This window comes from Corvus kubaryi, unplaced genomic scaffold (assembly GCF_017639235.1).
Source record: "Corvus kubaryi isolate FWS band 111438036 unplaced genomic scaffold, C.kubaryi_AGA036_p1.0 37396, whole genome shotgun sequence".
Lineage (NCBI taxonomy): Eukaryota > Metazoa > Chordata > Aves > Passeriformes > Corvidae > Corvus > Corvus kubaryi.
The window spans coordinates 13,374,398-13,518,576 of record NW_024581135.1 but is presented as its reverse complement, the minus strand read 5'-3'; positions in this window follow the sequence as shown (position 1 = coordinate 13,518,576).

Sequence of the window (144,179 nt, the reverse complement as noted above, 5' to 3'; positions counted from 1 at the left end):
AGGGGCTGGGTCGTGGAAATGAAACAACCTATGTCAAATTTCTTGGTAAAGGAAGATAATATGTTTGATAAATTTTGGGACCAGTGACAATTGTGGAAGTAGGTTAGTGATTTTGGTTGAGGTTATCACTAACCAATTTCCTCATTAGTGTTCTGATGAGAAAAGTTTTTGGTTTGAAGATTCCTGCACAGGCTTTCTGTTAACTGTAATTTCTCCATGAAGCTCAAAGCATGTGAGAAGGTGTTTGTAAGGAAGTCATCCAGAATGGGGATTGTCTTTCCTGAGAAACTGGTCATCCATGAAAACCTGTTGGGGTTCCCGTGGAAGAGATCAGGAGTCAGGGGTTCCTCCTGGAGTAGCATTCGGGTGAGCAAGGATATGAAGCGAGGCTCAATCTGGAAGCAGGCTGTGGGAATGCACACCCTTAAAGAAAAGAACAAGATATCTTTCACACTATGAAAGTGAAGTTAGCAGTGAAATATAGAAATGATACCAAGTAGTTAATTCCACAAAATAAGCTTTTCTTTATTTAAACCAATAGACTTTTTACAATAGCTCAACTGACATAGAATTTTATCCTACATTTCTCATGGCTATCAATGGGTGTAATGGGAGTAAGTGAAAATAACAACAAAGGTCAGAAATTGGCTTTTAAACATCAGCTTTGAATTGGAGAAAACAGTGGAGAAGCCAGATATTGCACTTTCTTAGAAGCAAGTTTGAAAACTTTAGATTACAATTGCACAGGCTCTTTTTGGAAGAGAGATGAAATGCCTTTAAAATACTTTTATGCACATAACATATAAGGTTATGAAGCTCTTTTTCCTTTTTTTCTCCTGTCATCATGGTTGCTTACCACAGGCATTTCCCTTTTTATACTTCATACTATAAACCTGGTGCAGCTGCATTGTTGTTCACCTTAGCAAAAGATAAACCAGGGAAGATTTGCATAGCTACAGTTTCTTATCTCTTTGCTGTTTTCTCACCATGCCCAGCAGGCATGCGAGGAATTCATCATTTATGGTGACTTTATATAATCTGTGAAACCCAGAAATTTCACTAGGAGAGGAAGTAGCTGAAATCAGTCATTCCTTACTGTTTGCAACTCAGTTCTTCAATGATAATATTTGCAAGACTATTTAATGGAGATGCCTAGGTCTGGTTATATAGGTACACACATATGTAAGAATCCAGATGATGCCCTTTATCTTGTTAGATCATCACAGTCAATTTTAGTCTTTGCAGTAAGCTGTGAAACACCATTTAATTATTGAAGGATAGAATGTCTCTGAAAATTAGCTCCCTTTAAAATTTAGAACACTTTAGGGCTTACACGAGGGTCTTGGAGTTGTAATCTTCAGCACTTTAAAAGCTGCTAGGAGTTGAAGAGGGAAGAGGAAATACAAAATTATTGCTGCAGTATACCAGCCAATGAAATCAGCTGTGCCTGAGGCAGACACAGCTGCTAAAACCCTTGTGCTTGAATACTGCATAGGCACCCATTTTCCAGCTCTTTTAGTGCAGACTCAGTTTAAAGAGCAAGGATTTGTTCCCATCGACTCAGCTTCACAAAAGTCTTGATCTGTGTGCTCTACTTTCAGCACAGTTTTGATGAATCACCATCAACACATAGAACAGGGTAAATAAATTAAGGTTACAAAGCTACATCCTAGGGTTTTAACATCTTGAAATGAAGAGCTTTGATTCATGTATTTCAGATGAGTTCTACTAAGTAGTCAGCAGGATGCTGCCTAGGTAGGTTAACACCTCTTAAGGCAGTAGAGTTATTTTGGTGGCAAAACAGTTTGATGGATGCAAAAAGACTAATGTTGAGAGTAAATTATGCCCATGTAATTAGAGAATGCCAGAACTTAATTTCATGATTAAAATAAATCATAGCTTAAAAATATATATTAAGATCAGCATTGAAAAGGGGGATTAGAATAGTCTTTAAGCTTGCATTCAGTTTGGTGATTTTAGGTAGCTGAGCCCATAGAGCTAAGGCAAAATTTGAATCTGGCCTTACCAAAAAAACCATGATCCACCACTGCATTTTTCATTTATCTTTAACAGAAACTATCTTTTTGTTTAAAGTTCAAGTCCAGAAGGCAACATCAGATGTTTTTCCTAAAAGTAATAAGTGCTGGGCTATTGAACAGAACTGCCAGACATCTAAAACACAGATTTTTTTTTTTTTTTTTTCTGTTGGAGATCTTAAAGTTAGACTTTGTTAAAGAGCAGATCAACTTTTGCTGCATACAACATATTCAGTGGAGGAAGAAATGATAAGAATGATGTTGTTAAGGAAGTCTTTTGTCCTAAAATCTGCACCCTCTGTCAAACTCTGGTCAGTCTGCTCAGAGACAATCAACTTAGATAATTTCTGTCCCTAAAGAAAAGTTTATGGGAGCTTTATATTTCTAATTGACTTTATGTATTTTTGGTGATTGAAGAGAGGCAAAGACTGTCTTGCACTGCCTATAGTTCCTGCTTCTTGAAGGACTCTGCTAGGAGACATTTTCTGCATGATTTTCACACAACCTCTATGAGCATTCACCATTAGATACATAAATCTGAAATCAAAGCTCTCTTGAGGAACATGTGATGATTTCAGCCATCTAATGAAAGGGAACAAGATATTCTCCAGATGGGATACTCTAATGTCTGATTCTCCTTTGGAAGAGAGAGAGAGAAATTGACCTTAAGGCAAGGTTAGCCCTTGACGTCTGGTGAAAGAAAAAAATTAAAAGTAAAGTACATAAATATGTTTTTTCCCTTCTTCCTTCACAGGGACAGGTTGGTGTTTTTTGTTAGGATTTTATTGTTGGAATGTGGTAGATGAAAGAGAAGTTGAATGGATAACATTGGCAAGAAAACTTGCTTTACTTTGAAGATCTAAAATAGGCTTATGAGCTATTTACATCCTCTCTTAAGATATTAAGAAAATACAGATATTTCTGGTACTATGCACAGAAATTTGTTGAACACTTACTGCTTTTCAAACATACAATTATTTATTAACTGTCTCTTAGGAGTGTGCTAGATTTTTTTTTAATTGTAAAAAGTTTTTGAGAGATATTTTTAGATTTAAGAAGCTTTCTAAGATAATCCCTTATCTTCTCAGCATACAGAAAGAGCCAAACCCATCAGCTCTGCATTGTCTCTGAGTTTTAATGGGTGCTCTGTGATGTTAGAGTGTAATGAAGTTTTCCAGGGAAGGGTTGGATTAATCTTGTCCTGTAGGAGAGCTGTGCAAAAATAAATCTATCCATGTGAGCAAATTTTAAATAAATGGGTACATTTGCCAGTCTCTGAATGCAGGATTAATTTTTATGCCTGGTTGATTCATGTGGGATCTAAAAAACAATGAGCTTAAAGTGCTGGAAATGTATAGGAAAATTGTCATTTGGTCATAATTCACCTTGACATGAGTGATGGAGAATTCATATGGGTAAGTGAAGCCTTTGAGGGCATGGGCCATAGTTATTAAATCAAGCTTTTCTATGAATACAAGATTTCATGAAGTTGCATTTGCAACACACAACCTTTGTATTCAGGCAGTCTGTGGGGAAGGAGTTAATAACTTACTTGTGAGTGTTTGTTTGCATCTGACATGGCCTGTTCATTTAGTCAGACTTATTTATGGCTTCTCACTTTCCCTCCACAGGGTATGCAGGTAAACTGAATTTTGTTTGCTAGTATTCAAACAGGGTTTTCTCTCATTGCTTTCCAGAGTGTCTCCTAAACAGATGCACAGCTGTCCTAATATTAGAATAGAAACTTTTTCACTGGTGTCCTTTCTTGATTAAGTTGCTGCCCACCCACAGTAATAAAAGAATCTAAGCAGAAACTATGACCTGTTGCATCTTTGATAGACAGAAAATCATTGCAATGTACCTGCCTACAAAAACAAAGGGTGATTATTATTCACGTAGAGAAGAGTTCTGGATAAAGGAGATGTTTACAGAGATCAGAATGAGTTTGCAAAAGATTGCACGGGAGACTTGCTCCTTTTCTGAGTGCAGAATCTTAATTGTGCAGGAGCTTACTCTGTGACCTGATCACCTATTTAATTATATATTGGATAAATTTGTTTGGTGGTCTCATGCCCAAAATGTTTAATTGGTTTAAGTTACAGAAAGAGGATCAGTTAGCTTGCAGCTCAGGCTTCTAGCTGTTAGCATTTTTACTGTGTCACTTGTTGGTATAGAAATGTTGTCCCATCTATGCTGCACACTTTTACAAATGATTTAAATGCTTGCTGTCTTTTTTGACATATCTGTGACTATTTCAATGTATAGTGTCTCTCCATTTTTTCAATTCTTAATCATATACAAAGAATGATTCTTTGAAATTTCTGTCCATACCCAAATTTTCTCAATGTACAGTAAAAAAATTGTCCTTTCCAGCATGTGGGTTTCTCTAATTGATTGTAATGGATAAAATGTAAAGGGTGGTGATCAAGTCTATTACTTGCAAAAAGCCACACAGAGCTCATCCCTTTAAAAGTTAGGCATCTGACCAAAATAATTGCATAATTTGGCCTATAGTGTTTGAAGAGGAAGTGGTTCCCTTGTGAGCTGAATCGTGTGTCTGCTACTAGTCTCTAACCCCAAAGGATCTCCAGATGCTTAATTTAAGTAAATACCTAAATTTTAGACTGTTTAGTTAATTGCTTTCATAAGCAATTTCTTAATTAGGTTTGCCCCCACAATCATCTAGTCCAAACTCCGTGGTCAGTGGCTTTCCATAGTCTGTGTTGGATCAACTTTCATGCTCCATTACACCTGATTCTCTTTCCTTTTCTCTTGGAATGAAACTCTGGCTACCAGCTGGAGTGTTACTACAGACTTTATTCAGCTCACTGTGACTGACACAAATAGTCTTCTGATGTACTTTGGAGCTCCAGTGCCTATGTTGATTTATATCAGCTGCAAGTCTGGCCCAGTGGCTGTAACCAAACTATTGATAAAATCCAGAAGTTCAACTAATGCAAAGAAATTGATTTTTTAATATACATATCTATTTGAAGGGTGGTCCTTAGAGTCGTTCTTTGACTCCGAGTTGTGATCACATTCGTGTTGTTCAGATGATATACTGTGCCTGGGGTTGCAATGCATCATGAAAACCGCATTGTGTTGGATAAAAATACAATCTGCAGTTGAATAGGACTTTTTTTCACCGTTGTCTATCAAAATTTCTATCACTAGCTCAGTCATTCATTAGCAAAAATACAAAGCATATGTTCTGAGTTCTGCACAGGTCCATCAATTATGCTAGTCTTGTAAAGAAGTACTGGCATTCATTTCGAACTGGACAGCAGATTTTTTTTCTCTTCTTTTCACAAGGCTATTTGTATTCTTTTTTAAGTGGAAACAAACATCCCAGCTCATCTTCCAAGGCATGCCCGTGACACAGGACATGGAATGACTCATTTATAAAGGAGCAAAGCTGTACTTTGAATCCAGAACTTGCAAATTTTCTTTCTTAGACTCTGCTCCTGAATTAACACCTCTTGAGAGAAACGTTAAGACTTTTGTACTGTCTCCAAATAGCAGGAAATCTTGGATAGAAGACGTCTTCTGTCTGTCAGAGAACTGCAGCTTCAGTTTTCTTGCCACTTCCTATCTGTGGCTATTTTTGGCAGACCAGAATGCTTTAGGATATTCTAGAATTGGTTTTTTTTGTATGGCTGGACCTTATTTCTAGATAGGTATATTGCCTTTGTAAATTATGTTATAAATTACTATTATCATTGTAGTAGATTAAATAATCATCATCATTCAAGGGAAACTTAATCAAGACCTTTGTCAACAAAGACTGGTTAGCACCCAAACTATCAAATAGGTGGAAACATTGATCCTAAAAAAGCATAAAGGGAGAATGAAATACACAGTCATAGTGAAGAAAGATGGAAAAGGAAGCAAATACACCAGATAGAAGACAATTAAACTGCATAACATGCTATGTTTTTCTAGACATGCATCTGTACCAGGTTAATGTTTTATGGTTAGAGATCCACCATAATAATTATTTTAAAGTTAGAGGGACTGAGCAGAAAAGCACACACTTTTTTGAAATTGAAAACCCTCAGAATTTTAGAAATGTGTTTGCATGATGCAGTGAAAACAAATTTGTCAGATGTTTTTGTTCATCAGAGCTGTGGAGTGGATTCTTTCTCCACTTTTCAAAATACTCCTTTTCAGAAAAGGAGTATTCATAGTATTTGTGGAGGTGTGGAAAACTAATTTTGATTTAGCTCTGAAACTTGAAATTTCATCTCTTCCATAACTAGCATTCATTGATTTGGTGGAAATATATTCTTGGTTCTGAGAGAAAAACAGAAAGTTTGGTAATCTTGTGGGGAAGGAACTTTTGCCTATCTAAGGAATAAGAACATAAATTAGTATTGTAAGAACTGTATCACAGGTCTCTCTCTTTTTAAAAAAATACTTTTCAATATGTAAATTGGAGTTTTAACAAAGGACACTAAGTTGGGGGCGAGGAGAAGTAAGAGGTGGACTTTTCCTTTTTGTTAAAATTCACAGGTTTTCTGTCCAAAATTATAGTCTTAATGAAGTAACATATTCTGCGGGAGGCAGTTTTCCCATCAATTTTAAAAACTAGGAAAAAGGGGATAGGAATAGCCCATTCATAGCCAATTCATAGGCAAGTAGATTGACAGGAAAAAATGGGTTAATGAGAAAATACATTTTCTCGGGTTTAGTCTTGTTGCTATGAAAAGTGACAGTGCACCATTATGAATAGAATGGCTCACCACATTAATATTGTATTCCAAGCTTAAAAGGAATGTATGGGGACTCCAAATAAGCTATACAATTCTCTGTTTCACATGCTTGACCCTAACGTCAGACAACACGACAGGAACACCAAATTTGTATGTTTACCAGCTGTTAGCGACACCATCGCTTGTGTTTGTGTCTGTACACAGCTTGGTGAGTCTCATTGTTTGTTTGTGATCCCTGCTCTGCATTGCTGTCACATAATTCTTCCCATCAATAATAATCACAGACGTGTTTACTTTAGAAATATGGGGAATGAATATGCTTTATTCAACCTAAGGGAACCTTCATAAATAAGCACCTGTGAGGGAAATAATGAACCTGCTGATAAAGATATGTATTTTTTGCTGAAGACTATTAAGCATTTTCTCATGTGTCTTTTGAAGCAGACTGAGGAAACACAAGTTCATGGTAATTCTTATTTAACTGTGACTAGAATAACATATACCCTGCATGCTCCTTTTCCTTCTTTTGTTTGTTTTCCCCTAAATACCTTCCTATAAATAATGAGCCAAAACTGAATTTAGTATGGCAAGTATAGATTATTTTGTTTATTGTGTAAGATAACTTAAGATTTCTGGTCAGCCAAGCATCTTGCTCTCCCATTTTTTTACTCTTACAATGCAGCTGGAGAGAAACAATCTATTGCGCTTCATTAATCCTGTTAATATCTGTTGTCTGCATTATTTGCTCTTTACTTTGTGGTTAGAATTAATATTTAACTTTCATTATGCGAAGTCCACTTAGCTGTATTAAATTCTATTTGCTAAACTTCTGTATCATAGTGCTGCTGGGACAGCATTTGGAACCCAATATCTCTTCTTATGCTAATGTTTAGGCAAACCTGTAATAGCATTTATTCGATTTCTTGAATTTCCTGAAGGAATTCTTATTCCTTCATCTACATAACAGATATGGAAAACAAGAAGTATCCTTTCTACCCTGTTTGCCTCCTTCGTAAACAATTACCTATTACAACTCGATTTCCAATTTCTAGCCAATTTTCTACTCAACTTGCTGTTATTTTTGCTTAATTCTGTTGGTACAATTGACTGCAGGCACTTTTTTCTAATATATGCTTATTTGCAGCTATTTGAAGTAGCCTAGTTCTGTACCTTACTGTAGGGTTGAAGACCTACATTGGGAAGTTATTTGTGCTCTCTCTTTTTGTATATTAATGATGGTACTTAATGGGGAATTTTTAATTTTGACTGCAAGCACACTGGGGAGGTGTCTTGACATGATGCGAGCTCTCCAGTCACATGTTGAGTAGCCAACTTAAATAAGGACAGTACAGCTTAGGCAGGGATCTCATGTTGGTTACCAGAAAGTCTGCAGGGTACTAACAATCAAAAAACACCATTTCCTGCATTGCATGTGCATCAGTGAAAAAACCCAGCTGCCACTAAGGCACTTCCTGTTTGTCGGCGATTGAATGATGGACCCAGACCGGCAGGGAGTCCGGATCGTTTATTCAAAGGAGTTGGTTTTATACACTTTCCTAAGGCACAGTATTTCCTTATATGATGTGACTTATCCCGTGTTGCCACATCAGCAGCACACTTTCTCAATGTCCTTCTGTGGGGTGATCACTCGCTGTTCACCTGTCCATCAGCTCCCGGCAGGCTCCTCTCTGTAGGGCTCTGCCGTGTGGCACCTCCTGCCCCCAGGGTCCGGTGGAGACAAGCGTCTGTGTGCTGCCATGTGCTCCTTTGTGCTGCCATGTGCCTCTGCGGGCAGGTTTTACAGCTCATGATGCCAAGATGATTTTTTGCCTTTTCTTTTATATCCCTGTTACACCTTTTAACAACTTCTGTATTCCTAGTGCTTTTTCCCTACATTCTTGGACTTGTTTGTCAAGCTCAGAGACTAAACATTTTAGAAGCTTTGTAGCTATGGATCAGTGTGCCCCAGACCCCAAGGTCCTCTCCAGAACACATTCTGTAAACTAAGATAGAGCCATCCAGGGGAAGGTTCCTTGGGGAGGGGGGCTCACTTGAGCCTCTCATTGGGGAATCTTTGATAGATATGCTAATTAGTAAAACCTATAATGCTATACCCGATCTTTTGGGGCATATTCGGTGGGGTGCATCTCGATGCATATGACCTGGACATGTGCACCTAAGGATCCTTAAAATAAATACCAAGGTAAAATCCCTTTTTCCCTTCTAACCATGTATGACTCTTGATTTTAAGACCAGGAAAAGGCATCACTCACAACCTAATTCTCTCTTATAATTCTCCATACTGTTCACTTTGGAGAGAGTATGAGATCAATGGTGGTTTCAGCTCTACGAGAATTTATATTCAATTCTAATTACTCACAGACTAGTTGCCAACAGGCTTTATGGATGGGACCAATGAGCAAAGACTTTTAAAATTTGTTTTCATTCTTTTCCTTGGAAATAAAACAGACTCTGGATGAACAAAGAAATTTTATTTTTAAATTAACCAAGCTTTGCTGAAGTGCTTCAATATTAAGTCTTTTCTGGTGATTTCCAGGTTAATTACTCGACCTTCTTGTAAGTGTCCATAGTACAATCCTGGTCCTCTTCTTGTTTTGAAACTAAACAATAAGACTGCTATGAAGTTTGAGCAGGACATAACTGTTGGTTTTTATGAAGCACCATCTTGGGATGGAAACAATATTTTCAACTTTTGAGAAATGCTAGGGAAATAAAAAAAAAACCACAATCAAAACCCCAAAAACCAGGAAAAATATCACTTTATTCACTTCACTATTTTTTACTTGGATAATTTTTTTTTCTCCTAGCAGTGTATGATATATAACAAGGACTGCTTTGAGGTTTTTTTTTTTTATACCAGGAAAAGTAGGGTTCTAAATGCATCTGGAAATCACCAGATAGGATGGTACTATTAATTCTGACTCAGCATGGAAAAATATGGAACAAATTAAAGACTATGGAAAAAATATTTGTAAATAAATGAACCAAGATCAGAAATCAGGACAGTTTGGAGAAAAAGTCTTGGAACTTGAATTGAATGAGCACTAACTGCTTCAATGATGTGGTGTGAAATTTGAAAAACATGTAAGCAAAAGGATAAACAAATTTGTGAGTAGACTAACTTTTGGGAAGCTGTCTGGGAGCAGAAACTGAAGGTATATTGGACAATAACAGGGAAACAATTCGTTCTAGGTGACTGCAAAGCAATCATCAAAAAGATAGTGATCAATGAACACATTGGGGAAAAAACAAAGCATTGAGCAAAACAGAGCCTCTGTTTGCAGGCAGTAGCCCAGTGCTGGGGCTGCTTGCAGTTCTGAGACTGTCCAAAAATGCTTACTCCCCAGAGGAAGCTCAAGCCTGTCTTTCGAATTAAAAAGACGTAGAAACAGTTATAAAAATGCCAGTCTTTGCAAAGTCAGCTCCAGCCTGCTGTCTTTGGTTTCCCCTTTGTCAGCAGAAACTGTTGAGAGGCAGCCTGGAAGCCCACCTGTGTTTGTTTTTCAGGTTATTAAATATCAAACCTGAGCCAAACAGAGTGGAAGTTAGAAAATATGTTAGAAATAATGAAAGAAATCTTAAAGGATCAATTCCCACAAGTATATGGGGAACACAAACAGTTCAACAACCCTGAGGGATGCTGGCAGCTCTCCTGTGGCTGGTGAGGGTGCTATTATATTTCAGATTTTTCTTATATTGTCTTGACAGTGCTTCAGTTAGTGGCTTACAGATAGGAATGCTCTTACCATTGGTAGGAGGCCACTTTTACAAGAATCTTGTTTTTCTTTACATACAAGAGACTAAGATAACCTGGAATTATCTTCTTCCAGAACTATGTAAACACATACTTTTTTGTGTTTTACAGTTTCTCGCCCAAATTGCCAGTCTTTGTCACGTCAATAGATCTTCAGCTGGTGTAAATTGGGGAATTATACTATTTTTCTCACCCACCTTTTTTTTCTGGACAGTGTGTGTCTGTTCTGAACTCAGTCTTTACTGAGCACTCTCGGACTTGAAAGCACTAGGTTTGAGAAAGAGCCAGTTCTTCAGGAGGCTCCCCAGTGTGAAGTTTTGTGCTTTATCTCCATCTATAAGAATTTGTGGTACTCATATTGGCACTATATGATAAACAAAGACTTAAAAATCAAGGCACTTCACTTAAGTATGAACTGTCCTGCATTTGATACCACATTGTGTTGGATTTGTATGGCCACATTTTGATAGTGGGGAAGCTACAGGGTTGGTTTCTGTGAGAAGCTGCTGGAAGCTCCCTGTGTGTCCAGCAGAGCCAGTGCCAGGCAGCTCCAAGAGGGATGTGCAGCTGGCCAAGGCTGGGCTGATCAGAAATCATGGTAACGCCTCTGTGATAATGTAATGAAGAAGAAGAAGAAATGTTATTGTGCAGATGTAATTGCAGCCAGTGAAAAAACAGAGCCATTGCAAGAATATGAGTCAGTAAACACCAAAGTTGTGAGTTTACCTGAGGAAATTCACATTCATCTTCACTCACTCTTCCGCAGTGGAGCAATTAGGTTTTGTTTTACTTTTGTTTGGTTGGGTTTTCTGGGAGGATACTTTTTTGGTGATTTCTCTTTTTGGTGTGTGGGTTGGTTGGTTTGGTTTTTTTCAATGCAGAATCCCTAAATAACTTTAGTGCCACAGACCACATATTGTGAATATCCTTTCTATGGACAATGGCTTTGTTTTAATTCTTGATTTGTTTCAAAGGTATTGCAAGTAATTCTGTTTCTTACCTTATAAAAACAAAGGCTGAAATCCATCACTAAAAGGCAAAAGTAGGGCTGTGTTTATTCCCGGAGCTCCAATAGGCAGGTGAAGTCAAGTTGGACTTGAGCTGCTTACTTCTCAGAGGTAAAAAGCTGCCATTTCTTAGGAAACTATCAGATAATACAGATTTCACAGTATGCTCTTGTGTGTTTTGGAACCTGATATTTTAATCAGAGCCGTAGAATTTCTTGGGAATCATTTGCTGTGCCTAGGAGAAAAAAAGGTGGCTGCTTCCAGCACCCTCTGCTCCTCCTCCTCCTTTCTGTAATGTGTCATCAGTGTAAATTGTTACTGTGGAACAAGAGGATAGCTTGAGTTGTACAGCTTGAAGAATTTCTCCTGATCCTTGCTCAAGCTGACAAACAAACAAGATGAGCAGGCTGAATAGGTTTTCCTAGATGATTTGCATAATGGATTTTTGAGCCTTGGTATGCTGGCTTGCAAACTATGTGCTCCCTCCTTTTCTTCTCCAATGTGGAAATGTAATCTGAACTCTTGTGATGCATTTTTGGGAAATGGACTCATACTTGTGATTCAGGGTAATCAGGATGCGAATCGGGTCCTATGGCCTAGTAATCCCAGCTCACCTATATGTGAACAATGATTCTGACAGAAATAATGCTATTAAACCAAAGTCCCGCTCTCTTGTGTGCGTATGAAAAATCAAGTAGGCAGCAGATTTATTCTTATTCTCTGAGAGTAGAGTTTGTCTTGGTCTCATTACTGTATTTCTGCTTAATTAAGAGTTTCAGGTAGTGCTATGGAAACGTGTTCTTGCACTCAAAATACAAACTGATTTGGAGTTTGTTGTGTTTTCCGATATGTTGGCATTTCCAGTAGGTATTTGTAATAGGAAGTTTTAAGAAATCCCAGGATGTGAGGATTGCTCTTACATAACTGGTCCATGGGAGATACTCCAAGGCAGCACAGTTGGATGAATAAAGCACTGGGGGGAGAGCTAGGAAACCCTGTAGTTTTTGGCTTTCCCGGTGCTGAAAACATCACTGTGCCAGGGCTGTTAGTTTTGTGACTTGGGAAAAGAGAGGATCAGATCAAGAATATTTCAGGTATTGGCCTTTTCCCACCAGTCATGCTCCCGCTGCTCTTGTGCCACAGCCTTGCCTTTGCCAGTGCCTCAGCACTGAGCCAGCACTGAGGGAAACATAGCATGGAATGGCCAACCAGCCCTCCTTGAAAAGCAATTTATGCTCACCTTGGGGACTGCAAACAGTAAAGGTGTGCCTGGCTGCCCCAGCTGCCGTCAGGCACCTTTGAAGAATGCTTTCCTTAGGCTCAGTCTGTACCCACTTGCTACTCCAGGAGCTGTCAGTGATAAGCAGAAAGCCCAGCTGTTACATCTATTCCTCTGAAGCCTTCAGTCCTTGAAAAGTCAGAAAAGCGACTTTCCAGAAAACATTCAAAACTCGTCCTGAGGGCCCTCTTGCAGCCCTACCTTAATTGCCTCCTTCAGCTCTAAGTGTCTTTCCTTCTTTTGCCTTGCTGTGTGGCAGAATCTCTTCTTATGCTGCATTATTTAGTATCTCAAGAGTGGGCACTGTGACTTCAAATACTCTGAAGCCTCCAGGCTAACTTGGATTATTTAAAGAAATGGGGGATTTCTCTGTGGTTCTGAGCAACCAGGTTATATGAAAAAAGGTATTTTTTCTTTTAAATACTGGGCCCATGGATAACAATACTCTGCTTGGATAAAATGAGGTTGTTCAGCTTAATTAAAAACAAAGAAAAACCTCTTCCTTTCACTTTGGCTGTGACTTGTGCCTTCAGCCCCTCCTGGAGAATTCCAGTGGGCCCATGCAAGCAACTCCTCCTTGGCCATTCAGTTCTTGACTTAATCTGTGGGAATTACCACTTTATTTTTGAATTAGTGCCAGTGTTATGTTACATGGAGGAGGGAAACCACACAAGTCATTTGTGAATAACAGTGTGTTAGGGTGAGGATTTCGGGGTGTTACTTGATTAAACCTTGAGCACAGCACTACAAACCAACAAAATCCTTCTCCCTTCTGGTAGAGTTCTTACTTACTGAGTATCAGATTCTTTTGGGTGTAGATTTCAGTTCAGATATCAAGAGACTTTCCCAGATCTTTTTCATGGAAATGCTTTGCTGATACTGCAACTTTTTCCTTTTTTTAGTTTTCATTGATTTCTAACTTGCAGATGAGCTAGCATTCCATGAGAAGAAGCGTTGCTAGATATTTGTGTACATCATCAAACAGAATGATCAGGACAGTGCTGAGACAGAAGTTTAAGTCAACTCGGTTTAAATTCAATTTGAACAGCAGTATCTTCCCTTTCGTTCTTGTAGTGCAGGCACTTCTGATGGTGTGTCTTTTTTTGATACCAAAGCAGAAAGTGTATATTTGTGTTATTGATCCCTGACAGTTATCAGAGGTGTCATGAACTATTTATATTTTTTCTTGGTGTGCAAGTGACTTGATCCTGACTTTTGGTGTGAAGAAATGCTAATCTACACTGGGAGTTCTCAAACTTCAGAATGCACAAATTTTGTGGACTATAAACACTGTTAGTATCCATCGTATCAAAGATTAATGATATTTAGTTTTCATTTGTTCTGCACACAGGAGAAACTTCTCATTTAAATTTAACCAAGAGAATCTTTTTGACACTTGATGTGAACATGTCACTGAAAAAACCCAAGTCATGTAATTTACTGATTAAAACTTGGGAGTATTTTAACAGTACTTAAAGGAATATTTGTGGGGATGTTCATTCCAATGACCCAGTAATTCAAAGGATACAAAATTGAAAGCTCAGAATTCTAGATGAGTTCAGGAGGATATTGCTAACAAAGAATTTTTAGACACAATGTGTCTTAAATAATGTGTTTATCTCTACAACCTGAAATAGCTTGCAAAGCCAGTGACTCTTAATGCTGGTCAGAAACACCTCAAATCTCTAGTTTATTACATTTCTTTCTCTGGAAGAAAATGGGAGGTGATTGATGTTTTGTTTTTGTATTAAGTAGATCTGATTTCCATGGGGAAACTACTGATTAAAAGAAACAAAATGAAAAAGAAGTCCCAGACACTTCCATTAAGTTTCTGGTCTTGCCTGGCTGTTCACTGGTGTGAAACTAATTGTTAGAGACATGATTCTGGGGATATTTCCGGGGTACCTTGCCAACATGTCTATACTTCTTGATGAAAAATCCTTACGTTTTTCCTTTGTTTGATGGCTTTCAAGAGCTTGCGGCTTTGAAGTTAGAGAGGCATTGCACTTTTTTTCCTCTACCAGTTTTCAGGCTCAAAAGCACTTTCACAGTGCATATAGATGAAGGTTTCATGCAGTCTGGCTTCTGCAATGGTGAAAAAGGTGCAACAGAAATTTGCAAAGTGACTTGGTTTTTATCTTCACTGTGAATAATTTGGTAGTCTTTAAAAGACTAGAAATGTTGGTAAATCACCACATTTTCTATATTAACAAAAATAAAAAACATAAGAAGAGAGAACATATAATTTTAACTCTTTGCTCATTACCTTGGGAAAGACCTGCACTGAAAGGTGCTTATGCCAAACATTTGAGATCATGCTCTTAAATGTGGCTTTGGTCTGTTTGCAAGCTGAAAGTACCAAAGACATATAGAAATCCCTGTTTAGAAATGAGTGATAGAAATGTCAAGATACAAAAATAAAATAGTATTTAATTTAACATAATTGACAAATTTTCAAATACATTGCACGTGAGCAATTATGTGAATGTACTTGAAGCTTGTTGGAGCATACAGTGTAGCTCCTACTTCACTAGGGGTGATTGCAATTGTAATTAAAGATTGTGGGAACCCAGAGTGCGTCAAAAGATGTATTACTGCATTTAAATATGAAAATTAACAACCTTCTGTCAATAGAGCTGGTAAAATATCTATCAGAGGTCATTATCCAAACTCATCTATGAGCTGTGTTTTATCCTTCCACATGTTTTGAGTATGGATTTTTCACAGCTAAGAAGCTATAGAAAGTAATATTGCCCCAAGAGGTACTCCTGAAACCATTCACAGCATCTCAAACCTGTCAGGATTGTATGTTTCAGCAATCTAAAAATTTATCATTCTCATCAGTCTGTTTGATGAAATGAAATCTGTAAGTTGGTTGCTGGATATAAATTACCTGAGAGTCTGAAGATTAAAAGTAGTTCCTGAAAAACTGGAATGAGAAAAAAAAAAAATTGAGCCACATTACCCCAACTCACTGGATTTTTATAAGGAAACCTATTCCCAGGCAATTGATTTTACATTATTCATTATTTGTTTGAGATTTGAATGGCAGCTAGAATATTATAAAGAATAATGAAACTCTCCAAAGGCAGTGGAAGTACAAATTCAAGCCCAGTTACAGGTATATGGCTCAAAGAATGCTTTTATCCTTGAAAATGAGCTTCATTCATTTTCAATACACTGAGGAAAAACACCTGCATTTGAAAACTCAATGTTTTGTTCATTAGCACTTTGTCTTACCTGTCTTGTTTTAAGCTCCCAAATCCTCCCACTGTTCTGATTATTTGCCTGATAGTGTGTGATTTCAGCTGAAATTTAGGAGATCAGGAATAGCCAGCCTGGCAATTCATTCTTGAAGAGCACAGGGATTGCTTGCAGCTTGTGAAGTTGAGCAGGAGGAGGGAACTTTATTATCACATCCATGCAGATAGGAAACATCCCAATCTGGGGTATGGGGAGTTTGGACAATGCTGGAATGATCCATTTTGCCTTACAGATAGGGAAAAGCACATCACTTCCCAAAGTTCTGGTACTTAGCTGAGGCTGTGGTCTGTGTGAGCAGTGCCATGGGCTATTGCCAGACCATTTCTGCAAAAGCAACTAGGATGGTGTGAGACTTTGTTCCTTCCTCCCTCTTCTCCCATCAGTACCTTGGCACTGTTCAGCTCTCAGCTACTGCCCATGCAGCAAAGCTGAGGAAAGAGAACCACAAAAGCACTTAAGTGTCTTGAAGGATCAATGCCAGGTAGTTCGGTATCACTTTAATAAAACCTTCCCTCTTTTTATATTGTATGTTTCTTCCTGGAAATTACAGAAATGTCTTCACTGATACTTGCTCAATATGTTTTGCCTGAGGTAGAGACAAATGTTGGGAAAATGCAGCCCAAGTGTTTACATTTAACAAAGTTTGCTGCGATCTATCAGGCAAAGCCTGGTATTGGACATTGCAGTCGCCTGTGAGAACAGGCAACGTTAGAACACCAAAATAATCAGAAGTCTAAAAATTACATGGGGCTTGCTCCTCTCTGCTCACAAAAGCAGAAGCTTTCACATTGCAACTGCTTATTGCATTCAGTGTAGTTTTTGTGGTTCATCTTGTAGAATCATTCAGAGGAGGCTTTCAAATGTTTTTAACATATAATGACTTTTAAAGTGGTGATGGAAGAGGCTGGTACTGCTGCTAAAATTTTGTTGAAACTTCCTATTTTTGAGGAATTTTGACCACATTGAAATAAGGCATTTAAAAAGCTAAATAATTCTTAAGTCTGTCAGTCACAAGCAGCTTTATGGGAGTAATTGTTCCCTGTACAGTAGCACAGACCTTGTGTGGCTGAAGCTCACAATCCTGAACAGGGAAAGTGTCACCAAAAGATATATTGGTCACTTGTTCCTCTCACACTTTCTGTGCTCAGTCTAATATTGATGTGATTACGTAGATTGAGGGATTGATTCAGCTGAAAATTTACAAAAAGAAAGTAAAAAAAATCTTGCTTGACTGTCTGAATAATTTCAGTTGGAAGAAAGCATTGTTGTCTCAAAAAAAAAAAAAAATTAAGAGGAAAAGCCTTTCCCAGCTCTAGATGTAGTGGTGGATTAATTTTTCTACAGGTTTCTCTCTAGGGCTTTTACAGCATTAATTTTCATAGGCAGGAATGTTGCATTAGGACTTAAAATTACTCAGAACAAGGGGATTCTGAGTTGTTGTTTTTTTTGACTTCCCTCTTCAAAACCATTACTTTGTTCATGATGAATCCATGGAAACTCAGTCTAGATTTGTTTGTTACCCAGAGGTGTAGCTTAACCCTGCACTACACACTGGATGAAATAAATGATGTTTATATGATTCCAAATTAAATAGAAATTGATGTCAAGTCTGGTTGGACAAATTTTGTCATATAATGAGGGAACTAGAACAACCAACACATTCAGGAATAATATGGGAATGATAGGTGCTTGTCAGATTTGAATATTATTCATTCTCATATCCAAGGCTTATGAGACATCCTGTTTAATCCACACTGAAGTTTCGTGCCTTTTGGGTTTAATCAACCCTGATGCAACTCTGACGACTTCATTAAAGGTGGATGAGAACAGTATCTGAATCATTCACAGGAGCACAAATGTGGTATTTTTAAAAGAGAATTTAAAAAAATCCCAAAGCTGTGGCAAGAATCTTAGAGAGAATAAACTTCGACTGGATTTCTGAGAAGTACTGAACAATTTCTGCATTTCTACCCATGTTAGTAGTTGGTTTGGGTTGTATTTCAAAAAAGCCTAGGATTTGTTACAAGTTCATATCTGTCTTGACCAAAGAACTGAAATGGTTTGGCATCTTCAAGAGCAAATCCCAAAACTATCAGATGGGTTAATTAAGTATGATCGTTTTTGACTTGTGTTCAAAGGGGTCATTCATTCCTGCAGATGATTACTGAGGTCAGCTCTCAAACGTACTGTTCAAAAAGGCATTGCTCATACACACCATGTGTTCTTTTATCCCCCTCGTCTCCCAGGCGTGTTTCTCTGTCAGTTTCCAGACAGAATACCACTGGTCCTGCATTTTCTCAGAGCCCTTAGATGGGTTACTGAGAAGAGTAACTGTAGAGATCTGGAAAAGTAAGTGAAAGCAGGGACAGAATCATGACATGAGATGTGAATAAACCTCTTCCAGTGAGATTCAGAGAACTCCCCACAGTCAGTTCTGTTCTCACAGTGTAAATCTGAGAGGGAAATACCCACTGGATAATAACCTTTTACTCAGAGACAGTCGTCCTAGGCAAATTTTAGTCAAGCACTGGCTAAACTAATCTGGCTTGACACCAATAATAAATTGTGCAAATTCCCGTGACCTTCATCATTCTTATTTTGTATTAAATGTCATCTTGTTAGATGATGCATGAATGAATGGTACAATATGATAGATAGCATGAATTATTGTTCACTAATAGATTTTGTTAAAACGTCTCCTCTCTGGGCTGGTCCTTGAGAAATATGCTCAAAATTATTTCTTAGTAGGACTTCAAAATCGGAGTTGAGGCCTTCATAGGAGTTCAAAAAATGGCTTCTGGTTGGTTTGGTGTGAGTTGTTGGTTTGGGTTTTTTTTGGGGGGGAGAGTTTGCTATCTTGTTTTTTTTCTCCCTCGATTTTTTTCTGTGCTTTCATTACTACTTGGTTGTGGACACTTGGAGTGATGGACACAAATGCACAAGCTTGACTCAGATCCGACTCTGTAGGTCATGGTCATCAGAAGCTTTGAGAAAGTAAGACAGGCTATTTCTGAAATACATGAGGAACACCACAGACTAAGCAGGTTGGTGATTAAACTGAGAGAAGGTGAAAACAGATTTCTGTCTAAACCCCTTAAAGCCACCACTTCCCACCCAGGCTGTTTTCATGCTCCCTCCAAAGCCCTGTCCCATGGATGCTATAGCAGAGGAATTAAAGAAGATTCAATAGGGTTTTTGCTTTCCCCTAGCAAGCCAGGCAGCTCATCAGCAACTCTTAAACCTCCATTAAAACAAATACACTAGAAGTGTGTTTGCCTCTGAAATGACAGTCAAGGCTATTGAATGACAGAGATATTTGCTTAATAGTTTATAACAATTAGGATGATACCTAGGCAGATCTGATAACAGATCTGATTTTGTCTCCAAAATGTTGTCCCTAAACACGTCCATCTATCTGTTGGCATATAATCAAGTTTTTAAGTTTACTCTTCACTAGACACTATTGGTAAGTGTTTTTGATATATTTCCAGAGATTGTCAAATAGTAAAAAATTTTAATTGCTAGTGATTTCCTTAAAAAACCAAAAATCCCCTAAAACCATCATCTTTAAGGCTTCAAGATTGTAGATAATTAAAAGTGATCCATCTTTAGCCCAGCTCCTTTTTCTGTCCACAGTTCTATATAGATATATCCAGGTGATGTTTAATATACCAAACCAAATTCCACAAGGCAAAGGACGCTCTTCTCTGGCTCAAATCCCTTCTTTTCAAGATGATGGATTTTGTAACATGGTTTTCTGTCTTAGGGTGTGGTTTTAGTCTGTCATTTTCCTTTGTATACATGTGATACCTCTGTCATCCCTAGAGGCCCTCTAAATGGGTATTAGGAAACTGAGACTGACTACACCAACAGGTTTTCTGATGCCACTTTCTCTCCCACCTGGGGTTATGCTTTTCTTGCCAACCAGCATAGCTTGAAGCCATCTCTAGGCTGCTCCAAAAATGTTTATGTTCAGAACTCATACCTGTAGTTCAGATGGAAAAAAACTACCTGATACTGAAGAACTCTTGATTGGAAGACAGCAACCTCAGCTTCCATAACTGAGTAAAATCCTTACTAAATGTTTCTGCATATCTAGAGTGAATTTCTGTCAATGGACTCAAAAACCCTTGAGTATTTTTAGCCTTGAATAAGCAGCATGTTTTTATTCTAACAATTATATTTCTGTAAAAATCTTTTGATGTGTCATTAAGTAGCAACCCATTTTGCACAGGAACTGATGTTTCCCTCTTATTCTGCTGCCTAATGGAATTGTCTTTGGCTCTTTCCACTCAACTGCACTTTAATTGGGTGTCAGAGAAGGTAGGTGGAAGGCATGCGAATGTTCCATCTGAGAAACCTTCAGGTAATTTGGCTAAGAGCAGAAAACAGCAAAGGCAACATAGTGGTAGGCTCCACAGTGGCTGAAGCTTTTCTGGGATAATAATATAAAATCAGGTAAATCTCGGTACGTATGTGTCACCACCCTGGGGAAATGACCATATAATCTGATATATGGTTTTCCCTGCCTCAATGTTTTTTGTCTTAATCTTTTTGCCCAACTCCTTCAGTCATTCCTTTATAGAAATATTGAAAATGATTATTTGAGGAATTTCAAGAAAGTGTCAAGATGTTATTTCTGAAGTATATTTCTTCAGTCATGTACCTCTTGCCTGAAACCTGGAGTATAATCATAGGGACAGATATGTAGAACAGAACAGGCAATTATAATGTGATAACCGGAAGGGATGGAGTGCTATGTTGGTACTGTTTGTGCTAAATTTTACTTATCAGACTCTACACTGAGTACTTTTTCTGTTTGTTTTTGATAGGTATATAACAGAGTTGCTTGTTTATGGGGTGTTTTTTTTTTTTTTTTTAATCTCCAGAAACTTTGTTGTGTTTTGACTTTGATATGTTGCCAGTTTGATTTAGGCGCATCCAATGCGAGAGTGAAATCATGACTAGCAAAAGTTACCAGCTAAATTGTTCTTTGGGGATTATGCCAACCTTAAATAAGGTCCAAAATCACCTTTGCCTTGAAGGTAATACCCTCTAATAACCTTCAGGTTTTATTAGGGTGCACTTCTTCAGGTTTAACAGATCATCAGTGGAATACTCTTTGGTCACATTAATGTAGAATGCTTTAAGATCTTTCCCATTTTTAGAAACTTTCAAACCTTCAATTCTTCTGAAACTACCATCACTTTGAAAACCAGCTTTAAGTTGTCATCTTATCCTCTTGCACTATGTGATCCTACTGTGTCTGTAAGACTACAGAACATGTTACTCAAAGATACTTTGTGTCGTTAAGGCAATACCATAATGCAACTGAAGTTCAGAAATTATATATCAAATTTGGCTTTAAAATATATGAAGCTGAAGGAATTGAAAATAGACTGTTTCACCTGGAACACATCATCTTTGATGTCTTCACAGGTTCACTAAAATCTAGATTGTCCACTGTATACATGGCTGCTAGGCCTGGGTCAAAGAAAGTCCAAGGAATTGGAATGCAGTGTGGAAACTGAATGTCAGTAAGGCTGTGAAACAAGAGGTGAGTGCCCAATCCTTTTACTCAGTGTGTGATAGCGAAGAAGACTCATCAGGATCAGTTTCCAGAAATATTTATAACAATACATAATTATTGCAAATCCCCCAAAAATCCACCTTATCCCTAAGGTCCTGTAAATAGACTATGGAATCACTGTTGACTGGGAGTAGTTTGCAGGGAAAGTGGTGGCAACTGCTGGTGAAACTGCAGTTACCTTGATGGAAAGGATGCAGTAATATCTGAGACACCTTCATTGTTATATGGCTGGAATCAGGACAACAGGGATTGTTTTAAGCGTTAGGACACTTAAATTAATCAAATCTTGCTTAGTTCTGAAAATCCTCTGATGTTCAACAACAATCTGTAACAATTCCAGTGGAGTTGTGTCTATTTCCATCAGAGTACTCTCAGGAAGCTTAACTTTGGGCCCTTACCTGCTGTCTGTATCCTCCGTCTGTGAAAAAAATGCACTCCTGACTGCAATGAGTTCCACTGCTTGGAGAGCGGTGACCTTCCCTGTTGCAGAGGTTCGTGTTTGTTCCTGTACTATAAGCAATACAGGATGTTACAAAGCAGGGAAAGTAAAGCAATGAGGGAGGGGGAACCCCTCAGATGCAAACCCAAAGTAATATGTTGAGAAGGGTACAGAGAGCTGTTTTGTTTCATAGTGGCAATTTGCAATCTACAGGAGTGCGGGGTAAGTGGGAGAAAAGTGACCCATGAGTTTGAGACCGAGCAGCTTCCTGTTCTGGGGTTGCCATTTAAACCATTGAAGGAAAATGTAAAATTGTGAGTTCCTCAGCTACTTCTGCAGCAAGGAGGGAAACTAGGAAAAGAGGATCTTAACAACATGAAAAGATCCTGATCTTTTTTTTTTTCTCTAGGCATATTTGTTTGATCATCCTGGAGCTTTGAGACCAAATAGCCTGCAAATTGCTTTCTCATTTCAGATGTTTCCATTGCTGCAAAACAAATACTTTATTTTGCAGCTTTTAAATGGTCCTCCCAAGCATTTCTCCTTCTTATCCTGTTTCTCTTCCTTGCTTCAGCGTTTTCACTGCTGCTGCCATTCATCTGCATTTCTTTCTTCTTTGATATTTATGAACTCAGCTTCAGCAGCAGAGTTCACAGAAAACATCCCCTCCTTCTCTGTGCAAGACAAGCCACATAAAAATAGTTTACTCAAATGAGGGAAAGAGACAAAAAAGAAAAATCTTCTTGGTAAATCAGGCCCTCAGGCCAAATTTCACTGTGATATGGGGAGTATTACTTAGTTATTTCCCAGAGAAAGAGGTCTGGAATTAACCTACCTTCTTTCTGAGATGTAAAAAGATGTCTAAACCTAACTTAAACTCTTCCCAGGAGGAGCAGTCCTGTGGGAGTCTCACAGGAAGAACAGGACAGGCTTTGGCAGAGTGAGGGGTTTTAGTGGCTGAAGGGTTCTCACGAATGCACGAGACCTCCCTGGTCTCTCATGTTCTTTTAAAGAAGTTCTTCCATTTTGTACCACTGTGTTTTTTTTCTCCCACTCCTATTTCAATAATGTACTTTGACAAGAACTTGTAAAGTGGTTTGGGTGTGAGTAATCCTGCCTTATGTCTGTCCTGAAGGCAGGTTTTAGTTCTGTTGTAATTACTGTTAATCTCATTGCCAGGGTACCTAAGAGACACCCAGAGTCTGTCTGTTTGATGTATGTTTAGAGAGACACTTGATGTTTTTTCTTCTTGTATTCTTTCTTTTTGACTATGGGATAATTTTCCAGCCCCTAATGAAAACAAACAAAAAGTATCCTAGATTTGCATGGGCAGGCATCTGTGCTGGAACTAGAATTATGAGAAGGAAAAGAGAGAAAGAAGTTTCAGAAACTGGGATAGGACAATCTTTTCTAGTTTTGCTGTCATTTGGTGTTGTGTTGTTTAAATTAACATTCACAGGGAACAGGCAGAGCTCCCAGAAAACATGAGTGTGATGAACATTCCTAGATCATTTTCTCTGAAACACCCCTCCCCTGGCTGGAGGCATAGGATGCATAAAGAGTAACTGGCAGCCTTTTCTGGAAATTATTCACTGACTTTAATTTTTTTTTTTTTCCCTTCATGGATGTTTGAATTACTTTAAATATTCTGGATAGCTAATTTCTGAGTTTGTATATCTGTGTGTGCATGTGTGAATAAGAAATCTCAGAACACTTTATTTATGCATAAGATTTTTCTCTTTCTTCCACTGCTAGAATTACTGCATGAAATCCAGATGAATGATTCTGTTATATGAGACATCAAAATAAATAGTGAGAACAATCTCTTGCAGCTTTAAACATCTATGAATCAAAATCTATTTGCTCTCTTCATTGTTATGTTCCTACATCTCGATTAATGAGATTTCTGAACAACAGTCTGGCAGTAAGAGGTTTTAATAAAGTAGATAAACTGAAAAATTTGAAAGGAAAAAAGCCTGAGTGGCAACAAAAAGGGACTGTCTCCATCTCTTGGATTGTTAATATGCCTTTTCTCTCTAACTTCAGACATTCTTCTTGAGATCAATTAAGTTTCATTTTAAAGTTCACATTTCCTCACATTCTGCTTTTCTTTCTGGTTACCTCTTCACATTTTCAGACTTATTAGCTATGCCCTGAATAATCCTGTGTCCTCCTCTTATTAATCATACTGCCATGAAAAGAATGGTTGGAACTGTTTGTCTACAAGATATTAACCCTTTAATTTATCTTAGGGTGTACTACAAGATTAAAAACATGGCAGAAACCAGCCTGGACTCTTACCAAGCCACACAGGACTAAACTAGAGGGAAAGCAACATCCCCATCAACCAACAGTAGGCTGGAAAGGAGGATTGTAGGTGATGCTGGGAATCACAAACAAATGTGCAGGCTAGTAGTACCTATTCAGCATGGATGGCCCATGCTGTATTTGATGATAGACAGCATTCCACTCTTTTCAGTTTAACTTTATAGTTTGATTTCATGTGCAAACATCTTGCAGACACTCTGACTTCTTCCTCAGTCTCCATAATATTGGCATGAAGGACTCCAAGTGCCTGAATGCTTTATAAATTTGTGTCTCCTCTATCAATTGCTCCTCTGTGTAAAGCAAGGTCTCTCTCTCTGTTCAAAACCACCACCATAGCTATTACTGTGCTGGAGTTACTGGTTTGAGCTGAGAGAAAGTTAGGACTTAACTCTGTGAATGTAACATCTTTCCTTTCTCTCTTTGGAAATTCCACAAGCTGAATGTGTTGAATTAATTGAAGTACTTCTGTGTTTTTCAGAGTGTGACGGGCATGGGGAAGCCTATTGTCTAAGGGAAAGAAGCTCTTTATGACCAAACTGTAGGGCTGGAAGTTTCCTGAGCCCTCTAATAACTTTTAAATTTATTAGCCAATTTCAATAAAATACAGCAGATCTACAAGAGAGTAACCTCCTACAAGTTTTATGACAATCAGGTGCTAGAAAGACAAGGGACACCTACGGACAGAAGGGCACAGACAAGTCAACTAGTGATTCTTGCCTAGTTTGCTCAATGGGAATGGCCAATGCACAAGTCAAAATGCAAAAACTCAAGGCAAGCCAGTGCAAACTGGGTTTATTTTTCAGCTAAGGATATGGGGGGGAGGTGAAGATAGGGAGGGGGTGAGCTCCAGAGATCTTAACAGAATCTGGGGTATTGTCAGGGCTGCTTTAGTGACAGGAGTCTGAGGAGGAGATTGCAGTGTGCAGAAGAACTTGCTAATAGGTTAGCAGATATAAACCACAACATTTTATGAAAAAAGCCTAGCTTTTCTGTGACCAATGTAATAAGTTGTATTTCTGGCTAATCATTGCTGTTTATCATTTTCACTTCAAACCATGACGTCTTATGGGTAAAGGTGAATCACACTGCTTTGATTTCCTGATTGTTTTTCAGCAGGCATTTAGAGGCAGTATAAGAAAACAGTAATAAAAAATACAGAAAACTGCAGGCACAGAAAAATCTGGAGGATTAGATATATAATTCATGTGGATATGTTTTTAGGACAATCATTCATGTTTTTAAACATTTTCTGATGCTCAGTGGCTTACAATGGGGCAATTTTTTAATTAAGATTTCTATCTATGATATTTTCATTGTAAATTCCCTTAGATTGCAGCTTCTGTGCATTGTGTTACTAAATTTCAGAAACAATGTTGTAAGATGATGTAACCGCCATTTCTAGGACTGAAATAATGAGAGGCAGCTTATGAAATCCTGTGACATTTCTGAATCTACCAGAAATGTGATGAAAATGAAAACAATTGATGCCAAGATTTTTTTTTCCCCTAATGCATTTTAAAGATCTATAATTTCAGACTGTTATAGTATATCTGGAAGAAAGGAGAAATGTGACTTCAGATTTCAGCACCAGCCAAAGCAAGGACAGGATAATTGTTATTATAGCTTAGTCAATGATCCATCCATACAAAAAATGTCATGATAAACAGCCCTCTCTGAAGTGGTCTGTGTTCTTCGACTACTTCCCCTAGCACCCATTTATTTTATTTGCTTTTCCCAATAGTCTTGTGTTTTTCTGCCTTTGTGACAATTTCTTTATCTAGTTCATATCTTCCTTAGGTTTCATCTTACCTCTGGCTGTCTTTTCCTCTTTTGGCTTCTTCCATCTGATAAGGATTATATTCAACAAATCAAGTTTACTTTCAATACTGAAAGCTCACCCAAGAAAAGAAAAGAAATAAGCTGAAAAGTGTTATTGGCTTGAATAGATTTTGTTACAGCACACTGAATTCTATGGAAATTTTTTAAGATTTCTGAAGCACAGGATGGAACATATTAGAAAATAAGAGCAAATGCATGTGCTGTGGGAATTGTTTGTCTACTTACCTGCTTTGAGCAGGGAGGTGATTCTGTATATAGTCAGAGGTAAACACATGGCTGAGCTCTTGTCATTTGTAGAGATTTCTTTTTTTTCTTCTTTAACTCTAAAAATAAATTAAATTCAGGTTTTTCAAAATCTGTTGAAAATAAGTGTCAAAATATTAGAACTTCCTAATAAGGTGGAACTGGTTTCCAAGTAAACCTAACTGGAACTAGGTACTGCTTTAACTCAGAAGCAAAATCTGTTTTTACCCCACAGAGGTGTCTTGCTGTTGCTCATAATACCAGTAGCTATGAAGGTAATCACAGATTTTCACCCAGGAAATCAATTAAAAGCTTTTTAATCAGCTATTGTGTACTAACAAATAGATAGCTTGAGCAGCCTGTTACCACCCATTGGCATCTATGTTTGAGGAATACATGCTTTGTGAGTATTTCCCTGGGGATAGTTATGTCTAGATTCTTCCTGAAAGGCATGCAATAAATCCTTCTAATTGGCAGTCTGCAAGCATTTGATTTCTGCATACTCAGCCCAGCCCAGCCTGTGTAAGGTGAATGCAAAACTATGTGCTAATGAATCAAACAAACGTTCAGCTTTTGTAGGAATTTGCATGGTGGTAATATTGGAATAAGTGATAAATTCCAAATGAAATTCAATGAGACTGAATCAGCCTTTCTGAGATTTATCTATCTGTCTTTTTCTCCTTGGAAAGTATCCTAGAGCAAAATGTTTATTCTTTTTTGTTACCTTTGTTTGGGTTTAGTGCTGGACTTGGCAGACTGGATCAGACCCAAGTTCTACACTGGCCAATATTTTCTTCATTGCTGACCACTGGCATGGATTTCAGAACAAGACAAAAGAGATCTGTAGGAAGCTGCCGTGGGAGTCTTGCTCCCTGTTTTATGATAAGAGATTATGTCAAGCTGCAGATCTCTGAGGGTGCCACCAATTATATATTCAGCTGTGTTCTTCACATGGAGGTGATCCCACAAGCATAGGAGCTCTGGAAATCCCAACAGAAATGAAGATGTTCAGACTCTGGCTTCTAAGCTTGTTGCATGGGCTCTCTTCCTGGTTGATAGAGAAAGATGGGCTCTTGTAGGATGCAGTTTATCTTGCTTTAAGGCAGATGTCCAAAAGATCTGCCTGATGCCTAGGAGAGAGAATCTGTGAATTGCATCTTAGATAAGTCCACTTCTTTCTACTGATTGCAAAAGGAACCTGTAAAGCTAGCTCAGAGGAGGCAACTACAGCTGTGTGCAATTTGTCTCCCTCTTCTCAGCTTGAAATATGTAGGTAGGACATGGTGTTGATTTTTTCAACTCTAAAACATATTTTATCCTTTCTTATAAAATGCTGTTAGGTTAGGAGTTCAAGAACTATTAGAAACAGCAGGAGAAGAGATCCCCAGGGCTGAGATGACAGTGATAGCAATGAGTATTGATGTGTAGACAAAAGCCCAGCTATTGATGAACACAGACGTGCAGCTGTTTTGGTGGTTGGTTCAGTGTCTGCTGCATGTGATGTGCCACACTAAGATAAAAACAAAAGAGATAGGAGAGGCAGAACACAAACCATGGAAGGTGATGAAAGTGTGCTGGAAATCTTATTCCTCCTCCTCCCTGATAGCAAGGTATATATGAAGACAATGGAGAAAGCAATGGCTAAATAATTCCTGGGGAAGAGCACAAAGGAAGAGCAAACATAGCAAATACTTGAGTCTGTGTGGAAAGACAAGCCTGGTTTCTGAGAGGACAGAGATGTCTCTCTCCTTTAAGCAGTATTATATAAAAATATCTTAGCCTTTTATCAAAGCCTTTTGTCCCTTTATTTGGAGGGGAATTTTTCAATGGCAAGTTACCAAACTGCAGCTGGCTTATAGGACTGGAAGAATCACACTTGGCATTGCTCAGAATCAGAGAGAAGGTTTTCCCCTTCCTTTTCCCTTCCTTCTTCAGTCTCAAAACTTGTATGTGTCTCTAAAGAAGGTATTTATGTGGTTATTTCAATGCTTTCCTGTTTTTACTCTGCAACTTTATTTAAAATCCATGGTCAGGAAACTTGGAAAGAGAATCTACTTTATACAAGGAGATACTTAAATATTTAAAGAACTCTTAGTAGTCTTTTTCTTCACTTTTCTTTTGTTGGACAATGCTTTCAACAGGCAGAGGTAAAGATACTTCAGGCTTTCGACAGAGTAAAACTTGCTGGATACTTTATGTAACACTTCATCCCTGCCTGTGTACACAGAATTCAGCTAACTTTTGGAAGCAGAATTTTGGTATCATTTTTTTAACGGGAAATGTCCAAATAAGAAAATAATTTATCTTTTCAATCTTACTCTCATGTATATTTTCCAGTTTGGTTTAGCTTTCCATTCATCATGTGGCACTGGTGCATATTGTATTAGGGTATTAGATCAAACTGTCAAAAAGCTGACTTTTTTTTCCCCCTAAGCATATGCATTTTGGAAGAGTAATTAATTCAACCAACTGGAAGTAAGTAATTAGTGGCTTTTTTCCTTGTGCTTGCTGCAAGTTTTGATACAAAGTATTTTTAGAGGATTGCAGTTTTAACATCTAAAAAGCCATTAGTTTTGGGTACCTTGGTCATACAAGAAGAATGTGTGATCTTAGGAATACGCACGTGATGATAAACGTGGTTTTGGAGGGAGAAATTCCTAATGACATTAGGGATTATCAATGGGTGTCTGCATAGGTGGTTTGAGTACTCAAGACTTCAAGTTTCATAGTTACAGCCAACCACTGTGACTGCATGTAGGACTAGTGTGTTCCATTCCTACAGTTCTATGTGCTGTAGGTGAGAAAAAGTTGCTTTAGATGAACCCCAGGAAAAGCCCAGCTGTATGGGACCAGTGAGATTGTGGCTGATAAGCAACAAGATAATAGAACCAAAATCAGAATGTTTGTACTCTGTAAGGGCTGGAAAGCTGTGCACAGGAAGGTAATGCTGACAGGGCGATGTACAAATATAACAGAGATGTACACGACATAAACTGAACCCACAATGATTTAAAAGATAGACTTGAAAGTACGAAAATTTATGCAAAAAGTCATTGACCTATTTGAAATAAGGTCTAGTGGAATGATGGGGGAATAATGGCTGGCAGGAGAATGACTAACACTGCAGAAAAGGGCCTGATTCATTGTGCTTAGGAAAGGAGCTGAGGTTTTAATTCAGGATGCTGGGCACTGAATGCCCACTGTGGGTTTTGGCCATACCTTTGCAATGTTAAACTTCCTGTCTGCTGGCCTGAATAGACAAAGTTGTGCATAAATCCAGAATCCCATTATGCTGAGTGAATGTTGGTCCTGGGAGTGAAGTAGAAGGAAAATATTAGAAAAAGTTTCTGGAGCCATGAAGTATTCTCTCAGCTTAGAGGTCTGAGACTGAGTCAATTTACTGGGAATGCCTGGAGGACCAGGTGTCCTGGGACCAGAGGGAGTACAGGATGGCCAGTGTAGAGTATTGTTAAATTGTTCAAGTGATACAATAAATAAGCAGAGGATACACATGCTCTCATCTCCCCTTCCATCTGATCTACAACTTTTATTGAAGAACCTTTAACCTACCATTGTCTGGGCTGAGATCTGCTCACCTCTCCCTTACACTGTCTGTTTCAACCTGTGACTTTGGTGTATTTATACCATAATGTGGAGAAATTAATCTGAAGATGGTGAAGATGGGTCATTATCTATTTAATAAAAAGGGAAAATTTGTGACCTAGATAAGATCCACTATTATTTCACATGACCTGAGATTTCTTAGTTTTGTTTAGTGCAGAAAAGGCAAGAAAGAAAAAGGAAAGCCCCAGTGTTTGGGGGGTTTTATTTCTGTTTTTCCCAACCATGTGATATGTTTCCACACCACATGACGCGGTCCCCAAACGCAAGGCTTTCTGTTCCCTTTACGATATTTATTGAAAAAAAGGAATTTTTTTATTTGTTGCTAATCTGTAACCTGCTGAAATGATTTCAGATACCTGTTTAGCCTCCATAAATGCTGAACAAAATCCCCACCCTGTTTTACCAGTCTGGACATGGGGTGCAAGTTACTTTGAAAAGGCTTTCATTTTCATGCGATTTTTACCTGGCCTCAGACCATTAGAGTCTCATCCTTAGTGAAGAACTTGGAAGTTCTTTTATGTCAGCTAAAGACAGTTTAGCTTTCTTCCCTTTTTTCCTTTTTTTTTTTTTTCTTTTGGTCTATTAGAGATCTGAGTTAAACTGTTAGAAGAAGAAAAGGTCAAATGTGTTGTTTCCTTTTACAAGGAGGTAAACTAAAGGGAATGAGATACTTGGGCTTCAAAGGGCTAGATCTTCCTGCTGCCTAGCTGGCAGAAAGTAGTTGAGCTGTAGTCATTTATGTAAAATAAGAGTGAACCTAAGGCTTTGTCCACCACTGTGTTCCTCCTCATTTACACCAATGTGAGTTGCTGCGGATCAGTGGGTTGGGATGATGGGATATCCATGCTTTTGCAAGTCAATGGATTATGGACTTTTTTCCACCAGCATGTAGGGAGGCATGGTATAGAAAAGAATAAAGCATTCATGCATGCCTGCATGTGTGTGTGTCTGCACAGAAGTGTGTGTATTTGTACAGTCGAATTTGTGTTAATATGTATGTGGTGTTATTCTTCCCATTTCCCTTGTCTGACCTTGTCTAGAAGACCACAAATATAATATTAACCTTGCTGCTTCTGTGATTTTTATTAACTTTTTCTAACTGTTTTAATTTTCTTATTGTTAATACGTCCTGTAATTCAGGCATGGTACTGCACAATTGCATGGTAATTTGGAGCAGGGGAGAAGTCAGGCTCTTTGGTGACCTTTTCACCAGAAATTTCTCATGAAAGCAACTGTTAGCAAGTTTAGATGTGTCTTTTAATAACCTTTACAGTTCAGTGTGTGGCCTTCTAATGAGCTATTCAATAACTCAGTGCCTCAGCTCTGCTAAAACTAGTCATACTTAACATGTGGTTGTGTGGCCCTGAAATTCATTCTGTCTTTTTCAAGGCAGAACTAAGCAATGCTGAGAGTCTGGTAAAGAATTTGTACTGAGTTTTGTTGTGGGGAACACCTAAGATGCCTCTAATTCAAACTCTTGAAAAATAGACAGTAGAAAATGCCTTGACATCCTCTTAGCATGTGAACAAGGCAAACACATAATGATTCTTACATTCTCTCCCACATAGCCTTACAGAATTTTTTAGTGAGCAATATCTAGTAGAACTTGATTGTGGTATTTTTCTCTCATGATTTTATCAAATTAGGTTTGAGACAATATGAGTTTTGAAAATTTTCTGAATTATTCTCGTAAATGCATGTCACCTTAATTTTTTTGTTGGTTTTGTACTAATAAATAAATATGTTGGAGATTCCCTCCCCCCCCACCCCATGGGTCATCTTTTTAGCCATTACAATACCTGGTTACAGAGTCATATTTTTTATCATTTTGTGTCTGTCTGGTTCTGCCCAAGGGTTCTTGCTGAACAGAATACTAAAAGTCCTATCCTGATTATCTTAGAAATATTGGTGTGGCAAAACCTGCTTCTTCCCATTTTCTTTCTAAGTCTAATGATTTTTGGTATATTCCAAAATAGTCCATCTCTGGTGTGATCTGAGCCTGGTTTTTGTATGGGAGCACTGATCAAGACAGAAAAATGCTTTTGAACTTGACATTTAGTCAGAAGTTAAAATGCTGAGCTTTGGCTAAGGAAATTTAGGTTTCATTCACGATTTTAAAATGGTTTCCTTATTTGTTATGAAATTTGTTTCTCTATCTGCTTTATTAGTTCTGAGAGGGTTGATAGCAGTTTTTAACCTGCCAGGATATTGCTGTAATAAATTTCCTAAAACATCAAAGGAGCTTGGATAGCAGATTACTGAGAGCTGGTGAAGTATCTAAGGAGAGCAATAGAAATCAGTTACATGCATGCTTTTCTCAGCACTTTAAAAAAGTTTAAAAACAAAAAGAAATTATTTTACCAAGTAGTCTTAGTGAGTTGATGTTCCTCCATCATCCTTCTCTGCATACCCTCATCTGTAACAATCATGTCAAACATAAAAAGGTGCAGAAAAGTGCAACTTTTAAGAATTGTAGCTTCCAGCCATGTTAGTTTGGTGCTTTGTAGGCTTTCCCCTCAGGGTGTTTCTGTTCTGACCCGCAAGCAGCATGTTAGATTCCCTACATGCTCATTTGGACCTGCTGCTGTCTGACACAGCCTCTGGTCCTAGCTGAGGAGTTTTATGGTTGTCTCTTACTTTTCTTTCCTTTTTGGGGAACCTTGCAGGTGTGAAGGCTTTCTTTCAACAAAAGGCTTATAACACATTGAGGTAATATGCATCCATGGGTCCCTTAAGGTCGCTGTTGTCGCCAGTGACAAACGACACAAGTCCAGGATCGGGTTCAAAGGCCAGAAATGGCTATATTGAATTATATAATTCAGCTTATACAGCTTTGTTCACAAGGGTGGCATAAAACCATTGGATGCTTGACCATCCGCCTGCCGGAGGGATTGGCTGAATGGTGTAACACCCATTTCCAAAATATTTTTCCTAGTGAACCAAAACAGGTCCGTGCAGGTGTGAGATAGAGAGTTAGTTTACAGAACTGCCTTCCACTGTTTCTCAGCTAAAGCATGAGAATGGAAAACTTCACAAAATCCTTCAGCAGCTGGAAAATTCCTCTGCTCCTACTCTTTAGCATCCACACCTTATCAACAATAACAGACAATTAATACAGGAAAAATCATTACAGAAGCTACAGTCCAGCTATTGAAATAAAGCTGTTCCTTGCATTCATTCCATTTAGGAGAAGGCAAAGATTTCTTCCCCTATTGTCTGCTGCTGACTAGGGGTTTAACTTGTGATTCTAGATGAATCCCATGGTGAAAAGATGGGCTGGGACCTTTATTCCGGATAGTTCAGTGACCTCTTTGAAGAAACTGGAGGGTTTATATTTTTTGGAGTAGGGAATCATGAGGGTACTCAGCCAGTAGAAGATGTATAAGATCCATTACTCCCTGCTGTTGAATATCTGCTGCTGTAACTAGGAAACATCCTGAACAGAAATGCAGAAGAGAAGAACCAAAGGCAGGATTTCCACACAGCACCCCCATCCCCTTCTCATGTACAGAACTGATCAGAGTCACTTTCTTGAGACAGAACTTTGCTATTCTGAGCTCATTTTGTCAGTAAAAAGTCTTCTATTGCATAATTCATGTGGGAGCTTTATTGCACAAGTGGGGTGGGGATGTTCATGAGTGATGACAAACAGAATTTAATTTCCTAATTGGTTGTTGTCCCTCACTTCCATGGAAATACAAAATGCCTCACTTCCATGGAAATACAAAATGCCTCTCAGCTACTTTTCATTAGAGGAAAGTACAGGTGCTAACTCTGAAATAGCAAAATGGCTTTTCCCTTACAGTCTTCTGGCCATTTTTGGATTAATCCCTCTGGGTGAAAAAGCAATCTGGACTAAGATAGATATTTTATTCAGAGTGGCTAATGCAAAATAAACAGCTCTATCATCTTTTCCCTCTTTGTCTGGAATCCAGCCAGATTTCCAGCAGTGTTGTCAAATAATACCTACTCTTTCAATTAACATTAGATACACTGCTTAGGCAAACTAGAACTAAATGGGAAGTCACCCAGTCTCTTCTTTCCAAAATCAGAAAACTGCAATTTAACCACTCTCTTCAGGCAGAAATTGTTTTTATCTGTGAAATTGTATCTGTGTTTTAAAGACTAGACACCAAGATAAACAAACATGCTTTTCTTTATTCTGTCTGTGGGTTTCTCAGGGTGTTGTACAAACTGAAAACTAGGTATGGGGTCTGCTAAATACAGACAATGCAGCTGGAACACAAGCTGTCTGGAATGCTATTTATCGTAACACTCTTTCTTTAGCAGACTTGTTATTTGAAGACTAGCTGTAAACCCACAGATACTGAAATTTAAGAACAACTTGTGTTTACACCTTTTACAGACAAAGCAGACCCATTTTGTTCGTGTTTTCAGCCTAGGTTCTAATCATAAAGCAAATCTACTGAGCATCTGAATTTGCAGGTGCTAAGTTTGCTTGCTAAATGTGAAACTAGGTGGAGTCTTGTGTAAAATAAAATGTCCCACTTCCCCTCACAAAGGAGAAAAAATGCTAAGGTAACATGAATTTGTTGTTGACTTCTTAGCCAAAAGCAGCAGGGAAATCTGTAGAGATAAGTATACTCACCTAGAAGCTCTGTATGTAAAGGGCAAAGCTGCAGAGATGACAACCTAGATGTTTTGAGATGAGTTTTACTGCTGAAAAGCATAAAGAGTGTTAAGACTTGTTATATTTGTTCTGAAAAACAACTGGTGACACACTCTAAGGTCAACATTTAATATCTTTCCCATGCTCTTCTAAAAAGTCAGATTAGTCCTTTCAGCAGTAACCTTTCTCACATTGAGTACGTTTGCTTTCCTGCCTTTAAAATTCATCTTCTCTATTTGTGATTCTGACAGCTTTTAGGATTACATTGTCCATATATCAATGTGGATGTGCCCTCTTTGTCATATTTTGAGTAAAAGAAGTATACTTTTACTTATGTTAAGATAATATAGTGTACAGCAGATGTATAACCTTTTAGCAAAGCCTTTTTTTTTTCTTTTTATATTTTTAAAGAACCTTCAGATGCCATTTAAATATTCAAGCTCAATATAGTAATATTGAAACAGGATTTTCTGGGTTGAAGAAAAGATTGTCTCTTAATCTTTAGGTAGACACAAAGGAAAAAAAGGAAATGTGAAATGGAAAAGTCCTTGGGAAAACTTGAGTAAACATATCAAACATTTCCCATATCCATTTTAGAAATGATCCAATAAAAATGGGTTCACTGCACTCATTGTCACTTTATAGTAGATTACACTTTTCATTTTGAGGGCTTTCACATCATAGCACAGAAGCCATGTCTGTACACAAGCATGTTGTTCTTGAAACATGAATTTGAAAGAGATCTCCTGGGCCACTAAGTCCAGTATATTTTCCGTTTTAGGCAACTATACAATTTGTATAGTCTGTTTAGTTTTCAACTGATTATCAAAAAGATAAAAGAATTAATATCTGTTTGCTCATCTACTACAATAGATTTTAAAAACATATACGAATATGTTGTATTTAATTTATTTAAAAATAAAATTACCAAAGTAAGACATGGTTTAATTATCATTACTCTGAAGATATGTGGTTTTCTGATTTTGAACACTTAATTATCTTTTTTTATTTAATTTTTCCAGTAGAAGGGAAGAAGTGTGAATATATGGTGTGAATGATAAGAAACCATCCTTTGTTCTAAGCTAATTTTATAAAATATGTCCTAGTTCCAACATACCACTCTTTGTCACCACTTTTATGAGGACTGAATGATATTACTGATGTTATTTTACAAAAAGATATTAAAAACCTAAAAGAAAAGTAATTTCTCTAATTGTACTAAGCAAGGTGATAAGATATCTAACTGGAACCAGCCACCCCGATGATCAGTTGTATCCACCATCCTTTGGGCCAGCTGTTTTCTTTCTATCTGCTCTGCTCAACGTCTTTTATTGAGTTCTATAGAAAGGTTTTCAGTCACATGAATGGTTTTTATTGTGGGGGGCTTAACAAACAAGGTTTACTGTGAGTCTGCCCACTCTCCAAATATTTTGAAGCTATTGATCAGCTACCACGAGATTCAGAAATAGGTGGATGTCAGCAGTCTATAAAGTTTTGTGGTAATGTAGGATTGGGCAGGACCTACTTTATCCTGATTTCAGTTTTGTGGGATTCCTCTCAAAAGTATCTGTTTTCCATCTTAGAATGAGTTAGTTTCTCCTTGATGCTTTTTCAAGCAGGCTCTTGCAAAACTTTACAAGTTTACAGACTTTCTCTTCATTTTCTCTGTACTTTTCATTAGGTCCAAGCTATGCTGCTTGATTTCCTCACCAGCAGTGACCTTGAAGTTTCAAAATTCTTTTACCTTTCAGTCGTTTGCTACATCTGAAGAGAGTTCTATTATCTCTGCTTTCCTGGTTAATCAAGGTGAGATCTTTTAGTCTCTAAAATGGTTTCTAAGTTCCCTTGGGTATCCTAATGGCCAGTCTCTTCATCTGTTACCATTTGAACAAATTTCTCTCCAATATAGGTGGCCAGAATTACGTGCAATATTCTGCATGGAGGCTTTTACAACATCATTAGTAACTTGTATCACTCCTGGAACTACCTCATCTTTGAGATCCTAGCAGTGGGTTGGCTTTTTCATGATCACACCAAATTAACTGCTTCTCATCATCCTCTCACTGAAAAATGCACATCAGGTCTTTCCCCTCTATTTTTTCTAACTGATGAGACATCAGCATTGATCAGATAGTCTTGATATTAATCCCTATGAGTATGACCTTGTACTTTACGATAGCACAGTCTACACAGAGCTTATTAATGCCTCATTTAGATTATAAGGACTATTAATTAGCATATGCAGGCCTGGATTTACTGGGGGAGAGGGAGGAAAAGTGTCCCTGCTCCCATCTTCACTACCACCCTCTTATTTTGGGTTTTCTTTCATATCATTGGCCATGAGGCTGCACGATCCTCCTGCACAGACTGAGATCGTGTTAGCCCTCGCATTCCTACCTGCAAGGATGACTATATCTCTCCTATCTTCAAGATGACAAGTCTGTTTTTTTAATTTCAGTTCCTTTCCTATGTTATAATGAGGATCATAGACCTTGGAGTAAGATTGTTCCTTGAGTCTCTTCAGACAGGATGTGCCCTCCAAGGCGTGAAGATTTTGTCATTCCTTAAGTATAGGAAAGGGTTGTGGAAAGACTGCTATGTGTTTGGAGAAAAGCCAAGGAAAATTAGACAAGCCTATGCGATATCCTATGGTCAAAATGAACCAGTCACTTTTTCCTGATGAAATGTAGCCTTCTAATGGGCACCAAAGTGTTTTCAATTTCACTGGATTTTAGCATTTGTTGAGCTTTCCCTGAGTGTTCATTAATCTAATTGTGAGGCAAATGCCAACTTCAGAATAAAGGTGACCTAAATGTCGCACCACTTTTAGCACTAAAATAAAGAGTGTTCAAGAATTAATGAGCATAGTGGCCACATTTCTCATGTATAGCAACTGGTGAATCTCAGCTCGTGCCTCTTTGACACAAAACGCTCCTCAGTCAACCCTTTATTTCCTAGGCGAGTTGCTTCTCTTGCAGCTGTCAGATAGCTGCTTTTTATCAGTTTATAACAAACCACAGGGGCTGTGGATCATGGGAGTTGGAGCTTTTGATTAGTTCTATACAATAAGAGAAGTTTCCTTTCCTTCAACAAGATCTGTTCAGCTTTCCTTTCAGTGTTTTCTCCAAAATTACAGTATATACTTAACTTTCCCCTGAGATACTTGAGAATAGCAACCTGACTCCTTTCACTTCTCTTTTCAGATACAGTATTTCTATTTTCTTTCCTCTTTCATCTTGCTTTTTATCCTTTCTGAAAAGGCAAAGGACAGCGCTATGACTAACAGGGTAGCAAGAAGAAAAGGGAGGAAAAGCCATTTTGAAGGTTGACATGAATTACCCAGTTAACAGGTCACAGATTTAGTGAAACTAATGTTGGAATAATCATAACTATTAACCATTTTTAACGTCTATGGCATATATGAAAATCAGGAATTTGCGCTATACCTGTAATTAAAAGAGAGAAATTTTGGCTGGAAAGGGCAGGGACCTTCTCACTTTAACTGAGGGTCTGAGCAGCCATTGCTGGGGGTCAATAATAACCAGTGCTAGGTGGGAGCAGAGCTGTAGAGCAGCAGTTAATGGGGACCTGAGCAGTTACTCCAGAGATCTCACTCCTTAACGTTAATGATCAGTCCCTCAGAGCCTGTTGTTTTGTTGTTGAAGCAATCACAAGGCCCCTCAGCACTTCCATGCAGTCTGCCCTCTTCTTTACCACAGAATAATTTTTCATTGGGAGAAAACTTTGGCATCTTTCTCTGTGAACTCCAAGCCACTACAGTGGCCTTGGGCATGAGTGTAATTTCTTTAGCTCTTCTGTGAAATACAGGAATTTAGGCCTCAGTTAATTACTAATATTTAAGTTATTGGATTGATCACTTAGTGCTTATGTAACATACAATGCCCAGTAATAACCAGGAATATGTCCTTCTGACACTAAACTTTGTGAAGCTCTAAGATACATTGAGACCCCAGATCACAATAGTGAGCATCTGACATATGAGCCTTGGTTTCCTGTGTACTTATTTCATATGTCCTTTGTCTCTGCATGGCAGTCATTCCCACATCTTCCCACAGCTTCCCATATCTTCTGTAATCACCATTGTCAGAGTACTTATTCTGTTCTCCTATGTCTTATGGGCTAAACTAGAAGTTTTTTTTGTCTGGTTAAGAACTACATATGTACAGATTGGCAAGCTGCCATGCATGCCCAGGTGGCCAAGCTAGTTCATGCATTTTAAATGTGTAAGGATTGAGTTTGGTCTGTCTTTTCCTCAACTAAAAGGATAGATTTAGAAAAGTGATGTTAATCAACCATCTAACCATTTGACACAAGTGTAGAAAATTTTCCTGGGTATTTCTATTTCTGATTAAAATTTGCCTTTAGGAAGAAAAATTATTAAAGGCAGATAAGTGGATAGCTAACACAACAAAATAAACTGTTCTGGCTTAAGAGGCAGGGTTTATGCAAGGAGGTGGAATCCTATCCCCAGGACCTGGGGTATGGAGAAAGTCCAGAAGATACCACATGGTGATGGTTTGAGGATGGGGAAATGAAGGCAAAGACCAAAAGGACTGATCTCTAGCATGAGTAAGAATGCAACTCCCTATTCTAGAGGGGAGAGGAGTAGGAAAGAATGATTTGGTCCAGAAGTGTCAATGATTTTGAGCTTGAGGATATCAGCAGGTCTTGAACTCTCTCTAATATATCTCACAATTATAGTGTTCCTATGGTGTGTGTAGTCTCTCTTCTCTTAACCCTCATAATGTGTGTGACTGCAATTAAACAATTAATATTGCTGATTACTAAAATTCTCACTCTTCTGTCATTCAGCGCAATCCAAATGTGCCAACTTCACCTTTTGGTGTCCCTTTCCATGGTTTCATTCTCCAAAACTTCTTTCACATCTTTGGAGAGAGTGCAGTTGAACTTTTAGGGCTTATTAAGGGCATTTTGCCATTGAAATTCTGTGTGCAGTGGCTGAGATTCAGAAGAACCTCTGACAGGCAGCCATATTTGAAGACTGTATGGCTTAATATGTGAAAGTCTCATAATATCTGATTAAACTTCTAACTCTAATCCTGCCAAGTGATGTCAAATTAAAAAACAGTTTTTAACTTGTCATGCTGAATAATATTTGACATTATACTACCATTTTATTCCACCTTCAGCCTGTCAGCAAAGAACTGTGGGGAAATCTAGCTATCTCATTTTAACTTTACTATCAATATAATCCATCTATTTTCCATGTATAATCCATTTATTTTCTATCAAATGCATATCATTGCATTTTGCAGTCACTAAGGCAGTTATAGTACCTCAATGTGCTGGCATTGCAATTAGAATTTAAAGCAGCCTTTATTTGATCTCTCTTGAGGAAGAAGAATATTGATGGTGGTGAATTGCAATGATACAGTGAAGAGTTAAGCTGAGAAAAAAAAAAATTCTCAATTTTTTTCAGTTCTCAGTGATTTCTCTGATAATATATATGATTACATTACAAAATAAATATTAACACATGCAATACAGACTTAATAACATTTGGGTTCTATGCCACTGAGTGATAATAAAAAGTAAGAAATTTCAATAAATACATATACTCACAGATATCAAGAAATACAGTCTCATCAGTCTATGGTAATTTCAAGTAGCATGATCTAACTTCTAAATTTAGGGGAATCTGACAAGGTCTCATGCTTTCATAAAATTTGGATACTACTTCCTCCCTACAAGTGCTTAGCTTAATAATTACCATATCATTACTGAAATGGCTGCCCTTTCAAGGTCTGTCTCTTTATTAATGTACTTTTCTGGTAGCTGGCCATTTAAATTTGGCTGGGATGAGCTGTCATGCAGTGCAGTAAGTGGATATTGCAGTTTTCTCCCTCCCATCTATGTGATACTTTCCAGCTAAAGAGCACGTGAGATCGAAAGGGATTCCTAGCAATGGAAAATAAAATAATGGTGACAGAAGGATTTGCAATTTATCAGAGAAAAGGCATAATGAAATCCAGTACCTGGAAGAGAAGGCAGAGACAGACTTATTAGAAATAGGGTGTGCAGTGAAGGATAGCTGTCTATTGGAAAAGCATATCTAAAAATGCAGTGAGATCTATGCTGTCTGGAATCTTTATATATAAAAAATGATGACTTTTTAAAATATACATTATAACTTATCTTTATATGGGCCTCTTGTAGATTTATTTTTTTTAATGTAACATCCTCTGTTCTGTTCAGTAGATCAAAAAAATAAGTGATAAAAATAATTGTTTTCTCATTTCCCAGCTGATGAATATATGTTCTACTGCTTCTCAAAACTTTCACTTTTGAACAAAATGAAGAGGGAGTGGAGGTGGACTGTAGCTACAGTGTGGTATGCCTTTATATTTTTAATCTTTTTTTAATCCTATCTCTTTTTGATCCTTTTTGCCTGCTGAGAAGGAGATAGAGGACATTTCTTCACCCAGAAAAAAAGAAATATATATGTATTGGGAAGAAAAAAGCAAAAAGGTGATGACATTTAAAATAAATTTTAATTTAGAGATAGGCATGGAAAAAAACACAATAGAATACCAAATCCGTAACTATTTTAACTAGTATTTTATTATATTCTTTTCATGATGAACAAGCAGAAACTAATCCTAAACATGTGGTAGGTGGCTGACTGGGACCTCTTAAGTACCTAGTCCAGCAACTTCAAAGAGAAGTGGTAAATGTTCAATTATATCTACAGCATGTCAGAAGAAAAGGTGTTCACTAAATATTCACACACCATTTGATGATGGATGGAGATTGCCTTTCCTACCACTAGTTCAGGATTTTTGTTGAAATAGCATTTTTGGAAGGAAGGATCAATAAGGAGACAGGATGGGTTTTATCAGTGGTATTTTGCTGCATTTTTTTTCATCATTTCACGTGTCATTCCTCCAGCTGATGTGACTGTTTGAAGGATTGCTTAATACGTACAAAATGAGTTATCTGAGTTTGTCTCTCCTTCTTTCTGTGTCTAGAGATCTGGTCAAGCCTTTTGCACTTACAGAAATTTCCCATTGATTGTGATCCACAGTCCACAATGGAAGGGAGTGTCATGGGTCAGTGAAGAATTTTCAGGGCAATAATTTTCATGGTAAATTTTGAGGTTGCTTCCTATAAGAGGTGTATCCATGTATGAATGAACCTGTGATCTTTACCCTTAATTTTTGGTAAGTGAACTCATCCATCAGCTGAATAAGAGAGACTACTGATGACACAGACCACCTACACATTATTTTATTTTACTTAATGGCTTCATGTGCTGGGCAGACAAGGATATTTTTTTTCCATTCCCTTTGTCCCAGATATACATAGTATCACCACTAATATGTATCTGCACTTCTATAAAAGGAAACTCCAATGTCAAAATGACATATGTATTGATATAAATGCAACCAGCTGACAGAGAATATTTTTTCCCTTACTGAAGTGCTAATGCAAAATTTACAACGTGTTTCTGTAAAAAAGGAGTGTTTTGGAATTTGGAGTGCTGTGTCATGCCCCTCTCTCCCATAAAGGGACTGCAGATAAAGGACGTATCTTTAATTGCAGCTTGAGATAACACTTTTCAAGTGCTAGGTACAGGGCAGCCAGGCTAACATGGAGCTAATAGCAGGTGGCTGAACCAGCTGGAGTAGAACTGCCACCTGCTGCAACATCCACCATTAATTAACTAACTCATCATTAATCGCATGCCCTTCTAACTGAGATCATGTGAAATATCTGTATACTATCTAATGAAATCTATGCTTCTGAATGATAAATCTGAGCTCTCGGGGTGGGGGGTTGTTTATGACTGAATGCTGAAGACACTGGATGTGTGTTGAGAGAAGCTGAAATCCCAGAAATGCAGAGTTCACAGAGCCAGATCTCAAGCTGTTTGTTTGGGCACAGTCCCAAGTCAGCTGCCCTTTGGGGTCAGGGGAGCAACATCAGTTTTGGCTTGCTGAGAATCCCAATCTGGAGGCCTGCGCTGAATGCAGCTATGGATGATCTACTTCTCCTCAGACAGAAGGTGATTATCAATCACAAAAGGACCTCAATGCTCTGTAGTTCTTTACTGTAAATACTAATCAATAGCAACTCTATTGTTAGCAACCCAGAAACTTCTGGTCTCTTTGCTCCTGTCAGATGGTGAGGTTTTTGTTTTTTTCCAGTACCAGGTACTTAGGGTACGCTTCCTTTCGTAATGAGTGTCAGCTGTTTTGAAGAGCAACGTGGGTCAAACAATCCTGGGCTGAAGTATCAGGCATGGCTTTGAAACCACAAAATAATTTGAAATTAGTTTAGGAGATCTTGCTAATTTCTAATACAGCTCCTTAAATTCTACCTAAAAAAATAGGTTGGTTATTCCTTAAGTAATTGTTGATAGAAGGACTGGGAATATCTTCAGAAATCCAGCTCCTGAAGAAGCACTAGTAGTGACTGATGACAGAATGTCTAATGCTTTTATCTTGCCAAAAAGGAAGATTTTTTGCACTTTGAGTAAGTGCAGTCAGTGTTCACCTCCTGTATGAGCAGCTGAGACGTCTTCTGTGCAGCACTCATGAAAGAAAAATCCAGGGGAAAGGAATTTTCTCCTTTGTGTCTATTTAGGCATTGAAATCTCAACAAATACAGTTGCAAGTTGGAAACTACTCAAGTAAACTATCAGTGTAACCCAGTGTGTTTGGATGTTTTAAGACAGTATTTCTTTTTTACATTGGGTCTGCATGATGTAAAGTCAGCATTTTTGGGTCCAGTTCTACTGCCTATGCAAATCAAGTTCAAGTGGGAAGTTATTGCTAGGGGCACTTAATGCAAGTTTTCTGCTTGGCAATTTCTATCATCTTGTTTGGCTCACCATCAAAAGCAGACATTGTGGTTTCACTGGAATAAATAATATAACAAGCCTGACCAAACTTGGGGAAATGGCAGGTTTCTACATTTCAGGTTAATCTCAAGCCAGTAATTCATTCTGATTCTTATCTGCTGTTCTTGCTATGATGCCAAAACAACAGTTCCTAGGCTGATATATTCATATTCTAATTTTCCAGTAATTAGTGTCCTTCTGAAAATGGGTTCTTTTTTCTTTATTTTCAATCACAGTGTTTAATTAAAATTCAGAGGGGAAGTGCTGTAACATATTTATGGATTGAAGAGTGTGTGGGAGACAATTATTACAATTTTAAAGTACAACTTGCTTAGAAATAAATAAAAATAGGTGTTCTGAGTTTGATTCATTCTTTGAGTTTGAAATGGAAATTATTATAAATATGTAAATAACTTGAGAATGAAATGAAATTAGTTTTCAATTTTTGTCATTAAAAACAGAGGAAAAATGAAGCTCAGGTGTTAAATGTAATTATTTTTTTAAATTAAAAAGAAAGTACTAAACAATTGAAAAAAGAAAAAATGGCAAAAGAAGCAGGAAAACCTCACAAATCCAGGTCATAGAGAAATTCTACATGAAAGATAGGAATTTTATTTTTGTGTTTATTTAAAAGGTCCTTAAATCTACAGAGCCAAGGACAGTGCTCCTCAATTTAGAAAAGAAGAGACAAGAAAAGCAATTGTTTTGATGCAGAGCATTTTAATGCACATTTCTACACCTTTTAGTTCTGATCTCAATTAAGTTGACAAGGAAGATACTGAGGTTGTTCAAAGCCCTTAACATGGGGCAAAGGAACAAGATAATTATTCTGATTTGCAGATGGGATAGGTGTTCAGACAAAAAGTGGTGTTTCATATAAAATGGTCCTTTCTCATTCTCACTAAAAATGGGCTTGTGGGGGTTTCTGTTTCAGGAATGTGCAGCTTTTTTTTGAACAGCAGCAGTAGCAATACTGATAACATGTTTAACAGGTGAAGGAGCCTGACCACTGCTGTGGGTTTAGAGTATTTTTGTTTAAAATCGGTGCATTTTTCATTAGGAAAAAAAAAGTTATAAAAAAGTGGAATGTGTGGCACGGCATTAAGTTGTTTTTTCTGCTCAGGCTTGAACGACACAACGTGGTCATCAATAGGAGTTAAGTGGAGATACCTTTGAGAGAAGTAATTTTTGTACTTACACTACAATGCCCTGGCATTTCCATACTGAAATCATTTGAGATCTAAATGATTTTAAAAATTGATGGAAAAAAATAATTCTAATCTCAATTTGGATTTTTTTTTTTCTGAATGTTAGAATAATAGCAGAACAGGCAGTCCCTTTTGGGAATCATTGCAAATCTGAACTCACCAAGATATATCTTAATCTCAAAAAAAACCACCCCAAAATAAACACCCCAAATGGAATAACAGGGTCCTTTGATTATATAGTTTTGTGATCTTCAACTTCACATGGTCCCTGATTAGGTCCAAGATTGCCTTTTATTCTCAGCATGGCCAAACATTTCTATTTTGTTTTGAGGTGTCCGCACATTATGCCACTTTTTGTAGCTGTAATTCATAATCCAGCCTTGGATCACACCATGTTATGGCATCTCCCACCTTTCACAGGAAAAGGATTTATTTCCCTGAAAAAGAAGTATTTTCAGCTTTCCTGGTGATATAACCTTCACACTGATACTTCTCTAAAATTGAGGAGTAAATATTCCGGGACATGATCTGAGGATCTTTATGGCTGAGGTTGCTTCTATCTAAAAGAAATCTCCTTCTTTTCTTCTTGAAGATCCACATAGCACATGGGAAGTGGCAGTCTTAGAGTAAATTGTGTTTTATTTTAAAAATGCACTGCATCAGATCTGTGTAAAAGGCTCCCTTTTATTGTCATTCAGACTTATCTGCTGCTCCTCTCCTTTAAAACACTTTCAACTCTGTACTTCTCAGCAACATGATTAGGCATATATTATTATGAGAAAAATGTTAATAGAAAAATAAAGGTTGTTTAGATGACATAGGACTAATTTATTCCATTAATTAGAGTGAAATTTTATGCAGTTATTCAAAATAAGTAGACATGCAAGTTATTCAATCACTTAATAAATTACCATAAAGTCTACTCTAAATCTAATATCTTTTAATTCCTCTAAGATGAACATTCTGATATCAATGACTTAATCCTCTAATAAATTCCACACAGGCAACTTTGCTTTGGCATAAACACAAACAGTAATAGAGTTAATAGGAAGTGTCTTTCTATACCAATTAAATTTGACCTTGAGGACCAGAAAGTCAACTGATATGATGTGGTATATACTCTTTTTAGGATATTTTGTAGTATTAAATCCCATGATGATGTAAATGGAATCCACAGAGAAATAAATTTTTTATTTTTCTATAACCAGGCTGATAAATGATTAGTTCCACGAACCTTCCTAAAATTAGTTTAAAAGTTTTCATTCAGGACTTTTGTTTTGACAGAAAAGGACATTGCAAGGTACCTCGGTTAGATACATTTTCTCAAAGTATTTTCCATTAAAAATGAGATCTTCATAATATGTATTTTCAAAAATCTCCATTATCGTGATTTTTAAAAAAATCATTTGTTTCTGCATAAATGACTTATTTTGATCTCTAAATTAGAAAAAGATATTTCATTCTGTTCTACATAGCAACTTCCTCTAATAGTTTTATACACAATAATAGAGGGCTTCAACTATTGTAGTCATTAAACATCTATTGCTGTATCACATCTTGAAATAGTACGTCAGCAGTACATGTTATGAAATAAATGGAAAAGTAATTCCATGTAGGAGGTATTTTTAAATTAGTTCCTCTTTGAAATGTCACATATTCGCAGCCAACTTTTAACAAACTAGGTTTTTCCACAAGTTTCTGAGATGTCATTTTCTTTCTTGGCAATTTGACATGAAAATAAAAGTTTGAAACATTGAGATTTTCAGGAGAAGGCAGGGTTTGGTTATGTTTTGTTTTCTGATTCTCTGATCTTTCTGCAAAGCTCTTTTTTTTCAAAGATCTTTCTCCAAATCTCACAAAGTCGATTTGGTTGTCAGTGTCAAAAAAATCACATAAAGGTTAAATTAAGTATTTTAGGCTGTTTAAATTTTGTGTTTAGGTAGTGGGTGGCTGCTGTTTCCTGTGAGAAATATGCCTATTCATTTTTCTCTCAAAGAGCAGCTCTTGTTTAGCACAGAGGATGGCTTTATCAAACCCAGAATATCAATGAATAAGTGGGCCTTTCCAGAACCTCCTGAGCTCAGATTTTCTCAGTTTCCTCTCTTTCCTGGATGGCTACAAGTACCTGCCTGATTTCTCCTGACTGAGTCTGAGACTTGAGCGTCTGTCTCAGAATTAAATGGAAAAAGTCTTTAATGTATTACTGAAACATAAATGAATAAGCACATGGCACAACACCATTGTCTGGTGTTAAATGTTGGTCCAGCTATTTAGTAAGTGAAAGCACTTTGGCCCTTGCCAACTTATTAGTGTCAACTGATTGCTTTCCAGGTTCAAACCCCACAAGCATTCAGTGGGGAAAGCAAAGACTAAAGCAACAACTGAATTTAAAACTGAATGCTGCAGACTAGATACATATTTATGCTGCATGCCTTCATAGCAGTAGGAAGATAGTCAGCAATAGTGGTACTTAATATACATTCTTCTCATAGTTTTGAAATATGTTTTAATAATCAATATAATTTCAATATTTTCACATTATATTTTTGTAAAATATCGTATTTTTCCCTTACTTGTCAAAATGAGTTGTTCTTATATGTTTTATGAATGTGGTATCCTATTTAAGATGAATAATTATTTAGAAATACTTATATAGTATCTTCTCTTGTGCTAATTTAATCAGAAAAACTGATTCTGACTAAATCTGAGCTCTTCAGAGAAAATAAAATTTCCTGAAAAAATTGGATTCAGCAGCTGCTATCATTTGTGTCGTTATTAATGTTTCACTGGACTAGTATTATCTGTAAAGTAATAAGGGCTTGTCTGTGAATCAATACTGAGGATAGTCTTTGAGAACAAGTAAACCTGTTCATTTTAAAGTGTATTACTAACCTGAATTAAGATTCTGAAATAATACTATCAAAAAGAATTAAAGCCATTTTAAATTGGTTTAACATAATTCACTCCGGAAGACAACAGAATTAAATTTTGTTGAATTCAGGCTTCTTTATTTATTTAACCTGGGCAGGCCTGTCCAGAGCAGGTCTCCAGTGCCAATGCCTATTAGATACTCTGTGATTTAAATAGGCAAAGCAAAATTCAGAGCTGGGGCAACATGCCCTGTGGGTGCTAAAGGCCACGATGCTCTTTGTCCTCCCTGTCCAATCTTCCCAGGATGGAGCTGTCTGTCCACACTGGTGTGCTATTACCTTCAACTTTGGCTCCAGCCATGGAAAACGCATGGAGGGAGGTGACCTTCCCAGTAAGACTGTAAAGCTTTCCTTTAGCTGTGTGCTTGGATGACAACTGTATACATAACTCTTTCCTATAAATTGTGAGAGTGGTGGATTTAGGTACTTCCTCAAATTCACCTAATAAATCAATGAAAGCAGCTTTCTGAGACACGTGCTCCCTGCTCTAAAAACAGGTTGAACGCTGGCAAAGTAGTTAAGTGTAGAGGCTCCGTGTGAAAGGGGAGATGGAAATGAAATGTATGTGACTGGAGAGGATGGCAAGTGGGGTCTCAGCCTGCTCTAGGGGTGATGGATAACAGACAGAGATGGATGAGAAGCAGCAGAGCTGTGGATGTTCTTCCTGGCCAGCATAAAAAGCTGGGAAGTCGTGTATTGAGGGCAGCCAGAGGAGATGCAGTGATAGGAGGAGTGAGTGAGAGATAGATAGATAGATGCACCACCAACCCCATTGAAATGGCAGTAGAAATTTCACAGGATTTCAGAGCTAAAGCCAAAATATTTTTGAACTTTTTTTTGTAGAAAGAATAATTTTTGAAATATATGTGTGTATATATATATATATATGCATGTGTGTATATATATATATATATTTAAGTATAATCCTCTATATTTTCTTCTGGAAATTTGACGTTGGTTTCAAACAGTAATACCAGAGCTCAATTTTTTTAAATTTTTTTTTTCATTTCCCCTCATCTTCCCTCTCTTCAGAGAAAAAAAAGGGAGCAGGAAGATATTAAGATTATGAGTGGTGAAGGGAGTCCTTTTCCCAAAGCAATTTTTTAAAAGCTACAAAAAATGCTAATAGTGTTAAAGTTTGATATTTATTCTAGGAGAGAAAATCCTCCAAATAATAAGAACAGCAGTGAGTTTATTCCACTCTAATTCAAATAGAAATGGATAAATAAATAAGTCACAATCACAGAGTTTTAGCTATTGGAAGAAACTACCAGAGGAAATTGCAAGTTTTGTAGATTTTGAGTCTGCAGACAAGGTTTGTTAACAGGGTTTTTGATGATCTGTCCTATAAGCCCTTATTGTTTTGAAATAATTGAATTTCACGTTGTTCTGAAAGTAGAAAGTTTTGGAAAGGAACGTGTCAGGTGCAATCAAAACCACCTTGGCAGTAGCAAGAAAGTGATCAGGCAGCAATCAGGAATGCTCTTTGTGAATTCTTTACCAGCTAAGGCAGTGCCCCAGCCTCTGGCCACAAATTTCTTGGACAGAAAATTACCTGGGTGGAGGCAGAGGAGGTTAATGCCAGAGAGAAAGAGAGGGGGGAGGGGGAATGGAATCCAGGCTGGATGGCTGCAGGGGAGGAGAGGCTCAGGGCAAAGAGTTGCTGTATGCACACCTCTGGAAACCTGTCAGGGAAACAGCCTGGCAATCATACAGGAGGCTGCACTACTGTGTGGCACGTGCTGAAATTTAATTTTTCACTGTCTGTGTTGTTTTTTTGTTTCTTAACAAAGCTAGCAACCTTCCTTCAAGTAATGGCTGGATGTCTGTTGGTAAAAAAATGAGATTTAGTTAAACATCAGTGTCCTTTTTTTTTTCTTTTTCAGTTCATTGAAGGTAATACAGTAAAAGGTAACATCTGGCCTGTTAGATGGGAAGGAAAACTTGATGAACTAATGATCCCTTCTAGCCTCAAATCTATGAATCTATTACTGGCTTGACTTATCAAGATTAAGTGTTTGTTTGCCTTTCCCTTCTCTTGCACAGCAAGCGCAGCAAGGGGAATATTCATTGTGTTCGGACTGCTGAGGAAAAAGTGATATAGAATTACAATCTTAATTATCTTTTAATTTGCTTTATCCCAGAATTTTTTGGAGCAGTGTCTTACTATAATTACAATTAATACCGTTCTGAGTAAAAAATGCATAGCTGCAACTAGAATTCAGGAAACTGTAACAGCAAAAGCCTGTCAAGTGATTAATGCATGTGTGGGATTTAGGATGGCACATTTTTATAACCTGTCTAGGAAGCACTGACACTGGTGGATAGCAAGCTCTCAAAGAGCAGTAGAAGATGATTATAGATAGGGTCGTCGTTGGTTACGATGATGGAAGTACCTGATTAATGACTTGCAACAGTAAAGGAAGACCAGAGATTAAAGTTGGCAAGGCAGTCAGCCTGTGCTGATGGAAGACAGGTGGTTTCAGAAGAGGAGATTATTTTTGTAACCCAAAAAAATATGTGAATGAATATGTGTGATAGCAAAACCATATAGAATTAGATTTTTAGTGTTATTGAATGATCTGTGTCACTACTATGGACCTAATGAAAGATCAATGAAGGTAACAAAAATAAATGTAGCTTATTTAAGAAATTGCACTTTCTGAAAGTTAAGTTGGTACCCTGTATGAATCAAATGTTCACATGGTGGAAATCAGTATAGTTCAGTGGGATAATGTTCGCTCATAGCATTGAAGAATCTCTCCAAGGCTTCAGGACTCCTTTAGCATTGACATTCTGTTTTGTTATCCTCCACATGAAATCAGCATCCACTAAGTAAGATAAGAGGATCTCTGAGGGAACTGTAAATCATTATTAACATCAACACCACAATAACATTTACCTACTTTGTGATTTCATCATCAAAGACTGCAATATTTGCCAGAATTGCTTGGTGCCTACTCTAAACAAGCAAACCCCTCTCTGCTTGTTACTTTTTCAAGAAGGCTCAAATTTTGTCTTCATGTCAGTAAATATTTATGCTTTGCTGACCAAGACCCTAAAGAGTTTCAAGAACTTCCCTGTTCTGAGGACTTTCTGATCTATCATGCTTTCTTAGTCTAATCATGTTCCTTATTTCCATTATGTCTAACTGGAAATATATGCCTGTAGAAAAAAATTGTGCAATTCCTGCTCTGATTCCAGGTTGTTTATGACATTCTTTATTTTTGCTACAAATTTCGGATAGGTGATTGGTAAGCTCCCTTCATCCTTGAAAAAGTAGCTTGTGCATTTCAGTGCAAGAGCTACAAGGGTGTGATAGCTTTGCTAGGGATGCAATGTGTCAGGGACAATCTTGTCAATTATCCTACAGTCTTTACTCTCTCAATATCAAAAGAAATTATTGAGGAAGTGGTGAAACTTGAACACCCCAGAGTGCTTTGGCTTCTCTAGATCTGATTTTAGCTAAGATAATTTATCGACCATGTGCCAGACATGCCTTGTGGTAATGACAGAAGATAAAAGCCAAGACTGTGATTTCTGCTTGGGCTTTCAACCCTTCACAGTGGTAACAAAGCTCTCTGTGTCAACGGGAGATTCTGTTTTGTAAAATGTATAAAACAATTCCATTTTGTGTATGAATCCTGAAATCACTGGAAACCCATTTTGTTGGAAAACAAAGATCAGCATTGCTAAAAGGTTTTCTAGAATTCAGACTGAGCATGGCTTTTGATTTTCTTTTTTTTTTTTTTTACTTTCCCTTTTTTAAAAATATTACCACTTGTTCTGTGGGGTCATTATTACTTTTCTGTGCCTAAGGAATTTGATATATCAGACCGTAGTAATTATCTCTGGTCATCTCCTGCTGAATGTGTGCATGCTTAATCTGTTTGTAACCTCTGGTTGAATAAGGGTTATTTGGTTTCCCATATGACCTAAAAATTTATTGCATTTCCAAATGCTTTTTACTCATACAGACAGAAATACTTAACTAGTAAAACTTACATTGTTATTTTAATAACAGAGGTCTTTAGAGGTGGAAAAAATAAAACATAGGCCTAATTGTAAAAGCAGTGACAAATCTAAGGTTAAAGCGAGGAGATTACTTCTGAAGGATGGTGTTGAACTGTCTGTTTTGGATACAAAACCAGATGTATGTATATTTACCACTACATGCACTTTTTCCATTTACCAGAGCCCATGTACCATCTTAAGTAAAAACATGGTTAAGTGGGTTAATGGGTGGGAGAACAGCTACAGGTATGAAAAGTTTTACTTCCTTTAAGTGATAGATCAAAAATTATAGTTGGTACACACCTACGATTTACTTTCTTTTGAAGATCAGGAAAAGGAGGCATTGCAGGAAAGAATGGTGAAAGCAGTATAATTTTCAGTATTAAATTATGTGCATTCAGTTGATGGAGAGAAGTCGAAGAAATGCGTTGGCCCATGTTAAAAGAAGTAGTTTCATTCTGCTACTGAAAATGTATTGATGTGCCTGTGCTTTGAAGCAAAGCAGGAATGTGCTTTTAGAACTCTCTGTGATATTGGTTCACATATGTTCCATAATTCCTTAGATCTTTAGCAACTAAATTCCACAAAGAAAATGTGTTCCAGTCCAAGGAGCACAAGTGCTGCAGCCCCCAGGGATGCCGAGACCATGGTGTACATGGGCTTGGGTACACTGGATGAAGAACAGAATTTCTTCAGCACTCTGTAGTGCAAATTTCAGAGGGTAACAAAACAGGCCAGGAGGATTTTGGCGCAGAGAAGAAAGTGGCAAGATCAGGGTTTGAGGTTTACAGCATGGGTTTGAAGAAGGGATGTCTGAGATTATTATAATTCTCTATTTTCTGCTTTGAAAATTCACCCAAGATTTAGATTTCCATTTGTCCAAAGCACTTTCACACCTATCAATGTGTCATCTGCCCCCAGTACTTCTGTTGGACGTTGACAGTTCTCCAAGCACATGCAAAGCAGTGGTGTGTAAGTCTGACAATTCATGAAAGTGTGAGAGATTTGCCTTCATGTGAACTCTTGTATTGTATAATGTAGTTGTAATCAATCTGATCTTTCTAAAGATCATTGTTTGTCTTTAAGTGTGTAGCACATATTTGTATCCAGGAAATTCAGAGTAGGCACCACTTCCAAAGAAGAGAGTACTTCATAGCCCATCTTGTCTTAAGTTTTTTAAGAGAGTTGTACTAGTTTGAAAAGCAAACCAGTGAGAGACTTGAAATCAGAACTACATTTTAAAAGGAAAATTAAAATAAGTGCAATAGTACAGAAACACTGACAGAATCAGGATACACCCTGCTGGGCAGGGTGGTGGTAGCAGTCCAATTAAACGGTGGCTGCAGACCTCTTGAGGTGATAGATAGGGTTCTGTTGAAGCAGTGACCCTGTAGAAGGGCCTGGTCTTCCTCTGAATGTCCAGTGGTGGTCATGTAGCTCTTATCCTCTGGGAATCCAGTAGGAAAGGCTGGCTTTGGTGTTCCAAACCCCAGATTATATCCAGGTAAGAATGCTTGGCTCCTCCCCCTGGGCGGAGCATCTCACTCTGGGATGATGTAATTCTATGAGTCACTCAGTGAGGCTTGATAGCCCATCAACAGAACAGTATCCCTCTGGAGGGAGTTATCAGATAAAGAACACTGCCCCACCTGGTTTTAACAGATGGTGATGGAATACATACTTTTGGTTACCTCCTACATTGTAGCCTAAAACAAGCGTTCAAACTCTTAACAAACATCCTGCACAAAGAAACCCAACAATTCATGGTCATAGTCTGCCATAAATCACAAATGCAGTCAGACCACTTGCTTCTGATGGAAAGGGCCTTACATGGTCTGCCATCAGAAAGGATTTTCTGTAGGTATCTACACTGAATTGTGCTTCAGATGGGAGCGTTTTCTTTGACCTGATTCTGAGCTTCTCCTAGTGGGTGATTTTATAGAGCTCCTCCAACCTATATGTGAAAGAAATTCTTAAATGAGACATTGGAGGAGATGATTGCATTAAAAACCAAAACCAAACAAACAAAACAATCTGAAGGCACCAAGACCATAATTGTCCTGGGTTGCAGTGTATTCTATTACCATCCTCATGAGCTGTTGAAACCAGCTGGGGCAGTGTTTCCTTGCCTCCTCCCTCCGGACTATCTTCTGTTAATGGGCCCATTAATGCCTGGCCTCATGATTCATCATCCATTGTGAGATGCTCCACCCAGAAGGAGGAACCAAGCATTCCATCCTGAATATAATCTGAGATTCCAAACACGGCAGACAACCTTTCCACTAGATTCCCAGAGGACAGGAGCTACATAGCTGCCGCTGGACCTTTCAAGGAAGAGCAGACCCTTCTGCAGGATCACTGCTTCAACAGAATCACATCCACCACTTCAGGAGGACTGCAGCCACCATTTTATTGGACTGCTACCACCACCCTGACTAACAGGAGGTCAGGTTGTATCCTGACTCTGTCAGTTTGAACCAGTGTTTTCTGCCTTTTTTTTTTATTTCCCGATTAAATTGTTATTCTGACTTAGTGCCTCCCACTGATTTGTTTTCAAACTAGTAAAATAATGTATGTCAGAACCTTGAGCCTTTTGCTTTTAGAGGCTCTTTGCCTGTCCTAAAGTCTCAGGTGAGCTATGTAAACTCAATTCCAGTGCAGGTCATTAGTAGCTATTTCATCAGCAGGTTTTGTGCTAAAGCTTTTGAGAATGTTTCATCCTTGTTCAGACTCCTTTCTTGTCTCTCAGACTAGGGAATGATACAAAGGCTTATTTTGTTTCATTTGGGGTGTTTTTTATTGCTGTTTGGTTTTGTTTGTTTGTTTCGTAAAACAGCCACCTCATTAATCAAGCAGTTAATTTTTATCTAACCAAGAACAATGCCAAAAAAATAGCCAGTAAAACCAAATCCAAACCACTTAGAGATACCCTTTGAAGCCTGCCTGCATATTTGTCTCCATTTAACTCCTTTTTCTCATTTGATCTGTTTATAGGCTAGTATTGATAATATGCAACAAAGAGAACAATATTATTCTGGTTAGAATAGCAGACAAAAGTTAAAGGTACTATCTGTCCTACCAAGTTACCCAGCTGAAAGAACCTCTCCAGCTTAACCTGTCTTTTTCTCTTTTCAAATGATATCGGTTGGTGTCTGCAAGATTGTTGTACTCCCTGGTGCTAGTGCCTACCTCTGAAAATTTCACCAAGCAGAATTTACAGTCTTCCAGAGAGAGATAAGACCAGCCATCACTGCAATCTTTAGATTATGGTTTTAGCTGTTACAAATTCAAGGTTGTTGGTCCTTTGCCAACCAACACATTAGCACAAAGTTTATGCATTAGGTGTTTGCAGCAAAACAATTCAGACTTGAAATGTATAGATCTTCCAAGAGGAAGTTTCCTTGATATTTATGTTACTAACCTTTGCAATTTTGTTTTGCTCTTTGAGAGAGTGTAGTCTCTATAAATAACAGAGGTAAAGTTCTAGGCTTGTAATCAGTCAGCTGTTATTTAAAGGAATTGAAAAGTGCTGGTTTCAAATTCAGACCCAAAATAAGTGTCAGTGTCTGACAAAGCTGCAAGATTTCCTGCAAAACAAGATTTAGTGTCTTTATTTAAGGCAGCAATTTCTGGAAAACTCTAGACACAACTGAGCTTAAAAGACCACAGTGAATTTGTCGATGAGTTGCAATATTCTCAAGGACCTGTTTCTCTTCTGACTGTGAGTCTATTTGGGCATATCTACAGAACCTTTAATATAATGTCATTGACATGGGAAAAGTGCTAATTTGACCTTTTATTTTATTGAGAAGCATTTCTGACACATCAGTGAAAATTGAATAAGTTTTTTCAGTTTAATACAGGCAGATTCATACAGCTGGATCATAGCTGAGGCTGGTGCAAAGCTTTTGCAGATAGCTGAGCACTGGGGACACTGTAGCTGGAATCACTTCATGAATGAAACAGAAGAAACTATTAATGCAGTTTATACAGAGGTTTTCTTTTCCTCCTTCCTAAACTAAGTGCTTTCATATGACCTTAGAAGAGGATTTTGTACACATGTAGCAACTGCTGCATAATTTTTTCAGTGGTATTCTTTCCAATCAAATGAAACTCCTCTTTTTGAAGCAATCAGAGAGAAAAACAGTCATAATCAATTGCTTGGGTGTCTCTGATGCCCTGACACTCTGCTTTCTTTCCTTTAATTGGGTTTGAAGATGTTTATAAGGCACGAGTTTGACCCACAGAAGAATGACTGAAGTTAATTCTACTTTTCCACAACTTCTAGCTCTCACCAGAAATTATTTGTCTCTAACTGTTGCTTTTGCTTGCAGGCAAAACCTAGGAAACCTGTTTTTGTGAGGAAATCAGAACATGTAGTAGGCATCTAATGGGAAAAAAAATTAAAAGACTTATTCTATTGTATCCATTATATTCCTCTTATGAGTCTTTTGAAAAAGCAGACTGCTGGAAATTAAGACTCTTTGACTTTACACTAATAACATAGTGGCTAAAATGCAGATACTTAATTAAATTACAACGGAGTGATTTAGGTAGGGATGTGCCAGTGTGCTTTGTGTCAAACAGACACAACTAAGTATGCCAAGTTACTCAGGGCTTTGTCCATGTAAGTTTTGAATATCTAAAGGAATATGGCCTTTGACTCAATGACAGGCATTGGGTTTGATTCTCCTCTGCCTTTTGCCTCCTGCAGTTCTCAGTGCTTGAAATGGACTATGGAATGCTTCAGGACTGAAAGGCATTTTGTACATGCACTTTGCAGAGGCCTTAAAATCTCCAGTTAATCAAATCTTCCCTCAGCCTCAAAGTTTAGAGACATCTATGGCATTTGACCACTGTAAGCTCCTCAGGGGAGGCATGGACAGTGGAGTTCCTGTTCATCTTGTAAAATGCTTCTCTTTTTCTTTTTTCTAAAATTCTTCTTTGAGGAGTTGGTAGTGGCCCCTTGACCTGAAAATATCTTCCACTTCCATTTTAAGACCTATAATCTTTCTTCCAAGAAGCCTAGCTGTAAGGCATCTGCTTTCTCTGATAAAGGATCTACCATTTATTTCATTACACTGCTGCTCTGTCCTGAAGGTTTGTAATCATCCTGGTGATGTCAATGCAAATTCCCTCAGAAAGTCTCAAATTGTAGAGATTTGTGTTAAGCAGAGACAAGCTGAAATAGTGATCACACTAAAACAGGGTATATTGCACTGTAGTTCAGGCTTATCAGAAAGCATTTTTGCTGGTTTTAGAGCAATGCTGTAAGACAGTTAATCCATTGGGAAGATGTTGGTTTTCTCTTTGATTCTCGTAAGAATTAAAGGTGCTAAGCACCTTCCAAGATGAAGTCTTTAGAAAATTAGCACACAATTTGCTTTTATAATGAGTCACCCTTGTTGACTTTTAAAGAAAACATTTGGGTTTTTCATTTCATGCATACAAAGAGTCATGATAGTTGCTTTAAGGGATGTCTATATAATACAACTGTATTTCCACTTAGATTTAAATTAAGATATATTAAAGGAAAATTCATCATCTAAAAAAGACACATTGGGAGAATCTATTCACACATTTTGAATGAAAAATATTTTACTCATGTTTCCTTTTTTGACATAAAATTAACATTTCATGTGTTATAACTGGAGATATGGTTCAGCAGCATCATAGTTTCTCCTCTGTCAAATATTTGCATGACTCTTTTCCTTGACTCTTGCAGCTGGTCCATATATAGTGTGTTGGCTAAAGCAGTGGATTGTGAGGACTGGGGGATCCTACAGCCTGCTCCTGGCAGTCACTTCCCTCCTGCTGTTCCTGTCTAGCCCTTCCATGCCCCTTCCCAAAACTGGTTTGTTTATATTTAGGGATGGCATAGGTTTTTATAGCTTTGCTATAAATCAGTATTTCACAATTTCACCTAGAGTGCTGATCCTCAAAGAAATGCCAGGGAGGTGGAATGTGCATTTTGGAGCTACTGAAGATGGAGTGAGTCCAAACTTTCAGAGGCAGAGAGAGAAAATATTTATTGGGTAGGTATATTTGTTTCAGTCAATTACATGCATCCAAGCAAGAGGGAAAATTGGCCGCAGCACAGATACATCCTGCTGAGAAAACCTTAGAGGTTTTGAGATCCAGGCTTCCTCTTTTATCTGTACCTAGAAGTCCACTCCCTCCACTACCACTGTTGCTGTCAGAGATTAGCTCAATGGAGTCCTGGAGGGCAGAGCACTACAGCCTGGTCCCCCTGTCAGCATAACCTGATGTTCCCAGGTTGTCTCTCCTCCATGTACTCAGACATGCTTGACCTTATTTTGTAAACACAATATGGCAAAAGTCATGAGGCTAATACTGCAGGCTGAAAAAAAATGAATATGTGCAGTACTTCATGCTGTCATTTTTTATTACCTCAAATGTCAGGTCAGTCTTCATTACATACAGGACTAAGTGCATCCTTTCTTGCCTTCCTTAGTGGCATTTTCTCCCAGCCTCTCTTTGTTCTATATTTCTCACCTCCTGGTTTTCAGTGGCTTTCAGCATGGTTACTACAGTGATATTCCCCTCATTTTATGTAGTTTAGCAGGAAAAATGTATGAGTCACTATTCCCAGTTTTATTGTACTTAAACCTGTGTCTGTATTGCAGTAATGAATTGAGAAGTTCTCTGATATTATTTCTAATATGATGAATCAAGCAAAAATTTTTTTGCAGTTTCTCTAGTTTACCCTGTCTCCGATGATTCAGTCTAAAAAAGTACAAGGGATGCATCTTTGCATCTTCTATTTCAACAGTTCCTTTACATTGATTTGCTAAGTTTTTGTATCCTATAATTCAGTAATTATTTCTCCTGGTTTGTTCTCTTATATTTTATTGGTATCTTCAGTCTTCTAAGTACTTTGGGATGAATAAAGCAATTCACAAGTGCAATTAGAGATAAAACACACACAATGAAATAAAGACATCATAAAGCATTTAAGTAAATCCTAGTGGTCTCATGACTGGAGCCATGGGACAATATTAGAAGCTTGTTTCTTCTTCAAAAACTGGCCTGGGCTGCAAAACTACTTCACTGAAGATAAATGTTTCTGTGCTGCAATGCTGAAGTTCAGGACAGTGGGGTTCACCTTCCAGCTTTACAAAGAACTTCCTCTTAGGCTCCCACCTGAACAAGTGACCAAGTGAAATTCTCTATCTGATGGACTATGACAAGGCCCAGAGATGACAGCAATTAACTCTTCTGCTGCCTCCTTGGTCACATCATAACTTTGTGTCTTGAAGATATACTATTTTGTAATAAATTGGGGAGTGAGAGGTGTTTCTCTTGGCTACATAAGGATGTCTCATTTTGCCAGTTCTTCTTGAGTGATCTTTGTTTCTAGTATGTATGCAGAAAACCCCCAGGCGCAGAGAACAATTTCTCCATCTATCCTTCCTGGCACCAGCCTCCTGCAAGCCTTTCCATCCCTCTTCAGTAACTTAAGTGAAAACCTGTCCAATTACATACAGGAGATGACTAGATTCTTGTCACATGCTGACTAAACTTCAGTTTCTGAAACAAAAGAGTACTCTCCCAGTATTCAGTGTAAAATAATCTTGCCATAATAAACAGATGTAGTGAAATTCTTTCTTTGAACAATATTACCAATCTAACCTGAAAATCTAATTCTCTTTAATTAGTTGTTATTTCATATTTATCCTGAATGCCTTGAGAGTGCAAAGCAATAATTCTCACTATCATAGCATATTGCCAGTTGGTGTTTGGGTAGAGGAAATTCTTATGATTTCCTATTTGGGAATATGGACTTGATTTCTTTCACAGAGTTGAGTAGGTAGAAACATGTCTTTCAGTTAATGTGTGCAATTCAGGTTTCTCGTACTGCATTATGTAAGAAAGAAAAGCTGTGGGGAAAGAAAAAACCAGCCTGATCAATAAAAGACCTCTCTTGTTTAAACCTTTTTGAGGAGTAAGGAGGTTAGTTATTTTCTCATCCCTACCCATTCTTTTGCATTTCAGTCTAGCTAGATAGCATCTTAAAATAGATTATATCCACAATGATAAATGGAGGAGTTTGTATTGATTTACTAAAATCACACTATAATCACATAATTAGTCTACTTATGAATTGTCTCTACCGTGAAGTTAAAAAATAAGAACAGTAAAAAAAAGTTCCTGCTTGCTCACTGAATACTGAAAAAACAAAACCCAGGCAGCACTTCCAAATAACATTATGACAGAGACTGTGAAAATGCTCATTTTTACATTCTCCATGGTTACTCATACAGATTTCCATTGTTCATTCTCATTCCACCTGTAGAGTGCTTTGACTCTCATGCAGGAAACCACTTAAATATTTACTGAGCATTTGTGGTTGTTGCTTTTTTTGACACCCAGTTCTCACATTCTGTTTGGGGGATTAGACCACCTCCTTACCACAGCACAGGGTTAATGCATCTACTGGTGTCTTCTGTTTTGCTGGGACAAAACATTCATTCAGTTTTTTACAGTAAGATTAGCATCTGCTATGGGGTTTAACATCCCAAAGGACTGAGAGCCAAGCACATATGTTGACACTGAAATTCTAGAAACAATGCAACTGCTCACTTTCTTCTCTTGGGCTACACCAGCTTGAGCTCATTTGCAAACTACATGACAGTAACTTAAATTCTGACGCATGAGCTAATAGTAGGCGGCAGTAAGGAAAAGAGGACTGCTTAAAAATAAATTAAAAAAAAAAAAACAAGAGAGAAGGGAACAAAAGACTGTTTGATCAATTGTGAAAAAGCAGCAAATTGAAATAATGAGGCAAGCTTTCTTGTAAAGTCCTGAAAATGAGTCTTCAGAGTATCCCTTTTGTCTTTTTCATTTATTAAAATAATGCTTACCTGGGAGGTGATAAAGATAACCCCGAAGTTTTTAAATGAAAAACTGAAATATAAATAGGATAGATACACTTTTCTGAAATTCTTGAACCTTATATTCTTATTCTGAGTGAAAAGTGGTGATATTTTAACCCTTGTAATCGTAGCCTGATAATACAATTTTCTAGCCACAAAAACAAAGTGGAAAGTATAGAAAAAAAGTATAACCAACCTGCATACATAAATTCTATCAATTACATTATTTGTTGGGGGGGGGGGTTGTTTGTGATTTTTTTTTGTTTGTTTTTGTTTTTTTTTTTTTTTACTAAGTAACACTTTAACAGGTCTGAGAATATACAACTTCTGTTTGTGGCACTGTCATTAGCAGATTTAGGTGGCCAATCTGAACTTTAAGAATATGCAAGAAAATTCATTCAGGTATGCTGAGAAATGAAAAATAAAAAATACTCAGTGGTAACTGAAATTAGGACACCAGTGTCTACTGATCCCACAATACTATAACATTGTGACACAAAATATAAGTCCACTGTACACCGTACTCCTCAATTCTCCTTGAAATTCTATCTCCTTCTCAGATCTGAGTTAAGCAGGAGGAACTGTGTCAAGTACAGAAAGCTAAAAAGAATCCACACACAGACAGAGCTGTGAGAAAAGACACATTTCAGAGATGAGAACCTCTGGAGAATGCATTCTTCTCCCTTTTCATGAAAAGCCCTCAGTTTTGTATGCCTTTTCTCATGTCTGCAGTGATGTTTATTTGTTCATAAAGATAATGAGTGTTGTATTCTACATAACCCAAGACAACCATTGGCTTTTCTTAGAAACATCATTCCAAATATAATGATTTGGAAGGGGAGAATTATTTGGGTATTTGTGGGTTGTCACTGACCCGTGTAAAAAGCTTACCATCTGTCACAAGCTAAAAGCACAAAACAGTAAATATGACTCCCTTTTACACCTCTGCTCAGACATGTATGCATTAAGCCTAATTTGGAAGCAAGAAGCTTGCAAGAAGGAAATTCTGATTCCTGATTTTTCTAGGTGCATGGTTGCCAACAGCGTGTTCAGAGTCCTCAGAGGGAGGTGATATTCCTGAGACACTATTCAGCCCAGTTTGTCATTTCTGGAATTTCGTGCTGGTGTCACGAAGTTTCTGAGTTGTTGATGTCTCTCTACTATGAACCTCAAAACCTTGTGAAATTTGCCCATAACAAGAGTAATTTCTTTGCTGTTGTGCATTATTTTTAGGCAACATACTGAGAAGTATCTTAATGAAGACATCACTTTAAAGTAAGCTACTACCATCTGTTCTGCCCTCTAAATACAAATAGGGAAAGGAGAGAGAGAGAGAGAATAATTTGCAATTGCATCATAGAGACAGCAAGGATAAAGAAGTGACATAAAGGTGTGCAAGTCTCCAAATATGGCCTGCATCACTTAGGCTGCTTTCATGATTCATACACAAACAGAAGATGAAACTGTTCCCTTGTGAAAGGAAAAGTTCCTTATGATAGTAGTTTGTTTTCAGGATATCTGAAATGGCATGTGTGTAACAATATATACCAGTGTGTTCTGTTTTGGTGTCAGTTACTTAGTTCTGGAGAAAGCTATATATGTGAGTTATGTGTGTTTGAGATAAAATAAATGCTAAAAAAGATGATCCGGTAGGCAGTGGATTTAGACTCCAAAGAACTGAGTTCAATTCCAATTTCCATTTATTTCAACCTAAATAAACAACAATTGGGTGTTTAATTTCAAACATAACTCTAGATTTGATGTTCTGTAAGCCATACATAGTACTTGCTCATAATACAAGAATAACAGCCCCATGCTATTACTGAATCCCCTACGGTTCTGTGGCTCACGTGCATGAGCACACAGACGCAGGATGGCTTCAGTAACATTAAGCCGATGGCAAGGAGTTAAGAAGGGTCCTTGCTTAGAGTTCCACAGAAAGCAGTTTACTGCTACAACCTGTGAAGGGTTCTAGAGGCAAATGACCCTGAGCACTGACAGCTCAGGCTTAAGTACAGGGGTGTGGCTAACACAGGAGCCAACCGGGGAAGCATAACTGGGGTACATCACCATAGCAGGACAAGGCACCTGGGAGAGGCTTCTTTCCCTCACCACAGCCGCTAAGTCTTTGACACCAGAGACTGTCTTACCAAGAACTCTCTCTGTCTCTTGTACCACAGGTCAATCAGCCACCACACCATATTGCATAGAAATGTTGCCAGGATTCAGTCAATTTAATGTTTGTGAGACAGGAAGGCTGTTGCCTGACAGGAAGCATGTAAGATGCACTGAGATACGAGGGCTTTGATTTGATTCCCTGCAGCCTTTTCTGCCATGCTCATGGCAGCAGTATGTGCTACTTTCCCTGTGTACTACAGGGAAGTATTTTACACCTTTGCAGCAAATAAGGGCTGGGCTGACACTGGGAAATGCTCCTCAATCCCTCGGTGGTGGCAAAACCACATATCCTTGTTCCCAAAGGTGCTGCCCAGCATGGTTCACGCTGCTGCAGTGGAAAGTCTCCTGTGGTTGTAATGTTAATCAGAATCTTCAGACATGAGAGGGGTGGCTAAGCAAGGAAACATCAGCTACTTGAAGATGCTTTCTTCTTGCTGATTATCTCAGAGGTGTGAGGGCTCCCAGTCTCTGTCTCTCAAGGCACTATGCTGCAGCTCCTGGTTGGCAATTATGCACTGCCTTAAGCTGGGGAAATGGTGACCTCCTGAAGCAAATTCCTGCAGGTCCTGCAATATATTTATGCATTTACTTAATCAAATTATTAGAGGATTTATCTGAAAGCGTCTGAGCACACTGCACAAACTGAGCAGGAATAAATTCCCATTTGATGCAGGAAAACATATTCAAAAGCATGTAGCAAAAAAGAGACATGGATGATAGTTAATAAATCTTTCCTGTCAGGGAGGATCGTTTGTATTTGATCAGTGATGACAATCAAATAATTGTGTATTAATGCACCTTTTCTTAAATATCCGTTGGAGTTTAAGTGGTATGAAGCATGGTGTTCAAAAGGAGGAGAATCAGACCTATAGCTCTTCCTTTTTTTCCTTTTCTCTAGTTTCAGCCTGACAATCTGGTAATGTGTATCATGTTTCCCATCTGTGAATAGGTCCATTGCATCCTTTAACAAAATATTGACAATGGAAAATGGAGCAGAATTCTCTCTCTTTCCATCTTCTTCCCCCCACCACCCCCAGTAGTAAAAGAGAACAAAACAAGTTGTTCAAAGACATGGCCATTCACCAGTGTGCAAGTACAATCAAGTATTGCCACACTGAGAGCCCCACCAAAATCACTAAATTGTGTTTGAGCAAAAGAAGGCGTAAATTCCAGTCCTGCCCTAACCAGTAATAATTTTCTGCAGCCATATGGTGCAAGGGGATTTCTGCCACGGTGAATGCTCTCACATGCTTGTTTCAGTTAATGTCTCAGGCTCAGAAGGGATTGCAAGCCTGGATTTAATCATGTTTCTCAAACTAGTTGAACTCTTAGTCACTATAGGAATGCAAATTACTATTAAGTTTGAATCCCGAACATAGACCTCAGAGGGCGTTGTGCTCTTGATGCATTTCTCTATATGTAACCGTGGCAGATAAAAGATGGTGCATAAAAATTCTCAGCCAGCACATATCTTCCAGCTTTTCCTTTAATTATGAAAAAAGCAAACTCCAGGCTGATCTTGTGAAAATATACTTACCAGGAAGCACTGGAAATCTACCTACGTTTGTAAATATGATTTTGGTTCTCGGTGACTAACAGGCCATCCTAGGACAGCGCTGCTTAGGAGACAGGCAGGTCCTGTCCTTCACATTCCTGCAGACAAAAGATATTTGTGTGGCTATGAACTCTCTTCATGCACTGATCATTGCTGCTTGGAGGAAAATCAGTGGACAATAGGACATTGTTCTGAGGTTAGGGCAAGTCTAAAGTACCACAGAATGCAAGAGGTTGGAAGGGATCTCTGGAGTACATCTGGTCCAAAGTCCAAATATAGCTCCACCAAGCTCTCTATATTTACATTCAGCGAAAGTGCCCAAAATTTTGGCTTCTATTGGGATTAGGGAAAAGGAGAGGAATGGTTTTGTAGCACTTCTGACACTCTCCTGCAAAGAGATGTGCTCTAAGTCTGACTCATAGCTCCCCTGAGACAATGTGCTGTCTCTCAGAAGAGAATGCCTAGTCTGAATATTAATGTCATTTTGTTACAAAGGTTCTTGATTGAGCTGTGTGAGCAATATTCCTTTACATACCTGAGAAACCTTCCCAGTCATCTAATTCCCCAAAATGGAGATTGCAAGGTCAACCTGCTTCAAACAGAAAATGAAACTAGTACTGAAAATAAATGCAAATGATAAATGATCTTACTATTTCTGTGTTATTATATTTTTCTGCACTCAGCAGACCATAGTGAAAAAATTACCTTGGATTTACTTTCTGGTTCTCTGCAAATACAGAAATTAGTTTGTGAGACAAATAATTCCCAGAGTCTCTAGTGTACAGATAGTATGTCTCTAATCTAAAATATTTTCCTTTATCAGCAGCACTCCAGTAAGAGAGGGAAAGACATTTTATATCTTTCCGTGTAACAAAATATTTTGATGGTCAGCAGTGGCACTAATACTATAAAACCTCTTCAACACTCCAGGTAGCAGTATTAGCAGCTGTTTTAGTTCAAAGTGAGACATCAAATAGAAAGGGAAAACACTTCCTAAAATGTACAGTAATCACACTTTTTGGATTAATTGTTTTTATCTATAAATTATTTCAAAGAATATAGGGTCCACGATTTAAAGGACAGCACTTTTATTATTATTATTACAATTATTATTTTCATTATTAATTATTTCTGCTCTGCAAATATACTTGTAGAATCATAAGAAGTATTTCAAATAAATTATTTTGAGGTTGTTTTATTTTTTTCTGAGTTTGCTCAGAGCTCAGAAAAAAAAAAGAATTTGAGGGTGGTTCATGGCAATAAAAATATTTCTATTGCTTTGTTAAGGAACGAAATTCCTATTTTGTTTTGTTTGTTTTTTTAAAAATTTTGATGTATATTGGTTGCTAAACATGTCTTAGCATTGGAGAAACATTATTTCAAGGAGAAAAGCTAAATATATTTTTGTTGAATAAGCATAAATGCTAATTAGGTTAACAAGTTTGTGGGTTGGGTATTCCAGCTGAAATAATTAGCTTGAAAATTATTGCAGGAAAGAATGGCACCTTATTATTTAACAGAGCATATCCATATGTTTGTTCAGTCATAGTATATTTTGGCTAGGAAGAGAGAAATAACATTTCATTTATTATTTATTTTTCTATTTATTTTTCTATTAGCTCTGCGTACTAGCTCATTTTGCACAAACTAAGTTGTCTTCTACTTCTCTCTGCAACAGCAAAATAATCCCTCAAATATCACCTACATTACTCCTTGGCTTTCTGTGCTGCTTTAAGTCTCTAAGAAACCACACAGACTCCATACACAGTTTATATGAAATGTTTTTGTAAATATAAATTTCTGTGTTTTATGCAGTCACTTTTGATTCTTATGTATGAGGGTTTGAATCATTCACTGTCATGAATCTGTGCTTGCTCTCCTCATTATAGAGCAGTCATAAATGTAAAAAGAAGTTATAATGTCGAGAGAGGACAAATGAAAATGGAGAAGGGAAGACAGAAAAATTCAAATGTATGAAAGAGTATACTCTAGGGAAGGGCATATTTGTAAGAATAGAAAAATGAGTTTCTCCTCAAATATTTCTGCAAATACTTAATGGAAAGTAATAGCAGTTGAAAGAATATTACAGTGAGAATAAAGTAAAATTGGAAGTATTTTAAGAAAAAAACATCCTGACTTTTTGAAAATAAAACCACTTTTCCTTCATAATTCTTGAGCTGCTTGGCAAATAAAAGGTAGTTAATATTTGTGTTTCAGCTTTTCTCAGTCTTTTTCTAACCTTTAGAATTTGACACAAATACTTCCTTTCTAAATGTGGAAAGGCTAAACTAATGGGTTTAGTTCAGTTTCTTCAGCTGTAATGAAAAAAAAATCAGGCTTTGGAAGCAAGGCGAGAGCCATAGCTGCTGGATATTGCCCAGTCTGACTAGCTGCACAGCGCAGCTTAGCATTTCATCAGGGTCTGGGAAGCAATGAAATGTGGCAATCCTTTTCTCAGGTGCTTTGACATCTGAATTATTGTCTTAAGAACTGGTAGTTCCAATGCTATTCCCAATACTATTCCTCCTCTGCTTGTTCAGGTTAGGAAGAAAAGAATGATTTTGTTCTCAGACCCTGTTTGATTTTTAATTAAGGGCTATGTACTCTCAAGAAAGATCCATAATTATTAATCACAGATGGAAGGAGTCACGCAGGCTTTGAACAGTGGGCGAAGCTCCATATTTAGAGTACTTGCTCTGGGGAAAATCACCCAGGTCCCTCTCCCTGATTCCTAACTCCTCGCAAGCATCTGTGAACATCACCACAAATCACGCCCTGGGGTACTTTCTTGGGCCAATCCCTCTGTTCAGACACTTGGAATTTTTTCATGAAGCCCAAGAGCCTTTTTCTCAGAGCTGACATCTCAACGTGATAATGAGAACCTTCTCTGTTTCATCTGAGAATGTCCAACAAGGAATTGAGACATCAAACAAACAGGAGAAGCTTTCATGTTTGGAAAGCTGGCTGTTCTTCTAACACACATCATCACCATATTTTCTTTTTTTCTAGAGAAAAAAGAAGCATTTTCCTCTGTAAGACAGTTAATTATATAAATGAAGCACTTTCCATTCTAAGATACAGGATTAATGAAATGAAATCTTGGGACCTCTTGAAGTATGATCCAAGGGGAAATAAAATCAAACACACCATAGGCCAATTGGCTGAATGTGTTAAGTAAAGGTGGAAAAGAGAGAGAAAATTTGACAATGCACAGAAGTTTGAATAAATAATTAAAAAAAAAAAAAAAAAGAAAGGAAATAAAAGTTGATGATGACTGAACATTCATATTTCCAGGGTGCTCCCAAAGCAGAACACAGCTATTATTTGGCATGGAAACAGTTTGTGAAGAGTTAACAGGCTGAGTTGAATTAAGGGGCTCAGAATAAAACCATTAGCAAAAGAAAAGTGTAGAGACAGGTAAAGGTTCTCTCAACTCTTGAAAAAAACCCCAACAAAATCTCTTTTCCCAGGTCTGGTAAATGCTTATTCTCAAACTGATTTTCAGTGTTGCTGTGAAGAGAGATATAGAGTTCAGTATCCTGTGTACAAATACTTCCATTATGTCCTTTGTACCCATTTGAAGGCTTCATAGTGGAAATTGCTCTGAGCCAGAGTTTATTTGGATTTCTCCTCCTAGATGAGGAAGTGATGAACAAGAAACAGCCATTTTTTCTATTAGAGAAATCTATAACCATAGCAGCCATTCTGAGAGGATAAAAACCCCACCCTGCAGATTCATCAGAGTCTATTGGATGTGCCTTATAAACCCATAAAGCAATCCTCATTCAAATTCATGACTGCTTTCCACAGCTTTAGTTGTGAAATTATACAGGTGCCCTGAACCTCTACTCTCATTAAAGTAAACATTGCTTGTGAGCACGGCATTGTGGAGATGTGCTAGAAAACATGAATCCTGAAGGTGCCTAAATCAGGCAAAGGATATAAAAATACCACTAAATGTATTTTATAACTTTTGAGGTCTAACTGATGCTTTTCAAGCCCTCGTGTTAAATTTCACGAGGACCTGATCCTGTTGGTGTGCATTAAACTTGCTGTGATGAGACCTGACCAGAGCATGCCTCCACCTACATGGATGAAATCCAAGGGCATTTAGGGTGAGAAATTTCTGGATCCCTTCAGTAGTTTGAGATTACTCTGCTGTGATCAGTAAAAGCTGCCAGTGCCTTTGGCTGTACCAGGGGAGATTTACCCAAGGACATAACTCTTGAGACTAAGAGAGGTCACAAAACTTCAGACACGAAAGGACTGAAGTCCTCTTGGATCAGGAGCATTCTGGATTTTATTTTTCAGTAGGAGGACTTTGTGTGCAGATTATGCCCCTTTTGGATCCACCCTAAGCTCTGGTAAGAAATCAAGCAAAATTTGCTTTTCTAGAGTATTTGGGTGCTGACTCCTGAATCAACATTTTTCGTTCCCTCCTTTTTGTAAAGGCCTATGTGTCTTGGGGTGATATGTAAATTAGGGAATTCTTCCACTTCTTCTTCTTCTTCTTTTTTTTTTAAATTTTGTTTTCCTCAGGAGAAAGGAATAGAATAATGAAACCACACAAGTTTTTTAGTGTGCTTAATTGCATGGTTAATATAGTGACTAAACTGAGAACGCTTTTTAATACATGATTTTTATTTGGTTACTTTGTTTGGGGCTAAGTTTGGCTGGTAACACTACATTTACTAATTTTTTTTTTTATAAGAAGCCTTTTCTTGCGTTCTGAAGACTATATTTAAGCTTGCTGAAATCACAGGAACAAAACAAGAAGTCAACCTCCTCTTCCTTTTGGCAGGGCTGGATTCAGTGCTTGTGTCCTCTGAGAGCAGGTCAGGACAAGCATCTCCAGCTGGCTCAGTGCTGCAGAGGATTTTTCCCCTCTATTATGATTGGCAGCACATTTCAGCCTGGTTTATGTGAACAAAGCCAGCGAGAAAGAAGCAATAGGGCACGGATCGTCTGAGGCTTCAAAGCCAAGCTTTTGCCACTTAAATGTCAGTCGACTGCTGTTTGTCAGCAGCATGGAAAGCCCTGACAGAAGGAAATTGAGTCTTTTCTGGTGGTTTAATACCCCTGTGGCAGTGGGCCGTGCACAGTGGCACACCGGGAAATGAAGCGTGCCTGGGAAGAGCACAGCCAGGAGAGGCTGCTGCCTCCAGAGCCCTGGGAATAGACACTGCAGCGGTGCAGGGCACCCGGCCCCTCTTTTAAAGACTCACCTCAGGGGCCAGGGCAGGCTTCCAATCTGCTTGGTTTTTGCTTGGAAGAGTGTGTCCTAAAAGCCCTTTCCATGCCTTACCATGCAGTTCTGGCTGGCTTCGATGCTTTCCAGAGTGGGTAATTAATTCATACAGATCCAGGAACATGCGAGCTTTTCTAGGACAGCCTCTGGCCTTGTGTATGAATTTGTTTTCTGGCCCAGCACTGGCAATGTGGGAAACACCAGTAAGGCTCTGTCTGGGCTCTAGGGGATGAGAAGTGAGGTATTCCCATGTGTGAAGGCAGTAAGGTTAGGATTTTAAGAACAGGAGTCTAGTCCTTGCTTCCATCACTGATTTTTGAAGGGGTTCTTTGGAAATCAAGGAGGCTGTTTATATGAGTGAAGCTGTTTGGGAGGAAAAGGATCCTGACTCTGCTTGTCTATAACTGTGCTGAAGTCAGCAATAGTGTCTCTGTCATAAAAATATAAATTATAGTCAAAAGATTTACTCTGATGAAAATTTATATTTCACCTACTTGTTCATAAGCCAAGTGCTGCAGATGAGTCACTGCTGAGTGAAGTCATACTGCAGGTGTCATTGTCTGAATAAATATTGCTATTAATTGTTTGCATTTAGTTCTGTTTGTAAACTCTCTTGGACAGGTTATTTGCAGTCGTTGTCAAGATAAATTTGCACCCTACCAACTGCAAACAAGGACTGCCTTTCCTACCAGTTTATTCATGCCAGTGTTTTCAATTATCTGAACTCTGAAATACATCAGTCTTAGAAAGAGAAGTACCATACCTAACAAGTCATATTTTCTCTGTGTCAAAATAGCAATATCACAATGAAGATCTGATCTCAGTGACTGGACTAGAACTATGAATAACAGTATCTAATCAAGATATTAATTAAAACTTGTAATATCATCTTAATGGGAACACGTTGCAGAGTTAAATTGGATTTTTTTTTCCCTTTTTAAATTAGCACAGTCAATTAACAGGTGTTCTCCATATGTAATTATTTTTGGTGGAATCAAAAGCTGAGTTAAACATTACAGCTGTATAGGGGTAGATTACAGTCAGGCACTTTGAGAGAATGAAGGCCGAGAAGAGTGAAAATGTGGACCAGGATGCTCTGGCTAAGTTTCAGCTTGCTAATCACATCCTACTTTATCAAAACTGCCTGATAGATTCAATTAGTTGCTGTGTCCTCCTCATATTTCCTTGGAGGGCTAGGTGCTTTGCAGTATAAAATTGAAAAGCTCCTTCTCCCCAGTGTGCCTGCCTTTAACTCTCAAGTGACACAGATTTCAAAAAACAGATCTATTTAAACTTCATTTTTGTGTGCAGGAAAGGCTTCTCAATTTCCCTCTCTGTCTGTATAGGTATGTATGTATGAACACACACGTAAGTTTTTCTTTAAAGGCTACCTACAAACTTAATCTTTCTGTGAGTAAAATAGTGCTTTTGATCTTCTTTTGAACCATTCCTGGGTGAAAACTTGGCACATCATTTTTGCTCAAAAATCTGGTTGTATATTTTCCAGCTTTCTGTTTGTACAAATGATAGCTTCACAGGCTAATTCACCTCATCACCCAGGCTGAGTCTGAATGTTTTGCCAATGATGGTCGAGTACTGAGCTTCCACAGCAAGAAGAATTTAGATTCAGAAGCTTTTGATGGGCTGGTGATGACGGGATAAAACAGGGATACTGGGTCTGAAGACATTGATAGAGGACAAATTTGTGTTTCTCTAGGTAAACCCAGATATTTTGTTGTCTTGGTATTTGTAAAGTAGACTGTTGACTATCTATTGTTACCCACATGTAGAATCATCAGTGTGACTTGTTCATGTGATTTATGTCCCACAAACCTGAAAGGATGGATCTGGTCTTCAAGTAAGACTGAAGGGGACATTCAGAATTAACTCTATTTACCTTAAAAAATGAATATTCAGGTGACAGAATCTATTTCATTTAAAATCCAAAGCCTGCCAAAATCAGTGGAAGACTTTCCACAATCTTCAGAGAACTTCAGTTATAAGTGAAAAGAATTTTGCAAGAATAAAAACATTCAAGCAGCCTTTACAAGTGAAAATCATAGAAACAGTTTGTATTTATACAGAACTCTTCCCCTTAGGATTTTGTTCTTTCAAAATGGACTCCTTGAACAAGTTTTGACTCCATTTAAATATGCGTTCCTATAGAAAGAGATTATTTTATTTAAATAGGTTTTTCTTTCCCCCCACCGAGCATAACTTCTTAATCATGCATTTCCTCCCCTCTTTCTGGTTTCTCAGTCTTTTTCATCACCTCTAGCCAGACATTAGATTTCCCAAGACAGAGAGATCCATGTCTTGACAGGTTATTAATTATCACAGCTGGAGGTAGGGTGTTGTGGCTGTTCTTTGCTGTTTGTCATTTGACGGTAAAACCAGATGAAAACTAAGGCTTTGGAAGAAAATAGAAATAAACCCCAACATTTGTATACACTGCACACTGGCTGAACAGCTGCTGAGTTGTTTTTCAGACCATCGGCGATGTCTCTTATCCTTCTTCCTTGAACTTCTCGTTTCTGAACTCAGAGCTCTTAAAACAGAGAATAAAGTGGTAGCAAACCAGTACAGAAAATAGTAAAATGCTCCCAAAAATATCTTGCCTTACTTAAAGATATATCCTAGAAATCTGGGGAGTGAGGCTGAAGTGGGGTAATGATGAGAGGATACATTCAAAACAAACAGAAGAGTACTTCCAAGGGAAGGGGCATTTACAAGGAATCATTTGGGGGTTCTAAATTCCCTACCTGTCACTCTTGTCTGGAATCACTCCCTTGGGGGTGGTTGATTTGATTTGATTTGGCCTGATTTGGGGTGGTTTCCAATTTCCTGAATGCTGGCAGTGGTGCTGGTGGCTGGCTGGGTAAGGTGGGTGTTTGCCATGATGTTGTTTGAGTTGCCAGGAAGCTCACCTGTGCCACTGTCAAATTAAGGTGAAGCAAGGCTCTCTCAGGAGCATGCATGGGCCTGGAGGAAATTCAGCCCAGGAAATGAAAGTTCCAGAATTAGTGCCAGGAGGTGCAAAGGCAGCCAAGCTGTCCCACTAGGAGCACAGAGCCTACAGAAATTGTCCTTTCCTGAGCTTTTGAGGCACCTCTGGGAATGCTGTTAAGCAGGGGCATAGAGAAGGCGTTGGAGGAGTCTGTATAGGCCAGGCCATCTGCTGAGAAATCTGAATTTATATTTGTGTGAATTTTCCCTTTTTCCCTGACATTCCAGGTTTAGCTGCTGTAGGAAAGCTCTGAAGAGCAGAGAGCATCCAGGAGAGGGCAGTGCTGCTCTCATATATCAGCTGCTGGAAAGCCAGGACCAGTGAGGAAATAGTGATATGTTCTTCTCATGTAATCATTTCAATTAGTCAGGGACAGATTCTTCTGCCAGATTTACATTAATTTTATTTTTGTATCTTGCTTATCTCTATCATAGAAGTCATGAGATGTGGTCAGGGTAAATTGTGACAGCAGCAGTGCCTTCTGGTTTTATTTTTTTCCCTACTTAGAATGAAATCTGGGGGTAAGAAAAGGGATGGATGGTCATGTTAAGCTTTTATTTAATAATAGTGCCAGCAAGTAAAGAATTTATTATATGAGAAACACTTTTCAATGTTTTCTGAAAGAGAAAAAACTCTGTCTCCTTTCTCCTTTGTCCAGAAGTTTCCCTGTGCTCAGATCCCTCAGCCTGGGTACCCATCACTTGTAACTCACTTGAACAGTGTGCCAGGTTTCCTCATTCACTTCACCTCAAAGGACCCCAGCAGCCTTGACTACACCCAATTGTAGCTAAATCAGTTGAGATCAGATCCTTTCATAGCATGGTACCAAGGCCTTGAATCGTGGAAGGAGGTGGGGACAGAGCTGATAACAAAGCTCCTAAAATCTGGAAGAGACAAACCATGTGTTTGAATTAACTGGAGGCAGACAGTGAACTGCAGTGATCCACACTGGACATGACAAATGCACAGCTCACCCTGGCCTCCATCTGTAAGAAAGGGAGAATGACAGACAGACTTTGGCTCCCAAGGAAAGATGTATCTGTGATCTGAAGTGTCCCAGGAGTCACAGGAACTGTCTTGCTCTCAGTGCTGGAAAAGAGGGTGTTTTATGTCCAGCAAGCTGAAAGACTGGGACATCAGCCTGTGTTTGTATAATGGATGCTGGAAGTACCTGCCATTTATCTCTTCTGCACTCGTTTTCCAAAACAGCTACTTCTTTCCTGTCTGAGTTTCTCTTGCCAAGTGTCCAGCTCCTCCACTGAAATGGAGAACCGGACAAATTCTTAAAAAAGTATCTCTTTCAACACTGAAAATACTGTAGTTTAGAAAGTAAACAGAGTTTGGAAAGGGATTCTCTGAGCAGTCCCCATTTATCAGCTTTTCAAAGGCTTCTATTATATAGCAAAAAAAGAACAAAATGCTGCCAGCTAATTGAGTTCTCATCTTTATGTAACCCAAAGCTCTTAGTGCTAGTTAGTCATGTTGCATATTAACATCAACATTCAAAGAAAACTTCTTTGCAAATTTATCTTGAGGACAACCTAGAAGATGTTCAGTAAATAACCTCTTTTTCAATTCACCTCCTTCCTGAGGGCATTTTGGACTCACAACAAGCCTGTAGACATGCTACTTGAATGATGATCTCAGACTCTGCAAACCAAGCAGGGTAAGGATTGGGACATATTTAACTGGAGAAACTTCCAAGACAAATCCAGCTAGCCCCAGGAGGTGATGTGAGAATTTCAAGGCTGAACCAATGTTACTGGATGATGGCTGTTACTGACCTGGCTGCTTTTGTACAGACCTTCACCCTTAGGTAATGTGCTTACGTACACATGAGGCTACTCAATGATGTATTTGTAATTGGAACTCCCTCCACCTAATGGGAAAGCTTTCAGACGTTGGTTATTAGTCAGAAAGAGCCATCAAACCCAGTGAGGGGACAAAATATTTTAAATGTTAATATGGGGAGAGGTGAACATAAAGGAAATTTTCACAGACAATACATTCTATTTGTTTGACATCTGCTGCAGGGTCTAAAATGAAGTTATACCCAAACATATCTAGAGTGCAAATAACTGTGATAGAAAATGGCAAAGTACTTGTTATGTCAGTGACAAACCCTTTCAAAGGGAAGGGTTTACTTGGGGCCTTATCATAATTCTGGTTCATGCTTTCTGAGACAGTCGTTCGGGGATTGCTGAATTGTTGCTGTTTTGAAAATTTCAGGAGAGGAAAGGCTGAAATCTGAGCAGTCATCATCTGATTACCTCCTGATTACCATCATCAGCTCCTCCTGAAATGTTAAGTGTATATAATGCTTTTTCCTTATGGAGCTTAAACTGATAACAGCTTTGCTATACTGTGTAATGGAAGAAGCTGATACTTTCTGCTGGGTAGTGCACTTTTGTCAGTGAAATTTCTGTAGAGCTGATGGGTTCTTTAATATGTTCTATCCAGGAGGCTCTGTTCCTAGTTTGAATATTTGCCTTTGGGATTCAAGTACAGACAGGTGTGTCCGCAGTGGGGAATAAAATTCCCTCCCCCACCTCACTGCTTTATTGCACTGAATCTCAGCAGCAAACACATCACTGGCAGCCTCCTATTTACCATGAATGAAGGTCAGACAGTACTCCACCAGTTTTCATTCTTCCCCCATAATTTGTTCTCCCATTGAAAGAAATATTTTTTATAACTCTCTGCCAGAGTGTGTTCATGCATAGCTCATGTCATGGATTTATTTTGTCTTCCAGCTTGCTGGCATGTCCACTTTTAGTTCATTTCCTAATTCTTTTTCCAGGAAGGGTTTCCTAAAACCACATGTGTGTGTATAGCAGGGATGCAGGATTCAGTTTCACAGTTCCTGCTGGCCTCACAAGTTCTGCAGGTGGGTCAATATGAAAGAAATAAAGCAAATTAGCTAGGTTTGTATCACAAGTTTTAGAGACAGTTTATTGAGTGGCTAAATATTTCAGTCACTTGCATTTACTATTTCATATTCTCTTGTATGAATAAAGTATGCTTGTGAAAATTCCTTCAGAAAAGAATAATCTGGGAAAAGTTATTTAGATTTTGTTACTCTGTTTGTGTTGCACAGCTGAGAAAGACGCTGCCTTCAGCCAGAAATCAAAGCTTTGTCATAAAATCTAGATTTACTATAAGAAAACAACAAGACTTTTGGGGAGGATAATAAAGAAAATATTGCTTGTTTGTTAGTAGAAAATCCAGTAGGATGAGTAATAATGTGTTCTTACAGTCAAAATCTGGGGACAGTATTCTCAGTGAACATTGCACAATGCATGATCCGATAGACACTAAATTTTCATGTAGTTCCAGTGTGCTTGCAAACCAGGCCAAGGTAGACACACACGCTGTCATGATAGGTCCAGAGTCAAACTAGACTTAAAAATGTAAATATAACTTTGCATAAAGCTGGACCATCTTGGTCATCAAAAATATGGCCCTTGCAGCTCTGGTTTCGATGCAGGAAACAAACTGGTGCAGCACTGACCTTGCCCGGCCTCTCCATCTCTGTTGGAGCAGGCAGCATGTACCCAAAACATTTTGAAAACTTCTTTTGACATGCTGATGTAAGCCCAGCTTCAAGGGTAGCTTCAGGTAATATGTTTATTCCTGACTTTGGTGTCCAACCTGTAAGCACACAGTCCTTTACAGTGTTTGGGTGTGATAACCAGTGACAAATACCACCTTATACTTCTGAGCTGGATTTCAAAAGCTGGGCCTCTCTCTGGGCCTGTCTTCTGTAAAAGGGGTTAGGGAGATATGTGCCTAAAGCTTCCACAGTGTGCTATATCGAGGATCACAACTGTGAAAAAGCCAAACTGAATAGATGATGTGGAAATCCAAGCTGGTGTCATTCTCAGCATTGAAAGTTGGTGGGATGATCTCTGTTATATTTTTTCTGGTCGTCCTCGTCTTCCTTCTATATCTAGCATACCAGATATGCAAGCTAGTTAAAGGATCAATAATTTATTCTGCCATTCTCAGTGCTGAAATTCCTTGCTGATATGTTGATGAAACTGTACTCAGGTGGAGAGTCTAATTAAGAGCACAGCAGTTGACATAGCTGGCTAAATTCAGACACCATCCACTGCAAAGCAGAGAAGTCTGACCAATATAAAAAGGCAGGTATTTTTCTGTGGTTTTTTTCCTGTAAGAAATTAAAATTTTTTTTTAAAAAAAGTATTAGAACATTTTAAAAAAAAGGACTAGTTAGATGTATATTATGTAAAGGTACATACACATATGTGCATATAATATGTATGTGCATGTATAGCTATATGTGTAACAGAAACAAAATTGGGCTGGTATGATTGTCAAATTGAGTGAAAACAAATCTCTTGGCTTTTGCTGAAATGATAAAGATTAAATATCACAGTGGCTTTCCAGAAATTCCTTTTTTTTTTGGGAAGTTTCTAAACCACAAAATAATAATTTTGAGCCTTAGCCAAACCCCTTCCCCACTGAGTTCGCTGAGATCCCTTTTGCTGAATCAGAGCATAACATGGCCATGTGTGTTTATGGTAACAGCTTTACAACCCCTTTGGGCTGGAAAATTAGTGAAACTGCCTATGCTTTTGGCTAATTGATGAGTAACCAAATATCATCTAATATCCAGTTTCTTCAGACAGTCCACTCATTAGGACTGAATTATAGAGCTGAGAGATATAATTTTCTTTTCTTAGCTATCACTGAGCTGATATTTTTACTGTTGGCCAGTTTTATTTTCCTGCTGCCTTTTCCTGTGTTGTTTGTTTCTTTTATTTGGTGGACAGATACAATAGCTGAGATTTGCATTGGTTTTAACACAGTTAAAATCCAAACTGTTCTCGACAAGGATGATTCTGCTTCTCCTTTGACCTCAGGTTATCGGTTCCCTTGTCTGCTTTTTGCCACACCAAAGCTGGTGCAGGTCTCTAATGAGTCAGGCCAGGAGCTGCTCTGGCTGAAAATGAACCTAATATAAAAACCCAGAGAGGTTTATGCCAGACTTGAGTACATTGTCATAACAAAAATGGGAAAGGTAAAGTATATCCAGCTGCACAGAGCATGGATTTGAAGAGTCCTCAGTTATCCAAAACTCATATTAATGCATAAATGACCCACTTTGGCAGTGTCTGTATAAAAATGCTCAGTGTTGGATGGAGCATTAACGGGAACCAGAGCCTAGAAATATTTCATGAACAGATTAAGATGTCCAAGATGGAGATGGCTCCGGTCCTTTCCTGCAAGTCTTGGTTCAGTATAATTATGTCTCACCTGCTAGCTTTGCAAATCCTCCAGAGATGAGCAAAATTATTTGCTATTAAATCTTACTAAATTAATTAGGTTATTTTGATGGGCTACATTTGGTTCATTTCAGAAGCAGCACTCTGGTGTCTGCAAACCACATCACCATTCTGAGTGCATAATCTTTGACAACATATGTTCCTGTCATGCAGATTTTTCTAGCCTAAATCCAGCACTGGGAGAAAAGCAGTTTTTTGTTCAGAAATGAAGTTTTTTAAGTTTGTTTTTTTTTAGCATAAACCATTTCTAATTCTTGTATTTTGCTTTGTGTAAGGAAACTAGAATGAATGATTCACAACATAATCATTTGGTCATAGTTGTTATAGAACAATAAAGATTTTGCTTTCTTTTTAATGTTCTATCTCCAAAGTGGGGATAGAGTTTCTGTCTTGGAGAAGTGTTACAAAGATTTGTTGGTTAATGCTTGGACTGCATTTTATCTGTGCTAAATACCATATAAATAATTAATGTCCCAGTTACAGATGGTTGACACAGTGTTATACCCTTGGAGTATTGCTCACTTATTTCACTTTTCAAGACTCTGAAAGTCTGAATGATAAATTGTAAATGTAAATGAGTGTAATGTTTCAAACATCAAAGAACAAATGTGGTGTTTTTTAACAATGCTAAGAAGAATACTCCAATGCAGGAATTTTTCTGTTTGCTCCTAATATCCAGTATGTTTCTATCATTTTACACAAAACGGACAAAAAATTGTTGCTGTACTTCTTTTTAATCTCAAGAAGGCTCTTAGATATTTGCTTCTTCCTAAGGCCTAGATTGTGACATGGTTTTATTGCAGCACTCACCTTTAGAGGATAGAGCTATTTATATGATCAAATTTCAGGTGTGCTCAAAAACACAAGTGCAGTGTTGAAGAGTCTAATAAAAGCTCATCACTTATTAATTGGAAACTAGTTTTAGTATGTGCAGCTGAGCACAAAAAATAGCAAGACTGAGTCACTAAAAGTGCTGGTAGAAGAAGTCTGCTTTTTGTAATGACTCGAGGGCCTCAGGACTCAACACCACTCACTCTCTGGTTGTGGCAGCCACTTGTAAAGAGCACTGTTACTTTGAGGGGGTTACATTTATTTGATTTCACTTGCTGAGGTCTCTAAGCACCAGCCCACCAGCAAATACCACAGCTGCAAGTGGATGGAGAGCAAAGCCAGCAAGAGCACCTCTCTTCTAGAGAAGTCTAGAAATTGTGAATCTACTTCACATTCATATTTGCTGGATTTATAAAAGAGGTATAAATAAACAGAAACAATTCAAAAAATGCCTGTATAACTCAGTTGCCTTTGATATACCCTCCTATGTGTTGTGCTCTGACTATGGCACTAGACAGTTGTGTTCTGCCTTCAGTAGGATTGAAGGATTGAAGGATCTCATATTGCTGAATTTGTCCCTGGGTGTTGGATAGTTTCACTCCTTCCCTCACAGTGGTGGGACACCCTGCAGGGGAAGGGGCCTGACTTGCTGTGGCAGACGGCTTTGTGGTAAAGATGGGTCTTACCTTGTATTTCAGGGATACCCCAGTCTTTCCTTGCATGCAGAGTGGAAAGCAAACAAGTAGCATCTATGGTCATGGCTTCTTAAAAACCTGTTCTAGGAATTTTTGGATCAAAAATACAAATGCCTGATGAGATCAGATGCTACTAGACTGGATTGCTAAAGTTATACTATAGCGTAACACTTAGAAATTAAGACATCCTACAAGTCCAGTTTTAGATGACCAAGTTTTTTCATTAGACCCGGTCCGTGAGCTGTGAAGAGATTTATCTTCTTCAACAGTTCAGGTTGTACCTGCATTTTCATGGCTTTCTGTAGTCAGTCCTAGGACTTCCTGTTGACAAAGCTGAATCACAGATGAATTTCAGAAATGCAGCCTGCAGACAGTGATCTAATCTGTCACTAAAAGACATCCTTAAAATAAGAGCCATCAGGTGTGAGATATATTTGCCATGAATTTACCTACATTCTCTGAGATAAAGAGTCTCATTTTCATGGAGGGACAGACTTCACAACCCACCATTTATGGAAACCTCCATTTGGATGAGACCTACCTCACACTTCAGATTCAGAACCTGCATCCTCAAAAACCAGCACCCCAGACTTTTAAACCCACCACTGTATACCCACCTCTTTCCAAACACAGGCTAACAGAGCATTTTCTTTCTCACTTTCTGTGATACACTTTCACTTCTCCAAAACTTATGCCTAACTACCCTTGGACCTATCTTTTTTTTAACCTCTTGGAATACATAACTGGTTCTGAATGTATGTCAGTCTGCTGTCTGTGATGTCATCCAGCTCCCAGTTCTCTGCTGTCCACCTTTCGAGTCAGTCAGTCACTGGCTCAATAGAGTTTCTTTGCAAGATGGTACCCATTTTGCAGTAGAACAGCTGCAAGACACAGAAGGTTTTCCCTCCCAAAGATCAGCTGCCACGCAGTGTCTTGCTCCTGCTTGAGGCAGAAACTCCCAGCTCTTGAACTTTTCAGTTCATTTCCATACATATTGCTGTCCAAAATGAATGCTTTTCACATTTCAGCATGCTAAAATATGCAGTCAGAAAATCAGCACATTTGATAAGCAAGCAGATCATGAGCTGCTTGTGAGCCACTTTTTGGTCATCACTATTATAGTTAGATAGATAGAAACTACAGAAAAATTGCCCTTAGTATCTAAATATGAAAGCTTTGAGAAAGAAATTAACATTTTCTTTATCTTTTGACAACAGAATAGTATGTCTTTGTCTCTCCTGAAATTCCACCAGAGGTACAGCAGGGATGAATCTGCTCCATAAAAACAAAACTACACAAAAGAAAATTAAACTAATAAAAATAGAGAGAGATTACAATAACAATAAAAAACAATTGGCAAAAGGGAAAACAACTCTCCCTCCTTATTGCTATGCATTCAGAATCTGTGTCTTACTCATTTGTTAAACTTTTATGGCACCGGCAGTCTCAAATACTAATTTTGTTCAGCATGAAAGTGCCCTTTTTAATGGGATGAATATGATGCTTCCAGTGCAGGCAAGAGCAGGCATCTGGGGGATGCTAGTGGTATATTCTACTCTGCTGGAAGTTTCTGGACAAAACACCTTTGCCTTACTTTTTCTCCCACTGTTTTTCTACCCTAACCTGCTGATACTGCAAGAACATCTGGTCAAAACCCACCTGATAAAAACAGCTGTAAAATAATTTTGATATCATCATGCTACAATTTTCATTGGCAGGCTAAAAAAATCGCTTTTTCAGAAAGTAAAATTTTTTGCCTCAAAAATGAAATAGTGTCCTTGTGGAAATGACATGTGCATTCCTCATGGGAAGTGCAGCCTGGTGATGTCCTGCCATGGCTGTCCATGAGCCACCAGACTTCCATGAGACATCGTGCTGGGGATGTCCCTTGGATGCTTCTACTTGATGAATCATAGATTGGGTTATCCCAGGGACAGGGAGAGAAAGAAGCACAGCAAGTGATATTTATTTGCAATAATAGGAATTCCTGTTACAAAAAAAATGTCCTTCATCCTCCTGTGACAAATGAAGAATTAAAGTTTCACAAGTGACAAACTGAAAAACCTCTGTACAGTGATGAAAGGCTTTGCTTCAAGGTCTTCATGTGGGTAAGCATACAGCTGAGCTCTACCTGACTGGAATTTCAGCATCCATAATAGAAATAATTAGCTATACTGGTTCATATGCACAGGTTTTCATTATTTGCTGAGCTTTATTTAGTGCCACTGTATCCTAACAATACACACAGCTCTCCAGGACTTTTGAAAAAATAGGCCATTTAAACAGGAGAATATCACAGGGTAACCTTAACTATTGGTAAGAAGATAGACCAGAAATTATGTTCATGGCCATATTTGCAAGACTCTGATGGTAATAATAATAATAATAAAAGAAGATATCATGCCATTGACAAATAGAAACAATTTTATATCTAATAGGATTTAAGTAATAAAGGCTGAAGGGCTGCAACAGCTGCAAAGAGATTAGATACGTTATGTTTTCTCAGTGTAATAAAACTTGTCAAATAAAGCTGAATAAAATCTTCTTATCTGTGTCTCTGGCTTATTTTTCCTGCAGCCTCTTTCTTTTCAGCTGATTGCAGGAATCACCATTTCCCTAGAATGGTTACACAGACGACAGTTCAATTAGAGTCAAGTTAGTGAAAGTTATTGCTGGATTTGCTTTTGGTCGCACCTTTTTTTTAAAGTAAAGGACATCTGCAGCATTTGGAAAGAATGAAGCAGATCAAAAACCCACTCTGCCAAATTCTGCTGATATTTACTGGATGACTGGACTGGACTGTGCATATCAGTGTAGTACCATTAAATTTAGTATTGCATTACACAAGATCTGGTTCTGATTCAAAAATAAACCCCATCAAAATAGCAAGACATCCTTCTGCAATCACACTTGATGCTGCCTTGGCTGCCCCAAGGCTGCCCTTGTACTATCTCCCTTTTCTCACCTGTCTGTACCTCTGGGCACTGTCTGGAGTCCTTCTCCATTCTTGCTGCTCCTCCTGCCTCAGTTTCTCCCCATGCTTAAAGGAAAGTGTCATGGTTTGTCTTTCTAGGGCTGGTGTGCTAATCTTTCCTGAGACCTTTAGGATATGCAGATGGAATTTGCATTCAGAAGTGTGAGTTATTCTTAGCATTAATTAGATGTGACAGGCTGACATTCTGCTAACCTTTCCATGAAACCCAAGGCCAAACCTTTGTCTGGGTTACAAACATGCTTGGATTTTCCATGTGGTCCATCCTTCCATCCATTTCTGAACTTGCTCGTGTGTCTGATTTAAATTGCACGAGCATCTAAAGCAGGGGTAGTGTTTTAAATACCAAGTGGGAAGAGAGAGTGACATGTAAGTTTGAGCAGTGTTGCTGTTGCCTTTGGCATGTATTTCAACAAAGTTTTTACCTCCCAAGGCAAAGCAGTGAACCCAGTAAGAAAAGCCAAGGGATCTGTCCAAGCTGATGTAATACGTAAAGACACAAGCATCATCCATAAATCAATAGGCATTGATTTAGGTAAATGAGAGCTTTGCCCTTAGGTAAGAAAAAATATACTTATTTATATGTATGTGTTTATAATATTTCATGCAGAATTTCTGGGGACACATATCCAATATTAATTAAAATTTAAGTGTGCCATGTCAGTGCCCACAAACCCATTATTCAAGATTTTTATTTTTCTTTTTTTCAAATTAAAGCTTTTCTCCTGCATTTCCTCCTCCAGGTAGAAAGTTCAGGAAACCAATGCATGATGACAATATGATAACCAATTAGGGAAAAAAACCCTGAAACCAGTTGCTGGTGCTGAAACTACTGTCAAAACCTGCAATGTATCTGTGCTGAAACAATTTCTGGCCACCTTTTTAAACATATCTCTTCCTTGGGGTAGAGGGAGGGAAAAGAAATTTCTGTATAAATTTAATCTAATCATTTAATTTAATGTCAGTCCTAATTGCATGGAACTGGGAAGATATTGGAAAATAAGAGTGAGTGTAAAGCCTATGTCACCCTGCAGAGAAATGCTGCAGTCAGTTCTGAGTGAGCCAGTGTGAGTCCCCAGGGAGGTAACTGCTTTAACCAGTGTTCCCATCCTCCAAGCTGGCATCACAGAGCCTGGATGTGCAGGTTTATTGGAAGGGTGGACGAGATTCAGATGCTTCTCTTCTTTTAATAGCACAGGAAACCTGATGACTGGAAGGAAGTGTTACTCTGAATTTGGAGACTCTAAAGCAACGAGGCCAATCCAGCTGTCAGCAGGATGTATATGCACATCACTCTCATCTTGCTTGTCTGATCACAACTGCAGCCCTGGCCTCCAGCATGGAGCAGGCTGAAATGTGAACATGCCCCGTATCAGTCCAGTGCTCAGCATCTCAGCGTGTCCTGGGCTCTCTTCCCCATCTCCTCATTTCTCCACCTGTAGGCTTCTATTAATACTGCTACTGCAAGAATGTTTTTCCTTCCTGTAGCGGGTTGGGTTTGTAACCGGGCGGAAACACCAATTTAGTGTAGTGGTTTGGTCCAAAATACTCATTACTGTTTATCTTCTGTGAGATAAGAATTAGGAGAAATGCAAAGCAGGCACCAAACTTGAAAGAATATAAAGAAGTTTATTAACAGACCTAAAAGAAGGGAAAATAAAAAAAAATTATACCACCTTCAGAACTCTCCCCCTCCCCCCACCTTCCTCCCTTCTCCCACTGACAATGTAAAAAGACAACCCTTGAGATGTTCAGTCTGTTACCACTTCCATAATAACCTTGTTCAGTCCATTTAGAAAGAGAAGTCTCTTCTTGCTCATGCTATAAAAACATTATCACAACGAGACAGCCGCCCACTTCCAAATATTGTTCAGTCCATTTAGGAAGAGGAGTCTCTGCTCGTATGTGAATCCCTTCCCCTGACTTGCAGCTTTTCCCGCAACTGCTTTCGAGGGTCCACTCTTGAAGTTTTTTGGGGTACAATTTTAAGGTTGAGCCGTTCAGAAACAAAAACAGAGGCCCTTCTCCCTCCCTGGGAGCAAAGGGTCTTCCTCATCTTCATCATTAGGACTATCTCTGGGAGCATCTCTAGGGACTGAGGTTTTCTCCTTTCCCATTTGGAGCAAAAGTCCTCATCTGGTCCATCTCTAGGGACTGAGGTTTTCTCCTTTCCCGTTTGGAGCAAAAGTCCTCATCTGGTCCATCTCTCCCTGTCCAAACTTCTCATGAAATTACAGCTGCATCAGCATCTGCCTATCTCAGCGCAGGTGCTTTTGCTTATGAGTTGAACACTCCACCCCCCATATCTTCATGAAATTACAACGGGATACTCTGATATATCATAGCTTCACAACAGAATTTCAGCTTTAAGCATCTCCTCTCTCTCTTCCCTCAGGGTTTCAGCTCTTCACAGCAATAAAAGGGTTAATCTCACCTCGGCCTTGCAGCTTTACAGCTGGAATGTTGAATTTTTCTTATCGCAGTGGAGAGGGGGGAGAGCCGAGCCGCTCCGGCTGCCCACGGCAAGGCAGTGGGGGGGGTTCCACGGCTGGAACAGGTCCATGGCTCCAGGGTGGCTGTGGCCCGGCCCGGCCTGGCCCAAGCAGGGCCTGGCCGGGCCCGCTGGGCCCCACACGGGGCCTGCAGCCACCTGTCCCAGCGCCGGAAACGAGAGAGAGCTTGGAGGGGGAGTTTGCCTATTCTTAAATGTGGATCACAGAGGTGATCACAACTTTAAGTGGCTTAGAGAATTGTCCATATTCAAACTGGCCAGCTGATAGGTTCTATCAGTTCCCAGAGGAAACTGTAAGCACCCCTTAGCAAGGACGTCCCTTCCGGGACTATGCTTGCTAACCTATGACACTTCCTCACAAGGTAAGGGAAGAATTGTATTGGGAAATTCTCTTCTCAGGTTCAAATCAGGAATGACTCCACTGATTTTAATGCTGTTCATAGGATCATAGAATATGCTGAGTGAGAAGGAATCTACAAGGATCACCAAGTCAAATAATTTTCCCTGCATAGGGTAAGTTTGATTGGTTTGTTTCCAGCTGAAGCTGTCATCCATTTGTTGAGATGACCTTAGGTATAGCAGATTAAAGGTATTGTGATAGTAGTTAGGTGGGTAAAATAGCATTTTAGAACATGCAAACCTTTTCCACTTGTTTTCCTATTCTGTGATATCAAGTTTTTCACAGTGGCTCATGTATAAATAAATATAAGAAGAGCCTACAAAAATTGTCCAAGGAAGCCAGTGGCATCCGGGCCTGGATCACCAACAGTGTGTCCAGCAGGACCAGGACAGTGATTGTCCCCCTGTACTCAGCACTGGTGAGGGCACATCTTGAGTGCTGTGTCCATTTCTGGGCCCCTCAACTCAGGAAAGTCATTGAGGTGTTGGAGTGAGTCCAGAGAAGGGCAACGGAGCTGGTGAAGGGTCTGGAGCACAAGTCCTGTGAGGAGCAGCTGAGGGAGCTGGGGATGTTCAGCCTGGAGAAAAGGAGGCTCAGGGGAGACCTTATCACTCTCTACAACTATATGAAGGGAGATTGTAGCTAGTGGAGGTAGGGCTCTTCTTCCAGGCAACCAAGAACAAGATGAGAGGACACAGCCTCAAGCTGCACCAGGGGAAGTTTAGGTGGGACATCAGGAGGAAATTCTTCACAGAAAGGGTGATCAGACATTGGAATGGGCTGTCCAGGGAGGTGGTGGAGTCACTGTCCCTGGAGGCACTTAAGGAAAGACTGGACATGGCACTCAGTGCCATGGTGTGGTTGACAGGGTGGTGCTTGGTCACAGGTTAGATTTGATGATCTCAGATTTGATGATCCTTTTCCAGCCTAATGGATTCTGTAGTTCTGTAAAGCCATTCATTTCCTTCACCTGAGCAAAGGCTTTTTCTAAAAATCACTTCCCACCAAGGTGCAGTTTTCCCAGGTTGACAGGAGACTTTAAAAGGCACCTGCATGGCTCAACCCTCTGCACACAGAATTCTTCATGTAGGTACAAAGGCAGCTTGTTTTTTCTAGGAATATGAACAGGAGTCAAGAGAGCATAGTGGAGAATTACATCCTCTGCTTAAATTTCTACCCCTTTCTCACTTCCTTCAAGGTTATAAAAGAATCTTGTGTGCAAGTAGAAACTTGCTTTAGCTCTTGTCACAAGTGCACATTTTAATACTAGTTTCTTTCTGTTTTGTTTGGGTTCTCTCATTTTCTTTTGCAGGTAAAGACTTAATGAAAGGTAACCTGACAGAAAACGCTGTGATCCAAGCTGTGGATGGTTTGCTGCCACCAAAGTCCTTTGAGCCCTAGAGTTCATCTTTATCACTGCTATTGGATATAACAGCATTTTCAGATTACTTTCTGGCATCAGTTTTCATACATGATTGACAGATGTAATAAGCAGCTAGGCAAGACACTCAGCTTGTTGCAGGACAATGGATGTGTGCATTAGAAGCCTTCTGAAATGCAGAATGTTGCTAAAAGCCATAGCCTGATACCAGCAGTGGAGATAGCTGCAAACCCCTCAGTGTACCTCAGTTCTTAGTATTTCATTTTTGTTTGTTGCTTATCTTTTGTAATAGATCAGTACTCATGTCCTCAAGATATTTCTTGCATACCAGGAGCCCTCAGGACATGGAAACCAATTAAAGACATTGATATTCTTGCTTCAGCATTAAGCTGGGAAAAGAACTGACAGGAATTTCAAGTTCACTGTGCATGCAGGAGCTGGTTATCATTTCCATATGGCTTTCAGACTGTCTCACACTAAAACCCACACCTGAGGGAGACCCAGAAGAGCCTGGGGCATGATTTGCTCAAACCTGCTTTTGATTCCCACCAGCATAATTTATTGGAAACATTCTGGGTTTTTTTTTTAAATATTCACAGCTGGTCTGGGAGCTACTGAGACATATTCCTACAATGTAAAAGACGTTTTGAAAGACAAAGCTCAAAACAGCCATGGCCAGGGGTTGGACAAAGTCCAGCTCATACATGCACTCATGTTTTCAGCCACTTGTGTTTTGGTTTTGTTAGGTTTTTTTTTTTATTGGACATTTAGAAGTCCCACTGCCAGGCCAAGCTGGAGTCCCACTATCCCAGCCTTGCACAAGCAGGATTTCACCAAACTTAACAGCTGCTGCTCACATTCCCCAGCTAGGACTGTATGGAATGCTGTGTGACAGTGTCCAGGGAGGAGATGGTGGAGGAAGGAGATCCTTAAGGACTAAAAAGCTGATTATCCATATGATCTCCTAGCTCAATACACTTTGCAGCCTGGCCATGTCCTCAGCTTGTGCTCAGAAACATGATGTCAACTCCAGTGCTGTTTTATGAGCAGCTTTTTCCTGCCTGAAAGAGGAAAGAGGCATAGTGCTACAGACCTCAAGGATTTCTGGGGAGTAGCTTGACAATTATAATTTTGGCTTGCCTCTATTACCCTCACCAGCAGCTCTTTGGTTTTTAAGCACACAAATCTTGCATAAATATAAGCACTGTATTTCTCAGGAGGAACCCCATAAATTCCATAAATTAATGAAACAAAAATATTTTATAAAAATGCCAACCTTCATTTGATACCTGTGTAAGGTCCAATAACTGTATTATAGATGACAACCTTGTGTAATTACATTGCTGTTTTACCTGTTCTCATCCCAGTGCAAATCTAATTCCCAACAAATTTTGACTAAATAAAGGAGGTTGCTCAGATGACTTTCAAGGGGAGATTTTAGTATGAGCCACCCTCTTCTTCCTGCATCTTTTCAGTTCCCCATCTATTCCCATTTCAGCCTGAGGCAAGTGAAGGCTTGTGACTTGCTCTTTCACCAGCAGTTCCTATGTATGGTTAAATGGCTGCAGTGTTTCTCTGCAAAAGTCATTGTGTTTCAGAGAGAGGTGAAGTGGCGCTGGTTAAACTGCACTTTGTATTTCGAGGTTACCCAGATACACGTCTGAGATAAGGGACTAGGGATGTTTCTGATTAATGCTACCAATGTTTGCTGCCTGTGCAGCACTAGAGATAGAACTGCACTGCTCCAAGTGCATCATAAGAGAGTCCATGGCTGTAAAGAGTGAGTAGGCAAACATTCATCTTGCTGACCTTGGCTATCTACAAGATAGAGCTCTGATCTGACTGCCTTGTCCAAGCTCCCTCTGTACTTGGTGGAGAGGTTAATAAGTCCCTCCAGTTTCAGACACCTTTCTCAGGCTGAGATTAATTGTCTCAAGTGATAATCATTCTCTGTTGGCTCCTGTGGAAGCTGATGTGAATAACATGGATTAGATAGTTATGTTTCAGATGACTGATTTCCTTATACAATTAGGTTTGGTAAAATGAAGTATTCTGTACAGGAGGGAAAGAAACAGCCAAAGCCATCTTTTCATGATGCATGGTGCCAGGTAGTGTGACTGTCAAGTACCCGCACATCTTCATTTCTTGTACACCCAGTTTGGGACCAGGAATAGGAAATTGGAGTATGGTTCTTGCTCTTCTGTCATTTCTTCAAATAGCAGATTGATAAGTAAGCACAAAATGGATATTCACAAACATGTAATAAATCCATTATAGAGCAAACAATAATGAATGGGTTATTTTGGTTGGGGTTTTCTTTTACTTACAGAGCATATTAAGTCTGGTTTTAATTGTTGAGGCTAAAGAAACACATAACTTCTGATTTGCCTTTCAATGACTGAAAATCTAACACTGTAATATTGCAAATTCCTCCTGAGCCCATGGAAGAATAATCATAAAAACAACAATACTCAGGGCTCAAGGTGAGATTATCTGCCATTCTCAGCAGCAGGAGTCACTCAGGATGTTAATCAATGCTGTTTCCAAGCTCGGAGCCATTTACTTCCAGAAGAAAACACCTAAACGTTTCAGTCCTAAATTAAATTGTCCCAATGGTACATCTTTCCTTCACACTCTGCTCCTTGTACCCCTGCACTGCCCACATGTAACTGTAAAGGGCTTAACAGCCCCTCTTCAATCTTATAATTTACATTTACAGTGAGTGAAACAATAGAACAGGTTGCTCAGAGAGGTGGGAGATGCCCCATCCCTGGTAACATTCAAGGTCAGATGGGTAGGACTCTGAGGCACCTGATCTAGTTGAAGATGTCCCTGCACATTTTAGGGGGGTTGAACCAGATGGGCTTTAAGGGTCCTTTGAATCCTAACTGTTCTATGAATCTATGAGCTGTTATCCTGGTCAAAAATGACAAAACGAAGTGAGAAATTAGGAAGAGTCATTTCTGTGTTCTGGCTGGGAAGATGTATCGATATTGGGTGGGATGCCTCCATGCTGTAAGGTCCAGGTACTTGGCATTAAAGATTCTGCCACAGTACAGGTAGTATTAGTCCACATGCCCCACAAATAACCAGTTAAAAAAAAAAAAAAAAAAAAGAAACCTGAAGCCTGCAAACAGGAAAAGATTTGGCATCATCCTGTGGGCTTGACTTTGGCCAGACTCTAAGTCGGTCCTTTCCTTCATGGTTTGTTCAGACACCAGCAGATGTAAAACCTGCCATAGATCTGTTGGGACATTCCTGTCACAGGAATAATGTCATAAATAAATTTGTCACCCAAATAATGCTGTGCTACCGCTCCAAAGAGCACAGGGTGGCTCCCCCTTCCCAAAAGGCTCCCTCCAAATGCACAAGAGCGTGGCAGGAGACCAGAAGCTCTCTGCGTGCTCCCTTCAAGGAGTAAAGGTCTGAAATCAGAAGTAGCCGTTTGCTGACAGACTGATTTATTTTCATAGCACAGCATTTAAAGGAGGAGTTTGACTTCACTTGCAGGAAAGGACCAATATATAATTGTTCCCAGCTTTTAGATTTAAAGCTTTGTTTAAAGAACTTTAATGAGGATTAAGGATCAAATTAAAGACACTGGTATGAAGAAATATGGAAAACTAGCATGAAAAAACATGACAAATAGAGTATTTTCCAATTTAATTATATATTTTATGAACAGGAAACTGCTTATTTTTGGGAGAACTGCAATAAGAATTGACATATTCTGCTTATAAACAGTTCTTGGGGCAACTTACCTGTGTTTACAAATGACAGTTTTCTTCTAAATATTTGTTGTGTTTATTGAACACCTTTCTGATAAACACAGGTTAGAGGGCATCAATACTCTAACACTGCATGTATTATTTTCATTTTTCTCCTCCCCGTGTTTTCTTTGGTTTGGGTTTTTTGACTTCCTAATGCCTTTGCTCCCTCACCTGAAACACCAGGAAACATATCAAATCTCCATGGGGGAAAGGTACTCTTTAAGACTTGTTTTGGTTTCCAATGCAGCAGCAGCACAAAGTCAGAGTACTTTTGACACAAATAACCTCAGTCTTTAACCTGCAGCCCTGCTTTACGTAAAGTTCAGTAATTTTGCCAACATGTCAGGGAAAAAATATTCCTGGATTTTTCTTCTTTGAGGCAAATAAGAAAGCACTTGTCGAAGAAAAAATATTTTAGTATTGGAGTTTTGGCTTTTCTTTTTCATCTCTCCTACTTCAGTTACTTTAGCAAGATGCTATGTTCTACATGTTGGAGTTTGAGAACAGAGTATTTTCAATTTAATTTTATTCTTTTGAAATTGGATATCATTAGCTGTAAGTTTCTGGGGGACATTTTCAATGATTATGTGTCTTACTGATCCCACTACTGGAGGTGCATTCCTGAACATAAACTTCTGGCATCTGCCATAATGAGCCTTTCTGTCAAAACAGAGAGGAGCTCCTCTTGTAGCAGCCTGGGATCAGGGCCTGGGAAGCACCAGCAGTGTGCTGTCTCTGAGGGCTGTTGGCTGCCTGTCACACATCCCCTGTGTGGCCTTGGATAAGTCATTTGAGAACGGTCCAAAGCCAGGGAGTTTCACAGGTTTGCAAATCAGCAGAGATACTGCGCTTTCAGCGAGTGTTTCCTGCTCCTGTAGGATTTCCCTGATTGAATTTATCTTTAAACTTTGCTATGTCTTTGAGTAAAACTCATGTAAACCTGTCTAAACTTTAACATGCCCAGTAACACTGCAGCTCTCGGTTCTCATTCCCCTGGTTCATTACTATTCATATCAAAGAATCTGTGCTGTTCTTGAGGAAGCACAAAGCCCGGAGTTTACATATTTATTTTCTCTCTATAATATCATTACATAAAGAATACAATAGAGGAAACAGGATTTAATTTCTGGCTCATAAATGCCACTACCTCAGCAATACAGCAATACCTAAGCTAGTTGGATGTGAGAGTCCAGATCCCAATGCAATTTAATTGAATATACTAATTATCAGTTCCTGCAGCCTGAGTTGTCAGTCGGAGTGGAACTGTATTGAACAGTTCCACTGACCAGCTTGTGGCTTCTCACCCCAGATACCAAGGCACCTCTTCACAATTCCTGTTGGTGCACACCTGTCAGAGACTGAAAATAGTTCATGCCTCAAATATTGATATAAAGTTTTGCTCATTATAAAGAAGCTACAACCGAAGAAGCCTCCCTGAAGAGTGGGACTTTGAACTGAAAGTCAAACTGTTGATTAGATAAAGGGAAAAATGTTGTTCAATCACCTCAGGCTGAGGGAAAGGTATGCATCCACAAAAGGCCAAAGCCACCAGCTGCAACTATCCCTGGCTGAGTTAGGGGTGGGGGGAGAGCACAGCTCACAGAAGCCAGGTTTACACAGACTGCCCACAACTGAGGGGGGAGGAGGAGGTTTTGGGTGCATGGTGCAACCTCTGGTGAGAGGCACTAAACACCCATCCTCTGATTACACAAACCGGCCCAGCTGTGGAACCCCCAGCCCCACAGGGCACATCCACGGGACTTTCACATGAGAGGCTTGGCCCCACGTGGTGCAACAGACCCAGAGTCTGCCGTGAGAGACTGACCCCCACCCCAGGGGGACATGCCTGGACATTGCTACCTGGCTCAAGGGTATATAAACCCATGGGAGTCTATGCTTTTTGGGGGGGGGGGGAAATCTTTACTACTAAGAAGACCAGCTGGAGAGGATCAATGGAACATCGTTGTGATCCACAGAGTGGTGATATTTTCCTTATTCTGTCCCTGTCACTCTTCCTGTCCCCCACACCTATTTTCTACTTCTTTCTTTCTTTTTTTTCTTTCTCTCATTCTCTCTTTCTCCCTCTCTCTCATATTTACCATCAAATAAAACCCTTACTATTGCCACTGGCATATGGTCTCGTTTGCACCTTAATTTGGGCAGAAGGCATTTCTAAGAACCTTAAAACTGGTTGATAACAACACCATGCTCACAAGGCAGGACTATTTGGACAGGACAAGCTGTTAGGTAGAGCTCCAATTTTGCTTACAGACATCTGGAAGCTCTGGGGAATAATAATGCAATACTTACACTCAGGCCAGGCTTCCAGGGTCTGACCAGGTCCAGCATGTGGCCAGCTTTTAAGTGCTGAGCTCTCATTTAGCCTGTGCAAGAATGAGCCTTGAAAACGCACGCTCACATCAGGGATGCTGCAACACGATCAGATAAACAGCATTGTGACAGACTAATTCTCCACGTAGTTTGAGCAGGATTAAGGTGCCTAAACATAAGCATCCAGGGGACCCCACCAGGCCTCAACTGTTGTTTTAAATGAGTGTTTCTGTTTGTGAAGAACAAGCAGGAAATGCTCCTTGGAATTGTCTAAGGGCACTGGAAACAGCTCTAGACAATGTATGGATATTTCAGTGACAGCACCACCAACTGAAGAAAAACTCCTACATCTACTTGAGCTTGATCAAGAAGTATGGTTTAAAAGCTTCAGCGATCCATTAAAGCATCTGCTTCACAAAGCTAGGCTACTTAAACCCAAAGTAATCCACTGTAAATTTAGTCCTTTAAGACAGGGTTAAGAACCTGTGTACCAGTGTCCTTTCTGTGATCAGACGAATGAGAGGTATATCTAAGAGTTTACCTAAAATCTAGCAGATTCTACATGGGATTATTCTGGGGTTTCCCAGCTACAAATTCTTGGCCTGGTACTTTCTTCCTACATGCTTATTTTGGTCCACATGGGATGGATTTTTGCTCTGTGGCAGCACTTTCCCTGAAGTAGAGGGTCGGGATGATTCCAAGCTTGTGAGTGACTATCCTGCAGTCCGTGGAGCTACATCTGCTATGGAAAATGTGTGAGAGTAGAAGCAGGTGCCCCCATCGTTCATAGAAACAATCTGGGTTTCAGATAAGATCCAGCATTTGTCTACCTGATAGTCCCTGGTGCGCCTGATGAAATGTAATTCTAGTTAGGTCTTGTTACCCTTTTGTCATACAGATCAAAATTAGCCAGATTCAAAACAGCTCTTCTAGTGAAAGGGAGAGGGTGGGGGAGAGGAGGAAACTTAGCAATGTGTGAAAGACATTTCAATGAGAAGTTTGCCATTGAGCTGACAGCTGAAATCTAAATTTTACCAAGATGAGGAGCATGGTGTTACACGGCCAGACCTTACCTGCTGCAGGGGCTTGAATTGTTGAGGTATGAACTGATTTGGAAATGACAGTTTTACAGAGAATCAGACCCAAGTGGTAGGAAAAATGGCCCAGCAAGGGGAATACCCATAGATTGTTCCCAAGTTTTGTTTTATGATATGAGCTTTCTTGAATGCATTTATGATAAATAAATAAATAATTGAAGTATATCACTGTCACCAAGGGACTTCTCTGATATTTATCAGAGAGACATGCTATGTTTTTCTTTTGAATAGCAATGCTTATCACTGCTGAGAGATACCTGCAGGAGAATCTCAAACTCTTAAAGGAAAACTGAATAGATTTTTCAGCAGAATTAAAACATTGCAAGTGATATATTACAATGTTTTTGCTGACTTAGCAGCCCAAACAAACCAAGAAAGTTAGATATAGAAAAATCCAATGTATTTCTGAAAGTCTTGGGGCAAGTCTAATTTCTGTGACATAAGAATCAAGATATATTACACTGTCATCTCTATTTTAATTGGAATGATGTGTTTTATACCATTGAATAACTATTGAAATTGCTCTGATATTTATATCCCTTTTTATACCATTTGGTTGAGTCTTACTACTGATAACCTTAAATTGATGTCAGTGGTCATCACATTTGTTTTTGTGGAGCATGGTCTGATCTCCAGTTTCAGATGATATTGTTTTAAGAATCAGATTCTGTACGTTTCAAATTTGCAAATGTTATGCTAGACTGACAATGCCCTGCCCTGCCTACAGATATGCAATAGAGAGGCAACACACGGGTGCTCCAGACTGTGTAGAACTGTTTAAGAACTCAGCAGGCACAGTAAATTCCTGTTGGTTACTTCATAGAGTTCTTCAGCACAACTCTAAAGCAGCTTTTCAGCAGCAATCAGCCTGTGTTCCTCAGCATTTCCTGAAGACTTTCCTGCCCCTTGCTAGTGCCAAAAAATTGTTTGGTTTATCCCTCACAGCTTTGCTTTCTGCCATACAACACCATACAACATTTCTCAGCCATTCAAGTGCTTTAGGGTGTCCCCCACCTCATTTCCATTCTTCACCTTTCAATGTGGGAAGAGATGAGAGAGTTGAGCTGTTCAAACATGAGTGAAAGGACAGAAGGTAAAAGATGGGACTTGTATAGGGCATTTTCCGATCAGCCAGGAATATTCCCTTAAGGGAGACAGACCGAAAACAATTGGGAATATTCAACATTAATTAATTAGGAGATCTTTTACCTTCTTCATCACTACTTGGGAAACTGATGTTTTACAGCTCTGGGCAACTTGCTTCTTCTTTCCTTTGTCTTTCTTTGGTCTTGTTTACACTGTTTTGGTTCTGCATTTTGCAAGCTCTTACAGGAGATTTTAAGAAGTAGAGTTTTCTACTGCATGACTATAAACAGTTACATAAATGTCCTGATCTGAAGAGCCAAGGATCTGTGAGAGGAAAGCCTCAGAAACTCGGATGTAGCCTCATGGCCCTGTATGCCCACCATCCAAAGGCCATAGAATGAGGTGTAGCATTCCATCAGCTGCTTCCAGCTTCCATCTTGGATAGGAGATGAAGTTAAGTATGTGTTTCTGAATTAGGTTTCAGGAGATGTGACTTCAACTCCCAGGCTGCAAAGTTTTTGAGTTGCCATCCTCAAAGGTATTTAAAAGTGTAGGTGTCACAATGTAGGGACATGATTTAGTGGTGGATTTGGCAGTGCTGAGTTAACAGTTGGACATGATGATTTAAGACTCTTTTCCAACCTAAAAAATTCTATGATTCCAAGATTCATCATGGAATTTTTGCAGGACTGGGAAAGCAGTTTATTATAACGAAGCTTCACTTGACCATTGTTAATCTGTGTGATGATGCTGTCCTGTGTTCTGGGAATGTTGCTGTGGCCTGAATCTATCACTGTTTATAGTAGTTTAATAATTTGGGTTATATGGTAAGGCTCTTTCTTCAGAGAACAATTTACTGGTCATAGCATCAGATGAGAACTCAAAACATTGTTTTGTATAGAAATAATTTTCAAAAGTAAAAAAGTATTGAATCTACTTTTTTCTTCCTCAGGTTTTCCATAAACAACCTACACTTTTAAAAGAAAAACATTCTTCGTTCAAAAGATGATGTATGTATTAACTAAAATCATTGCTCATCATTAAGTAAATTCCTCATTTTTTAGCAGTTGCTGAGCTCCTGACTTCCTGCCTTCTTCCCTGTTCCAATGTGTAGTGATTTCATTGTGTGTGAACAATGCAGAGAACTCATTTAATCTTCCCAACTGTTTTAGGGCTTCACTTAGGTCATTCCCTTCCTTATCAACATTATTTTTTTTTATCAAAGTGATCAGTACTAACAGAAGTTGGGTTCTCTGCCACCCTCCCTTCAGGTATAAAAAGGAGAACTTAAACCTGTTGTTTATTCCTCCTTCCCAAAGGTGAGTCCTAGGTTCAAGCAGATGGAATTTTTTATATTTGGAGAGGCTCGACCTCTGCAAACAATGAGAGGGGGTAAGGATGGAAAAGTGATGGAAAAGCTGATTTACATCCTTGGAACAGTATCAGTCTGTCATTTATGCTCACTGTGTCTCAGTTTGCAGAGCTATAAAATTCAGTAAGAAGCTGTGAACACATCTTCTTTATGTCCTTCACTCAAAACCTCTTTCTTCCTTGCTCCCTTTTTTAAATGATCTGGTTTAAAAGAGGTCAGGCAGAACATTTCTGCTTCACACTGCCTTAGGACAGGAGAAGACTTCAAGCAGTGTCCAAGGGACCCATTTGTGGTGGGTTGATGTGCTCAAATTCACCACTCTCCTGCTCTGATAAACACAGTGGTCATTTGCATCCAAGTGCCAGTCTGGTTCTCATTTAAAATTCTTTGAAGAAGTTTCTAAGTTTCATTTGCTGTAAAACAGAAACTCTCTTCTCTCTCTGCCCCTTCTGCCTCTAGCTGGCTGGTAGACTGCTGATTCCTTGTTTTTCACTGTGATGGGACTATACCAGCAAGAATATAAACACTCATTGTTTAAATCCCATTTGCATTAAACTAATATCAAAATATTGTGACAACGTTAAGGAAAGACAGAAACAGCAATAGGAAACTTAAAATCTCCCATCAGAATGCAATTAACCTGCTGCTCACCTTCTCCTCTATGGACTGTCAGAAGGAAACTTTCCAGTATTTATCTCATGGCAACATAAGCATTTTTTTTTTTCTTCCTTGCCATATATCAAGATCCAAACAGATTTCTGGTGATACTGAGCTGTTGAGTTCACTCTTGTTTTAAAAAAGACCTTGACTGAAGGCCACTGGAAGATGGGAGAGTATTCCACAGAAATATCACGATAGGATTGTATTAACTCTATATTTGGCCCTTGATGTTTCCTTGATGTTTGTTGGGGCAGGATCCTGTGGTCAGTACACAGCTGGGCTGCTGTTGCCCAGCTGCTGCTCTGTATCTGTGGATTAAAGAAGCTTTCAGTGGAATGGCAGCAGCACAGTGATTTTGCTTTACATGAGCGTCTGCATCTCCTGGCAGTGGCTTGCTGCAGGTCTGGACCTGTAAGAGTTTTGATTTCTAATAGAAGTGACACGTTATATTTAGATGCCAAGTAAGTAGTTCTGAAGGATCAAAATCCCATATTTCCTATCCAGTGGTGTGGAAGGACTGCTGAATATGGACACGTTCTCTTTTTAGATCCAATGTTGAGACTGGCGAAAAGGAGCAGAAGAGCAAAAGCACATCAAGGCTGGCCTTTATAATGAGGAATCATATGGATCTATGATTCCATTTTTCTTATTCCTCTGTTTCTGGTCCCTTCTGATCATTTAAAAGTGTAAAGAGTCAAAAGAGTTAAAAAAGGAAATACACCCCAAGAAAGTTAGACTTCAGTTATTAATTAAAAGTTTTAATTTATCATTATATTATTTGGGTTTTGTACAACATTATTTCCTAGGTCCAGGTGAATTCAAACACAAAAATAGAGAAGTTACCTTCTTTCCTGAAGGCCTCCCATGTAAATATAAGAAAAGACTATATAGACAAATTCAATAATAGGAAAATACAGAGGAAAATCATGTCAAAATTGAGTAGAGGGTTGAAGAACTTAGCATTGCAACATCTTTACACACCCATATATTTTGGTTATTTGTTATTTTTTAGAGCAGTTTTCTCTAAAAAAATATATACACAGAGGAAAAAATAATATTCAAGATCCTTTTTTTTTACAATAAAACTGCCTCATGTCAGCTCACAAAACCTCAGAGGGCTCTGCTAACTCCACTACTGAAGAACCTTTGAGGCTGATCAATTCTCTTAGTGTCTTTTGCCCTCATTTCAGCTCGCAGAAGCGATCTGTTCCTGATAATCCTAGTGTTTGCCTCTTGGTCAAAGTGTATCTCACCTACCTCCTGCTATGTTATGTGTCTGTGCAGCCCCTAGCGAGGCTGTGCTCCAGTCCTTTGCTGTCATTGTAGTGCTAAGAAAAATAATAATAAGCCATATTAAGAACAACTGGTAACAAGGCTAAGGTGAAATTTTTGTAAATCACGATTCTACTTTGTGGGCTACTCATACTAAACTGGACTTTGACAGACAAAAATCAGAATAATGCTATTAGTTCCAACAAAGCTGTTCCAGTTTACCTTACATAACACATAAGCTTACTCGCTTAAAAAATATTAAGCACACAACTTTTGCAACTATGAGGGTTTTTTTCATTTTTTCCCCCAAAGAACTTGAAGAAAATTTACAGTCTACCAAGAGGACATCTAACATATTAAATTAGATTATGGACAAAATAGATTAGATCAACATCTGTGCTCCCAGAAGAGACTTGCATACTGTCAATAATACAACCTGACAGCTTTAGGATCAATCATCTTATTAAAACTTTCTTCTCTCTCTTTTTCCTCTCTCTCTATCACTCCTTGAAAGAGCTTGGCAAGGTTTATTTTTTTGGCTGGTAGCTTGCTTTTTTTCTAGTGCAGAATTTCTCTCACTAATACTTCCATAAGAAATAGATTTGCCTCAAGTAGCTTGCATTAATCTGGGACACAATAATGAATAAATATTTGGAATAAATAATGCATAATGTCTAAGTCTGATAATTATTGTAATGATGACTGACATCTTCCTAGCACCTTCCAGTCCCAAATCCCAGGGCACTTAACTGAATGACTAGAGATTTAGGGGCTGGAGGAGAAGATGGGGAAAGATCTTGAGCTGCAGCAAGCTGTCAAACTCTGATGTTGCTTGCGCCTCTTTACCATGCACACAGTCTGCTTCTGTCGGCAGGACCCTCACTATTGGTTATAAAATAGGATGCTTTTTATTATGAAAATGGCTCCCTAAAAATATTTTTTTTGGTGGTGGCTTACTGGGCAAAGAGATGTAAAAGGCCGCTACTTGGAAGAACTTGCAGGGCAGTTGGAGGATGCACCAGAATTCAGAGTACCAGAACCTCTGGGCTCCACCTTTTGATGTAAAAGAGGTTCACTTGGGTTGGTTTTTTTCATTTCATCTGGCAGCCCTCACAAGCTGGCAGCTGTCACAGTGGCTCCTGGTCAGAGTAACACTGGACATCCCTTTCTCAGCAGCCTATTCAGCACTGTAAAGTTCGTGGACCTTCTACAAGTACCATAGAAACGGTTGTGGTCGCAGGGATATGTCAACCATTTAAAAAGTCTGCTTTGTCCCCAGCTGAATTCTAATGGAAGAAGATCTTCCAGATAATATAGGGTTGACTCTGAACCCATATGTTCTGGAGCAGATCTATACAAGAGGAGCACAGCAGGGACTTCTTCAGGGAGGTGTACAGATTTATCGTCAGGGTCACAGCCTTTGATGAGTCATACACATCCTCCATTTCACAAATGCTTCAATGGAACTGTCCACAGGAGGAAAGATAATACAATGATTTGCCTATATAAGCATGACAGACAGAAACACAATGTGCAGCTGGAGAGTGATAAGGGAAATTGATTTCTTTTTCCTATTCCTTTGTACTTTATTTCTCCTGCTTGGCAGCAGCAGTTCTGCTCATCAGTACAGAAGAAGTTTCCTACTTCTCATATGTGGGGGCAAATTTTCCAATGGGCTTGAATCTGCTGCAGGTATATATATCGAATAATCTGCCTTTTTAAAATAGAACATGAATTTTCTGCTCTATGTTGTATAAGTTACTGGAATATTTCCTGTTTTTCTTTATACTCTTCACCAAGCTGTGGGACTAAGAGCATTGTTCTGACTGTCATACAATTGTCCTAATCAGCTGGTGATTTGGAGAGACATGTGTCACCTAACCCATGGGGTTTCTTGCCAGCTCTTCTTGGTGTGCTAGACATGGTATTAAACCCTTAACCACCCATAAGATTTCTGTGCAGCCTCTGCTTGTGTTTAGGCTGCAGATGAAGCAATGTCAACACAAGCATGATAAATTGGAGGTTTCTTCCCGCAGCACTTGCACTCATACAAACAAACACTTCATTAGCAAGATGATAAACAAAACAAAATCCACAGCAGTCCCCACGAATGTGTCAGTAAATTGCTTCAGGGTGAGAAAACACCCTCTGCATCAGCTTCAGGACATCATGGGATGTGCTGCCAGGCTGGAAGCATCTCTTGGTGTGCTGCCTCTGTGAGAGGAAGCTGCAGAGTGGAAATCCTCCTCTGGCGCAAAAGGCAGGTCCTGCTGGCACATTTCTGGCTCCTGCAGCTCTCCAGGATTTGGTTCTTGGCCTGTAAACCAATCCAGTGGAATTGCTCCAGATCAAGTGTTTGGAGTTGATGGATTCTGCCGCATGTGGGCTCACTCTGAGGACTGCCATTTTCCCCCTCCACTTTAACTGCAAGGTTTGAAATTCAGCTAAAGAGACCAATGCCCCTTAGGGAGAAGGGAAAATTTGGGTTCTCTGAGGTGCAAGAAACACAAGAGATTTAGAAAATCTCTTATTACAAGTTTCAGTGGTGTTTATATTTCTACAATCACTTTGGAGAGAAGGGCTTAGGAAATATACAGAAACAAGTCCCATTAGGAAGTATGTTTTTTCCCTATGATTTTTCTTCTTTTAATTTTTGACTATAATTTAAAATGTTAACTTATTTAAGAGTTTTTGATACTGAGTACAACAGGAAAATTGTACCTATGGGATTCAGTTGTCTTCCTCACTTATGTATCTGTTTAGCTGCCATAACTTGGTAAAAGGTAAGGTAAAGTAAGTTTATTTTTTGTTGCCAAAGTGGTCTAAGATGCATCTTGATTTTTTTTGAGTATGTATCGTACATTATCTTTACGGTCTCAGACTGTAACACTATTGATTTCAAAGGCTGTAAATGTAAAGAAAATTAAATACAAGAGAAGAGAGAAAACAACAGGTCTGAGATTCATTCATACAGCAGAACTTGGAGCTGAAAGAGGCAGAAGGAAAAATATTGAGGAGCAAATATTTAAAAATAGAAAAGAGGAAAAGCAAATTATATGTTAAATTTCATGAAATAAAAATAATGCAGCATTGGTAGGTTGTAAGTCGATTTCCTTTTTAGGGATTTTGAAAGGATTGGGACTGGATTTTTTGATGAATAATTTTCTCTGTGACTTATCAGATAACTGGTTCATATGCTAACTTTAGACAGTGTGATGTTCATATCGTCTAGAATCAAGGAAGCTTAGGCTGTCTTCAGTCTTCCTTTTCACTTGCTGATTCAAAGTATTTCATTAGGAGAGTTCAGTGGAACTAAAAAAAGGCACACTTCTTTAAAAAAAAAAAAAATTCTTCATAAGAACTTGAACAAATTTGCCACTGCTGACAACTTTAAATATTTTATGTTACATATTACTTCTGAACCAATATAGCAAGGTAGGAACAATGCCTTTTCTGGAAACATAATCCACATACATTTGTATTCTTCTGAAACTTTATTTTCTTTTGGTTGGGGTTGGGTTTTTTCCCCCCTTACCCCCTGCTACACACCTGAGTGAAGCTGCCTTTAAATTGGTAAAGGCTTACAGGTGTGGTTTTTTGGTTTTGCGGCTGTATCCCAGTGACCTGTTTCTGTTTGACTGCTTCTACCTAGTGAGTATTCTATTTCATTTCATGGGTTGTTTTATAGTTTAGTTTTTGTAAGTTTTGTTAGTGGTTTTTGGTGTTTGTTTTGGGCTTTTGTTTCTTGTTTTTTTTAATTCACGGTACTTTGATGGTTCTGAGCATGTTGTCCCAGAATATGCAAATATCCAGCTGAGTTTGTTATGGGGTGAAATAAGGAACTGCTTGAAGTATACCAGTATTCTTATTGCATAAGATGCCTAAATCTTTCATTGTGAGTGAGATAATTTTTTTGGTTTTAGCATTAAAGGCAGCTTGTGCTTAAATATCTTGTGCAGTATGGTTTTTTAAACAAGGCATGAATTTATAAAAGGCATGAATTCAGGAAAATGTATGTTGGACCTGTAAAACAGTCCCTCAGACATACAGTTGAATAGTTTGTCTTGACAGGTAGGTTCCAGACGTGCCTGTGTCTTTCAGATAGTTTTCTGTGTGGTTGTACATGTTTTCAAAGACTTTCTCTGAATTTTTAAGCTTCAGTTGCTTTGAAGATGTGTTTCATATTATGCCATCCTATATTCGTGGTACTGTCCCTTTGGTCTTTACTAAGCTAGATATTTTTCTCTCTTTTTCCATTTCTTGTCTCTTTCTTTAATTCATATTCACAGAAGTTCATGCTGCTTATTGCTGGAGTATCTTTTTCTCTCTTTGTATTATTTTTTAAGCTTATTTATATAATCCTGTGTCATGGGTGGGACCCAACTAATGAGCAGCCTGAAAATCTGGATCTGTAGTTACAAATGTTCTAATTTTCAGGTAGATTTTCTTTCATTAGTTTTTCTTTTTTTGAAAAAGATCAAGTATTACTAGGAAATGATCTCACTTTTTTTCTCCATAAAAAATATTTGAGAGTGTCACATGGACTTCTCACAGGTTAAAAAATTATATACCTGTAATGAATTGCAAAAAATACAGGAGGGATCACATCAAAAATGTCTACAGATGTAGCCCCATACTGGAGATGTTCAGTACTTTGTATCATTCAGCTTCTTGTTTATTGTATCACTTATATTAAATCTAATTATTTTCAGGCATTTAATTAGTCACTGCACATGAGAGAATAACTGTTCCTTTAATTTTATGCTTTAAAAAAATTATCACCAAGACAAGACTCACTGTTGTCTCAGAACTCTGTGTATAGAAGTTGGATGCTCTCTGTCTCTTACGGCTGTGTATTTACATCACAAATAAAGAATTAGAAAATGAGACTTTAGACAGAACTATCTATGCCAGATGAATTAATTCCACAGTGTTTTATGTTCCATGTGTAAATAGTAGTTCAGCAACATTCTTTTTCAGTTTTTGCCAAGCTTTACCTTCTGTGTTTGCACTTGGTATGATGTTGGAAGTTCACACCATCACAGTCTTTTTCCCACTCCCCTCACAACAATATGGTAGGATTTTTACAGGGGTTTATTTAGCAATTCACTGGGAATCTGACTCTTCAGTTTTATCACTTACTTTTCTTACAGTTTTTGATACTTAGTATTGCCTGAATACAGACAAGGTTTCTGGCACTTAACATACAGAAAACTGTTCTTAAAATAACATTACTGCTGTAACACACCAATAAATCCTGAAGAATTCATTTGAAAGGCTGAAATTATGCCCTTAATTTACATGCTTCTGCTTTCCCTTGTTAAGAACAGTGGTAATGAAGTGTCATCCTTAACTTGGAATTGCCCAGCATCTGTTGGTTTGTGGCAAAGCCCAACCCTAGCATTATTAAATGGGTTTTTTGTGCATCTGAATATTAAACGGTGCCCTGGAGATTCAACTGAGCAGTCAGGACTACGGTAGTTACAATTTCTCTGTGCTCATTTTGTGTTCATGCATCTATCTAACTAGTTCAGTGAAAAAAAGCCAAACCACAAAATCCAAGAGACACCCCACCAATAAAACCCAGGGAGGAGGGAATCCAGTCTATATTTGTGGAAATACCGTGGAGGTAGGGTTATCAGTCTGTTTCCTTCCTTTAAACTTTCAAGTTAAGTCCCCAGAGCAAGGATACTTTGAATTTCTCACAGTGCTCAGTGTCAGGTTTGCAAATTACGGAGTTCATCTATTCTTAAATTTGCTTTGGTTTTCCTTACCAAATTAATAGCAAAAAACATATGCATATATGTAATAAATATATCAGCTGAGAGACCCTGAAAGCTGAAACCTGTTTCTATCAGAAGAAAAAGGTGGAACTAATTTGAGAAGAGACACACCACATTCATCTCAGGCTGCAAATGGTAGCAAACTGCCTCTGTCAAGATCCTCTGTTTTCATGCACTGCCGTGACTTTGTATGTGTTTACACAGGTTTAAATGGTGAGAAGTTCGGTAACTCTGTTTCCAGTGCACAGATGGATTGCTAAAATTTGGATTAAAAGTAGTATTAAAAATAGGGCTTTCGAGAATGTGGGGTTTGGTTCACTTCTTAGGATTCACAGAGGTCATTTTTCAAACCAGACAGCTTATGTAGATACCTTTTTTATTTCAGAAGAAATGTTTTTTACAGCTATATGAGCTGCTTTGATAAAATCTGTGTAACGCTGTGTAAAAACTTAACATATTTTTACATTTAGATTTCATATTCGTGCCACTAACCATTTAGGAAATCACCATTTAGGGAAAAAATGAATGCTGATACAATGTTTAAACTAGTAAAATACTTGGATTTTTTTACTGCAAGTATTGATTCTTTTGAATGCTTGGCCCATCTTGCATTGCAGGTAACATCAGCTGGCTTCTTCTCAGGGCAACTGCTAGTTTTTTCAAGGGGAAGAAAATGCCTTGCTGAGGGAAAAAAATAAGAGCAATCACATTCTTTCTTCACATTCTCTGCATTTATTCATGTCTCTTCCTCTTAATTTTTCATCTTTCTTATGTGGCCTGGAGCAGAATCTCATCTATTTACAATAATGGGAAAAAATATTGAAAAATAGTAGATCCTTTTCAGGGTCCATTAACTAAGCAGTATGATGCATGTTGATGAAAGGTGCTGACAGCCTCTCATAATTCAGGTCTGGAGAGCGATTCCATAACCAGTGTTGGCTCCATTGCTCAAAGCTCACCCTTAATGCTACTGCTTAAGAAGCACACATGAGGGATGCCATCCTTTGGCTGGGCTGACACTGGCATGAAGCCTGCAAGGAGCAGGATTCCACACCTTGTTCTCTTGTGCTGGTTTCTTGTTGGTGTCATGGCAGTGTCTTTGCAGACAGAGAGCCTTGGGACCCTTGAGTGCTACATTATCTTTGGGTTCCTTTGATATTTCTAAGCATCAAGGGCATATAAGCAAATCATAGTAAATGGTAGAACTGCTTCAGCACGGCACCTGCAGGCTCTTGAATCATCACTGGTGTACTCTGGTTTACAGGTACTGTTGGCTCACACAGCATTGCCTTGTTGGACTCAATTTCTTTACAATTAGTTGCTTGGCTGCTTAAGGAACCTCTTTGTGAGACCCATCAGAGGCCTGCTGGTTGTCAGTGGTACCCACAACTGCATCACTGCCTGTAAACTTGAAAAATGTAAATCACATTGGAGATGAAGTGGAAGAACTGCAAGTGAAAGAAACGTGCCTAGAATTACATAAGGGCAAAGCAGGGAGGGCTAGTATGCCACACAAATACCCACACTAAGCCAAATGTGAAAATTAGCTCTGGTTTCCAACATATTTTCATCCAGAAGAAAGAGAGAAACAGACTCCAACAAGTATGTTTTTCATCCTACCTGTGTTGCTGCTTCCCAAGGTGCTATTCTATTATGTGAGAAAGATGTGCATAGCATAGCTGTCAAAACAGCAAACAACCACATCCAGGCAGTTGCTGAACACCTGCAAATCCCACTGAAGTTGTGGAAGCTGCAGCTGCCAAGCTGTAGCTCAGCTCTTTGAAGGGATTGACCACAGTGAGTCAATAATAACAAAAGCAATTAAGAGTCACAACTACCTTGCAATGTCTATTTTAGGGAGATTGTTATATATTGTAGAAAGTCAAACTCCATTTCTGTACTGGAAATAAAAAGAGACTAATTAACTGTTGCACACCAGTGACTACTCTGGTTGTTATTTAAAGCCTGTGTAGGTTTTCTTTTTTTTTTTTTTATTTCATGGAACTTTTCATGTTATTGCCTCAATAGCAGTTATGCCAAGTTTGAAGAACCTGACAGAAACTCAAATAAGCACCTTATTTAAATTGTTCAGAATGATAGTGCATAACTTTTAAATAAAAAGCAGGATCACTGAAAGAGATTTCTGTACCTGATACCAACAGAGGGCTGTAGCTGGTGTTGACTCTGAAAACCTGAGTGCTAAATTTAGATCACTGCATCGGCAGGAGATTAGCAAGCAGACATCAAATTGAGATAATGAGTTTATGATTAAAGAAGTAAAAATCACCTTTCCTCAAGAAGGAGCCACATGAAGGCCTTGAGGAGCCCAGTGAAAGCCAATCTGTGTGTGGCTTCTGAAGGTCTCAGTAATGATCTCTACCTCTGTGTGCCTCAGTGCACTACAGACAGGCAGGGATTTGCAATACTTTGCAGTCTCTGTGCAGTGAGCTGCTCTTTCTCCAAGACCAAGTAGAAAAAATGACTTGGAAGGCTTCAGGTTCTACTTCGTTAGAAATATTTTACTTGAAGAGGAAAAGGCTGCTTGGTTATTCAGAAATTGCTTTGCATAGGTATGTTGACCAGTTGGTAGATTGCATTCACTTCAAATCTAATTCATTTGCACCTTGTTAAGTAAATCCTGTGGTTTTGTATCCATTTTTGTCTTTTGGAAAGACGTAAGTGGTGTTTCTGAAGAAAATAGATTGTTGTGCTTTCGGACATTTTGCAAGCCTCTCAGTGGGGTTTCTGCCTTTCATTCACACAGAAAGCCATGGTTGTGAAATACCTGTTTGAGATGCCCTTTTGAACTTCCCCTGTGGGACAAAGGAGGACTGCATGAGTCCACTTCTAGCTTCATTCATGGAATTCTCCAAGTAATTTCAATTTTACAATGGCTTTGCATGATTCTGTGTGTGATTTCTTCTAATACTTTCTTCTACTTGTTTTAAGGCCAAAGTGCACAGAACAAAAAATACTGCATCAGTTATTTTATTGATGGATGCAGGGGACCTGGTGGGAATGTAGAGAATAGGATTGATTTTTTGACTAACTTTCCCTTTGTATCTGTCTTTAAGACCAGCCTCATAAAGTAGGCAACTTCAGTAGCAGTGCAGCAGCTTCAAGCAGATAGAATAATCTTTGTGTTATATTTTCTTTGAACTGTCATCATGTCCTTGCCTCCTTTGGGTTTTTTTTTTTTTCTTGTTGGATTTTTTTTATTTTGTTTTGGTTTCTTTTTTTGCTTCCCCTTGATTCTCTTTTCCCTTTCGGGCCTTTCATATTCTTCAACTTCAAGTTTAAATGACCTGTGTGTAGTTTGCAATGTGAACACAGAATTTCATTTATATTTGTCAATTAATCAACAGGGAGCAAAGCTCAATGTCAAATTAACACTACTTTGTGGTACAACTCCCCAGATTTGCCTGAATCTGTATGTGTACATGTGTTTGGAGCACAGTTTGCTTGTATTTTGTTAAAAATATGCCTTTTCTTTTTTTTTTTCTTTTAAGAAGTGCCAAGAGCCAGGAGCGTCACCCTCAAAACAAGTGAAACAGTTGGTGTTTTGTGGCTGGTTTAACACACTCTTCCCATTTTGGCTTGACTGTATGCTGCACAAGATACCTGGTCTGAGTGCTGCCTTGCACAGAGGACAGGTGTGACACTGGTTGAGCTTCTGGGTTGGTGGGCTGCAGTCTGGCTGCCTTCTCTTGCCTTTACCTTGCTTTGCACCCCAGACTGAAGGCTGGAAGCATATGCCACGTCTTTTTGTTCAAAGTACAGCATATGTTCATGCACACACACAAACACAGCATGAGTTGTGTGGCAGCCACACTCTTCTGATCATGGCCACGGGACACAGCAGTTTCTCATGGCTTCTCTATATGGAGCCTGTGGATGCAACAGTCTGGCAGCTCAGTACCTCTGTAAAAGTACGGGGGGGTTGTCATGTCAGGTGTTTTGTAGCATTCCTCTGGAGGAGGGCTTTGGGTTTGGACTTGTAAAATTTGTTTAAGTCGGTGTCACCCCTGTAGTTCTCTGTGCCCACGTGCTGACTCCCCTGCAGCAGTCAGGGCCACATCTAAGGTTTGTGCCCAAGGAAACATTTTACTGCAAACCTGTGTACTCACCACAGGAATGCTGAGGGAAGCTTGCTTTATATCCTACCAACTTACACTGCAGGATAGCAAGGAGAAGACTAAGGGCAGCAGGAGACAATAGAGTGCAATTCAGTTCCTAAAATCCTATCGGCTCCATGGATGGTGATTTTGCTTTTTAAAAAGGAGTAGAGTTATGGAAGTAAATGTCATATATGCTTTCAGAAAAGATGGATGTTGACATTCATAAGAGATTGTTTATTTGGTTAGACAGGTCTTGCTGTTCTTTCCCAGTTCCTTTCCTAGAGATCTTGTATATCACAAAGTGGAAGCATTGATTAAACAAGATATTAACCACTTAAAGGACAAAACATTTTCTTTTCCTACTGACAAACTATTCAGAGTCAGTAAAATATTTATGCCTTATCTCTTTTTAATACATTCAAGAAAATAATGTTATTTTCAGTTGCTTTCAAGGTTGGGGGAGAAACTTTACTACTGCTTAATTTGACCTCTGGTTTAATGCGTTCTGTGTATTTTTTTCCCTATAACTTCTATCTGCATTATGTCATATATTTTAGACAGCTTTTAGCCTTTATTCAACATTCACAGATAATGAAGACTTTACCACATCTCTAAGTAGTTTCTCCTAATGGCTAATCACTTTGCTGTCAACAGAGTGTTTTGCAACTTTACTGTGATGATTTATATTTTATTTTGTCTGCTTTATGTTTCCAGCCATTGTCTCTCTCTATCTAAAAAACTTGTCAGCTGTGGGCAAGTTGCTTTATAACCCTATATTGGTTAAATGATACTGAGAAGCTCTCTTTGTTTCTGCTGTTTTACTGCAATTTTACAGACATGTTGGCTTATCCTCTGGCTCTCTCAGCTCTTCTGTGACTCTATCCCAGCCTGGAGACACAGTGTAGTACTCCAGTAACTCCAAGCAGACCATGGGCCCTTTTTTCTACTCTCCAATGTACTTTTCATTATACAACACCTACCCATTTATCTATAGCATTATACTGCAGGCTTGCTGGTTTTTTCTTCACCAAACCTTACTCAGATGACTGGTTGCCTCTGGGATTGGGATAAGTGTTGTGCCACTTTAGGGTTCCCCCTACTTTCATAGGTTGTGGGAAAATATGTGTTTGAAGGACCAAAGGAGATTAGATGAGAGTCCCCTTCTCTCAAAATGTAAAATGAGGATTAGTGGAATTGGTAAAACACTCAGAGTTCTGCATAAGTGCTATGTTATCCCAAAGCTTTGTAACTCTATCTCCTTTGTGTCTCCCACCACAAGTAACTTTCTTCAGATTCTCTGAAAATATAATTATCGGAATACTGACTTTAGGGTAAGCTGACCCATTGGCTCTTTGCATTTAAAACTATTAAATCTCCGCTAACATATCTATTAGAAACGAATGACATAATGATGTGGATGAAGCTAAACCAAAGCACACAATTAATTAGATTTCATTTTATATTGTGATGGATTCCTGGAGCTCTGTGGGCACTGACCAAAGATACATTTGCTTTTCTCATGCAGGGTAATTGGATTACTAGGTAGTATGAGTCTTTAATCTTTGCTGATAGAGTGAGATAAATGTCTGCTAAATACACTGAGCAAACAGGAGTAGCTTAAGAAAAGAATTGACAAAAATGTGTCGTGAGTATAGAAGCTTAAGCAATATTTCTTCTGGTGATGGAGAGGAAAAAGTGGTTCTGTTGTCACTTGGCTGGTTAAACATACTGTGACAACAGGGGTAGCAGCTTCCCTGCACACTTTAATAGTGTCTCCCTGTATGCACTGAATTTTGAAATGGGGTGTCTCCTTTTTGTGCCTGCATAAATGTCTTCACTTTTCAGGGAATGGATGTTTGAAAATACTGGGAAATTTTTCTCTGTGAGGAGCTCTGAAATTGAGGTGTTGGTAGTAATTTCTGGGGCTGAAAATGAACACCAGTTTTTCATCCTGTGATCAGGAATGAAAATGCAGAGTGTGTTTTGGTAATTTGGGGTTGGGGGTATGTGTTTTATTTTTTAAGGTATGGGAACATAAAAAGAAATATGACAAAGCTGAAATAGCTTCACAATTCTGGAAATTCATCCTACCAATCACCACCTTGAAAAAAACAATGCCACTGATCTACGACTAGTCACAGATCTGCATTCAAGCAAAAACAGAGCACAAAAATAAAGATTATGGGCTGTGCTGCTTGGTAGGGAAAAATAAATAAATTGGTGTTGGGCTGCTTTGAGACTGGAAACAATTTACTGCGGAAGACCTTTCCTCCTGAGAGGTAATTTATACCCTGCTTGAATACTTAGGCAGAACCTGATCTCTTTTGGTTACCTGAGAAACATAGGAGGAAGCACAGATGTAATTCCCAGCTGTGGGAAATAACTGAGATCCGAGTGCCTCTGCAGAGCTCCAGGACTGTCCTACATAGCCAGAGAGGGCCACTTTCAGGGAGACAGTGTGTGGCCACCTGTCCTTAAAAGCCATCTGGGCAGAGTCTTCAAACCCTCCGGGGTGCTTGGAAAACCCAGCCCTTAGAGAGGAGCAGGTCTGGATGACTAAACAAACAGCTTGAATTCCAGTAAGTGGGCAGACCACCTTCAGAAATGTTGAAATCCTGAAATCCAGTCTTGAAGGCAGCTCTGGGATGTGAATAATCTTAATGGACTGCTGTCATTCTGGAGGGGTCAGATCACTGCCAATTACAAACTCAACAGGAGTTGATTGTCAAATTCATTTGTTAAAGCTTGTTTGCATAGGTATCCTGAGTTTGCTCCATTCTAGGAAAGCCACAAAGATCTGACACCCAGATCACACTCTACAGATGAACTTCCCCTTTTCCTGGGTCACTTTGTGGCTGTAGGATTCTAGGAGATATGGAAATATATCCTGAACTGCTTCATAAATACCAGAGAGGTCAATCTTCTTTCCTTGGTGTTTCACAAGAAAGTGATTGATGCTTGGCACTTCTGTATAATAATAAAACATTTCCAAAGCTTATGGTCAATAAATTTGTGTAATAAATAATGCATCGCAATGCTATTATAGTTCATACTTCAATAACTTTTCTAAGTTATTTTCTACGGCTAAGATAATGGAAATTTTAGTCATGCTTTTTTTCCTTTTCAAAGAGCAAAGACTTTGAAATTCCTTTTAAGCCTAGTGCATGTTAAGGTTAGTGTCTCCTTGAACCAGTGATTTCTGCTGGAGTCAAAATTGTGATTTTGATTTGAATTTCCTGTAAGTGTCTGCAAAATGGTGTGGTCTGCGACTTTAAGTGGGTTCCAGATATCTTAATGTTGCTTTTGTTCTAGATACTTCTAAATACACTTACTTTTTAGTGAAGCAGCCCACAAAATTGGCTTTCTGTTCAGGTATCTTTCATGAAGTGTTTTGACATCTGTGATCTAATCCAAGGAATGGTTCAATCACTGGATAACTCTTCATTGTCTCTACCAATGTATGAATAAAATCTTCAGGTAAAGTGGTAATATAAAAGCACTCATCTTTATTCAAGGCATAAAGTTTATATGATCTTTGTTTTTCTGTGTTCTTTTGTTTTCTCTTTTTTGCTTTTTTTTTTTTTTTTTTCATTTTTGCCAGCAGTCCTTTTTTTTTTTTTAAACTTTGGATTCAGATAGCAACAGTAAATGGAGCTGATAAAGGAGAGGACTCCAGTCCTATTTCCACTGATGAGAATGTACGTTTGTATTAAGAACTGTGCAGGTCCGTAATGGTTCTCATGAGGAATGTAGTGGAGATTGGAGACAAGATTAGTGAGATTTTCAGTCACACAAATCCCTAACTGTTCCAGAAACACATTTCAGCCAACTTTAGAAATCAGATTAAAAGTTTTAAACTGCCTTGGTTTTTTCTTTTAAGACCTCAGATCATGTTTTGGATGCGTTAGGCCACTTTTTGCCCTTGCTGTTTCCCATGCAACCATGATAGTTCGGCACCAATTCAGTTGCCAGAGCATAAATACAGAGAAAGAGGCATAACCAGGCTCTTCAAACACTGCAGAAGGGGGCAGTTACTCTCTAGATCCTGATACACACCTGGTAGTCTCACCTGAGCACCTCACAGGGTCTGCAGCAGCAGCACTAAATCTGCCAGTGTGTAGACAACTGAGTTGTTATCTTAATGTTTTCTTTGCTTCCTTTTGAAAAGGTGACAAAAAGAAATAAAAGATAGTCTGGACTGAAAAAGCCCTGAATTTCCCTTTATTATTAATTCAGATTTGAACAAGTTTTGGGTAGTTATTCTTGATTCAATCCCTCTTTTCTCAAAAAACTGAAAAAGTTGACTAATAAAATGTTTAGAACATGAACTAGTGAAGAACAGAAGGTGCTTAATTTTCTCAAGTCCATCTTGTAATAAACTATTCTCTAAAAACCTTCTGAAAGGCAGTTTTGAGAAATTTGTTTCCTGTAGCAGATATTGAGGATACATACTATTCTGGGATATTTGCCTGTTTGGGAATGCCTGTTCTCTGTTATGTTGCTCAGGTTTGGTGGAGCAATTGTGGAGAGACACAGCAGAAATACAGAAAAATCCAATCTGAGACTGAAGGAAGGAGTCAGTGGACAGCATTTCAGACTTTGCTTGACAAGGGATTCACCTTGCCAGGCTGGATTTAGCCAATTATCCAGGTCCCCCTGATAGAGAAGAATGATCTCTAGAAAACAACTTTTCCCATCATCCTGAGAAAGGTGTTAACAAAACCAGAGGCCATGTGAAATTGATCCTAACCTACCTCTTTACCTTTCTCTCAAGTCGACTTTGTGATAGGAAAACTATGACTTAACACCTTTGCCTTGTGTTTTGATAAGATTTTTTTCCTTCAAGCTGTCTTGTCAGGGGATTGCACGTGCCCTCTGCTTTGCCCTCATGCCTTCTGTCACATTTCTGCTGTCCTCGTGCACGCTGATGGCATGGGATACAGCCTTCTCTATCCAAAAACTGTAGAATCACATTTCTAGACTTATCCAGTCCTGTGCAGTAGCTTGTATCTCTGTCTTCTATTTTTTTCTACTCATTCCATAAAGGCCAGGGCAGAATTCTGTGCATGTAGACAGTCCTTCAGCCTCACTGTAGCTCTGGCACCCCAATTTATAATCTAATACCAGGAGTTGTCCCCTCTCTGAATTGCCCCACAACAGCCACCTGCAGGGAACATTAATGCCTCCAAATGCATCCTTGAATGCCAGGGATTAATTTAGGCACACAAAGAAAGTTCATAAGGAGTCCTCAGTGTTAGTGTATAAAAATACTACAGTAGATTTGCAGCTTTTGAGGCGTGAGTTCAAAAGAAAAAAGCACAGCAATTGATGGCCAGAAAGAGACTGCATGGGGGAGAAAATACATGGTCACTTGTAAGCTGCAATCTGCTGAAACCCAGAGGCTTCTTTCAAGTTTGTCTTTTCTCTGATCCATGTTTGTTTACTTCAGCAGAACATGTTTTTGTCCAGAAGATATTTTGTGCTTTGAATAAAGCATGCAGTTTGCACAGAGAACTCTCTATTTTAAACTGGTGTCAACCTTTTATGAAGTTCATTGTGGAAGCTGCACAAATAGAAATGTGAAGACTCCAGCTTTCAAGGACAGGCTTTTCTCTCTGACTGGATAGGTCACAGTATCTATTTCTTTTCCTTGTAAAATTTGTATATTGCCAATAAAAGAATTTGAGGCCTCTTTCTAGCAAACATAGGACACTTTTTACATCCTTGGACTTAAAGCCAATTGTGACCTTGTTTTGTGAACTGTTGCTTTTTGGCAAAGAACCTGGGCTTAAATTAGAAGTATTTTTCTTTGTATAGGTCCTCTCTTTTTTCATTTATTCTATAACAGTCAAACTGAATATTGCTGCAGAAACTGAACCACACTGTATGCAATGCTACAAATAATAAGCTGTACTTTCTGTGCTGCAGAAACAAACAGGCCAAAGAGAGGAGAGGACACAGAGGAGGAGTCAAGAAAAATCAGTCACTTTTTAATTGCCAGGAACCTGAAGTTCAGAGCTTGTTCAAGGTCACTCAGGAGCTGAGCATGAGCTGTGAGATTTAACCAGGCTTTCTGAATCTGAGGCCAGCTTTGCAATCATTGAAATATCTCTTCATCCAGAAGTTTGCAGTCACTTGACATTTGTGTTAATGCCTGACACTTGACTTCCGCATTTCAGCTTTGATAAGGCCACACAGGCTCCACTTAAGATGAGAAGTGTTAAAAAAAAAAAGTAGGGGACTGTTTTGTTGTGCAGGCTCCTCCGTGGTGTGTGAAGAGAGCTCACTCAGTTCCAATGAATTTGTACAAGAAACAATCAGAGTGAAACCTTACTGTAAGGACAAAGCCTCAACAGATGAATTTGATCAGTAGTTGCTTGTACTGCCAGTTGAGACAAAGGAGGCATCTTTTCCCAGCACGAACAGCTTAGGGAAATGTTTGTCAAGACAAATCAGGGGTGTTTTATACTTTTTCCACACTTTTTTTTTTAGTGTCATTATGCCTTTTCATGATCCTAAAGTCTTTTTTGTGTGCTGCCCAGCCCTTTTAGGGGAGGAAAAGGGGTCGGGGTGAAAAACAGGAATAAGTCTGAGCCTTCAGGACACAGCCTGTGCAGGGGTGTCACTACAGGGTAAAGTGACGGGCAGAGGCCACCTTGTGGAAGCCAAAAACACAACTGTACCTTTCTGCAAAGCAGGGGGATTTTTCTGTTTTTGTGACTGATTATTAGCTATTACTCACTAGCCCTGTTTCTGAGAGTTCTGTCAGCGTAGTTTCATGAGCTGACGTACAGAATGCTTAAATTGTAGCATTTAACCTAATGGAGGCAAAGAGCTTTGCAATTTCAATATTTTTAATATCTCCTTCTCTTTTCCTTCCCTTTTTTTTGCATCCAAGTGCCAATTCCCTAATTACTACTGTGAATCTGTTTATTTCTAATAGGTTTTAAAGAGGCAGCTTGTCATAATATCAGCAATGACTCTCCAGGTTTCTAATTTGTTACTTGTTTTTCTAACAGTGCTTGCCTCTACATCTGCTCTTTTCAAATGCTTTCATAGCTGTTAATTTTCTGTTGGATTATATTCAGAAAATTATTTTTTAAAACTATATAGTCAAAGTCACTTCACAGTTTTTATAGAAGGAAGAAAAAAATGTTGGGACAAGAAGCTATACACAAAGAATAACTGTTATATACAAAAAATGACATTAAAAAGGTAGCCAATGGCAGGTTCTGTGAACAAACAGCTCCTGCCAAGGTACACAAGTACCCAGCATAGGGGCAAAGCCACGGCACTGAGGCAGGATATGGAGTACACTGAAAATTTGGGTACAGTGCTCCCATGTGTTTCAGGGTGGGGGTGTTTCTTGTACCTCTTATTTTCCTGTGGAATTTTCCTTGTGTTATCATTCTGACACATCAGGTGTGTGAGTGTCACTGGTGGCCAGGCTTTGCCTCGAACTAAGCAAGGCCAGAGAAGGCAAATGATGTATGAGACATTTTAACAGATGGAATAAAGAATGATTTGCTGTGGATTTTTTTCCTTGTTAAAGAAGAAATGTAAAGCACCCATGATCATACAATGGGATTAGTGCCAGCCTGGTTTCAGAACCTAAAGAAAGAGAAACATACACAAAACATTAGTAACTCTAGTGTATATTTTTCTGCCAGAAAAGAAAGGCTAAAAAGAGAGGTCTTGCTAAAAATTGCAAAAACACCTCTATTCAAGACAGTTAAATAATTTTGTTCAAAAATGTTTGAAGTAATCATATAGAATAGAAAAGAGGGACCTGTTTTTAACTGGAGAGGAAACACGTCAAATGAACTGTAAATACACTTGTTGAGTTTTCCATTTGGGGAAGCAGAGACAAGTTTTTTTTAAAGTACCTAAATGAGGGTTGAGTGGTTATATGACATCTAATAAATTACAGGCGTGATAACTTGTCTCCTGAATGATTCCTTGCAGTCACCCCTGCTGGGATCCTAGGGGGAAAAAATATTAGATCGAGTCTTTCTCCTGCCTGGCATAGCAGTAATGTGTTACAGCAGAATGCAGAAAAACAGACCAGTAGTGTGATGGAACCTCCAAAAATAAAGAGAAATCAAAGAAAAGATGCGCTCAGCCAAGGAATCTGATGGGTAATGGCAAATGATGCCTCCTCACTGTGCAGAGAGGACCAGGAGTTGTTTGTCTGAACACAACCTGCGTGAACACAGCCTGTAAATCAGTGTGCTCTCCATGAGAGGAGTGGCGGGTAAGCTCGTGTTAATGTCAGATTTATGTTAACATGTGCTGAGGAAATCAATACAAGGTAGCACTGTTTGCATAGGGCAAACAGATTCCTGGCATGCTTGCTGCTTTTGATGAGCCAAAACTCGTGTGAGCAGAGCCGTGAGTCTGCGCTGCACTGTGCAAACCAGAGGGTAATTCTGTGCAGAGAAAATAACACATTTCAATAAAGCATCAGAAAGGGCTTAGAGCCAATTTCCCTGCTGCTTGGCACAGGGGCAGGGGCTGCCCTTTACAGCAGCGTTTCTTTGGTCTGAATCCTATTTGCTTACATGTTGACTCGTTCTTGGGGCAATCTCTTTAACTCTGCCAGGAAAGTGTAAACTGAATTGTTTGTATGATGAAGAGAGCATTTGGGAAATCTCAGACATAACCAAAATAAAGGACTTAGAAGAACCTGTTCTAAAGGGAAAGGGTACATGCAAGGATGCCCAAAACATTCTGTCCTTCACCAAGCAGTTACATCTGAAAGGCTGTGTGCAAATCTAGTCAGAAACAGTATTTGATCCCAACTTTTTAAGTGCTTTTTGAAATCCTAATCTGCACTCTCATCAGTGGCCAAAATTTTTATGAGCTGCAAGCTACATTTTAAATAAAAGTTGGAAGAATTTGCATCTCTGTAGCTCTGATTTTTCCCTCCCATATTGTGGTACTACCTGTTTTATACCTTAAATATCCAGTTGCTGGTTTAGTGTAACTTCTTCCTAGGAGAGCTTTTAGTGAGCCTGGTCTCTCACCCCTTAATGAACTGTGGATTGTTTACAGCTAATGAAGCTCACAGTAGCCCACTTTAATTTGAGGTTAATTTTCCCAGGCCCAACCTATAAGCCATAAAGAGTGTAAATAAGACCTGACTGAAGGCCTGAGGTTGTTCAGTCCTCAACTCCCTTCTGCTCTTATGCTGCTAGAAGTTATTTCTTTTCATAATGCACCGAGGATGTGATATTCCCAGTAGGATGAAGCTGTGGGGAAGCAGGGAGCTTTTGCCAGCTTTTAGCTGCTTCTGCTGCACCAGGTGTGATGGACTGGGGTTTTGGGCTCTGAACAGTACCTTTGTACCCCAGAGGCAGGACATGCCAAGCTTCATGTACTGAGTCTCATTTTTCAAGAGCACAAGCTTCCTTTTTTACACCTCTGGGTCTGGAGATGCTTCCAGTTTGGGAGCTGGTAGGTTGCATCTGATTCTTTTCACCTGTTTGGGACCAGTTTCATTAAACAAAAAGCTATCTCAGTGAGAAAGATACAGAACCACTTCACTGAAGAGCATATTTCTTTCTGTCCCTCTCCTACCTTGTCCGAGCAGGTTAGTTTTGCACAGAGAAATGTTAGGATGTGTTTCCTTCTAAAAGAATCCATCTTCCACATCTCAAAGGTGCACAATGTCTTTTTGGGATGGTAAACTTCTGCAGATATTCCTATTTAGGTAAGAAAAGTGGGGGAAAAAAATTGCTCTTTCCTACAACTTCAGTCCAGACACAGCAGCATCTGTATCACTTAATTCTAGACTGCGTGTTACTTGGTTTCTGCACCACAGGATGGAAGACTGATTTTCTCCCTGTTTCTCCCCAACCCATCAGTATTAATAATCCAAATAATAAATCTAAAAAGGACTCAACTCCCTCCCTTACAAGAACAGCCTCTGTGTGTTGTGTTTTGGTTGATATAATATTTCTGCTTTGTTTAATTCAGATGCATTTATTTTTCCTTCCATCATTCATTTACTGCATTAAGTTAGTGGTTCTGTGGGGATTCAGTTGATTAATGACTAATTTCCATTCTGTGCATGCTCAAGAGGAACTTTCTTTCACAGTACTTCCCTCCAAAATAATACAATCTTGAGAGAGGGGAAGCAAAACCTTCATGTGAAAACAAAAACCTAGTAGAACTGCAATGGAAAAAATGGGCTGAATTAAGAACATTTTCGTTTCAGCAGTTTCCTGAGTGTGAGAGAACATCTTCTGACCTGGATGCCTGTATTCATGCATTCCTTTTTCATTGCCCCAGCAGCTGAAGATGTTACTGTCACCTACCGATTGGTGTCGTGACCCACTTGGAGGTTAAACCCCTGCTGGCTTAACTGACTGTCTGAATTCTTTCCAGCTTATTTCAGTTTCCCTCTTAGAGAGATAGAAAAGGATGGGTAAACACAGAGTCATGATCTTTACTCCCATGAGAGGGAACAGAAGCAGGGGCAGAAAGTGCTAGGTTTTGCTACAGATTGGTGGCAAAGTCAAGAATTGGTCACAAATCCAGTTTTCTGACTAGCTCTTCATATTCACACTTCGGGTACATGCATCCCACTCCTGTTCTGAGTTTCTCCAAAATACCCCATATATATTTCCTCAATTCTAAACGTAAATCTAAATGTATCCTCTGAGACATCAAAACCCAAGGAATGAGCAGTTAGCTCTTAGTGATGATGGAAGCTCTCCAAAACCCCATCCAATGCTTGGAAGTGTGTCACACTTCTGACTGCCTCTGTCTGTGCAGGGAGGAAGATGGGATCTTTGCAAATGACATGAGCCTGGAAGTTTACAGAAAGATTCAGTCATGTCCTGGTAAGCCTCCCTTTGAAGGAACATCACAGTTTTTTGATTGCAATGATCCGAATTCCATTGTTTTGCACATCACAAGAACCATAGTCATCTATCTGGAAAAGGACACCAACAAAATCACCTCTGGTTACTTCCTCATGTTTCCTCTGAGAATGCAATAATCTTTTAATAGGTATTGCAATGTAATCATAGATTACTCTTTTTTTTTCTCCTTGTTGGAGATGAACCAGAAGCAGAGTTCCATGGCTAAATTAATTAGAAAGAAAACTACAGGTGCTCTCGCAATGCTGCTTGCAGGAAGGCAGATTTCCTGATAAATCAGTTTGTCTGACACACCGTTAATGAGAAATTAGGAACCATGTTGTATTCTGTTCCTTGGTTTGACTGACTTAAATTTCTTTCCTTTCCTCTTTGACTGTAAAGCACGGGTGGGAGGGAGAATGTATAGTAATTCCTAATGCAAGGTAAATTTTTTTCTCAATATGCACATTTATATATGAGTCTAGACATACACTGTTAATATCCTGATAGGGCTTTCATTTTCCAGCTGCCACGGTGCACAAAAATTGTTCTCTGATTACTAGCAACTAAAGCATCTTGTCAAAATGTTCTGAAGTAAATCTGTGAAGTAAGATATTAGAAATGAGTATGTAGCATCTTACTAAAATCAGAAGACATGAGAGCTGTAATGTAAGGTCCATCCCCAAACAGAGAATTCCTGTCTTGAACTGTCATCTTCTCCAATCTTAGACTTTGACCCCGTGTCTATGAGTTGTTTTGTGAGTGAAGTTTTGGTCAACTGCATTGGATGGACTGAGCTATGTGCATTTGGGTTCTGATCCTGCAAAGCATAAAGTGCCTTGTAAGAACTGTGCAGTCGCTAGTGTCAGCATGATGAGAAGCGACAATCTTCAGATGCTGTATCTCTGGTTATGAATGTAAAATATATGTTTTGGCAATAAAATGGTTCTGTTTGGACCATTACTATTTATTATGGACCACATCAAGTGGGAAACAGGCTCAGTCTCCAAAACGAAAAGTCATGCACTTGCCTCGCCTGTTTTCTTGGGAAGTTACCATCCATACTAGGATGGGAAAAGGAGAAATAGGATCCCTCAGCTGTCATGTGGGGAAACATAAAAGGTGGAAAAGCTCTTAGGTGTGAGAAAAAAGCAGGTTACAGAAAGAAAGCAAAAAGAATTTAGGAATCAGCTCTAGCTGCAAAAACTTGCAGATAGAAGTGGATACAATTATATAGCAAGCAAGGACATTAAAACAATGGCTAGAGTTTCTAGGTTTGGAAGAGATAGGTTTTGAAGTTGCAAAAAATATGCTTAGCAAGATAGATAAGTTTAAGCCTAATAATGAAATATTGTGCATTGTTATATAAAGGCATAACAGGCAAGTATTGTGTACAACAGATGTACGTGCGCCATTGAGTTGCTGCCCCTTCTGAGCTTCCCCTCCCCCTCCCCAGGACACTTGCCTCTGCCATGTGCTCTGAACCCCTTTGTTCCACGCAGGGGCAAAACCAAATGTAACTCAAACTCTTTAGCAGTGTCTGACTGGCCGGTCACCCCGGGTCCGCCCCCAGTCCTCCCCTTTCCCCTTCTCCTAATAAAAAAGAAGATCAAGGGAGGCTCCACCTCTTTTGGGTCTGTGACTCTTTCTGCGAAGATCTCTTGTCGTCTGTTTCTTTTGAAAGTTTCTAATTGAGGAAAATTAAGCAGGCTAAGAGCTATATTTCTCCCTCTTTGCTTCTGCTGGTGGTATTAGCTTTGCAGCTGATACAGGTACCGATTTTAGAGCTATTGAAATGCTGGATTGCCTGTGCTACCTTTCTAGGTTGCCCGAGGCTTTGTAAGGCATTGAACTACAAGCGCTAGCCGGTAAAAAGCTGAAAAGATACCTCCTCAATTGAGGATTGGTTAAAACAATTGTCTGTAAATTTTAGAAGCATTCTAATTGGCTAAGAAGCTTTTAAGAATGCTCTGTAACCAGGAAGTCTTTGGATGCTTGTGACAGCATGGGCTTTGTACCATCGCTGTCTCAACTCTGTATGTGAGACTGATAATGGAATAAAATAATAAAAGGCTCCTGGAATGCCTGCCTGGGCTCCCCATCCCGTTTGCTCGCTGAAAACACCAACACTGTCACAGTTCATAGTCACAGCATAAACATGACTTCTCCAGGCATTAGGCATAACGTGCCTGACTGAAATGTAACAATAGAATCGCCAGCACCAATTCCCTTATGTTAACCTCCATGCATGAAGTGAAGATTGCAGCTGGATCTGATAAGGTGTTAAACTACAGCAGTAAAGATATTTAGGCACTCTCTCCATCAGTGTCAGTAAGGATTTCTGCTGTGATTTTTTTTTTTGTGGTTTTGGTTTTCTGGGTTGTTTTTGGTTTTTTGTTTTGTTTATTTTGTGCGTGCGTGTGTGGAGAGGGGTTTTGTGTTGATTTTTTTCTACTACTGAGGGCAGTGAGCAGGTTGTGCTGGCCTAAGCTATCTAGAATCTCTCTCAGTTGAAGATAAGCTTCATGCTGGCCTAACTCATGATATTTGTATGTCGCAATTTTATAATAGTGTCTGAAATTTGTTAGCTATGCATGGGCAGACTGGTCTTACAAGATCATTTTTCTTCTACAGATAATTACTTCTCCCCATGGGATTTCACAAAGGCAGTGCATATGCAAACACACACACGCACATATTCTATTTTAAAAAAATTCTGCTTGCTGTTTCATTAGGATGTGTGTAGGTAATCTGTAGGTCTTTAGTGATACATTCTTTGTATTCAAAGTCTGTTGATCTCATGTTTTACTAGATGAATTGCTTCCTGTCTATCCTTCTTTTCTTGGTATTTCTCTTTGAATAGATGCTTTTTGTGTCTAATGACACATCCTAATGACACAGGGTAGAACCGGAATATTTTTTGATCCAAAATGTTAAAGGTATAGTCCCTCACGTGGCAGGGTAGGTCAGTAGTTAAAGGTGAGTTGATGTTTTGCTAATGTAGATTAGAGGAGCTTTGCTGAAGCCAGCAGAATGGAATCAGTTTTTACATAGATATGTGGTCAATATATTTAAGGATGGAGCAAGTGCTTTTACAAAAGTAAGTTAAATGGATTTTTTTTCTGGTGACTATTTCTGTTGGTCACACCTCGTGTGCAGTTATTATTTTCATAGTAGACTAAACCATACCATATGGTACCACTCAGATTTACATGGACCTGGGTTCATGGGAATGCCAAGCTTATGAATACTAAGCATTCTTTTGTTTCTGTTTTTGAGGTAAAAGTTAGGAGCTGAATTGCTAGATGAATAGGTTAATATTTAAATAACTGTCTAACCACAGCCTGTCAACACAAAGTAACTGACGAGTCAACACCAGCTGGACCCCACTAGAAATTGTGTTCTTTGCTTCATGATTAAGAATTCAAGATAATCTGTTTGATCTTTACTAGTCAGTTATGAGGAAAAATCACGGATAAGTGTGATTCTACATCTGCTGAAAGTTGCTTTTGTTTGTTTGTGGGTGCTGGTTTGTGCAGTACTAAGGGGGCTTTCGCTGTGTCCTTGGTGAGTTGAGAGAGGCTGCAAGGTCTTCTCTCCATAAAAAGTGCTATCAAAAAATGAAAAAGAAAATAAATGTTGAAAAATCATTCCAGGATGATACATTAACCTGAGAGGATATGTAAATGAAAGGGCTGTGAACAAATGTCTAGATCAGCCCTTCTCACCACTAGATATATGAGTTGCTAAGTAAGATCAGCCTTTTTGCTTGGAGACCTGACGTGGTATCATACCATTCCTACCCAGCTGGTAATCCCCATTTTATCTTCTACCTCTGTGCCTATACCCCTGAATACATATAATTTGCAGTAATTAAAGTCCTGGCTATCATTTCATTGACTTGCCTGGTGAAACCTTCACTGACATCAGTGGTATCAAGTAAAACCCCAAATAATTCCATGTATTACAATGAACCACTCAGGGTTTTCAAGGGCTGCTTAAAGAAGGGATTCCCTAGGGCCAGAACAACAAGGTCCTATCAGTCCTCATAACCCCAGCTAAAAGCCCTTTGGCTCTTGAGTCTTATACAGTGACTGCTCACCACATTCACTTGTATCCAATGATTGTGAACATTTAGTGTTTTGCAGGAAAACCTTCCATTTCCACCATGGGGCAGGTTACATGCTGAACTCTTTTTTATCTTTTCTCATTTTTATCAGCTGGCATACATCCTCCCTCACCAATGAATAACTGTGTACAATAGCAAGGCACTGCTTACAATAACTTACTTGTAAGCCTTTTTAAATGGTGTGTGGTCAAAGAAAGCACAATGTTTTACAAAGCAAAACACCAGAGAAAAACAAATTCTTATCAAAGAAAAGGCAAAGCAAAGAAAATCAGAATGTGTGTTAAAGATAAATCTTATATCGTGACCTTAAAAAGTTCCAGCTGGGGTCCTGCTATTCAGAATAGCCCTTGGAAATTATTTTCAAAGGTTAACTGCATGTGAAAAAGGAACAAAATAAAGTTTGACCACCCAGGGATTTGCAAATGTGTGTGGGAGCCACCAGAAGGCCCTGTACAGATGACTTGAAGAGATGAGGAAATAGTTCAGCTTTCCAACCAAGCAAGAGGGAGTGAATGTTCTGTAAAAATTTGAATATCAAAGGAGGCCATTAAAACTATAACCTGACTTCACATAGAGCCAATTTAATGAACACATACCAGAAAAAACATAAATTGCAGGACTGGGATACTTGGTGAGATCACACCATTTTGATGTCTGTCATTTTCCAAAGACTTTTCTGTGCAGGTCAAGAAGCAAACTCTGATCTAAACCTTGTCATACAACTAGTAGGGCAAGACAAAAAAGCTTGGGTTCAGAAAAGACCTGGATTAATGTGTAACATTTGAGAATGCACCTGGAGCCAGCTGCTACTAGAAAAACAATAGACACTTGGCTTATAGTAATCCTTTCAGCAGGTTTAATGAAGCTTTGTCTCACAGATAGTCCCTTCTGGCTTATAATTCGTTATTACTTATTGCTGATGAAAGAGAACTACCTAAAAGCTGTGTTGAATTCTGGGCTTGGTTTTTGATGCATCTTTGCAGGTGGACAAAGGTACAGAGAAGCCTTAAACAGCTGTCATATGGATAGGCACCTTGAGGGGAACAGTTCCAGTGTGGTGAAGGGGAAGTGACATTCTCATCAGTTTTGTACCACATAGCCCTATGCACCAGCAACTTTCATTTACTTCCAGTAAATTAAATGCAAAAGCATGAGGAAAAAAACCCAATAAAACCCTCATTCATTCAACTTCTTTTATTTTCCCTTTCTGGAACTCATTTCAAAGTATCAGGGCTATTGTCGATCTCCTAAAGCTTTGTAAAAGATTGAAGCAATGAAACCCAGTGTCCACGCCCACCCTGTGCAGAAACAAGATTTTTTTTTTTTTAATAATGTCAAAAGTACAAACAGGCTCACCAGAGGGTTAGATAAATTCATGTCTCTTAATGGTAGCCTGGTTGTTACTTCCAACTCCAGATGTCTCTGAACCACTAATTACAATAAATCAGGAAACTGTACTGAGGAAAAAATTGCTCTCAGTATGTCCTCATTATTACATTCCTCAATTAACTCTAGACCCCCAGTGGAGCCAGGAGCCTGAACTCAACGGGCTCAGCTCCACCCCAGTGTAATGCTTTCACCTCATGTGTAAATCCTTTACAAAAATAGTCTGGTTTTGATATAGAAAGCCTGACAACAGGCAGCAGCAATGTAACTACGCAGGAAATACAGGATCAGAAATGCAAGTATGATCTGAGATAAAAAGGAAGAAAGAATTATGTCAATGTAGATCCACTGACAGCAATGAAAATGTGCTGGTTTATACCTCCTGTAGTCTTTACTAAGGTAACAGTATAAAGGATCTCTGGGAGTATAACAAATGTTTCTCTCTTGGCCCAGTGGATCACAGCCAGCCATGGCTGCAAGCCACGTGTGCTTACACCAGGGTTCAATTTGGCACAATAGGTGTAAGCACGATGTGGCTTAGCGACTGATTTATGCTGGCTTTGTAGGCAGCTGACAGCAGACACCTCCCAATAAAACCTTATCAGGGAGATACAGGAAGAGAAGTGAGTAGAATCTTGGATGGTGTGGCCACCCAAATCTGTACAATATTTGTGTTTTCTCAGTCCACCTCTGTGAGCAAAAGATGCATAGGAAATGAAAGATCAGAGCCATAAAATCATTGGATCAGGGGAGGGCAAGTGATGACACATTTCCCTGTGGAGTGTCAGGAGGGATAGTTCTCCAGGAGCCATCAGGTGGGGATGTTGTCCCCATCTAGGACACTGGGTTTGCCAGAGAGGCCAGTCTGCCTCTGTTTTATCCTGCAGCTAGAATGGGAATAAGTTTGTCCTTAGGTTAACACCTTGAGAAGAGATAGTGGGGAAAATCCATTGCTCTATGAAAAACTGTTGCAAACTGGTATTGCTTTCCCCTGGGGTGTATAGAAATGAGCTACCAGAGCTGAGCTATTTGGTCTCCTTTGACATCCTGGGGGGGTGTAACCACTTGGGCAAATTCAGAGGAACGGATCTGTCCCAGCAGAAAGTAATGAAACTGGAGCCTGCCAGGGATATTGTTAAGGCATGAACAAACTGTGCATCCCTGAAAAATACTGAGTATGCACAAAAGGACAGAAGTTCATATCAATCATTTATTTGAAAAAAACCTCACCTTTCTCTAGGGTAAAGGATCCAGGTGCCTGTTGCATGTCCTGCCTCTTATACACAGAATTTGCTCTGTTTGCAAGCAACAGCACTGCTTTGGAAAATAGCCTGTTTTCATTTTTTTTAATTAATCAGTTATGAAAGTATTTTTAAGACATATATTCAGGGAAAAATCATATTTTAAAGTTATTGACTCTTTCAATATTTAAAAAGAATTAGTGTCTGGCATATGGCCACAGGCAGAAACAGGACTATGGTTTAGGTGAACTGTGTGTTCCTCTATTAGTAACTCTCAGTGTGTGTCTTTGCCTTTGTAGCAACCAAGGCAAGAACAATGACTGAACTGGTCCTCAAAGACAAATTTGTGATGTGGAGAACTGAAGCTGTAGTGTGTGCTGATATGAGCACAGGAAACTTAAAGCAGCTTCCTTTACCAACAAAGCACATGTGCAATGATGGATAAGCAAATATAATTATTACTAATATGAGAAGGTAGAGAAGAGTATGTGTTGAGACCAGTTACAGTCATTAAACCATGCACTGGAATACACAGTAATGCTGTGGTTAGCACACTGTGAACTTCCCATGTTTTACCTCTGAAACTATTTGAGATCCCCTATCTGTTTCTGTTCTGCAGCTGGCTGCTCTTTGATGTGTATCCCCATGAGAACATAGCTTAAAATATTAGCTTGCATTGTTGGTTTTCTCTCCAGCATAGACCAGAGGAGCAGACACCACCAAAGGATTCATGCACAGCACAGGAATACACCTGGAACGAGGTTCTGTGCTGTGAATGTAAGGAAACATATTGGACAACACGAGCAGGAGTTAGATTTTTTTGGGTTTTTTTCCTTTCCTTTTCTGATTTTTTACCTTTATTTTTTTAGCTGAGAGAGAAAGGGAGTAAGAAGAAAAAAATGGCCAGTGAAACACAGTGTTCAGTATAAATTCCTTGCTTTTGACTTGTGCTGGTCGCATTTTTGTCTCTTTGCTATGGGTGAAGCTTGTCTAAATGTCTCAACAGTGCTGTTTGCTAAAGACTTTCTCATATAAGATTCTGTTCTTCCCATTTACGCTATGAAACATGACCATCTCCAGGCCAAATGGTCTGCCTTATGCAGAATTGTTAAAGCTTTTGGGGGGCATGAAAACGGAGAGTAAAATTCTTATTATATGTAAAGAGGAAAAAGATGGTTGGTTTTTTACCTAGCAATGAGAAACTAGAAGTCTCTTCCCCATGTTGAGGAAGGAAACAAGACCTGCATCTTCTGCATAAATTTACCCTCTAGAAATTCTACAGGATGACAGCGTTGTGTTCCAGTCTATTCTGGTTTTAGGGAGAAAAATACTAAAACCTCAGCCAAACTATAATGATTTTAAAAGAACTGTTTGTATTTTTTTTTATTTTAACATTAGCTGCAAATCCTGATTTACACAGATGTAGATCAAAACTAAAATGCAAATGGGAAGTCGCTAATGCAAGGGCAGTTACAAGGACCTGAGGAACTAGCAGGCCAAACATGCTTTGGTGGATGCAGTTTTTAAAAAGTTTTCTCATGTGGAGGATTATTTAGTCATTATTTGTGTGAGACAAACGATGTGAGTAAAAGATACTGGGGGAGGGGGAAGAAACATGCAATAAAAGGAATTATTTCCTGAAAAGAAGCTTCCAAATCTCTCTTTAATCTCAGCCTCTGCCTTGTGTCCTCTGTTACTGTAATACCTTCCTTCCTCTGCCTCCTTTCTGTTCTTACTGGTCTCTGCTGAGAAGCTGGTTCAGAAGAAAAGCCAGGACTGCAGGAGAGGATGTGTGTGTCTGTGTGAAGTTTTGAGTTAGTGTGGCTGGACCACAAGCAGTATCTAATAAACAGTTTCACTGAACCTGAGATCGGTATCTTTGCTGTGGCACCAGCCCTTTCAGGTCCCTTGGGATCCTGGTATTGGATTTTGCCTATGCTCCTGCAGTGCAGGTGAGGAAGCAAATTTAAACAAATCAGTAAGTCCAGCTAAAATATGGAAGATCAGAAGCCAGTGTGAAAAGAGTGTGACAAGTGTATATAATCCTGTAATCCTTGGTCCTTGTTTTCTTCCTTTAGAGAAGAACAATACTTCCCTCCTTTTTTTCTCTCTCTGTTTTAAAGACTGCAAGCAAAATTGCCTTAGGTTTTTTTTTGTGTGTGTATGTAGTTGTTCATTCTAATTAGATTGTTATTCCACTCTGTTTTCTTCAGCAACTTTAATTCCATTTTATCTGCTTTTTCAAGTCAATATTTTCTTAAAATCAGTGTTAGTTGGTAATCTGAGGTGCATTTAAAGATCTGAACCCAGTTAATTTTTTCAGAGTGACAGGACTGTTTAAGATTTCATCAGGGAATAGAATGCAGGTCTTCCCAGTCTTAAAAGATATCCTAACTTCCCTATACAACAAAGAAATTAATATAGCAACCAAGCTGGACAGCAAGGTTCTCTTCATGATTCTTTGTCCAGCTTTTCAGCTTTTCTTCTTTCTTTCCTTTCCTTATCTTCTAGTAGCAGCAAGGACTAGATTCTTTTTACTTCAGCTGTGTCATACAAGTATCTTCCCATCTGTGACCATCACCAGTCTTTTTAGAGCAGAGGGTTTAATTTTATTTGCTGGTAGGTATAAGCATGGTGTGATGCTTGCTTTTCTGCTGTATTTTCATTTTATCAACCTTGTTTATGTTCATTCCCTTTCCCACTTAATCAAGATCCTGTTTCACCCTGCTAATGGCATGTTTGTTAGTTGTAAAGACTTTAAAAATAAATTCAAAGAAAACTCCAACACTCAAAAAAAAAATACTGATAATATTCTCCAGTTGTCTCAGATTCAGTTTCAGCACCAAGTGCAATGCAGAGTGCAAATACCCTTCACTTTGATTTGTGATGTAGCAGCTCCTGGAAGTGCTCGGTGGGAGAGATGCTGTGTATAGGTTTAATTAAGGCCTTAAATTGCAAACACTCTCAACAAACAAGACAGAGTCAGGAGGCAAATGAGGGTCTAAAGATGCACATAAAACCAGATGGTAGCATGCACTGGGTCAGTAGGAACCCTGCTAAATGGCAGTCAAGGTTTGGCCCCATCTTGCCCGAGTTAAGCGTGGCCGTCCTTTGCCTCATTTGAAAAATCACCATGGAACAAGCTGGAATTGAATAAGTACCATAACTCTCATCCCATATCTCCTGCACTAGAAAAGTATGTTTATATAAGAGCACTTTTTACTGTTCTTACACTTTCCCACTCTCAGCTAAAGATATTAATGTTATTCTCACAGTATTTATTTATAAAGAAAATTTATTCTGTTGTGGGGGGAGGGGGGTGACATTTATGCTGATTTTACCACAGCCTTTTCACTGCCTGTGTCTTTTATTAGAGCTGTATTTCTTTCATAGCCTGATGTTCATCCCCTCTTAGAAGTAAAATATTTTACCAAGCTGACCATCTGATGAAACATTTTTTCTGCTAGCTTCAGAATATATTTACGAAGTAACATTGGAGGAGTGAAGGCATATAACACTTTCAGACAGTGTGCCACAGCATAAGGGTGATAGAGGTTTATGGGAGATATGAGAGAAAGGAGGGAATCACTTCCTTAGGGTGATTAAGCAGATTTTATTTACAGCACAAACTGGAAACATGCAAATTGTGTCTCTATTAAACACAACACTGCTTTAGAATTTAAGGCAGCTGGAGATGAATGCTTTGGTATTAATTTTCACCTAGCATATAAATGTTAGATCAAGTTAAGGTTTAGAATATGTCAACTATGTTAAAACTAAAAAAAAAAAAAAGCATGAAAAGCATGGATTTTGCAATTATCCCTAGAGAAACCATTGCAAGTACAATAAAAAGAGAAGAGAAAGTCAAATTTTCAAGGCAATGTACGAAAACATAATGCAAGGCTGAATCATAAAGGCTATTTAAGGTCTGCTAGCCAGTTTTTTATCATAGTTCTTTCACATCATTGCAGGAACTGGTGAGAACTGGTGGAAGTTAGGTTATTTTCCTGTCTTGCCTCTCCCTTCATTCTCAGTCTTGACTCCCAGCAGGGTAATCTGTGCTTCTCACTGCTGCTACTCTGTGCAGGAGAAGGGGAAAAGGCACTGGGTGATGTGCAGAGTGCAGCCTAGGAAGGAGGCACACACACCAGAGGGGCTGATGGAGGCCCAGAAGATGCAGAGAGGTTGAGACCACCTGGCTCTGGCACAGAAACTGCTGATTAGACTAAATGGAAGAAATTAATAAAAGCCAGTCTGGACCAGACCCAGACCAGTGAACAGTCATGGTGCCAGCTGTTCCCCCAGCCATATTGTGAAACTGCTTTTTCCCACTTTGAACTAAATTGACAAAACACAGCATGTGATTGTGACTTTAGAGTGAATTTCCTTGCATGATGGTAGATCAGGGCTTAACAAAACCTATTCTCTGCTGGGTCTCAGAGCTGCCCCCAACTCATAGCATTTCTTACACAACACCCAGTTGTCGTTTATGTTGCAGTGGGGATCCTGCAACATGCATATACCAAACCAGGCATCCCGTGGAAAGGAAATATATACGGACAGACAGATTCTTGCTAGATGTTTCAGAGATGTTTATTTCTCCAGCCGCATGGCCGGGGCTCTGCCGAGGAACTGTTCCAGTCACGGGACCAAGGGTCCTTCTGCCCGCGCAGGGAACACAAACCAACCAATGGGAACGAGGCTGAGCAGGGGCAGGGAAACCCCGTGTCTGTGCCCTCAGGGCCCCTCTCCCAGGGCTACACGGCGGGGGAGGGACCCCAACACCTCACCCGTTTTATTTTAATAAAAGGAGAATGAAAACAACTGGATAAACATAACAAGAACAGTTTCAAGACAAAACAAGCCACTCTCCTGAGTCTTTAAATGTCCAGTCAGATTCTGTGGAACATCTTAGGGCTGACAGAAGGGAGACAGAACTCTCTGAGCATGCTTTGTGGGGAAACTGAGGCAGGAGAGGGTTTAACTTCTTCCCTCCCCCTTTTCATCCCCCACTCGGCATTGGAAAGGGATTTTTGGGGAAACAATTGGCAAAAGCATGGTTTTGTGAGGGAAACCATGGGTGAAAAAACGGATTGGGAATACACTGGGGGTAATAGGACATAGGGTAAAAGGGAAAGGTGGGATTAGGAAAGGGAGACTGTAGGGGGGGTTTACAAGGGAGATATTGTCTAACATGACTACGTTTTTTAGCATATATACTGCCTTTTACAGGAACACCATCAGGCCCAGTGACCTGCGATGCTTGTAACCCTTTTCTACCTCGTATAATTTTGAATTCCACGACTTCTCCATCTCCCAAGCTTGGGATGCATTTTTCAGGGTTATTCTTTTTAATAGCAGTTCTATGCACGAATATGTCTTGCTGGTTGTCACACCTTGTTATAAAACCATAGTTTTGCTTAACATTATACCATTTTACTATCCCTAAGATCTTAGCTACTATGATCTTTTCCTTTTTCCGAGTGGCTGCTGTTTTCTGTCTCGCTGCGTCTTTGCTCTCTCTTTCGGTCGCTCCCGTGTTGGAATTGTCGGGGCTGCTGGTGCCTGCGTGCTCTTCCCGGGGTCGCGTTCGGGGCTGCGCGGGCCGGGCCGGGCCGCGCCGCTCAGTTCTCCGTGCGTCGCCTCCTCTGGTCGCAGCTTCGCTGCCGCTGCCGGGTGCTGTACCCACGTCTCGGCCGGGCCCCCGAGCGACGACTCCCCCATGCCCTGCTCCAGCGCGTGTTTCGGTTCGGCGCGGCTCCGTTCCACCGCCACCGCTGCCAGCCGCCGCCTGCGCGCCGCCTCTCTCGGTCGGGCATTCACGGGGCTCGCTCCACCACACACTGTGCGGGGCTGGGCGGGCACCGCCGGGTCCCGCCGCTCCTGCCACGCCTCGCTCCGCCACCGACACTGCGGCTCGCGTGGCTCCGCCCGCGCGCGGGAACTGCCTCGCTGCTGCTCGCAGAGCGCTCGGTGCACGTGGCCTGGGCCGCACGGTCCCTGCGCCAGGCTTCCCTTCGCCAGGACACAGCTGACATTGCTCAACAGTCTCGGTAACTAAATAATATTCACGAAAATATTCTTCCATCGGCATATATTTTGACTCCAGTATTAACTGTGTCCAAATGGTTTTCCAAAAGCCCTTCGTAAGAATTAAATCCCAAGAAACATAGAAAAAGTTCTTAAACAACCATGCCAGGAAGTGTTTCAGTTCTTTCTGAGCTTGAATCAAGCTAAAATTTACAAATCGTTGTTCAAGAATCATTTTAAGTTTAAGATAAATGTCCATATGCGGCTCTGAGAGCCAAGAGTCTTCCCACGGTTCCTCCATAGTTTAGATATGGAATAGCAAAGCAAAACCAAGAAGAGGAATCCAAAGTTTCCAGGGTTTACTCACACAAATCAGTCGCTTAGGGATTGGGGATCGTTCTGCTCTCAATTCTCCACCATTATGTTGCAGTGGGGATCCTGCAACATACATATACCAAACCAGGAGTCCCGTGGAAAGGAAATATATATGGACAGACAGATTCTTGGTAGATGTTTCAGAGATGTTTATTTCTCCAGCCGCATGGCCGGAGCTCTGCTGAGGAACTGTTCCCGTCATGGGACCAAGGGTCCTTCTGCCCGCGCAGGTAACACAAACCAACCCATGGGAACGAGGCTGAGCAGGGACAGGGAAACCCCGTGTCTGTGCCCTCAGGGCCCCTCTCCCAGGGCTCCACGGCAGGGGAGGGACCCCAACACATCACCCCGAGCTGCTGCTCTCCATAAGGTTCAGATTATGTCAGCAACACCAAGGAGATCCTGCTCTTGCTTGTGCATACATAAATTTGGTGCATTTCTGGCATGTTGGACCTATGTTTCTGAGAGCAAATAGGTAAACATAAAGCAGGCAGTCTCATATCTTTTACTCAATACCATGTGCTTTGCACTTATTCCCCCTTACCTTCCCATTTTTTTTTTCCACAGGAACAAAAAAGATACTAAATTGTAGGAGATAAAAATCTCACCAGCGTTACAGGTTTCAATTAAACACATATATTAATGTTATCCTCATGTGCTTATTTAAAACCACAATTTATACTTTTCTGCAAGTCATTCATGGAGCTGCTATGAAAGTGCTTCCCTTGACTGCATATTTTATTATCAGCATATTTCCTTAGCTACTTTCCTTTCGCCCTACCTTAGAAATAAAATATTTCAATGAAATGTCCATCTGATAAAATATTCCCCTTTAGATATATATTTACTTGAAGAGTGTTTGAAAAGTAAATTTGTGTAGTATTTAAGGCAGGAAGTGGTGCCAGCAGCAATAAATTAGCAGCAGGCTCACCTGCAGGTTTGTAGGCATTCTCTTCCTGCAATCATATACACTCTGTCATCGTTAGCAGCAATACACACACTCCTATAGATCCCAATTCATCAAAGACTTATGCACAAGATTTGAACAAAGTCAAGTGCTCCAGTTATCTAAACTGGAAGGGGATTTAAGTACATATTTGGACTGCAGAGTAAAGCTTCCCTGGGAAGTTTGGGGGCTCATAAGGCCATGTTCTTCATGAGTTCCCAAACTGAAAGAGCAAAAGAGCCTTCAGTTAAATATTAAAGTATTTATTACATGTGAGCACAGTATTCATTGTAAGTTTAAGTATGGCTTTTAGTTTAGGACAGGCTGCATTTTGCTTTCAGAGTTCAAACATATCCCAAACCCCTCAACAGAATTTTCCACCAACCCATGGATTTTCCACTAGGGGCTGAATGCAGTTAGCTGCTAGTGCCCACATTTCAGTTAATGGTGAGTTGTCCTTCCCTTTGCCTGTGTTACAAAGCCTGAAGTCTGGTTTGTTCCCTGCTCACTGCCCAAGTATCAAGGAGCCAACACACATATGTAGCTGAGGCAGGAGTCTCTAGCTGTTCACTTTAGACAGACCTGCAGTGCACAAATTCCTGGTCTAGTTCATCCATCCCCTCTCAAACATCTTTCTCTGGCCTCAGCCATGTGTTTACTTGGTAAAAAATTGTGTAGCTTCTTGGCTTAAGGGGTTCCAAGTTCTTCTCCCTGGAAGGCTATAATGAGTCTTCAGTGTGACTGGACTCAAAGCTCATAAACACTCTCATGTCCTGAATGGTATACATCATGAATTATACAGGTCCGAAAACAATGCAAGGATTTACTTCACTATGCATGAGTCCATTTCCACAATTTCCTGCTTAATAGGTTACATTTGCTGCCCAAGAAAGCCTTCAAACAGAAGGGTTCTAAGTGTGGGGAAGAGACCCAGCAACCAAGTTAATGGGACAGAGAATTTAAAGGTCATATTTTTGTAGTACCACGCAGTGTGGACACAGTACCTTAGGTCCACATTAGCTCAGCGATCCTGCTTTCCCAAATCACTTTTCTTCAGAGTAACTTCAATGTGTACTTTTAAAGCCAATTGATACTGGAATGCCTAACATGATCTCATGTGGGTTTTTTTTTTACACTGGTTATCTCAACTCTTCTCTCATATAATCAGTGAATGACCTGGTGGGTTAGATCTGCTTGACAGTGGAGCTGCCTTCTCAGGGGTGTGCCCTGTTCACCTGTCTGTCTGTGCCCCTGTTAAATGTGTAATCCTCTGTTTCTGACAAATTAATCTCTTTTCTTCGCAAGCACTAACCGTGACATTACAAGCAGAGGATTATGCTTGCATGCAGTGAAGAAACAGCAGAAGAATGTGCACTTTAAACACTCCTTGAAGTTCCTGTTTCTTGTGTATCTTAGTAATAAAGATCTATGCAAGGGTGAAAAATGAGAATTTCTAGGATTAATACAAGCTAGTACATCCAATGTGCATTTTAAAGGCCCAATAAAGTCTTCTTTCTGCTATGCAAAACCCTTCAGTAAATGAAGATTGCTTCTTTGAAAATCCAGTTAGGAATGTCTCATTGGAGCAGATTTTGAACTTTGAAAGAACTTTTAGATAAAAAGCACAGGTTTGAGCCTAGAATGAGGAAGTGGATGTACAGTTTTTTGGTTTCTTTCAGTGCTTGGTTGTCAGTGGTCAGGTGGAGCGACGTGGAGACCCTGTCTACTGGCAGGGTACCTCCTTCCGTGCCACTGGACTCAGGTGGCATAAGAACCTGTGTGATTGGGGAAATTGGCCAGATTCAGAGAACTTCCTCACATTTTTCTTTCCTTTTTATCACTTTCCTTCCAAATTGTGCCTGCCAGCAGGCACTTAGCACTAAACTCAGCTCAGGAGTGACTTCCCACAGGGTCAAAGCCATGGTTTGTGACATGGACAGGTGAGATATCCACTCCAGTTAGTGCCATAGGAGGGAGCTAAAGCACGTCTCCAGTCAGTCTTTCTCCTCCCGTTACTCTCGCCTCCCCTGTGATTTTTTAACCTCGGGAAATTAGCAGGGTTTGCTGTAAGATGCTTGCTGATCCTCTTCCCACTTCTGCAGTTCTTCTGAACTTGACAAAAGCCCTGTTTTGTCTTGCAGCCACAGCAGCAGTTCATGGAAGGTGGAAGCAGGTGAAACTTACTGTCTTGGAAAGAAGTTTTATAGCAGTGGACTGTTCAGGCCACAGATATCTTTAGCTTTTTTGTTTATGTGCACTGGTGCACTACTCATGCCCTTGATGCTGTGGAACCCAGAGTTCAGACTGTAATGTGATGCAGGATGACGCAAATATTAGTAATTTTTCATCTTTGGCCTTTTCTTTCTAGCTCTTCTCTTAAAACGCCACTGAATCATCCCAGACTAAAAAAAAAAATTTAAAAAACACATTGATTTAATACCTATCCAATAATTTACATTGAAAAAAAAGAGGATTATATGTCTTCTGGTAGTAAACCCCCCCCCCCCATCTTATTTTTCCCCTACTGAAATGATAATCAACATTTGTTTTTTGTGAAGTGGGATGAAAGGAAGATAAAATAGGTATAGGCAGCATCTAACTGGTAAAAATATTTGTCCTTGAGTATGGCTGGATACATTATAGGGTAAATTTGGGATATTTAAAATGAAGGAGAGAGTTCCTGCTGGTGATTCCAATGATGCAGAACACAGACCACTGTCTATGTTGACTGATACAAACAGTGAGTAAAGTGGAAAACCAACATTCAGCTGCCTATTTGAACTAATTTCAAAAATTTTCTAAAACATCTGATATTTGGGGTGGCATATTTCTGCAAAACTTTGGCAAAACTGTTTTAAGAAGAATTTTAATTAATACCTGCTTTTGTAATAAAAGCCTTTGTCTTCAAGCAGTGAAAGAGAGAAAAGGAACAACTGCAGGTGATAAATATTTCCACAATGCTATGGTGCCTTAATAAATACAGGGTTTTTTTTTAATAGAGACTATGATTATTAAAAATACAAATTGTTTAATTAATTATAAATTATAATTTGATTTATAAGATGGTGTTACATATTAAATAATGCCAGATGGTGCCATTAAGGCATTAGCTCCCCGTAATAGATTCTGGATGACAAGGGAATTAAAAGAGGACAGAGTCCGGGAACCAAATTAAGCAAGCAGTGAAAACTCTGCCAGAATAAAAATAGTTTCCAGAGCCTTTCTCTCTCTCTCTCTCTCCCTCTCCCCTCTTTTTTAAAAGATAAATATTAAAAAAACACCCCAAAACCTACTTCTTTTTTTGTTATGCTTTCAGCATTTATGATTGCAGCAGTATTCCAAAGGCAGTAAACCATGGATAAAATTTTCAATAACTTCATGTGCCTTGTAAGCTTCCTTTAATAGCTTTGCATTGGTTAGTAAAATATCTGTTGCTATGTACCACAGTTTGAAAAGTGCTTCTGGATTTAGAGCACCAAGGTTTGTTGCTTGTACTGCTCCTGGGTAATACTGATCCCTGTCCCCATGTCAGCACTAGTGGCTGAGGTAAATCACTGCCTTAAAGAGCAGTTCTTCCAATGCAAGTTTTAGCCATGCTCTCCATTGGTTTTACTCATAAATAGGACTTCCAAGGAACAAAATAGGTACCTACAGACAGAAAGCTCCAAGTACAACTAAAGTGAATGAAAAATCTTCCTTTCCCAAAGGTGTGAGTGGGGTAAAATAATAGAATATGCAAATATATAGATTAGGATTACCATCATGTAGGGGTTTTTAAAATAATTTTCAATGTTGATTTTTCAATGGGAGTTGCCTTTGTGCAAGTCATGAGAGGAAGGGGATTCTATTTCAGCCCTTGATTAATGTATCTCTTCTCCTGGTTCTCAGTTCTGACCATGTCTGTTCAGTGCAATTAAACACCTACCACTGCCTGTGCTTTCTTTGCCATCTTTAGTTCCACTATCCACTTAAAGGGATATTCTGGAGTCAGCTAAAACATGCATCTTATAATGACAAGCTTTATTTCATCAGAAGTTTTCTTGTGCTTTGTCCAGTGCCCTATTAATGTGAGCAGTGCCTGCTGGTGCAGGAATATCCCCCAGGGTATCATGTTTGCAACTGCTCCATCAGGTGTATTCTCATATGCTTCTAGTTTAAAGTTTGATGTCCTTATTTGGTATAATTTTTTAATATCTACAGAGACTTCTCTTTTCAGTAGCTTGATGCTTCCATACCTGGAATGCAGGGAGGGTGTATGAGACTGAAAGCTCTGTAAAGTAATCCTCATTATGAGCTGCAAGAAGCATCTACAGAGCCTGAGAACGTCTTCAGGCTTAGCAAGTGCCACTTTCCTCTGGGAACTGTGCTTCTTTCTATTTGCATCCTTTTTTGTGAAAAAAAAAGTGAAATAGGCTATCTTTCTTGAACTCAACCTCATGTATTTTATTTTGAAGTGTCTGATTCAAGAGCAGCAATCTTTTTTCTTGTATTCTTGAAGTTCTTGTTTTGATATATCATCTCTCTATTGAAAAATGACTGATGACTTCAAGCTCTGCCTTACAGGCAGTGTTTATAAATGGATCAGAAAAGCAATGTTGCATGTCTTTGCATAAGAAGATAAAGTAATGGAGTTGAACCAATTTTATCTCTGAAATTCTCTATTTAAAGTGTAATGGTCTTCAATGTAAGATGGTGCATAAAGTGTTGAGTCTGGACTTCTTGCCTTAAACTTTGATTTTCCACTATAGGTGATTCCAGTATTTCAAAATTTGTTCTGGTACTGAATAAATTGAAAAGTTACATTAATATGCAAGTTAGTTATATTGTAATGCAGATTATGAAGGAAGGTAGAAATTTTGTTTTGTTTATTTTATTTTGAAACTACCTGAGTAAGCTGTCTCTTCCTGATAAGGTTCAAAAATTTTATTTCAATGGGTTTTTTTGACATTTATTTTGTAGTATAGTTTTAATTCAATAAACAGTCCATTTAAAGATGAAATGACAAATTTCAGTCACTGAAAAGTTCCATAAGTTCTAGTAAAAATACAGAAAAAGTGATCTCTATTTCAATTGAAATATCACACTATTTCTGAAGTATTTACTGATGAAAAGCGCTTTTCTCCTCCATACATTTTAAAGAAGTATGTGTTTGCAAGTCGTTAAGTGCTGGTTTTATTTATTACCCAAAATGCATAGAACTTGTGTGTTTCTGCTTTGTCCCTGGGTACCACAGACAGTAGCAAGAATGGTCTGAATCTCTTGAATTTCACACAACATAGTTTTTAGCAACTTGAAAAAAAATTGATTTTACAAATTACTTCTGGTTCTGCTAAGCTTCAAGTAAAGACAACAAATTTCAACTTTATCACAGTTGGAAGGTGTTTCCTGGAACTCTCCAACCTCAGATTTCATTCTGGTCATGTATGTTAATAATCTTATGTTATTTGATCCAGACTGGAAGATGAGTTGCTCTCAGAAAATCTCAGAAGCATGTGTGTATGTAGTTTTAGATGCGTTTTAATATATATAATTAAGGTAATTGGTACTTTGAAACAAACCTTTCACCAAAAAAAACCTCACTTTGCTTCAACAGCAAAGAGTGATGGTATCTCTCATGTAATAGGAAGCTGAATCCAGAGTTTCCTTCTTCTCAGAGTCTCATCTCTGTGATTTCTTCCTGAAATATTCACTTTCCTTCTTCAACTTTCTGCCTCTGATTTAATGAGGTGAAGGGTCTCTGTGACTTATTTTTAAATATGTATGTATTTAAAGGATTATAATCAGGAAAAAAAAAAAAAAAAAAAAGGAAAATAAACCAAATATTGGTGGGCCATCATTTGATTCTCTGATCCTGACCTATTTTGCTGAATGACTGTCCCTGCCCAATTGCAGCTGGACTGCTCGAGACCCAGCAGGAAATAGGTTAACATCTGTTGTGCAGTTCAGAGGGACTGCAGTTGTTGATTTGCCTCCTCCTGGGTGTATGGTTATATCTCTGCAGCCCAGGGAGCCCCTGTAGCACATGCTGACATATTCCAGCAGGAAAAAACGGCCTGGAAAAGCCCTATGCCATAATGCTTGAGCATTCCAGCTGCTCTTCGAAGCCTGTTGCAGAGGTAGTGGGTAAGAACAGGGAAATAAGGAGGATATGGAGTATGAGAAGGATTCAGTGCAAAAGGAAACTGCAAGCATTGAAGGACTAAATAAAAAAAAGAAAAACTGAGGGACAGTAATAGATTTCCAGAGGAAGGCTACCCAGTTGCTTGTATTTCCATTTTCTTCTATTACTTAATAAAGGAATAATTAAAGACTCCAGAAGGATATTTAAACAGACTAAAGGAAATGTGTGTCTTCTGTTTATTTATTTTTTTTATTATCATATTAAGGATTGTGTGACAAACTTATGAAATGTTATCCTGAAGGGAGGGATGGAAGGAAGGAAGGAAGCTTTTATCTGAATCCAGTTACACTGTAGATAAATCGCTCCTAAAATGTTCGACTTCTTTGTTTTCAGGACTAATCTTTTAGTCAGATAAGGTTAGGAAGGTTGTTTTCCTTACTCCATAGAGGTACCTCTTATAAAAATGTCTATGAAGTACTTCAGTCTGACTTGCCATTGAGGAAGACTCTTGATCCCATTTGCAGTTGCTATTCATATATCAAAACTAATAATGTCCACAAGTAATTCTCTACCCCACAGTTACTTTTAAGACCTGCTCCTGAAAGGGTTCTTTAGGAAAGCAAAATTTAAAAGAATTCCTTATACAAAAACCTTGAAACCAAACCAAAAAAAGCCAAACAAAAAAAGAAACAAACACAATCCCCCCCAAAAACGCAACATACCTAAATAAAGGGAGAAACTGTTGAAATTAATTTGACTTATATTTAGCAGTTTAAAATATTAAACAATTGCACGGAAAACAGCCTGGCATTGTTACTCTTATTCTGGTGTCTTTTGTTTCCATGGGGGTTTTTACACTGTCAGTCATCACATGTATGAAATCAGGAGCATGATTCATATTTTCAGCTCTTTAAACAACAAGGAAATTTATTGGTGTATATTTCTGTGGGTGTGCATTTGAGAGACAGGTAAGTGACAAGCTAGTCAGAAGTTGGGAGAACAGAGAATTTATTCTGATGTAAAGTTTAATTGCCTGTTTTTTCCTTATGTGCATATCAACTGTAGAGGTGAAACACCTCTAAATGGGTTTGCTCAGGTACACAACTCTATTAAGAGCAGTGTTCTTATACAAAGATTGATCTAGGCTGGGACTTTATAAACAGAAACTTGACAAAACACAAAAGATTGTTGAAATAAATGTACAATTAATTTAACTTGTGTTTCCAACACACACAATACCAGGCATAATTTTTTTAACCACCCCTGCTTTCTCTCTCTATTCATTGCACATTTAAATTCATTATGGAAAAAAAATTGGAAAAAAAAAACCTGGTAGTTATTTTTATGATCAAATACCTTTTCCAATTAGTCTTGGCACCTCACTATAATCACGATGAATGTTATTAATTCAGCAGTCTACATCCTATTAAGGGTTTCATCATAGCAGTGTGTTCAGGAACTTAATGGCTTTTGCATATTAATGCTGCAGCCTGTGGTCTTGTGTCCATTAGTACTGTGTAATATGATGGGTTTGCACTCACACATACACATACAAGCATAGAAACATATGGTTACACACAGCTCTCAATCAGGCAAATGCAGGGTTATGAAACAGTGTTTGGAATTTATGCAAGCAACTTCTTTAAGATTATTGCACTTTCAAAGTGTTCTCCACATAACAAGAGGTAATCAGATTATAAATCAGTAGGATATCAGTACAACAACATACAAGACAGCAGTAGTAGTTGTTGCCAGACATGATGCACAGGGGGTGGTGGCCTTTGAGGCCATGGTAAAACTACACCTCTCATGTACAATATTACTGTGAAGGTTTTTAAATAAAAGAGTGATTCAAAAACGGGGACAAGGTGCTTTGTGAAAAATTGTGAAGCTTTGCAATGATTTGTGGGACAAAAATTTTTATAACTACTGGGTTATAACAGTCTGATAGTCTGCCTCGCTTTCTGTTGACAGCAAAATAATTAGGAAAATATTTGAACTATCCAGCCAGATCCAGATCCAAACATAACACTGCCATTTGTCCTCTTTCTAATTAAAAAAAAAAAAAAAAAAAAGAGAGGGCAGTATACCCTGATAATTCCACTGCTGCAAGTCCCCTTGTGCTGGGCAGGTCTTAGACTTGGAGGGAATGGTCCTATTGCTTCAAACCTGAGCTCTTCCCCTGTCTTCCAAAAGGAGCACCAAACAAGATCTATTTAGGTATTATGCCCTCATCAGAAAGCACATTTAAAGCTGAGCAATGAAATAGTCCTTATATCACTAATTAAAATTCAGTGATGAGGTTGCTTAATTACTCCCTCCACTGAAAATTCTTACTTTACTTTTCACATTTATTCTGGTAATAATGTGTTGAAAAGCTCATCAGCCTCTGAAGGAAGGCAACAATTTTTCTCATGTACATAATCATTAAACTGACAAATAGGCACAGCACTATACAGTTATCAGTATTAGCACTGCAGACCCTTCACTATTAAAACTCTTTGCAGCAGAGGATTAAGTGCATAAAGGGGGTGTGGGGAGGGGGGAAATGGTAGGAAACAACCAAGTTTGAAATCCTTCCATTCCTTTCCTTTTCTGTCAAAGCAGTCACCTCAAATCAATTAATACTGAAATTCCTCCTTCCTCTACAAAAGCAAGATAATTGAGTGCACTTGATTCTGTAAAAAATTAATGATTTTATTTGCTTTTTCTTTATGGTTTAGACTAAAATGCTTTTCTCTTTTTTCTTTATTTTTTTAATTCATGTTCATAAGATCTTAAAGCTGATGGATGAGTATAACTGCCTGATTCAGGCTGCTTTCAAAATCAGTCACCAGCTCTGCTAGTGAAATAAGTGGGGTAGAGAGGGAAACGTCTGAATTAGCTTGTTGAAAATTAACTTGGGTAAAATAACTGCTTTTCAGCTCCTCAGCCATCTTCTCTCTTCTTCTTCTTCAATGCCACCAGGATAACTTGCTAGGAAATGGAAGACCCTAAAGATCCCCTATGTTGTCATTACCATTCCCCCAGGCAACAGTGCAACCTATGTGGGACCTGAGGGATGTGTGGTATGATGCTACCTGCAACCTTCCTTGCTTCTTCTAATGCAGAGCACAGGATCCAGAGATCTTTGTACACTACAAAAAGGCATGGCAGCACTACCAAAATAGGTAGTTTAGAAGCACTAAAAATCTCTTTGAATAAAGAAGGAAATGATAGCAAATTTAAGCTGCTCAAGAAAACAGGAGCACGATAAATAATGTATGGAAATGGGATGTTTCTTTAAGAGTTGGAGGAAGGAATGCTGAAGCTTTTATTGAGCAGTAAATGCCCTCTCTACTTATTATCTTCAGAGTTTTTAAACCTTATAGCAGTCAGACATTTTAAAATTGAAGATTTTAAACTCTTCTACTGTGAAAAAGGGGGACACAAATGGGATTTGATCTTAAGTTTCAGGAAGTTGGTTTAATTTTGCAGAGTTTGATGTTTTCTTTTGGTTTGTTTTCTTGGTATCATTTTACTATGGGTCCACAAACAGGAAGGTAAAATTCCAGACATATATCTGGAGAGTGATGCCTACCTTTCACAGGCATTTTTGCCTTGGAAAGGCAAGTATTTCCTATAGGATAAAAATTACTGCATTTCCAAGTTTACTGGTGATAAGGCAGGTGAAGCAAAGTCCAGCACTTCTAGGAATCACATCTTGGGCTTGCATTTTGAATTTGAGACATTTGCTCACTGTGATGACCTTGGACTCTTACTTACTCCACTTTATGTTCCAATCTTTGAAGTACATAAAGAAAGATTAACAGTAGAAAACCCACATGGCTTATATATTTTTGGCAGCATTGCCACATCTTTCGATGCAATCTTACAGTTGAATGTGCAGTTTTTGTCCAGGATCTCTCTGTACCCAAATTTCCCCACTGCACCATGGAATTTGGAGGCAAACCATTGAAATACTGTGCTAAACCTGTCAATTTGGATCAGACACTCTGAAAAACTTAGACTAAATGATGCAGTCTTTATTTTGTATGCATGACTAGAAAAAGCTCTTGCAGAGGATTACAGGAGAACTAGATTTCAGGTAATGGAAGACATGCTTTGTTTTGGTGCTTCCAGTTGCTCTTCATTGCACTGTAGCCTGTCACAGTCACTACTGGATGAACCCTCTGGCAGGGAATGGTGGTCGCTTCACCACTTTGAATTATTTAAAAGCAATCTCATTCTTCAAGCAAAAGTCATTGGGTCTAATGAGGTACTAAAGCAACATATTATGGGTGTAAAAGACCAGATGTAACTGAAAACTCTCATGCTCTTTGTCTGGTAGTCTGAGTTACAAAGGTACATTAAATGGAGTTGAGGAAAGCAGCAAAATCAAAGGCATGGCTTTAGCTGAGGGCTTGGATAACTCATGCCCAGGCAGAACATGCAGTTTGGAATTATGTTTTCATCTAGGGAGATGATTTGTCTGAAAATTCATATTGTGCTGTATATGTCATCTAGAAATCATACAGTCCTTTATGTTTTCAAATCAAGAGATGACTATTTGCTATTCTTAACCCTTCTGAAATTTTTTTGGGGGGGTAAAGCAAGTGAAAGCCATTTTCCCCAAATTGTATGCTAGCACAGCAAATTAAACAAGCGTAGGAATCATTCAATGAATATCACAGCGTGTTTGGCTATGTTAGAAATGCTTCTCTTCAAAAATTATATATAGCAGCTCCCCTCCCCAGATCTGTCTGAGGTTAAAGAGCTTTCAGAAGTTCCAAACTAATTTATTGTGCTGT